The sequence below is a fragment of the Saccopteryx bilineata genome, chromosome 11 (genome assembly GCF_036850765.1).
Source record: "Saccopteryx bilineata isolate mSacBil1 chromosome 11, mSacBil1_pri_phased_curated, whole genome shotgun sequence".
NCBI classification, from domain to species: Eukaryota; Metazoa; Chordata; class Mammalia; order Chiroptera; family Emballonuridae; genus Saccopteryx; species Saccopteryx bilineata.
In genome coordinates, this window is record NC_089500.1 from 62072066 (window position 1) to 62216244 (window position 144179).

At 45.5% G+C, this 144179-nt stretch overlaps 1 protein-coding gene across 1 annotated transcript; it reads left to right on the forward strand.

Moving 5' to 3' along the window:
• The first annotated feature begins 1416 nt into the window (after positions 1–1416).
• On the forward strand, positions 1417–49292 carry RPN1 (ribophorin I). The gene is made up of 10 exons (XM_066246941.1): positions 1417–1757; positions 9700–9764; positions 17404–17710; positions 24512–24721; positions 28557–28749; positions 35621–35720; positions 37485–37623; positions 37845–37964; positions 47213–47458; positions 48701–49292. The coding sequence occupies exons 1-10, from the start codon at positions 1425–1427 to the stop codon at positions 48881–48883; spliced, it is 1896 nt and encodes a 631-aa protein (XP_066103038.1). The 5' UTR covers positions 1417–1424; the 3' UTR covers positions 48884–49292.
• Positions 49293–144179: the final 94887 nt, after the last annotated feature.

The window sequence follows — 144179 nt, forward strand, 5'->3', positions numbered from 1 at the left end:
AATTCATCTGGACTTGGTGTCTCTATGTAACCGCAGATTAAAATACAGTACTTTACAACAAAGGGACAGTGGAAGCAGAAAGTGGTGGATCATTCCCTTTATTAGAATCTTCTAAGGGCAAAGTAGCAAGCAGGCAGGGAAGACCACTTCCCTCTCACTCAGGGCTCCCAAAGCCCGACTCCCTCTGGCTGCACCGTACAGACAGGTCCCCTAAGGTGATCAACTTTTTTACAATGTAAAGGAGGACAAAAATAAATAGAAGAAAACAGTATCGTAAATAAAAGAAACATTTTATTCATTGCAACAATAATACACTATAATGTGAAAAATGCATAATAAAAACAATATTTTATATTGTAATTATGCTTACATGCTTATTAATTTTTTTTTTTTTTTTTTTTTTTTTTTTAACAGAGGCAGAGATAGACAGGGACAGACAGACAGGAACAGAGAGAGATGAGAAGCATCAATCATCAGTTTCTCGTTGCGCGTTGCGACTTCTTAGTTGTTCATTGATTGCTTTCTCACATGTGCCTTGACCGTGGGCCTTCAGCAGACCGAGTAACCCCTTGCTGGAGCCAGGGACCTTGGGTCCAAGCTGGCGAGCTCTCTGCTCAAGCCAGATGAGCCCGCGTGCGACCTCGGAGTCTCGAACCTGGGTACTTCCGCATCCCAGTCCGACGCTCTATCCACTGCGCCACCGCCTGGTCAGGCCCATGCTTATTAATTTTTAATAATTGTAAGAAAAAAGTACTCATTTAGATACAAACACGTCACATCACACTCAATGGATCGACTCTGCATCGATCGAATAAGGACATTTACAGATTAGTCTTCCAATATCAAAAAGGAGGACATGTATGTAGGAGGACACTTTTCCAGGGAGGACGGAATTTACAAAAGAAGGACTGTCCTCCCTAAAGGAGGAAGATTGGTCACCTTAAGGTCCCCCACACGCCTCAGCAGGCAGGGTTCCCAAGCCCATCAGCACTCTCTCAGTCTCTCTGCACTCACTTTAGCCAAAAACTGGCTGGGGAAAACCCCCCTTCTCAATCAAACATTAGCATACACTGGCCCTTCCCAATTCTTAATTTGCAATTTGATGCCCTGAGGGCAGGCACTCATAGCCTTCCATAGACTATACACATAAGGCATTGCCGCAATGCAAGTAGCAAACAAAAAATATTTATTTACCCAACACTAGGCTTTCACTTTCTGAACTTGTTTTAAATTTTATTATCTAAAGGAGCAGAAAGGCCAGTGTTATTGAAAGGGACAAATGACAGACTTGGCAGGGGATAGTTCTTATAAGAATTAGATTAAATTCAGAGCCTGCAATCAGGCGCCAGCAGGCTGCCCGTTGCCCTGGAGACGGGGTCCTTCCTTCCTGGGGTGCCGCCACCTTGTGGCGCCAGTCGGGGCCAATGAGCGGCTGCGCGGTGGCTGGAGGCAGGGCGGTGGCACTGGGCGGCCTGTGGCTCCTCATGGTCCGGGTCATGGAAGTCCGTGCCTCCCCGCTGCTTGCGCTCTTGCTGCTCGGGGTCTGGGCCCAGGCGCCAGGTAGTGCCTCTGCCGATGCACCGCCGCTGGTCAACGAGGACGTGAAGTGCACGGTGGACCTGAGTAGCCACCTGGCCAAGGTGACTGCCGAGGTGGTCCTGGCACACTCGGGTGGCAGCTCCACCTCCCGCGCCACCTCCTTCCTTCTGGCTTTGGAGCCGGGCCTCGAGGACCGGCTGGCACACCTCGGCGTGCAGGTGAGTGAGGCGGGCCTCGGTCGCGCCAGATGCCCGTCAGACCCCGCGGCCCTCCGCCTCCGAGGAAGCGTGGAGCGCTGGCGCTGGGCTGGCGGCCCCGGCTCGGGACACGTCAGCGTAGCGTGCTGCGCGGGGCCGCGACTCCGGCTGGGAGTCCTGCGGGCGGCGTGGCGCGCGCCGCCGACCCGGCACCTAGCATCCCACTCGCCCTGGGGAACGGCGATTACCGCCTCGGCCGCGGGCTTCCGGGCCTGCCAGTCTCATTTCTTAACGCGGGAGCCCGCCTGGAGGATGAATGAATGTTAAAATTTAATCTCTTTCATTCAGTACCTGGTACTTTGTAGGTGCTTTTTTTCCCTAGACTTAATTTAATACGGTCGGGAACGTAATAGGGAGCCTTAGCCGGGTTGCTTTAGTTGATGGGAGGGTCGTCCCCAGTATTGCAAGATTGCAGGTTCCTTGCTGTCGGGGTACAGGCAAGAATCAACCACGGAATGCATAAAGTGGAACTACAAATCCTTGTCTCTCCCTCCCTTTCCCTTCCCCCCTCTCTATGAAATCAATCAATAAAAATAGTAATAAAAAAGAAACGCAATATGAGTAGGTTCCGTGTTTAATTTTGTAATCATTTGAAACCATTGTTAATATAACACTTTTAAAAAAAAACTTTTCTTGTGTCTTTTTTGTTGTTGGTTTTACAGCGAAAAGAGAAAGGAGGTGGGAAGGGAGTGGTGTGTGCCTTTCCCAGGCAAGCCCAGTGTTCCCACTCGTGACTTCATAGTCCCAGCTCCAGGCTTTATCCACTGTGCTACCGCTTGTCAGGCGACATAACACACTTAAGGTCGCTAATAAATGGGTTTTAAAATGTCATCATTCTTTTAAGTTTTAAAAATTATGCAAGGAATAAAAGCTTGTTTAAAGTGTACAGAAAAAGTCCAGTTCTCTACCTTCTCCCTTCTGATTCTCACTCACACTTCAATTCACACGTTTGCTTGTTTACTTCCAAGTATTTCATTTACTACTTTTTTTTTTTTTTGAGAGAAACGAGGAGAGAGATAGGAACATCAAGTTGCTCCTGTATGTACCCTGACCAGGGAATCAAACCCGCAACCTCTGTACTCTGGGACCAGGCTCCGTAGTGGTTCTCAACCTGTCTAACGCAGTGACCCCGCAGTACAGTTCCTCATGTTGCGGTGACCCCAAACCAAAAAATAATTTTGGTGGCTACTTCATAACTGTAATTTTGCTACAGTTATGATTCGGAATGGAAATACCTGATATGCATTATGTATTTTCCGATGGCTTTAGGCGACCCCGCTGGGGTCGCGACCCACAGGTTGAGAACTACTGAGGCTCCAACCATCTGAGCTATCCTGCCAGGATGCATTGAATACTTTTGTACAACTCTCAAGAGAAGAAAATGTTGGCTTTGGGAATAGGGGGAATATACAACGACAGGGCTTTATTTTTTATTGCCTTTTTTTTGACAGAAAGTTGGAGAGAGGGACAGATAGGGACAGACAGGAAGGGAGAGAGAGGCATCAATATGTTGCAATAGCCTGACCTGTGGTGGCGCAGTGGATAAAGTGTCGACCTGGAAATGCTGAGGTCGCCGGTTCGAAACCCTGGGCTTGCCTGGTCAAGGCACATATGGGAGTTGATGCTTCCAGCTCCTCCCCCCCTTCTCTCTCTCTGTCTCTCCTCTCTCTCTCCCTCTGTCTCTCCCTCTCCTCTCTAAAAAAAAAATATATATATATATATATATATATATATATATATATGTTGCAATACTTTAGTTGTTCATTGATTGCTTTCTCATATGTAACTTGATGGGGGAGGGCTACAGCTGAGTGAGTGACCCCTTACTCAAGCCAGCAATCATGGGGTCATGTCTATGATCCCATGCCTAAGCTAGCGACCCTGTGCTCAAGCTGGTGAGCCTGTGCTCCAGACGGTGACCTAGTTTGTGTGTGTGTGTGTGTTTTTCCAAAGTTAGAAGTGGGGAGGCAGTCACAGACTCCCGCATGCACCCTACAGGGATCCACCTGGCATGCCCACCAGGGGGCGATGCTCTGCCCATCTGGGGCATTGCTCCTTTGCAGTTGGAGCAGTTCTAGCTCCTGAGGCGGAGGCCATGGAGCCATCCTCAGTGCCTGGGCCAACTTTGCTCCAGTGGAGCTTTAGCTGTGGAAGGGGAGGAGAGGGAGAAGAAGGAGAAGGGAAAGGGTGGAGAAGCAGATGGGCACTTCTCCTCTGTGCTCTGACTGGGAATTGAACCCAGACTTCCACACTCTGGGCCAACGCTCTACCACTGAGCCAACTGCCAGGGCTGACCTTGGGGTTTTGAACTTGGGTTGTCTGCATCCCAGGCTGATGCTCTGTTCATTGTACCAGTGCCTGGTCAGGCAAGGTGTAGGATTTTACTGCAGGTGAGGAATCTGTAATCTGGGATGCTAAGTTGTTTAACACCTTATGTGAGGGTTTTTTTTTAATCTTTTTAAAAAAAAATTTTTTTTTTACAGAGAGAGTCAGAGAGGGATAGATAGGGACAGACAGGAACAGAGAGAGATGAGAAGCATCAATCATCAGTTTTTTGTTGCGACATCTTAGTTGTTCATTGATTGCTTACTCATATGTGCCTTGACCGTGGGCCTTCAGCAGACCAAGCACCCCTTGCTCAAGCCAGCGACCTTGGGTCCAAGCTGGTGAGCTTTGCTCAATCCAGATGAGCCTGCGCTCAAGCTGGTGACCTCAGGGTCTTGAACTTTGGTCCTCCGCATCCCAGTTCGATGCCCTATCCACTGCGCCACCGCCTGGTCAGGCCTTATGTGAGGTTTTAAAGTGGTGAGTGAATCAGAGTGTAAGCTAGGTTAGGTTCAGACTTTGTATGCATTCTTTTTTTTTTTTGACAGAGGAACAAATAGGGACAGATGGGGAAAGGAGAGAGATGAGAAGCATCAGTTCTTTGTTGTGGCATCTTAGTTGTTTGTTGATTGCTTGTTCATTGATTACTTTCTTATATGTGCTTTGACGGGCGGGGGGGGGGGCTACAGCAGAGCGAGTGACTCCTTGCTCAAGCCAGTGACCTTTGGGCTCAAGCGAGTGACCATGGGTCATGTCTGATCCCGCGCTCAAGCCAGAGACCTTGGGGTTTTGAACCTGTGTCCTCCACGTCCTAGTCTGACGCTCTATCCATTGCGCCATTGCCTGGTCAGACTGTATGCATTCTTCACAGCCCCACATTACCTCTTCTGGCCTGGATGGCTATAACATAAGGTTTTGTTGGGGGTACAAGACCTGTATTCGCATCACCAGATATGTTCAGAATTGCTTGTTGATTTTGTAGTACAACAAAACATTTCAATGGATATACGGGCTGCTTTATACCCCTTTCCTAATCAGAGATATAACTGATGATACATGCATCACAGAGGCTGTGTATTTTCCAACAATTGATTTAGAAGATTTGTTGAAGTTACTAGAAATTTTCTTTTTCTTTAAGAGAGAGAGAGAGAGAGAGAGAGAGAGAGAGAGAGAGAGAGAAAGACAGACAGGAAGGGAGACAGATGAGAAGCATCAGTTCTTCATTACAGCACCTTAGTTGTCAATTACTTTCTCATATGTGCCTTGACGAGGGGGCTCCAGCCAAGCCAGTGACCCTTTTCTCAAGCCAGTGATCTTGGGCTTTAAGCCAGTGCCCATGGGGTCATGTCTATTATCCCATGCTCACGCAAGCGACCCCGTGCTCAAGCTGGTGAACCTGCACTTAATCTGACGACCTCGAGGTTTTGGACCTGGGTCCTCAGCGTCCCAGGCTGATGCTCTTTTCCACTGTGCCACTGCCTGGTCAGGTGAGAAATTTTTTAATAGTCACCCTACTAGAGAAGAAACAGAAAATTATTCTGGTATTCTGATTGCAGTAGCTTATTCTGGTATTCATTTTGTAAGCTTCTGAAGTTGGATTCCAGTCACAACTGAAACCGAGTTCAGAAAGGCCTAGAGAGCTTTTTTTTTTTTAAATTATTTATTTATTCATTTTTTAGAGAGGAGAGGGAGAGACAGAGAGAGAGGGAGAGAGGAGAGACAGAGAGAGAGAGAGAAGGGGGAAGGAGCTGGAAGCATCAACTCCCATATGTGCCTTAACCAGGCAAACCCAGGGTTTTGAACCGGCAACCTCAGCATTTCCAGGTCGACGCTTTATCCACTGCGCCACCACAGATCAGGCCTAGAGAGCTTTTAATTAGCCTCTAGGCTAATTCATTAGCCTCAGCTTAGTTTTCTGCTTAGTTCTTAGTCTCAAAAAGAAAAGATATTTTTTCAGTGTATTACCTTTAATCCTATATGATTGATTTTAGAGAGTGTGAGGAAGGGCTGGAGGGAGAGAGAGATATTGAGACGAGACATGAGTTTGTTGTTCCACCTATTTATGTATTTATTGGCTGATTCTTTTATGTACCCTGACCTGTGGTTGAACCTGCAACCTTGACCAGATGGTGCTCTAGCCAACTGAGCTATCCGGCCAGGGCTGTTTCTCTGTCTTTATTTCTTCTTTTGTGAAAGATGAGTTAAAATGTGAAATGAAGAGTAGAATTACAAATTAGATCCAATTCCAGAACCAAGATGAGAGATGATATAGATTAAGGCAGTGCTGGCATTCAAATAATTTAACAACCCATTCTCTGCTCTAATGATTGTTTTAAGTATAAAAAAATGACATACTGCAAGGTAATTTATTATTTTATGCATTTAATACTTAAACAAGAACAATAAAAGATGTACATAAAACTAGATTGTTATGAGTTTTCAAATATTAATGAAAAATATTAAATAATACCTGACAAAAAACAATAGAATTGTTATTTAAGATATTTTCATATTGGTTTTTCTTAATTTTTCTGAAGTTAGAAGTGGGGAGGCAGACAGACAAACGCCTGCATGCACCTGACTGGGATCCACCCGGCATGCCCACCAGGGGGCAATGCTCTGCCCATCTGGGGCATTGCTCCACTGCAACCCGAGCCATTCTAGCGCCTGAGGCGGAGGCTGTGGAGCCATCTTTAGCGCCTGGGCCAACTTTGCTCCATTGGAGCCTTGGCTGCAGGAGGGGAAGAGAGAGATAGAGAGAAAGGAGAAGGGGAAGGGTTGAGAGGCAGATGGGTGCTTCTCATGTGTGCCCTAACTGGGAACTGAACCCAAGACTTCACATGCCAGGCAGACAATTTACCACTCAGGCAACTGGCCACGGCCTCTGTATTGCTTCTTGATTGACATCCTTACTTGCAATTTTTTTCTCTTATAGACGAATGAACATTACTATGAGCACTTAGAATACACTGTTGTGCAGATGAACGTTAAAAAAGAGTAAGGAATGTAAATTTATGATTTCTACACTGGGTGGCTGCCCAGGCGCCCACCTTAGTGAGAACCCTGATTACAAGTGCCGTTTTAACAACCAGTTCGTGGAATTCAACAAAAAATTCGGTATCGGTTCTGTCATACTGCTGTGACCTGGCAGAATCCCATCACTGGATTAAGGCATTAGCATTGTGGCTAGAGAAGGAAAAATGCGAGATATAATAGACTGAAAGGCAGTGGAATCTATAGTATTTGATGACATGTTGAGTGTAAGTGGTAGAGTGTAAGGAAAAGTGAAGTCTTTAGTTCAGGTGGCTGGGTAATATGTTAAAAGGTTTATGAACCTCTAAGCTGGTAAAGTACAATAAACTGATTAAATATATATGTAAAAAATACACTAGAAGGAAGTATTTAAGATTAACAATGGTAATCAGTAAGTGATGCAATTATAGATTATATTATTTCTTTTATTGGATATGTCAGTATTTTTCAAATTAAAAAATTAATAACTTTTAGAACTAGGAAAAATACAATAAATATTCCTTTAATAACTGCAAGTGAGCCTGACCAGGTGATGGCACAGTGTATAGAGTATTGGCCTCGGATGCTGAGGACCTAGGTTTGAAATCCCAGTGTTACTGGCTTGAGTGTGGGCTCATCTGGCTTGAGTGTGGGCTAATAGACATGACTCCATGGTTGCAGGCTTGAGCAGAGGGTCACTAGCTTGGTTGGAACCCTGCCCCCTATCAAGGCACCTATGAGAAAGCAATCAATGAACAACTAAGGTGTCACACTCTGAGTTGATGCTTCTCCTCTGTCTCCCTGTCTGTCTTTATCTCTTTCTCTCTCTGTCTCTGTCTCTCTTACTAAAAAAAGAAAAGTTCAATTTTTAAAAAGATCTAGTAGTACCTGAGCAGGTGTTGGCACAGTGGATAGAGCGTCAGACCAGGATGCAGAGAATCCTGAGGTCACAGGCTTGAGCACGGACTCATAGACATGACCCTATTGTCGCTGGCTTGAGCTCAAAGGTCACTGGCTTGAGCAAGGGGCCACTTGCTCTGCTGTAGCCCCCACCCCCATCAAGGGACATACTGTTTGAGAAAGCTATCAATGAACAACTAAGGATCCACAACAAAGAGTTGATGCTTCTCATCTCTCTCCCTTTCTGTCTGTCTGCTCCTATCTGTCCCTCTCTCTGACACTCTCTCTGTCTCTGTCTCACACACACAAGAATAAAGGTCTGGTAGTTTAAATACTTTAATGTGGACATTCTGAGGCTGTTGGTTAATTATTGACTCAAAATTTAGAGGCCAGCCTGACTGGTGTTGATGCAGTGGATAGAGCGTCAACTTGGGACGCTAGGTCCAAGGTGTGAAACCCCAAGGTTGCAAGCTTAAGTGTGGGATCATCAACAGGATCCCAAGGTTACTGGCTTGAGCAAGGGTCACTGGTTTGTCTTGAGCTGCCCAGTCAAGGCATTTATGAGAAGCAATGGCCTGACCTGTGGTGGTGCAGTGGATAAAGTGTTGACCTGAAATGCTGAGGTCACAGGTTCAAAACCCTGCACTTGTCTGGTCAAGGAACATATGGGAGTTGATGCTTTCTGCTCCTCCTTTCTTTCTTTCTCTTGCTCTCTCTCGCTTTCTCTCACTCTCTCCTCTTTAAAAATGAATAAATAAAAAAAAAAAAAGAGAAGCAATGAATGAACAACTAAAAAGAGATGCAACTACGAGTTGCTATTTCTCATCTCTCACTTCCTGCCCCCCCCCCCCCCCCCCCCCGCAAATAAAGAGTCCAAAAGACATATAAAAGAAGAATCATTTTGCCTGACCAGGCAGTGGTGCAGTGGATAGAGCGTTGGACTGGGATGCAGAAGACCCAGGTTTGAAACCTGGAGGTTGCTGGCTTGGCTTGAGCTTGGGCTCATCCGACTTGAGCATGCGGTCACTAGCTTGAGCGTGGGATCCTAGATATGACCCCATGGTTGTTGGCTTGAGCCCAAGGTCGCTGGCTTGAGCAAGGGATCACTTGCACTTGAGCAAGCTGTCACCCTCCCCCCACCCCCATAAAGGCACATATGAGAAAGCAAAGAACAGCTAAGGTGCCACAATGAAGAATTGCTGCTTCTCATTTCTCTCCCTTCCTGTCTGTCTTACCCTATGTCCCTCTTTCTCTCTCTCTCTTTCTCTGTCATTAAAAAAAAAAGAGCCTGACCAGGCGGTGGCGCAGTGGATAGAGCATTGGACTGGGATGCTGAGGACCCAGGTTTGAGACCCTGTGGTCGCCAGCTTGAGCGCGGGCTCATCTGGTTTGAGCAAGAGCCCACCAGCTTGAACCCAAGGTCTCTGGCTCCAGCAAGGGGTTACTCGGTCTGCTGGAGGCCCACGGTCAAGGCACATAGAGAAAGCAATCAATGAACAACTAAGGTGTTGCAATGCGCAATGAAAAACTAATGATTGATGCTTCTCATCTCTCTTTGTTCCTGTCTGTCTGTCCCTGTCTATCCCTCTCTCTGACTCACTCTCTGTCTCTGTTAAAAAAAAAAAATTAAAAAAAAAAGAAAAATAACCTTTTTGCATTTTTATAGGTGAAGGGAGAAGATGAAGAAGAGATCAATCTGGAAGTACGGGAAACCAAAATTAAGGGTAAAAGGTAAGCTAATGAAGGGTCAGAATTTCTGTATCTGTTTTTGCCTCTGGTTATAGATTATCCTGTCAGGGTTAGAATCATAAGCTAGAAGGGTTGCTTAGGAAGTGTGTGGTATATTAGAAGCTGTTTCATTTACTACAGTGTGTGGTAGCAAGCTACAGGCTGTAATATATTCTGGACCCTTTTATGATATCTTTTCTAATAATTATTGCTGAAGTTGAATTCCTCTAACAGTAACCATTTGTTTTGCAAAAAGAAAGTAGTTACTTTCTATCCCAGATCTCTCTAATCTATGTGGCAGTAGGGATGCCCAACCAATAGATGGGGAGCCAGGGAGAACTCCAAGCTGTTTGCCTTAGCAGATATCTTCTTATCAATAACTGGCTACTACCCTGGCCGGGTAGCTTAGTTGGTTAGAGTGTCATCCTGATATGTAAAGGTTGTGGGTTCAATCCATGGTCAGGGCACATACAAGAATCAACTAAGGAATCTATTGATATAAATCAGTGGAACAACAAATTGATGTTTCTCTCTGTCACCCTTCTTTTTCTCTCTCAAATCAATGAAAAAAATTTATATATAAAAAAAACTGGCTACTATCCTTTTTCCAAGGGACATACAGTACTCCCCTCTACTTTAAAGACCTCGGTGTATAGAAGGTGATGCTGCTTTGGAGGAAGTAGACGGACTGAGCTGTATGAATACGGAGTTGGATTTCCTTTGTTTTCTGCTTTAACCTCAGCACAGCCTGGGGCCTGGCACTTATTAGTTATTCATATTAAAACACTTTATTGGCCTGATCAGGCGGTGTCACAGTGAATAGAGCGTTGGACTGGGACACGGAGGACCCAGGTTTGAAATCCCGAGGTTGCCGGCCTGAGCGCAGGCTCATCCAGCTTGAGTGCGGGGCTGACTTGAGTGTAGGATCATAGACATGACCTTATGGTCGGTGACTTGAAGCCCAAGGTCTCTGGCTTGAGCAAGGGGTCACTCACTGTGCTGTAGCTCACCCCCCTTCCCCGTCAAGGCACATATGAGAAAGCAATCACTGAACAACTAAGGAGCTGCAACGAAGAATTGATGCTTCTCATCTCTCTCCCTTCCTGTCTGTTCCTGTCTGTCTCTCTCTGACTCTCTCTGTCTCTGTCAAAAAAAACCCCCAACAAAACAAAAAACAAACACTTGATTGTCTGACCTGTGGTGGTGCACTGGATTAAGCGTTGACCTGAAACAATGAGTTCGCTGGTTCGAAACTCTGGGCTTGGCTGGTCAAGGCACATATGGGAGTTAATGCTTTTTTCTCCTCCCTTCTCTCTCTCTCTCTCTCTCTCTCTCTCCTCTCTAAAATGAATAAATAAATAAAATTAAACAAACAAACAAACAAGTCTTGTATCCCTAGCATAAAAACTTACATATTTTTGTTTTGGACCACATCCACTTGTAGATATGTTTTATATTGTTTCAATTTCTGTGTGATCTTACTTATAAAAATACTTAATGATTGCCTGAGGCAGTGGCACAGTGGATAGAGCATTGGACTGGGATGCTCAGGGCCCAGGTTTGAAATGCCAAGGTTGCCAGCTTGAGTGTGGGCTTATCCGCCTTGAGCCATGGGGTCGCTGTCCTGAATATGGGATCATAGACATGACCTCATGGTCACTGGCTTAAAGCCCAAGGTTGCTGGCTTGAGTAGGGGATCACTCACTCTGCTATAGTCATGTTGTGTGTGTGTGTGTGTGTGTGTGTGTACCCCCCCTCGTCATGGCACATATGAGAAAGCAATCAATGAACAACTAAGGAGCTGCAATGAAGAATTGATGCTTTTCATCTCTCTCCCTTCCTGTCTGTCTGTCCCTATCTGTCCCTTTCTCTGTCTCTGTCACACTGTCACAAAAAAAAAAAAAAAAAAAAAGAATTGATTGATTTTAGAGAGGAAAAGAGAGACAAGAGAGAAACATCAATTTGTTTTTCTGCCTATTTATGCCTTCATTGGTTGATTCTTGTGTGTGCCCGGACTGGGGATCAAACCTGCGACCTAGGCATATTTGGTTGATGCTTGAACCAACTGTGCCAGGGCCTGATCCTACTTTTTAATCTTTATTTTCCCCTCCCATATAATATTTTCTGTTTTCTATATGGTGTCATAGTTTCCTTTTATTATTACAGTTAATCCTCCTTGAGTTGCTTTGATTTGTTTTCTTTATTTTTTATGTTTTTTAGGTGAGAGGAGGGGAGATAGTGAGATTGACTCTTGTATGTGCCTCAACCAGGATCCACCTGGCAGCCCTGTCTGGGGCCAATGCTTAAATCAGTTGAGCTATTTTTAGGACCTGAGGCTAATGCTCAGACCAACTGAGCTGTCGTCAGCACCCTAGCCGATGTTCCAACCAGTTGAGCCACTGGCTGTGAGAGGGTTAGAGGGAGAAAAGGGGGAGGGAAGGGAGAGAAGCAGATGGTGGCTTCTCTTGTGTGCCCTGACCGGGAATTGAACCTGGGATGTCTATTTGCCAGGCTGACGCTCTATCTACTAATCCAACTGGCCAGTGCCGAGTTGCCTTGATTCCATGTACAAAAACATCTGGGGAGCCATACTATAACACATGGTGATTACCTTGATTTTTCCAATGTTGTCTCAATGCATGAAATGGGTGTCTTCACCAGCTCTGCCAATGCCAGAACTGAGTTAGCCTTATAAGTTGTTATTAAACCTCCTCCCCCTTGTTTAGATTTCAGACTCTTCCCTCTGTGGCTGTTAGAGGGCCCTGTCTGTGTTTACTGGCTCTCATGGTCTACAGCACATCTCTTGGAGAAGCAGGATGGCATAGCTGTTAGGAGTGTGGTCTTACGCAGCCTTACTCCAAGGGTTCAAATCATATCTGTTTCTGTTTACTGGCCATCTGGCCTAGGAAACTGAATAATATTTTCCTCCTCAGTAAAGTGATAATTCAGGGGTCGGGAACCTTTTTGGCTGAGAGAGCCATGAATGCCACATATTTTATTTTATTTTATTTATTTTTTTTTTTTTTAAATTTTTTATTTTATTTATTCATTTTAGAGAGGAGACAGAGAGGGACAGAGAGAGACAGAGAGAGAGGAGCTGGAAGCATCAACTCCCATATGTGCCTTGACCAGGCAAGCCCAGGGTTTCAAACCAGCGACCTCAGCATTTCCAGGTCGATGCTTTATCCATTGTGCTACCACAGGTCAGGCTATGCCACATATTTTAAAATGTAATTCCGTGAGAGCCATACAACGACCCATGTACTTTATGCATTATCCAATAAAAATTTGGTGTTGTCCCAGAGGACAGCTGTGATTGGCTCCAGCCATCTGCAACCATGAACATGAGCGGTAGGAAATGAATGGATTGTAATACATGAGAATGTTTTATGTTTTTAACGTGTTTTTTTTTTTTTTTCATTTTTCCGAAGCTGGAAATGGGGAGACAGACAGACTGCCGCATGCGCCCGACCGGGATCCATCCGGCACGCCCACCAGGGGCGGTGTTCTGCCCCTCTGGGGCTTCCAGAGCCATGGCTGCGGGAGGGGAAGAAAGAGACAGAGAGGAAGGAGAGGGGGAGGGGTGGAGAAGCAGATGGGTGCTTCTCCTGTGTGCCCTGGCCGGGAATCGAACCCGGGACTCCTGCACACCAGGCCAACGCTCTACCACTGAGCCAACCGGCCAGGGCTACGTTATTTTTTTTATTAAAGATTTGTCTGCAAGCCAGATGCAGCTATCAAAAGAGCCACATCTGGCTCGCGAGCTATAGGTTCCCGACCCCTGTAATAATTTCTGCCTCATGATCATGGTTAAGATTCACTCAATTAATACATAGAATGTACTTGGAACAGAACCTGGTATATAGTAAGTGTTCAGTAAATTTTGACTTAATCAGTAAGAGAACTTAATAAAGAGAAGGAGCATGCCAGGCAGAGACATCTGTAAAGATACAGAGATTCGACATTTCATGGTGTGTTTAGTTCACTGGGCTTTCAGAGTGGCTGGGGCTCAGCGGAAAGTGTAAAGAGGGCTGAGGTCATTTTAAGGATGCTTTGTATACTATTTTTAGGGATGTGGACTTTACCCTTTAGTCATTGGGAACACTTGAGAACTTTTTTAACAGCATACTATTTTATTTATTCCTAATTCTGAGTACCGTACATGCATTACACAGATTTGTCTTTATTGCTCCTTCTTGCCACAGAAACTGACACTACTGGTACTCAGTAAATTTGTTTTAGTAAATGAGTAATTGCTTTACTTTATCTAATAAAACCAGGTCCATGACTGAATACTCTTCCATTAGGTCCAGAAGGAGAAGAGAGCTAGGAAAAAAATCTGTCTGCTTCTTAGACATCAGCACTTCTCAGCACTGTGTTGTCTATCTAGCCCAGGGGTCCCCAAACTTTTTACACAGGGGGCCAGTTCACTGTCCCTGAGACCGTTGGAGGGCCGGACTATAAAAAAAACTGAACAGGCCCTGGCCGGTTGGCTCAGTGGTAGAGCGTCGGCCTGGCGTGCAGGAGTCCCGGGTTCGATTCCTGGCCAGGGCACACAGGAGAGGCGCCCATCTGCTTCTCCATCCTTCCTCTCTGTCTCTCTCTTCCCCTCCTGCAGCCAAGGCTCCATTGGAGCAAAGTTGGCTCGGGTGCTGAGGATTGCTCCGTGGCCTCTGCCTCAGGCACTAGAATGGCTCTGGTTGCAACAGAGCAACGCCCCAGATGGTCAGAGCATCGCCCCCTGATGGGCATGCCGGGTGGATCTCGGTTGGGTGCATGCGGGAGTCTGTCTGACTGCCTCACCATTTCCAACCTCAGAAAAATACAAAAAAAAAACCAAATGAAAAAACTGAACAAATCCCTATGCACACTGCACATATCTTATTTTAAAGTAAAAAGCAAAACAATATTTAACAAAGAAATACAATATTTAAAATAAAGAACACAAGTAAATTTAAATCAACAAACTGACCAGTATTTCAATGGGAACTATGGGCCTGCTTTTGGCTAATGAGATGGTCAATGTGCTCCTCTCACTGACCACCAGTGAAAGAGGTACCCCTTCCGGAAGTGCGGCGGGCCCTGATAAATGGCCTCAGGATCTAGCCTTTTATCAATCAGAAACCTTCATTAGCTGGTGCTTTGACATTGCAATAAGATTTGATGTTCATAATGAAGATACTGGAGCACTGAGTGGTTTTGAAGTATTTTCTGAATCATCAAAGCAAGATTCAGTTATGTTAGTAATATTTAACATAAAAATTAACGTGGGAATGACACTGTCAGATTGTGTTAATGGCTGGCTGGAGGGAGATAGAGATTGGAGATTAATTAGCAAGAGATGCAGTAATCTGGGCAAGAGATAATATATGTATAGTTTTAATTTTATTTTAATTTGGGGAGAGAGGGAGAGAGAGAAGCATCAACTCATTGTTCTACTTAGTTGTGTAGCCATTGATTGCTTCTCGTATGTGCCCTGACTAGGGCTCGAACCAGCGACCTCAGGTTTGAGTGGGTGCCCTTGGGATGGAACCAGAAACCTTTGCAGTTCGTGAGGACACTATCCACTATGCCACTGGCCAGGGCAAGAGATAATGATTTGAATTGAGGAGGAGACAATGGGAAGCCAGGAAGGGATAGATCTGAAAGACATTCTAAATCAGGATAAACCCAATATTGAGGATAGGGTAGTGTGAGGCATCAGAAAATGCCTGAGGTTTCTCTAGCTTATTGTTGCTTAGATGGTAGCAGTGTTAATAGAAATAGGGAATTGGGCTCAGATGGTGAATGGTATCAGATATTGGATATGTGGAATTGCTTGTGGGGTGGGTGGTGTTGTCTAGAGTGAACATTTGAGAATTTGAGTTTAGAGTTCAGGATAGAGAATGGAATGAGAAGCAGATTTGAGAGTTGAAACCAAGAACTGGTTAAGACTTTTCCTAGAGAAGGTATAGGGCTTATTATATACAGGTACTTCAGAGTAGTGCTAACAAGAATAAAGTTGTGACTGATGAATACCTTTAAGAACTCGAAATACCATGGAAGCGTGTTAAAATGCCTTCAGTTTTCCACTAATGGTTTCTGGGTCTATGAAGAATTGGAATCCTGGCAGATTCATATTTTAAGTTAATACTCTGAATTTTAGTAGTTTCCAGGTCATCTCTTTTTCTTTAAAGTGCTAGTAGCTTTATTTCTTTCTGGTTATGGGAGGAAAACAAGCTTATGATAAAGCAAACAGGTAGAGAACAATAAAATGAAGATTATCCTCCTACCCTGAGACAGTTCCCATTAAACATTGTGTGGAACATTCATTAAAAAACTTTCTTCACATTTGTATATGTATATACATGTATATATATTTAATTACTTATTTTTTTTCATGAGAGAGACAGACATAGATAAAGCATCAACTATAGTTGTGTCACTTTAGTTGTTCATTGATTGCCTTGATGGTGGGGGCCCCGGCTGAACCAGTGACCCCTTGCTCAAGCCAGCGACTTTTTGGCTCAAAGCCAGTGACCATGGGATCATGTCAGTGATTCTGCACTCAAGCTGGTGATCCCATGCTCAAGCTGGTGAGTCTGCATTCAATCCGGGGGCGATCTTGGGGTTTCGAACCTGGGTCCTCAGCATCCCAGTTCAACTTTATTCCTTGTGCCACCACCTGTCAGGCATATATATTTTTAAAAGGAATCATGCTGTGACTTGTAAACTGCTTTGTTATTTACTTTGTACACGGAAATGTTTAATATAGTAGATCTAAGCATCTTTTTTAGTAGCCTCCAGTAATCATTTTGTGGCTCTCTACTGAACTTTTTTGTTATCCTGTTGTTGGACATGTAAGTTGTATTATACCCTTTTACTAGTATAAACAACCTTGAGATGAACATCCAGATACTTGTCTCTAAAGGTTATTTTTTTTAATTTAAGGATTTTATTGATTGATTTTTAGAAAGAGAGAGAGAGAGAGAGAGAGAGAGAGAAAGGCAGGGGTGGGGGCAGGAAGCATCAACATGCAGAGTCCTTTTGTATGTCCCTTGACTGGGAAGTCCCAGGAGCTTGAACTGGCGACCTCAGCATTCCAGCTTGACGCTTTATCCACTGTGCCACCACAGGTCAGGCTTGAAAGATTTTAAATAATAGGTTAAAGGTACTCTTTAAAAAAAATTTTTTTTTAATTGATTAAAAAAAATTATTGATTGATTTTTAGAGAGATAGGAAGGGAGAGAGAAACAGAAACATGGACCTGTTCCTGTATGTGCCCTGACCAGGGATAGGATCGAACCTGCAACCTTTGCCTATGGGGATGACATTAACCAAGCTATGGTCAGGGCTAAATTTTTCCCTTGATTTGAGAGAGAGGAAGGGAGATAGAGTGGGGAGAGGGGAAGGGAGGAGAGAGAAGCATCAACTCATTTTATTTAGTTGTGCACTCACTGATTGCTTCTCTTACACCCCTGACGGGGGATCAAACCTGTGACCTCAGTGCACCAGAATGACGCTTTATCCACTAAGCCACCTGGCTAGGGTTAAAGGTGATCTTTTAAGGTAACTGCTTTCATCTTGGGTACAAAATTTTGCTGAAACTTTGAATTCCTGTGTTTTTAATTGCCTCAGCTCTCTTGCCTTGTTCTTCCTGCAGTGGGAGATTCTTCACGGTCAAGCTCCCAGTTGCTCTCAATCCTGGGACCAAGATTTCAGTCGTTGTGGAAACAGTCTATACCCACGTGCTGCAGCCATATCCAACCCAGATCACTCAGTCAGAGAAACAGTTTGTGGTATTTGAGGGCAACCATTATTTCTACTCTCCGTATCCAACAAAGATACAAACAATGCGTGTGAAGCTTGCCTCGCGAAATGTGGAGAGCTACACTAAGTTGGGGAACCCCACGCGATCTGAGGACCTCCTGGACTATGGACCTTTCAGAGATGTCCCTGCCTACAGTCAGGTAGGCTCGTGGAGTCTAGCCCTTCCTCGTCGACTTCAGAGAAGGTCTTCTAGTGCGACTACTGGCTGATAGGGTTGGTTGGTGGAGGGTGGGTGGAAATCCAAGCTCACCCCTCAGGTTTTTAACCTGCTGTGGAATGATTTCATGGAGTCACTATTCTCATTGTGGTAGTGCATATAGGGTCTGTGTGTTTAGGAAGAACTTTTTAAAGGAAGTAGCATTTGTAGAATTGGAGTGGGAGTTGGGGAAGAAGGAAACAAAGCATTCTGTGGAGAGGCAATAAGAGGGCCAAAAGGCTAGGGCTATGAAAACCGATGGAGAAAAATTAAAGAAAAAAGAAAAAAAAACAGATGGGAAAATATGTGGTGTGTTGTCTAGTGAGGCTGGGGTAGCTGCTCTAGGGAGTAAAGCTGCAGCATTGCTGAGCCTAGGGGTTGGGCCTTCAAGTTTTCAGAAAGAGCAATTAAGGCTTAAAGAAGATTTTGTTATGAAAAATTTCAAATATATATATCAAAGTATAGAGATAGTGTAACAAACTCATACACCCATGACTTAGATTCAGTGGTTGTCAAGATGTTAGCATACTTGCTTCAGCTATCCATTTTTTCTTTGCTGTAATAATTTTATTTTTTACGTTTATTTTATTATTTTTAGATTTTATTTATTGATTTTAGAAAGAGGGGAGAGAGAGAAGGGGGGAAGGAATGGGAAGAATCAACTTGTAGTAGTTGCTTCTTGTATGTATGTGTCTTGACCAGGCGAGCCCAGGGTTTTGAACTGGCGACCTCAGCGTTCCAGGTCAGTGCTCTATCCACTAAGCCACTGCACACCAGGCTATTTTATTGTTTTTAGAGAGAGAGGAAGGGAGAGAGAGAGACAGAAACATCAATCTGTTCCTGTATGTGCCCTGACCAGGGATCGAACCAGCAACTTCTGTGCTTTGGGATGATGCTCTGACCAACTGAGCTATCTGGCTGGGGCAGTGCTGTAATAAAGCATATCTTAGGAGTCATATAATTTTACCCTATTATCTCTTTAAAAAATATGGATATTTGAGACATTTATGATTTCTCTGCATCTCTTTGTATCCAGAATGTATGTCACTAAGGATGTACAATCAAAATAGTTTATTCTAACGTTGTTTGAGTAGTTTCTTCGTTTTCTCTGTCTCTCAGATGTCAGTTTGACATATAATTAGGGCTGTTCATTTTGGGTTTTTTAACTTATGAGTTTTATATAGGTTTAATTTTTTGGAATATAAAAAATGAGCATGTCATAGTCAAAATTATATAATAAGGTATATTCAGAGAATTCTTTTTTTTTAAATTTTATTTATTTATTTCAAAGACAGAGAGTGAGTCAGAGAGAGGGCTAGACAGGGACAGACAGACAGGAGACTGAGGAGATTGCATCACTGGGCTCCACAGGACATCTACTGCCTAAGATTACCCTGCCCAAACTGGGAGACAACAGATTATCTCATACAGACAAACACAGAGGAGGCCAAAACAAGAAGACAAACATTTACAAGATGAAACAACAGGACAAAACTACAGAAAAAACTAAATGAATTGGAGGCAAGCAATCTACCAGAGTTCAAAATATTGGTTATGGATGCTCAGTGAACTTACACCATGGGATAGGAACCATAAAACAACCAGTCGGAAAATACATTATGTGGAATCAAAAGCAGATTGCAGTATCAAATCTGCAATTTGGAAGACAAGATATCAGAAAACACCGAATCGGAACAATGAAAAGGACAAGAATTTTAAGAAATGAGAATAGCTTAAGGGACTGCTGGGACAACATCAGGCATAATACCATTTGTATCTTTAGCATACCAGAAGGAGAAGAGCAAGAGCAAGGAATTGAAAACCTATTTGAAGAAATAATAACAAAACTTTCCTAACCTGGCAAAGGAAATAGACATACAAGTCCGTAAGTGTCCCAAACAAGATGAATCAGCCCAAAGTGGCTCACAGAATAAATCACACATTAAAGTGGCAAAGAGGAGAGGAAAAAACAAAAGCAGCACAGACAAATAGCAAAAGAACAAATGATTCTAAAATTTATTTGGAACCACAAATGACCCCAATAGCCAAAACAATCTTGAAAAAGATCAAAGTTGGTGGTATCATGCTACCTGATACCAAACTATACTACAAGGTTCTAGTAATCAACAGCATTGTACTGGCATAAAAGTGGACACCTAGATCATTGGAAAAGAGTAGAAAGCTCAGAAATAAACTCAGCCTATATGGTCAGTTAATCTATGACAATGGAGGCAAGAATATACAATGAGGTAAAGATAGCCTCTTTAATAAATGGTGTTGGGAAAACTGGATAGATATATGCAAAAAAAAATTAAAGCTGGACCAATTTATTATTATTATTATTATTATTTATTTATTTTCTAGTGAGATTGGTAGACAGAGACAGACTCCCACAGGCTCCTGAGTGGGATCCATCCTGGAAGCCCACGCTGGAGTCATTTTTTTACCACCTGAGGCAGTGGCCACAGAGCCATCCTCAGTTCCCGAAGCTAATATTATTATTATTAATTTTAGTGAGAGAGAGAGAGAGAGAGACAGACAGACTGACACAGATGGAGAGAGATGAGAAGCATCTATTTGTTGCGGCACTTTACTTGTTCATTGATTGCTTTCTCATGTGTGCCTTGGGTTGGGGGCAGTGGCACTCCAGCCCAGCCAATGACCCCTTGCTCAGGCCAGTGACCTTGGGCTCAAGCCAGCAACCATGAGGTCATGTCTATGATCCCATGCTCAAGCCAGCGACCTCGGGATTTCAAACCTGGGTCCTCTGCATCCCAGGCTGACCCTCTGTCCACTGTGCCACCGCCTGGTCAGGCTAGACCAAATTCTTATGTACAAGAATGAACTCAAAATGGATTAAAGATAAGATGAAATCATAAAATTCCTAGAGGAAAACATGCAGTAAACTGATATTGCTCTTTTTTGAAAAAAGTTTTTATTGATTGATTTTGGAGAGAAAGGAAAGGGGAGGGAGAGAGAGAGAGAGGGGGAGTGTGAGAGTGAGAGAAACATCAATTTGTTAAACTATTTATGCATTCATTGGTTGATTCTTGCCTGGGCCCTGACCAAGGATCAAACCTGCAACCTTGGAGAATTCGGATAGTGTTCTAACTGATTTAGCTACCCAGCCAGGGCTTGACATTGCTCTTAGTATTTATTATTATTATTATTATTTTTGATATATCTCCTTGGGAAGGGAAACAGAAGAAACAAATCGGAGTACATCAAACTGAAAAGGTCACAACAAAGGGAACCAACAAAATGAAAGACAAACTCCTGAATGGGAGAAGATACCAATAATGTACTGCTCACAAAAATTAGGGGATATTTATCACTTCATATTTGCTTTGAAATGTCCCCTAATTTTTGTGAGTAGTGTACATCATTTTTTTTTTTTTGTGTGTGTGTGTGTGTGGCAGAGACAGAGAGTCAGAGAGAGGGACAGACAGACAGGAAGGGAGAGAGATGAGAAACATCAATTCTTCAATGCGGTTCCTTAGTTGTTCATTGATTGATTTCTCATATGTGCCTTGACCAGGGGGCTACAGCAGACCGAGTGACTCCTTGCACAAGCCAGCGACCTTGGGCTCAAGCTGGTGAGCCTTAGCTCAAACCTGATGAGCCCACGCTCAAGCTGGTGACCCTGGGGCCTTGAACCTGGGTCCTCTGCGTCCCAGTTCGACGCTCTATCCACTGTGCCACCGCCTGGTCAGGCAGTAGTGTATATCTTATAAGTGGTTAATATACAAAACATATAAGGAATTCACCTTGCCTGTGGTGGTTCAGTGGATAAAGTAACAACCTGGAATGCTTAGGTTGCAGGTTTGAGACCCCAGGCTTGCCTAGTCAAGGCACATATGAGAAGTAACTGTTAATGAGTTAATGCTTCCCGCTCCTACCCCACCTTTCTCTCCTCTCTCTAAAAATTATATATATGTAATAGATATTTGCAGACACATGTATATTTATGTATATATGTGTGTGTTTGTGTGTATGTGTATATATATATGTATGAATTCCATATATACGGACTCATACAACCTAATCATTTTGAAAACAAACATTCTGGAACAAATGGGCAGTGGACCTGTTGAAAAAGAGGACATACAGTTGGCCAATAGACATATGAAAAGATGCTCAATGTCAGTAATCATCGGAGAGACGCAAATAAAACCTGTGGTAGCATGGAGGATAGAGTGTTGACCTGGAACGCTGAGGTATTCGGTTTGAAACCTTTGGCTTGCCAAGTCAAGGCACGTACAGCAAGTAACAGGCAAGCAATGAACGAATAGAGAAGCAACTGAGTTGATACTACTCACTCACCTTGCTGCCCTTTTCTCTCTGTAAAATCAATAAATAAAATCTTTAAAACAAAAAAATCCCCACAATGAGGTATCACCTCACACTTGTCAGAATGGCTATCAATAAGTCAACAAACAATAAGTGTTGATGAAGATGTGAAGAAAAGAAAATTCATACTTTTTGGCCTGATAGCGAATTGGTTCAGCCAATGGATGTTTCTCAAAAAATTAAAAATAGAACTGCTGTTTGACTCAGCACTCCCACTTCTGGGTGAATATCAAAAGAATCCAAAATATTAATTAAAGAGATAACTTGCATCCTTGTGTTCACTATAGTGTTATTTAGAATAGCTAAGATAGGAAGCAACCTAAGGTCCCTCTATCTGTTCATGTATTGGATAAAGAAAATTTGGTACTTCCATGCAATGGAATATTCCTTGGCCATAAAAACAATTAAATCTTGCCATCTGTGAGAACATGGATGGACCTGGAGGGTATTCTTTTTTTTTTTTTTTTTTTTGTATTTTTCTGAAGCTGGAAACGGGGAGAGACAGTCAGACTCCCGCATGCGCCCGACCGGGATCCACACGGCACGCCCACCAGGGGTGACGCTCTGCCCACCAGGGGGCGATGCTCTGCCCCTCCGGGGCGTCGCTCTGTTGCAACCAGAGCCACTCTAGCGCCTGGGGCAGAGGCCAAGGAGCCATCCCCAGCGCCTGGGCCATCTTTGCTCCAGTGGAGCCGCGGCTGCGGGAGGGGAAGAGAGAGACAGAGAGGAAGGAGAGGGGGAGGGGTGGAGAAGCAGATGGGTGCTTCTCCTGTGTGCCCTGGCCGGGAATCGAACCCGGGACTTCTGCACGCCAGGCCGACGCTCTACCACTGAGCCAACCGGCCAGGGCAACCTGGAGGGTATTCTGCTGAGTGAAATAAGTCAGGAAAACAGATATTATACGATTTTACTTATGTGTGGAATCTAAAAAACCAGACCAAACAACATTGAAACAAACTCAGATGTAGAGAACAAATTGACGATTGCCAGGTGGGAGGAAATTTAGGGGCTGGGATGAAAATGGAGAGGGGTTAAGAAGTACACATTGGCAGTTACAAAACAGTCACTGATGTCAAGTACATTTAGGGAATATAGTCAATAATGTAGTAAATATGGTGTCAGATGGATACTAGATTTATTATAGGGATCACTTCAAATGTTATATAGATGTCCAACCACTATGCTATATTGAGTGTCAACTGTAATTAAATGAAAAAATTAAAAGGAAAAACAAGGAGAAAGTAGAAATAATTTATAATTCTGCTTCCTGTCTTTGTTGAGATTATTTTTACTTTATTTATTGATTTTAGAGAGCGAGGAAGGGAGAGAAAGAGACAGAAACACTGGTCTGTCCTGTATGTCCTCTGACTGGGAATCAAACTGGTAGTGTGCATTGGGCAGTGCTCTTTCCACCTGAGCAGCACGTCCAGGGCTTGTATTGAGATTCTTATGTATTGCCTTTCAGAATCTTTTTTCTCACGTAGTTGCTATGAGTGGAGTATAGATGATTTTTTTTGCTTTTTTTTGTTTTTTATTTATTCATTTTAGAGAGGGGAGTGGGGGAGAGAGGGAAAGAGAAGGGGAAGGAGGAGCAGGAAGCATCAACTCCTGTATGTGCCTTGACCAGGCAAGCCCGGGCTTTTGAACCGGCGACCTCAGTGTTCCAGGTCGACACTTGATCCACTGTGCCACCACAGGTCAGGCTAGATGATTTTTTTTAAATTTTTTAATTGATTTTAATTTATTGTGTTTACATAGATTCTAGTGTAACCCTGAATGCATCCCCCCCGGATTTTGTTTTTAAAACAAATGCTGCTTATGTTGGAACCGAAAATAATTTTGTATAATTTATTTTTCTTTAATTTTTTTCTTCAAGTGAGATGAGGGGAGATGGAGACAGACTCCTGCATGCCCCTGACCAGGATCTACCTGGCAACCGCTGTTTGGGCCCAGTGCTCTTGGGTCCAGTGTTCAAATCAACTGAGCTATCCTCAGCCCCTGAGCCTGAAACTCAGACCAGCCGAGCAATTCTCAGCTCCTGGGGCCGATGCTCAAACCAGTTGAGCCACTGGCTGTGGGAATGAAGATGGAGAGAAAGGGGTGTGGGAGGGGGGAAGAGAAGCAGATGGTCACTTCTTTTATGTGCCCTGACCAGTAATAGAGTGAGGGATGTTCATATACTGGACTGATGCTCTGTTCACTGATCCAACTGGCTAGAGCCTATCCTATTTTTCTAATTGATAACATGTTTATTTATGTTCATATGATATTAAAAATTCTTAGTAAATATTATGTAAAAATGTTACATGTATTATAATTTAACCATTCTGTTGCTGATATACAGTTGCAATCAATTTGACTTGAACTTTGAACTATTTGTTTCCTTCCTTTGCAGGATACTTTTAGAGTACATTATGAGAACAACAGCCCTTTCCTTACTATCACCAGCATGACCCGAGTGATCGAGGTCTCTCATTGGGGTAATATTGCTGTGGAAGAAAATGTGGACTTGAAGCACACAGGGGCTGTTCTTAAGGGGCCCTTTTCACGCTACGATTACCAGAGACAGCCAGATAGTGGTATATCTTCTATCCGTTCTTTTAAGGTATGTAGTATTCAAATTGGACATTGGGAGATATTAAGACTTTATTATATCTGCTCTTTTTTTTTTTTTTTTTTTTCTTTTTAAAGATTTTATTTATTGCTTGACCAGGTGGTGGTTAGGGCATCGACCTGGGGCGCTGAGGTCCCAGGTTTGAAACCCTGAGGTTGCTGGCTTTAGTATGGCTCATTAGCTGAGCCCAAGGTTGCTGACTTGAGCAAAGGGTCACTGGCTCAGCTGGAGCCCCCCAGTCACGGCGTGTGTGAGAAAGCAATCAGTGAACAACTAAAGTGCTGCAATTGTGTTGATGCTTCTCGTCTCTTTCCTCTTCTATCTCTTTCTCTCTGAAAAAAAAAGATTTTATTTATTGATTTTAGAGAGAAGAAAGAAAGAAGGGGGGAGGAGTGAGAAACAGCAGCTCAGTAGTAGTTGCTTCTCGTATGAGCCCTGACTGAGCATGGCTGGGTTTTTTTTTTTTTTTTTTTTTCATTTTTCTGAAGCTGGAAACAGGGAGAGACAGACAGACTCCCGCATGCGCCCGACCGGGATCCACCCGGCACGCCCACCAGGGGCGACGCTCTGCCCACCAGGGGGCGATGCTCTGCCCATCCTGGGCATTGCCATGTTGCGACCAGAGCCACTCTAGCGCCTGGGGCAGAGGCCATATAGCCATCCCCAGCGCCCGGGCCATCTTTGCTCCAATGGAGCCTTGGCTGCGGGAGGGGACGAGAGAGACAGAGAGGAAAGCGCGGCGGAGGGGTGGAGAAGCAAATGGGCACTTCTCCTGTGTGCCCTGGCCGGGAATCGAACCCGGGTCCTCCGCACGCTAGGCCGACGCTCTACTGCTGAGCCAACCGGCCAGGGCTACATGGCTGAGTTTTGAACTGGTGACCTCAGTTCAAAATGCTTATCCATTGCACTAGCACATGTCAGGCTTTTGTTTGCTTTAAAAAACTTTTTTTTAATTGATTTTAGAGAGACATGAGAAGCATCAGCTTATAGTTGCTTCACTTTAATTGTTGATTGATTGCTTCTCATATGTGCCTTGATATGGGGGCTTAAGCTGAGACTGACTCCTTGCTTAGGCCAGCGATCTTGGGCTCAAGCCGGTAACCTTTGGGCTCAAGCCAGTGACCTTTGGCCTCAAGCCCATGACTCTGCACTCAAGCTGGAGATTCTACGCTCAAGCCAATGACCTCAGGGTTTCGAACCTGGGTCCTCAGTATTCCAGGTTAGTGCTCTACCAGCTGTGCTAACACCAGTCAGGCTCATTTGCTTTTTTTTTTTTTTTTTTTTGTGGCAGAGACAGAGAGAGTTAGAGAGAATTAGAGAGAGTTAGAGAGAGGGACAGATAGGGACAGACAGACAGGAAGGGAGAGAGATGAGAAACATCAATTCTTTGTTGCGGCTCCTTAGTTGTTCATTGATTGCTTTCTCATATGTGCCTTGACCGAGGGGCTACAGCAGACCAAGTGACCCCTTGCTTGAGCCAGTGACCTCGGGCTCAAGGCCTTGCTCAAACTAGATGAGCCCGCGCTCATGCTGGCAAACTCGGGGTCTTGAACCTGGGTCCTCCACATCTCAGTCTGACGCTCTATCCACTGTGCCACTGCCTGGTCAGGCTCATTTACTTTTTGAAAGTAACTAAATATGGACAGTTGTTAAAAACTGATGTTCAAGTGGTTGAGTGGCAGAATTAGAACCAAGCGGAAGAATCTTGAAAAAATACTCTTACTTATATAACTAGGTCATTTTTTAAATTTTATTGTTATTAATTTAGAAATGAAACTTAGGGGGGTGACATTGGTCCAAAGGAAGACACAAATTTCAAGAGTACATCTTCAGCCTACCAGGTGGTGGCGCAGTGGATAGAGTGTCAGACTGGGATGCAGAGGACCCAGGTTCGAGACCCCGAGGTCGCCTGCTTGAGCACAGGCTCATTTGGTTTGAGCAAAAAGCTCACCAGCAAAAAAAAAAAAAAAAAGCTCACCAGCTTGGACCCAAGGTCATTGGCTCAAGCAAGGGGTTACTTGGTCTGCTGAAGGCCCGCGGTCAAGGCACATATGAGAAAGCAATCAATGAACAACTAAGGTGTTGCAATGTGCAACGAAAAACTAATGATTGATGCTTCTCATCTCTCCATTCCTGTCTGTCTGTCCCCATCTATCCCTCTCTCTGACTGTCTCTGTCTCTGTTAAAAAAAAAAGAGTACATCTTCATGGCACGCGATATTGTGTGTGCCCATCACTCAAAGTCAGACCACCTTCTCTCACTGTGTATTTGGCTCCTGGTACCCTCCATTACCTCCCATCCCCTGCCCTCTGGTAACTACTTCACTTTTGTCTATGTCTTAACTGATTTTAGAAGGATAAGAGGGGAGAAACATTGATTTTGTTGTTCCACTCACTCATGCATTCATTAGTTGCTCCTTGTATGTGTCCGGACGTGAGATCAAACCCACAACCTTGTGTATTGGGACAGTGCTCTGGCCCAGGGGTCCCCAACCTTTTTTGGGCCACGGACCGGTTTAATGTCAGAAAATATTTTCACGGACCGACCTTTAGGGTGGGATGGATAAATGTATCACGTGACCGAGACAAGCGTCCAGAGTGAGTCTTAGACGGATATAACAAGGAATCTGGTCATTTTTTAAAAATAAAACACCATTCAGACTTAAATATAAATAAAATGTAAATAATGTAAGTTATTTATTCTTTCTCTGCGAACCGGTACCAAATGGCTCATGTACTGGTACCAGTCTGTAGACTGGGGGCTGGGGACCACTGCTCTAACCAGCTGAGCTATCCAGCTCAAACTGAGCCATGTTTTCTAAAGAAAATATGAATAATAGTAAAAGGAAAAACATAATACTAACCTTCATATACTAATATTGTGACATTTTATTTAATTAATTTAATTTTATTTACAGAGACAGAGAGAGAGTCAGAGAGAGGGATAGACAGGGACAGACAGACAGGAACGGAGAGAGATGAGAAGCATCAATCATCAGTTTTTCATTGCGCGTTGCAACACCTTAGTTGTTCATTGACTGCCCTCTCATATGTGCCCTGACCGTGGGCCTTCAGCAGACCGAGCAACCCCCCACTGGAGCCAGCGACCTTGGGTTCAAGCTCGCGGGCTCCTGCTCAAACCAGATGAACTCGTGTTCAAGCTGGCATCCCTGGGGTCTCGAACCCGGGTCCTCAGCATCCCAGTCCGATGCTCCACCCACTGCGCTACCACCTGGTCAGGCAATATATTGTGACATTTTAATATTATTTCTTTTAGACTTTTTAAAAAACATTTGATCATATTTTACAGTTTTATATTTTCTTGTCTTAAAATGAGATCTTACAAGCATTTTTATGTACTTATATATTATGGAAGGCTCACTGTATGAAAAAGATACTATATTTTTTCTCTGATTATCAAAATATAATTGCAGATTTAGAAGATACAATAAAGAATATTAGGAGGAGAAAACGCTTCTCTAACCTTGCCTGTCACCTAGTCATTTGATGTAATTTCCCTCATCTTTAATTTTCCTCTATAAAATAACTTTGAGACTGCTTTTACATTTGTTCTGTCTTTAGTATTTGCAAAGGTATTTATGATTCTCTTTATTATTTACTTGTAGCAGAATTTTGCTATTTATCATTCTTTTCAGAAGTAGATTTTATATCTAGACATTTTGAAGCTTTTGGGGAAAAGTAAGACTTTGTAGGTTGTTTATAGTTTGGGGACTGTTTTGATCATTACTGTGATGAAGACCTCGGTGCAGGAAGCCTTCTGTGTTTAGGATCATTTCCTATGAAAAGGTGTGCTTTCTCTCTTGCAGACCATCCTCCCTGCTGCTGCCCAGGATGTTTATTACCGAGATGAGATTGGCAATGTGTCCACCAGTCACCTCCTTATTTTGGATGACTCTGTAGAGATGGAAGTCCGTCCTCGTTTCCCACTGTTTGGAGGGTGGAAGACCCATTACATCGTTGGCTATAACCTCCCAAGCTATGAGTACCTTTACAATCTGGGTCAGTGTTAGCAGGGAGGGAGTAGAAAAGGGAGAGACCATCTTTTCTTTAATTTCCTGCCATTATTGTTAACTATTAATTTTGACAATTGCCAGTCCTAGATGGGAAGAGAGAATATTCTTCTTTTTAATTTTTTAAAATTTACTTTTTCATTTATTGAGAAAGAGAGAGAAGAAGGTAAGGAGATGGGAATTGAGGGAGAGAGAAGAGAGAGAAGCATCAACTTGTTGTTCCACTTAGTTCCGCTTAGTTGTGTACTCACTGATTTCTCTCTGTACGTGCCGAGCCGGGATCGAACCTGCAGCCTGAGCGTGCGGGGACAATGCTTTATCCACTGAGCCACCTGGCCAGGGCGAGAGAATATGGGATATCAGGAGCAACCTTTCATGGGTGGGTACAGATTACTGTTACGAAAGTAATACATGCGTAAGGTAATCAAACAGCAAAACTCCTTCCAGTTTAATTATAACTGGATGGAATTGCTTAAATTCTTTTATTTTGACATATTTAAAAATAAAAATTCAGAAAATAAATATTTTTGTACAGGCACCCATATGTTTATATATTTTCTTTTAGTTTTTTAAAACCTTTTTAATACAAAATAAAATATAGAAAATCACGCAAAACTAACATATAGCTTGGTAAATTTTTTTAAGAGGAACACCTGGTCAACACTGCTCGGGTCAGCAGATTGAAATTTGCCAGCCCCTCAAAAGGCCCTTCATGGACCTCTTCCTTCCTCACAATAGGAATCACCATCTTGACTTTTGAATTTCTTCAGTTTTATCACCCAAGAGTATATATTTAGATACTCTGGTTTTATTATTTTCAAAAAATTCGATATAACCCTGACTGGGGAGTTCAGTTGTTTAGAATGGCGTCCTGATACAACAGGTTGTCGGTTCAATCCTCGTCAGTGTACATACAAGAATTAGCCAGTGAGGCCTGACCTGTGGTGGCGCAGTGGGTAAAAGTGTTGACCTGGAACGCTGAGGTCACCGGTTCGAAACCCCAGGCTTGCCTGGTCAAGGCACATATGGGAGTTGATGCTTCCTGCTCCTCCCTCTGTTCTTTCTATCTCTTTCCTCTCTGTCTCTCTCTCTCTCTCTCTCTCTCTCTCTCTGTGTTTCCTCTCTTTAAAAAGATGAATAAATAAAATGTAAAAAAATAAATTGTAAGAATTAGCCAATGAATGCATAATAAGTAGAACAACAAATCCATGTTTCTCTCTCTCCCTCTTCCTCTCTCTAAAATCAATCAGTCAATAAAATGATATATATTAAAAAGGTCTGATCAGTGGAGGTGCAGTGGATAGAGCATCTACCTGGGACACTGAGGATCCAGGTCCATAACCCTGAGGTTGCTGGCTTGAGCACAGGATAGACATGATCCCAAGGTAACTGGCTTGAAGCCCAAGGTTGCTGGCTTGAGCAAAGGGTCAGTGGCTTGGCTGGAGTCTTCTGGTCAAGGCACATGTGAGAAGTGATCAATGAGCAACTAAAGTGATACAACTATGAGTTGCTGCTTCTCATCTCTCCCTTCCTGTCTCTCTGTCAAAAGAAATTTTTTTTTTTGTATTTTTCTGAAGCTGGAAACGGGGAGGCAGTTAGACAGACTCCCGCATGCGCTCAACCGGGATCCACCCGGCACGCCTACCAGGGGGTGATGCTCTGCCCCTCCGGGGCGTCGCTCTGTCGTGACCAGAGCCACTCTAGCGCCTGGGGCAGAGGCCAAAGAGCCATCTCCAGCGCCCGGGCCATCTTTTGCTCCAATGAAGCCTTGGCTGCGGGAGGGGAAGAGAGAGACAGAGAGGAAGGAGAGGGGGAGGGGTGGAGAAGCAGATGGGCGCCTCCTGTGTGCCCTGGCTGGGAATCGAACCTGGGACTTCCGCATGCCAGGCCGACGCTCTACCACTGAGCCAACTGGCCAGGGCCAAGAAATTATTTTAATGTTCCAAAATTATATATAAAAAAATGAAAATGCATCTACACATATTTTGATTTTTTTCTTAGCAGTTTCTATTCCATACTTTCCTCTTCCATCTGTTATTTTTTTCTTAAGTGAGAGGAGGGGATATAGACTCCTGCTTGGGCCTGACTGGGATCCATTTGGCAAGCTTCCTCTGGGGCCAATGCTTGAATGAACCAAAGCTTTTTTCAGTGCTTAAGGCTTTTGCTCGGACCAGTCTAGCCACTAGCTGCAATCTAGACGCTTGCTGCAGGATTGAGAGAGAAGCGGGGGAGGGACGGGGAAGAAGTAGATGGTCAGTCTCCTGTGTGCCCTGACTGGAAATCAAACTCGGGATGGCTGTATGCCTGGCCGATGCTCTGTCTACTGATCCAACCGGCCAGAGCCTCCATCTGTTTTTGTAAATAATTAATCTGTTGAAGGACTTGAGCCTACTTGTAGTGGATCCTATAGTTAGGATTTTGCTGACTGCTTACTTAGTGCAATTTAGCATATTTATGTCCTCTCTATTTGCAAATTTACAGTTATCCCTGCAGGCTGGATCAGACTGAGGTTTGACCCCTTTAGCAAGGCTCAGGTGATGACATGTTATTTCACTGAAAGGCATGTAAATAATATCTGGTATCACCTTTTGTGATGCTCAGTGCCTAGATTCTAGTTCTTTCCTTCAAATTGCTGATCTAATTCTAGCATTTTTTCCTCCATTTATTAGGTAGAATTCATATGGAGATACTTCCCCTTATCTACTCTAAGGTTTCTGAGTGTTGCAGTTCATATAGGAAAGGCAGGATACATACTTGATTCTTTCCCTCTTATTTACTAGGTGACCAATTAGTTTTTTAAAAAAAAGTCATTATACAGTGTGGTAAAGTCATGGTGCACTTTTGACCGGTCACAGGAAAGCAACAAAAGACGTCAGAAATGTGAAATCTGCACCAAATAAAAGGAAAACCCTCCCAGTTTCTGTAGGATGATGTGGCAGCATGTGCGCATGCGCAGATGATGACGTAACACCGTGTATACAGCGGAGCAGCCCACGGCCATGCCAGGCGAGATGTGGACAGTACAGAGGAAAGTTCAGTGTGTTCTGTGGCTCGCTAAATTCGAATCTGTGACCAAAGTGCAACGTGAATATCAGCGTGTTTATAACGAAGCGCCACCACATAGGAATAACATTACTCGGTGGGATAAGCAGTTGAAGGAAACCGGCAGTTTGGTGGAGAAACCCCGTTCTGGTAGGCCATCAGTCAGTGACGAGTCTGTAGAGGCTATACGGGATAGCTACCTAAGGAGCCCTAGAAAATCTGTGCGTGAGCCCACATCGAACTGCACTGAATAGGTATGAAACTGGGAGAGTTTTCCTTTTATATGGTGCAGATTTCACATTTCTATCGTCTTTTGTTGCTTTCCTGTGACCGGTCAAAAGTGCACCATGACTTGACGGACACACTGTATACTTAGAGATTTCCGATTAGACGAGACCGGGCGTATTCAGGGTGGTGCTCACATTCTCCCATCTTAAGCCACTGAGGGTCTTTTCAAGTTAAGTTCCTGAATTGTTTTGATATGACACTAGTAAGTCTGTTAGCTTCCTTGCTGTCTTATGAAAAGGCATTCTTTGCTCAGCTTGTATATTTTATGTCCCAGACTTGGAGCAGCAATTTCTCCTTGATACTCTTTGTTTCTTCTAGTGATAAAAACGCGTTTGGCCTGACTAGGTGGTGGCGCAGTGGATAGAGCGTTGGGCTGGGATGTGGAGGACCCAGGTTTGAGACCCCGAGGTCACCAGCTTGAGTGTGGACTTATCTGGTTTGAGCAAGGCTCACCAGCTTGAGCCCAAGGTCGCTGGCTTGAGCAGGGGATCACTCAGTCTGCTGTAGACCCCAGGTCAAGGCACATATGAGAAAGCAATTGATGAGAAACTAAGGTGCCACAATGAAGAATTGATACTTCTTATCTCTCTCCCTGTCAGTCTGTCCCTATCTGTCTTTCTCTCTGTCCCTCTCTGTCTCTGTCACAAAACAAAATAAAACGTGTTTGAAGACCACAATCTGATAACTGGTAATACTCATTACTCTTGGTTTGGTTAATTTCTAGGCTTTTTCAGTTAACAGAGCTAGGTATGTATTACCTCCCTATATTAAAAATTTATGCATTCATGCAGTTACTTACAGTATGACCTATAGAGATTTTGCTTTTATGTTTTGTCTATATCTAATTCCATATTGAGAATCCTGATTGTGAAGGACTCAGGATAATAGAATTAGAATATTTTATAGTGATTTGTTTTATCTCTCACCTAATACACAGCAGTCAATAAAAGTGGGCATACTACCTCTTCCAGTATGATTACTGAAAAGAGTTAATTTTTTTTGCATATCCTTTCCTTCATGGTACCCCCTTTTTTTGGTGTGCTATATATGTATATTGTCAGAGAAACAATAGCCATTACATAGCATACTTTCTCCCTGTTAGCTTGAGTCTTCGTTCTGCTATGTTTGACTATATTTAATGCTCAGTATCAGTCCTTACATTGATTGATACCTGCGGTCATTTTGGTAATCTGGTGTTCATTCTCTAGTAGAGGGCTCAAGAAGGGCTCAGGATGCGTTCCTGCAGGTTGAAACAGGTTCTGCCTTTTGTGCTTATAAGTCTCTTTTGCTGAGTTTAAAATCCTTGGCTTACATCTCTTTCCTTGAGTATCTTATATGCTTTTCTCTTTTTGGTATAAAGTATTCCTGGCAAGATCTGATGATCACTTGATTTTTTTCCTTCATAAGTCACTTGCTCTTTTTATCCTGGATGCTAGAGTATTTTTTTTCTTTAAAGTATAATACTTTTATCAAAACATGGCAGTGGTTGCTATCATTGGGTGTTCATTATGATCTGTGAACTTAGAGTTTCAAACTTTTTTGAAAGTTTTCTACAGTGGGGACTCCTGTTATTTCAGTGCTGAATCTTTGCCTGTTTTCAGTATTTCTTATTTTCTCTAGAATCTTTTCTTCATTTAAACCTTTTCACCTTTTTATGATAAGGCATTATCTGTTTATTCACTCACATTTTTTTCTAACTTAGCCTTCATTTCTTTGTTATTTTTAAAATTTTATTTACTTACTGACTTTAGAGAGGGGGAGAAAGAGAGAGAGAGAGAGAAAAAAACATTGCTTTGTTTCTCTTATTTATGCATTCATTGGTTGGTTCTTTTATATGTCCTGACCCAGGATTGAACCCGCAACCTTGGCCTTTCAGGACAGTACAAGGCTCTAATCAACTGAGCTATCTGGCCAGGGCCTAAAAAATTATTTTAATTATAGTTGACATTATAACTTTTTAAAAATATAACAATCTAAAAAAGGGAGTCTTATACTTTTCTGTTGCTCGTTTTTAATGTGGACTTTTAGGAGGAATAATTGTAATTACCAAATTCTCTGCTGTCATAGTGTAGTATAAAAAATATGGTGGCTCAGGCCCTGGCCGGTTGGCTCAGTGGTAGAGCATCAGCCTGGTGTGCAGGAGTCCCGGGTTCGATTCCCGGCCAGGACACACAGGAGAAGCGCCCATCTGCTTCTCCATCCTGCCTCCTCTCCTTCCTCTCTGTCTCTATCTTCCCCTCCTGCAGCCGAGGCTCCATTGGAGCAAAGTTGGCCCCGGGCGCTGAGGATGGTTCCATGGCCTCTGCCTCAGGTGCTAGAATGGCTCTGGTCGCAACAGAGCATCACCCTAGATGGGCGGAGCATCGCCCCTTGGTGGTCATGCTGGGTGGATCCCGGTCGGGTGCATGCGGGAGTCTGTCTGACTGTCTCCCTGTTTCCACTTCAGAAAAATACAAAAAAGAATAAAAAAAAATGGTGGCTTGCTTTCTGAGCTTATGCTGGCTTTTTTTGTAGGTTTCTTGTCCCTGTTATACTTGATTTTGATTTTACTCTAGCAGTTTTTTCTCAGTGTAGGACACTGTCCTGGAAGGGAGCTCAATGGGCTTTTCAAAGTTCTCAGGGACTAGACTTCTTTAGACTTACAGATCTTCGGCAGGCCCACTGTACTCACCCACGGTGTGGTGTGTAGGACTCCTGAGTCTTAGTTCTTCTCCAGTTGGCCTGTCACGCTGTTGTCTGTTAGTGGCTCTGTGTTGTCAGGTCTATCAGTTGCCCGGTTGCTTCCCTCTACTCTCTCATTCACAGACAATACTAATGAGTAAGTCTTGTGCTGTTAGTGTTTTGTGGACCATACCCTTTTGTAATTTGTTTATTTATTTATTTATTTATTTATTTACTTATTTATTTTATAGAGACAGAGAGAGAATCAGAGAGAGGGATAGACAGGGACAGACAGACAGGAACGGAGAGATGAGAAGCATCAATCATTAGTTTTTCGTTGTACATTGTGACACCTTAGTTGTTCATTGATTGCTTTCTCATATGCGCCTTTACCACGGGCCTTCAGCAGACCGAGTAACTCCTTGCTGGAGTCAGCGACCTTGGGTCCAAGCTGGTGAGCTTTTGCTCAAACCAGATGAACCCACGCTCAAGCTGGCAACCTCGGGGTCTCGAACCTGGGGTCTCGAACCTGGGTCCTCGGCATCCCAGTCCGACACTCTATCCACTGCGCCACCGCCTGGTCAGGCCCCTTTTGTAATTTGGGTTCATGGAGAGTTTGTTGTGAGTATGGTCAGTGGGTTTTTTATTTTGTTACCTAGAAGGTTTGTCTTTATGTGGCAATTGGGGAAGACGCACAGTCTGTGCTGTCACCACCACTTCTCTCTCCAGAGTCTCTTGTCCGTTGACTTTAGGTAGCACCTTTACTCTTCTCTGTGTAAGAGGGGAGTGTTCATACTCTGTACTTCCCTCTAGCTCCTATTCCATATTCTCAGTTTTTCACATCTTTGCATGTTTGCTTGATCCTTCAGGTGACCAGTATGCACTGAAGATGAGGTTTGTGGACCATGTGTTTGATGAACAAGTGATAGATTCTCTGACCGTGAAGATCATCTTGCCTGAAGGAGCCAGGTGAGTGTGACTACCTTTTCCTCTGTTCCCCATGTCTCTGTGAATGCCCGCAGTACCTCAGGGTAAGTCTGTTCATGGGCACAGAGTAAGTCTCAAGACATAGCTTTGACTGAGAAGCCTGTAGGGACCTTCTTCTTTTTTCAGTTTTTATTTTTTAAGAGAGAGAGATCGGAAGGGAGAGAGAGACAGGAATAGAGAGGAAAAGAGAGAAGTATCAACTCCTTGCTCCATTTAGTTGTGCACTGATTGCTTGTGTGTGCCTTGACTGGGAATCGGATCGACAACCTTGGGATCCAGCTGGTGACCTCAGGATTGTATTGATGACCCTGCTCTCAAGCCAGTGACCTCAGCATTCCAAGTTGAGTCTATCCACCATGCCATCACTGGTCAGGCTGTAGGAACCTTCTGAGTGGAGTCTAAATCCAAAAGTTAAATTCAGATGAGGTAATAAGATTTATTTATGAAATATTACTCAAACACAGTGCTCTTGTGTGACAGGAGCAGTATCCAAAGTCACCTAGAGCAGTGGTCGGCAAACCGTGGCTCGCGAGCCACATGCGGCTCAATCAGATTGAGGACGTTTTTAGCAAAGGCCAGCTTAGGAGTACCCTAATTAAGTTAATAACAATGTACCTACCTATATAGTTTAAGTTTAAAAGATTTGGCTCTCAAAAGAAATTTCAGTCATTGTATTGTTGATATTTGGCTCTGTTGACTAATGAGTTTGCCGACCACTGACCTAGACAGGCCACAGCGAGGGCCTGAATCTGATGCGATGATCTGCAATAGGAAATAATTCAGAGCCAGGACAGTCAGTTAGCCCTTGTGGTATGTTAACAGAATGAAGACGAACGGAGCCGTGGCTCCATTTTGTTCTGGGTTCTTTAGACCAGGTTCAGAAAGGTGGGCGCGGGGGGAATTTCAGATGGCGTGTAAGAATTCTGAGGTTACAGTTGGTAGAAACTGTCTTTGACCAATTTAAGCAGTAGGGGATGAACTTGGAATGGTAAGAGATATCATAAAATGACAGTATAGTCTGAGGAAAGCCAGAGCCAGAGTATCTCCAGGACTCCAGTGGTTGAAACTGATGGCTACTCATGGGGGTACCTGCCCTTGGCATGAGTGACAAACGTCTTGTAGGCTTTGTGTCATTGCTCTTGACTCGCATTAAAGGGAAATGTCTACTTGCCCTCTCTGGGGTTCCTTGTCTACTCTGATCACCAGAGGGAGAGGCACAGTCATTGTTCTTCCTGTAGAGGACATTCAGTGGGGATGGACAGTTCCTCCAGGTGAAACTAGAGTGCTGTTGACTAGGAGAAGGGAAAACGAGTGTGCGGACAACAGCAGCACATGCCCACCACACCATAGTGCAAGTGTTTAGTTATGTGAGGAGACGACATTTGGAGTAACTTTTCAGGGGCCCCTTCAGTTCCCTGAGGAGCTCTTGTTGGGTAGAACGCAGAGTTCTGTGAGCTGTGTGACTGAGGAGTAGGCCAGTGCTGGTGGGCCCTTGTGAGCAGGATGCAGGGAGACAGACAGGTGTTGCCTCAGCAGAAGTATGGTCTTGTGCTCAGGGCTTTCTGGCTGTGGTTCAGCTGCCTCAGGTGGTAGGGGATCCCTGGTGCGGAAGGGGAGCAGAGAGGAGTGTGAGCTTAGTGACCCTGAAAGGCCCCTGACTGATCCTTGGAAGTTACCAACCCTAGATAAACCTAGTTGGTCAGTGCAGTTTGTCTGAGGCTATATTTTATTCCCATCTGCCTCCAGGAACATCCAAGTTGACAGTCCCTATGAAATCAGCCGTGCCCCAGATGAGCTGCACTACACCTACCTGGACACATTTGGCCGCCCTGTGATTGTTGCTTACAAAAAAAACCTGGTAGAGCAGCACATTCAGGATGTCGTGGTACGTGGCTCCACTGTTCTGCCTCCTGTGCCGGGGGCCAGGACGGACCCGTCCCTTCCCTCCCTGGGCTGCAGTGGTTTGAACACAGCGTCCTCTGGGCGTAGGGCTTGGCAGGTAGGGTGGGGTAGCCTGGGTGATGGTTGACTTGGCGCAGCCCCTCGGATCCCAGGTTTCTGAGTCTGTAGGCCTGTCAAACCCACCTTTTCTGCTCCTCCCTCCAGGTGCATTACACGTTCAACAAGGTGCTCATGCTGCAGGAGCCTCTGCTGGTGGTGGCCGCTTTCTACATCTTGTTCTTCACAGTCATCATCTACGTCAGGCTGGACTTTTCTATCACAAAGGTACTGTCATGGCTTTCTTTTCTTGTCACTTAGTCATTTTGCATCCTCGACAGTGTGTTTCACTAGCTTTACTGAGCATTGGTCATTGAAGCAAGCCCAAGCTGAACCCTCTTGCCCAGAAGACTCCTGCCTGTGGCTTCTGCTAATCCTTTCTTTAAAGATACCTTGTTTTTGTTGCTGTGATCAGGGAGCATGTGCGGGTTGCCTTTGGTGGGTCAGTACTCTGGGAACAGGGCAGCAGGCACAGTGTGGCTTTAGGTGGTGGGGCCTGAAACGGTTACCCTGAGGAGGTGACAGGCAGGAAAAGTAGGGAAGGGCACTCAGCCAGAGGGAGCAGTTTGTGGGACCGCAGGGGGTGTCACAGGGACCTGTGGGTAGTGGTAGTGTACATGTGAGCAAAGATGTCTGTCTAGCTGGTTCCACAGACCAGCTGCCCAGGGGTCAAGGTGGTGCAGCTGGGGCAGCTGCTGGCAAAGCTTATCCCGAAGAAGGGGCTGAGTCCAGGTTTTACTATGCAGCAGCCTATTTCTTAAGCTATAAAAATTGCCTTTGTTTTATACTTTTTTAAATTTCACATTTGTAGAAACCTTGCAGGAAAGATAAAGGTAACTCTTTTAGCCCCTCGGTTAGCTCTGTTGGTTAGAGCATCATCCTGAAGTACCAAGGTTGCAGTTTCAACCCAGTCAGGGCACATATGGGAAACAATGAATGAATGCACAACCAAGTGGAACAGCAAATGAATGCTTCTCTCTCTCTCTGTCTCCCTCTCTTCCTCTCTGCTCTAAAATCAATTAAAAAAAAAAAGCCTTATATGCCTATCACCTAGGCATAGCAGTTAATATTTGGCCTATCTATACCATTTTTTTCTGAACCATTTGAGAAGTTAGTAAACATCTGTGTTCCTTTATCCTTAAATACTTAAGTGTGTCTCTGCAGCCGGAGAACAAAGGCATTCTCTTACGTAACAATGATGCAACAATCAAATTCAGGAAGTGTAATGTTATGTTAATTTCACCAATATGCAGTACATGTTCAAATGTTGCTGATTGTCCTTCTGATAACCTTGATAGCAATTATTGTTTTTTTAAGGAATAAAAACATTTTTAAAAATTTTAAGAAAAAATTTTAAAATAATTTTTTATTTTTCAATTATAGTTCACATACAGTATTATTTAGTTTCAGGTGTACAATTCAGAATTAGACATTATATAACTTACTAAGGGATCATCCTGATACATCTCATACCCACCAGACACCATACATAATTATTACAATATTACTGACTGTAGGCCCTATACTGTACTCTATGTTCCCCTGACTGTTCTGTAACAACCAATTTGTACCTTGTAATCCTTTCACCTTTTTTACTCATTCTCCCAGGCCCCCTTCCATCTGGACACTGTCAAAATGTTCTCTGTGTCTGTTCTACTTGTTTGTTTACAGTGGTCCCTCTTCTAACATGGGGGCTAGGTTCCAGAACCCCCCTCAATAGGCAAAAATCTGTGAAGTATTGACCTTATATTTATTTTTTATTTTTATTTATTTATTTTTTTTTATTTTTCCGAGGCTGGAAACGGGGAGGCAGTCAGACAGACTTCCACATGCGCCCGACCGGGATCCACCCGGCATGCCCACCAGGGGGCGATGTTCTGCCCCTCTGGGGCGTCGCTCTGCCGCAATCAGAGCCATTCTAGCGCCTGAAGCAGAGGCCACAGAGCCATCCTCAGCGCCCGGGCCAACTTTGCTCCAATGGAGCCTCGGCTGCAGGAGGGGAAGAGAGAGACAGAGAGGAAAGAGAAGGGGAGGGGTGGAGAAGCAGATGGGCGCTTCTCCTGTGTGCCCTGGCCGGGAATTGAACCCAGGACTCCTGCACGCCAGGCCGACGCTCTACCGCTGAGCCAACCGGCCAGGGCCGACCTTATATTTATTTTATTACTTATATATATTTTAAGGCTTTATTTCTATTTAATATTTTTTTAATATGTTTTAATTAATATTTTTACATATTTTTATACTGTTTTCAACTTTTTAGGCTAGAAAATGCTTATTTTACCGCAAAAATAATTAAAATAATAAATATGTAAAAATATCTATATACCAAAAAATCTCACAATACAGCAATAAATTGCAATACAAAATTAGATAATATACAATTTTTTTTATTTTAATTTTTTTTACAGGGACAGAGAGAGTCAGAGAGAGGGATAGATAATAGGGACAGACGGAATGGAGAGAGATAAAAAGCATCCATTATTAGTTTTTCGTTGTGACACCTTAGTTGTTCATTGATTGCTTTTCTCATATGTGCCTTGACCGCAGGCCTTCAGCAAACTGAGTAACCCCTTACTCAAGCCAGTGACCTTGAGTCCAAGTTGGTGAGCTTTGCTCAAACCAGATGAGCCCGCACTTAAGCTGGCGACCTTGGGGTCTCGAACCTGGGTCCTCCGCATCCCAGTCCAATGCTCTATCCACTGCACCACCGCCTGGTCAGGTGATAATATACAATTTAAAAGTCCATGATACAGTGAGACAGCGAAAAGTGAACCACGATATGGTGAGGAATGACTGTATTTTGTTTTTTAAATGTTTACTTTACTGATTTTAGAGAGGAAGGGAGAGACAAGAGATAGAGAGAGAGAGACAGGAATATTGTTCTGTTCCTGTATGTGCTCGGCCAGGGATTGAACCATCAACCTCTGCATCTGCACTTTGGGATGACGTTCCAACCATTTGAATTATCTGGCCAGGGCGGTTTATTTTGTTTTTTAGATTCAATTGTTGACAGTTATGTATTTATTGCCATTTTATTGTTCATATTTTTGATATTTTTTTCCCTTCTTAAAGAAGACCCTTTAATATTTCATGTAGTACTGGTTTGGTGGTGATGAACGTCTTTAGCTTTTTCCTGTTTGGAAAGTTCTTCATCTGACCTTTGATTCTAACTGATGACTTGGTTGGGTAGAGTAATTTTGGTTGTATGTCTTCACCTTTCATCACTTTGAATGTTTCGTGCCATCCTCTTCAAGTCTGCAAAATTTCTTTGGAGAACTCAGTTGACAGTCTTAGGGGAGCGCCCTTGTAGGTAACTAACTGCTTTTCTCTTGCTGCTTTTAATATTCTCTTTTACCTTATACATTTTAATTACGTTGTGTCTTGGTGTTAGCCTCTTTGGATTCATCTTGTTTGGGACTTGGCACTTCCTGGACTTGTATTTCTAATTCCTTCACCAGGTTAAGGATGTTTTCTGTCCTTATTTTTTCAAATAGGTTTTCAATTCTTGTTCTCTCTCTTTTCCTTCTGGCACCCCCATGATGTAAATGTTGGTTGGTATTCTTTTTTTTTTTTTTTTTTTAATGTTTGTATTCTAGATGTTGTCCCAGAGGCTCCTTACACTATCTTCATTTTTTTTTTTTTTTTTTTTTTGCTTTGCTGTTCTGATTTGGGTGTGTTTTGCTTTCTTATATTTCAAATCACTGATTTGATTCTTGGCTTCATCTCTGAAAATTATTCTTCATTTTGGTAAGTGTACCCTTCATTTCTGACTGGTTTAGTTTTATGGTTTCTATCTCCTCACTAAGTTCCTTGAGCATCCTTATAACCATTGATTTGAACTCTGTATCTGATAGTTTGGTTGACTTCATTTTGTTTAGTTCTTTTTCTGGAGATCTTTCTTGCTCTTTTATTTAGGACATGTTTCTTTGTCTCTGCGTTTTGGCTGCTTCCCTATACTTGTTATATATATACTGGCTACCGTGTACTAGGTAGAGCTGCCATGTCTCCCAGCCTTGGCAGAGTGGCCTTGTATAGTTGGTGTCCTGTAGAGCCCAGTGGCACAGCCTCCCCAGTCACCTGAGCTGAATGCTCCAGATGCACCCCTGTGTGGGCTATGTGCATTGTCCTATTATAGTTGAGCTTTGATTGCTGCTGGCGTACTGGGACAGATCCACCCCCGAGGCCAGTTGGCTGAAGGACCGGCTGCAACTGCAGTGGAAGAGCTGCTGTGCAGGAGTTGACCCTATGGAGCAGGTCTTGCTGCATTGGGGCTTTAGTACCCACCGAGTCTGCCCCTTGAGTGTGTTGCTTGTGGAGGTGGTTACAATTGTTATCTGGAATGGTGGTTACAATTGTTACCTGGAATGGTCTGAAGCTGTATACCTGGTGCTGTGGCTCTGGGGTCTCCGGGGAGGTTCAGGGTCAGCCACTCACTGCTGGTGCCCTTCCTGGGGCCACTCGGCATAAGCTACAGAGTGATGTGCAGATGGCTGCTACTCGTTTTGTGCTTGGAGGTGCTTGGGTAAGGCCAAGCTGTGAACCAAGGCCGGCTGCCACTAGTGCCAGGCCTGGAGCCACTTAGCAAGGGGCACACTACGCTCCTGGCTTGAGAGATTTTAGGAAAGTCCAAAGTATGAGGCAAGAGAGGCCATTTGTATAGAAAGGTCATGGAAATGGTGTTGATGGGCTGGCAGGTTGTGTGGGGCAGGTTCTCAGGAAAACACCTGGGGGTGGGGCCAACAGTGTGAGCCAGGTTGATGGAGACTAAGGTATGGTGCCAGCCTGCTGTGTGTAGGGGGGTGTAAGCCAGGCTGATGTCAGGCAGGTTCCCATTGGATTTGGAGCTGGAAAGCTTTGGACCATTCCTGTTTATTAGATTCTCACAAAGGCAGATGAGCAAACAGGCAGAGGAAAACCACTTCTTTCAGCAGCAGGCGAATGATCAGGAAAATGGCCTGTCGGCAAGTAATCTGTGCTGAGGGAAAGCGCCTGTGGCCTTATGCACACATGGCCCTGCCACGTGCGTCTGCACTGATCATGCGAAGTACAGTGAGCAAGCCCAACACAGCTGTTTTCCCATCACCACCCCTTTAGGGTTGTTCACCTTACAGACACTACAGATATCTTTTGCTCTGGTCTCTGAGCAAGGAGTGAGGTACATTACATAAACATACTATAGCAACCGAATTACAAAGGCACAGGTTATATAAAAAATTACAATATCTACAAAGATGCCCTTCGCAATGACATCTCCCCGAGCACCCAAGGGATACCACAATTCCACCTTATCCAGCCAGGTGCCAACTGCCCAGGGAGTCAACTGGAAGCCCATCTCTAGCCCCATACGCCACGGTGCCAACCAGGCCACCCTTCGTATGTGTGGGGGCCTGCATAGTCCAGAGCTACGTCCTTTGAACAGTGTCCTTGGCGCGTCTCTACAGCTGGTTGGGAGCAGCTTCCCAGTGCAGGAGGGCCTGCCCAGCCCCCCCACCCATCAGGGTCTCATTACTTTCCACAACAGGCATTTCCATCCAGCAAGGGAGCTGGTGCCCCCTTTTGTTGCAGTCCCTGCTTCAAGAGTCCATTACACTGCTCAGTGAATAGTCCGTGATAGGCAGCCCAGCTGTCTGTGCAAACCACTCAAGGTGAAAGTCCATTTTAGGCAACTAGCCACACAGCTCTTTGATAATGGACCTCAGCGCCTTTCCATAAGTGCTCTGTCTGGTGCCACAAGCCTCATCCAACCCCCAGCAAGCACACAGGGCCTGGTGGGGTCAAACACATTCAAGGCCTGTGTCACCTTGGTAGTTCTCTTAGCTGCTGCAGTCTTGTAGCCATGCAGTGCAAATGCCAGCCATTTTCTTGGCCTCTTACTTCTCTCACTTTTTTAGGGGCTGGAACCTCTGTTGAAGCTTAAGCTGCCACCAAAGCTCTAACAGGACTCTATTAGACCTGCCATCTAATTTCTCTTTATCTACCCTGGCTGCATCAAATCTACCCACATCTGTGTTTATGTAACCTTTACAGTCCTGTTTCTCTGGGGGGGGGAGGCAGCAGCCCTCACACCTTTATGGTGCCACAGTGCCTCCGCTCCTCCACCCCCAAAATCTGCCACCATCCTTACAACATCATCAATGGGTTCCCCAAATAAGGGCTGAAGATAGCCACCAGTTACCAAAGAGGGCTGATGGGGCACTACAGAGAATGAGATTCCTCATCCCTGTCATAAACACTTCCTGCTCTGGCCCACGGGACCTCAGGTTGAAATCAGCACCTCAGGTTGAAATCAGCGTTCCTCATCTAGTTCCTGGAGGACCTGCTGCAGCTCAGTATACGATTGCCGCTGAATCACTGCCCCTGGCAAGTCCCCAGCATTCTGCCAGACTGTACAAATGGCAGCCATCACCCATTCTAACAGGGTATGGTTTCCTGGGTTGTCATCGCAGTTCTGAAGACACTGCCTTAAGGAGGCGTGCGTGGTAACGGCAGCTAATTTCTCCATCTCTGCTCCGGAGAGCATGATGCCATCCGCCCCCATGTCCCACAACCACAGCAACCAGGCTGCCAGGGGCTCGGTGGGTTTCTGCCTGAATTTCACCCCCAACTCCATCAACTCTGTCTGGGTGTAGGGACGGACCACAGAGTGCTCCACTATCTGCATAGGGGGTTGTTCCTGCCCTGAGGCACTCTTGGCTGCTGGATTTTTACCTTCTGGATGACTACCTGCTGGGCTCTGAGTTGGCTGATGACAGTTTCAGCCCAAACCTCCTGAATCCATAGATTACTTTGAACAAAATGGACATTTTAATGATGTTAATTCTTCCTGTCCATGAACATGGTATGTGCTTCTACTTGTTTGTACCTTGCTCAATGTCTTTTTTTCATTGTCCTTTAATTTTCTGAGTACAAGTCTTTTACTTACTTGGTTAAATTTATTCCTAAGTCCTTGATGTTTTTGTTGCAATAATAAATGGGGTTGTTACCTTGATTTCTCTTTCTCATTGTTTATTACTGGTGTATAACAATACCATTGATTTCTGAATATTCATTTGGTATCTTGCTACTTTGCCGAATTCATTTATTAGGTCTAGTTGTTTTTTGAGGAGTCTTTAGGGTTTTCTATGTACCATATCCTGTTGTCAGCAAATGACAATTTTACCTTCGTCTTTCCAGTTTGGATGCCTTTTTTCTTCTTGTCTGATTGCTGTGGCTGGGACTTCCAGTACTATTTTGAATAAGAGTGTTGAAAGGGGGGCACCCCTGTCTTATTTCTGATCTTAAGAGGATTGCTTTTAGTTTTTACCCATTGAGTATGATGTTGGCTGTTGGTTTGTTCATATATGGCCTTTATTATTTTGAGGTATGTTCTCTCTCTCTCTCTCTCTCTCTCTCTCTCTCTTTCTCTCTCTGTGTCAAAAAAATAGAAACTCACACTTTGAATGTCTGAGCTGTAAGCAGCTAAGCCCAGTGGGTAGGGTATCCTGTGACTTAGCAGAGTTAATCCAAACAGCTTCTCCTTGGCAGTGACACCTGCAGTCCTGTAGAAGGGGTGGCACTTCTTTGCCTTCCCAGGGTTAGCTGGGCTGGAGTTTCCACACAGTTTGCACCTGCCTGTTTTTCTCCTGGACCACAGCTTCCCCAGGAGACAGGCTTGAACAGACCTGAGTCGGCACCGCACTGTGATCCCCCAGCGCTCTGTGTGCAAGGCCAGATCGCCCCTGTTCACCGCACTCTTTTTTCGAGGTCCTGCCAACTTTCTCCCTTTGGGGGTGGGGCATGCCAGCCTGTAGAGGAGAACGTGGGTCCTCTTCCCCTTTCTGGGGTCACAGGGGCTGTGTTTGCAAGGAGACAGGAGTTGTGCCCCTGCAGTGTCTCCACAACTCACAGCTTCTGCCTTTCTAGCTCCTGGTTCAAAGCTTCCCTGGGGTGACAAAGCCTCCCAGGGAATGTCCTGGCCCCTCAAGGGGCTGGGAGCTCTTCCCCTTTTCAGAGCAGCAGGGACTGTGTCAACAGGGCTTGTGTCTGCTGTGGATCCAGGAGCGGCGCCCCCATAGTGCCTCCAAACAGCTCTGCTCCCGCCGCTCTCATTCCTGGACAAAAGCTTCTCTGGAGACAACTGTGCGCTGGGGGTAGGAGACTGGCCCCCTTTGCAGGGCCCCCCAGTTTAGACACTGTCTGGGTCTCCACTAAAAGCCTCCACAGAATAAGGGCACCACCAAAACCACTCCTAGGATGGAGCATGCCAGTCGGGGTCAGGTTTCAACACCTGATGCTATGCGAACTTTTCTTATTGTCTCTGTTGTTCTGGGTTGGGGATCCTTGCCGGGTTTTGGGAGCTCCCCCCACTCTCCTGGGGGAGGGAGCTGCATGCATGTGATATCCCTTGCTTTTCAGCCACTGCATATAGGTGCAGGGGTTAACCCCTTTCTGTACCTCTGCCCTTCTTACCAATCTCCATATGTCTTCTTCTGTAAATCATTGGTTATATATTTTTTTAGTTCAGTTAGCCTTCAGTTGGTTATTCTGGTTGAATGACCTATGTTTTAGCTGTGAATCTGGTTTGAGGCCAGGAGCTGATGAGTATAGCATTCACCTACTCTGCAGCCATTTTAGAACCAACCCCATTACTTTTTATTTTTTTATTGCTGCAGAGTACTTCATTATATGGATAGGTCATAGTTTATTTAACCGATTTCTTCTGTGTACATGTTTTACTTTTTAATGTTTTTTTTTAATTTTTATTTATTGATCTTAGTGATTTAGGAAGGGGGGGTAGAGAGAGAGAGAGACAAACATCAATCTGTTCCTGTTGTGTCCTGATCAGAGATCAAACTGGCAACCTTTGTGCTTCTGGACGATGCTCTAACCAACCAAACTATCCAGGCAGGCCCATGTATACATCTATTTTAAAGTCATGATGATTTATTGAGAAAAAACTAATTGTGTACCAAATGAACCATCTGCAGACTAGATTCAGCCTTCAAACTGACAAGCTAGGAGCTCTGTCGTAGATAACTCGTGAAAGGTGATTCTGGAAGGTCTGTGTGTAGGGCCTCATCTAAAGGGCCTTCAGTGGTAGGACAAGGAGTTAGGTTTCTCCTTTAGGCCCTGGGAAACCCTTGAAGTCTTAAATGGAAGAACATAATGAATATCCTGGCAGCCTTCTCTGACCTAAGCTGAGATTTCTCTTTCCTCAGCACCTTACCCCTGTCATGGTGCACCCTGCTGTTAGAACCCTTTCCACATCTCTCTCTCTGCCCTCCTGGACTTTGAAGTGAACACCTGTTTCATCTTCATGTCGCCAGTCTTGCCCGTTGCTGAACTGGTCCAGATTCAGTGTTAGTACAGTTTTTATTCTCTGACTTTCCAAGAAGATGGCTTTTTTTCTTTGTACGGCTGGTTTGGGGGTGATCTTTGGGAGGTGAAGGTCAGAGTGGGCTCAGGCCTGGTTTCAACACACGGTGTCTCTCCTCCAGGATCCAGCCGCGGAAGCCAGGATGAAGGTGGCATGCATCACAGAGCAGGTCTTGACCCTGGTCAATAAGAGGATAGGTCTCTACCGTCACTTTGATGAGACTGTCAACAGGTATAAGCAGTCCCGAGATGTGTCCACTCTCAACAGTGGCAAGAAGAACCTGGAGACAGAACACAAGGCCTTGACCAGTGAGATTGCGCTGCTGCAGTCCAGGCTGAAGACAGAGGGCTCTGATTTGTGCGATAAAGTAAGTGTCTGCAAACACTGAGTTGCCCGTGTTGTTGCCTGCCGTGCCCACTGTCTAGATTTAGAGCACGTGGCTGCCCTGCCCGAGTCAGGTACCAGGCAGCTCTTGCTCACTGCTGGCTCTGGGGTGATCTCCTGCACTGTTGTAGACCTGTGGCATGGCTAATACTGTGGTTGAACTAGAAATTTTCTTGTCTCACACACAAGCTGGGTTTGGAGAAAGCTTTGCCAGCTCTATAGGACTCGCTTTAAACAGCCAGTATCGAGAGCAGCTGCTTCCTCTCTTGGAAGCCAGACTGAGCAGGTAAGAAGAACCCAGACTTAGAAGAGTGGATTTGGATCCAGTCTCTGATTCACTTTGTAAACCTAGGCAGGTTATCTCACTTCTGTGCCTCAGTTGCCTCATCTGTAACTGGGGATGCTGTTATATTTACCTCATAGTGATTGTGTGTGTGAAACGAGTTATGTATGTAAAGTCTAAGAATCCTGCCTGGGACATGCTGTGTGAGTTCTGTGAATGAGGGTGGGGACCTCCCCACCCTGGAGGAGTCCCTCAGAGCTCCTGACCACCGTCTCCACGTGCCACGCCCCACACTCTCTCCTTACCCTGTGCTGTTTTCTTCATAGCATCTACCGTTTCCTGAAATTGTTTATTCATGTGTTTTCAGTATTGATAATCTGTCAGCTTTGTGTGGGGCAGATACCTCATCTGTCTTTAGTGCTGTTTTCCAGAACCTAGAAAAATGCCTAGCACAACGGCTCACTAAATATTTGTTGAATGTTGAGTGAATGTGCCTATAAAAGTCCTCAGCCTAACTCCGAGTCAGTGATAACGTGGGAGTCATTCAGTTCCACCGCCACAGCCCTGCCATTGGTCTTTTGCCTGTATTGATTCCTGCATCTAATCTGGCAAACTGAAGGGAAGAGAATGAGGGTCCCTTTAGTACCTGCTGTATGCCTGGCGGCATGTGAGGTGATTCCACGTATTTTCACACTCAGTCCTCACAGTCCTCTTCTACAGTTGAGGCCCAGGGATGGTGCAGGGCATCTTCACAAGGGTCGGAGCTTGAAGGAATGGGGTTGGTAGGGTTGAAGCTGGCATTTGAAGCCAGGCCTGTCTCCCTCCACAGCCAACCCTCTGGCCGGTGAGTTCTAGACTCTGTAGACACGGGAGGTGGTGGGCCCTGCTGGGTGAGGATGAGAGGACCACTGTCAAGCCCTGCCCTGCTCTTGCCTCGGTCAGGTGAGCGAGATGCAGAAACTGGACGCCCAGGTCAAGGAGCTGGTGCTGAAGTCCGCAGTGGAAGCTGAGCGGCTGGTGGCGGGCAAACTCAAGAAGGACACGTACGTCGATAACGAGAAGCTGATCTTAGGAAAGCGACAAGAGCTGGTCACCAAGATCGACCACATCCTGGATGCTCTGTAGCCCCTGCGGCTTGTCCCCAGGGTGCTGCACTTACAGACGGCAGGAGTGTGTGTGGGTGGGGGTAAGGGGGGAACACTGAGGCCAGTGAATGCCGGCCCCTGTGTTTTGCAAAAGGCCTTCAAGGAAGAGAAGTCTGGCCCTGTCTCAGACAAAACAAGAAGCTTTGTCCCTAAACTGTTCCATTAAAACAACAAAATGACTTAAATTTAATTAAAAATAAAATATCTTTGTGTTTTGAACAAAAAATTTCAATGATTATCTTGTTCTGAAGCCTCAGATATTATTTCAAGCCTGTAAGCTCCTTGTTTTATGTCCTTCTAATTCCTTATTTTTGAGTATTTTGCAAGTGTGGGCATGTTTCTTAAAGCGTGTGTGACCAAAAGAAAATAAAGGAGGGACTGGGAAATACTTGTTTTGTTCTGTTGAAAATCTCTCATAACTTCCTTCTTAACTTTGAGTGTAGTCCTTTTATCAAGTGCTTTTTATCCATTAAGTGTCGGGCTCGCTCCAAAGAGCAAGCGTACACGGCGAGTGTCGGTTATGTTAGAGCACTGAGGCCAGAGGTAAAGTGCCTTCATAAGGTCACAGAACAGAGTGGTGGGTGGGAGCTTTGTTCTTGCCTGTTGTGATTACCTGTTCCTCATCCCATGCTCTGCTAGGCACTAAAGAAATGATGATGAGCAGCCTGACCAGGCGGTGGTGCAGTGGATAGAGTGTCGGACTGGGACGCAGAGGACCCAGGTTTGACACCCTGAGGTCGCCGGCTTGAGCATGGGCTCATCTGACTTTCGCCCAAAGGTTGCTGGCTTGAGCAAGGGGTCACTTGCTCTGCTGTAGCCCCCTAGTCAAAGCACATATGAGAAAGCAATCAGTGAACAACTAAGGAGACTAAAGAGCTGCAACGAAGAATTGATACTTCTCATCTCTCTCTCTTCCTGTCTGTCTGTCCCTATCTGTCCCTCTCTCTGTTTCTGTCACAGAAAAAGTAAAAAATTTAAAAAAATAAATGATGATGAACAAAGCAGAGATGATTCTTATGGTGGACAGGTAGTCAAATGATAGAACAAATTCATAATTACAGACTGACAAAATCCTGTGAGGAAAAGGAACAGGGGCCTCTGGTATACTGGACAGTACTGGACTCATCTGCAAGGGAGCTGGGCAAAGGCCCAGTGAAGGAAGTGGCTTTGAGCTGAGCTCATAGGGGTTCCATAGCTGGCAGGCTGTGTGGGGTAGAGTATTCCGGGTGGAGAATGCAGCAGTGCAGAGGCTTCTGGACAGGCCAGGGCTTGACGTGATGGGATCCCGACAGTCAGTTGGACAGTGTAAGACATAGGGCGGCAGAGGAAAAGTCTAGAACAAGGGAGGGCTTTATAAGTCTGTCATAGCTTTTGGCTTCACCCTAAAATGACAGGAAGACTGACGAGTGTGTGAGAGACACGCTCAGATCTGTATTCTGGCTGAGCGTGAGCTGAGGAAGGCTGTAAGGGTGAGGGCGAGAACCTGAGAGCATCTTGTAATCCAGGCAAAGACGACGGGTCGGGCAAGGGCGGTGGTGAGCCCGCAGAGCTGCGGGTGCTGACTGAGGCGAGCGGATGGCAGTGCAGAAATGAGTGCCATGCCTTCTACTCTTTCCTCTCTGGGGTATAGAACTGTCTGCACCTAGTTAATTTCTGTTCATCCTTCAGATAACAGTGTACGGTTTCTTTCTCTGGGACCTTCCAGGACGTCTCAGACTCAAACGCCATTGTGCCCTCTTGTTCTGACTACCTCTCCACATTATACTATGCAGTTAGAATGTGTGTGATTACCAGAGTAGCTCTGCTAGTGCAAGGGTATTGTCTGGCATGCTCACTCTTACATTATCAGATCAGTGTATTTATACATACTAGGTGGCTTACCGAATGGATGAGTAACTTAAATATTGGTGGGGCGGGTTGAGGGCAAATTGTGCCTTTCATTTAATACGAGAAGATCTGTAAGACTAGGTTTAAGGAAGATGATGATGAGTTCTGTTTCACACATGGTAAGGTGGGTGTGCTTGAGACATGCAAATGAGAACACCCGTGGGCAGTTTGATATTGAGGCCTGCAGCTGGGAGGAGAGATATGGTATGGAAATGCTAAGTGTGTGGATCCTTAAGCATGAGATGGAATGGTGACATGGAGGTTGTGGTGGGTGAGGGGGCCTGGGAAGGGTGCTGAGTAAGAAGAAACAGAACTGAACACTAGGCCTTTACATACAGTGGCCACTTGTAGCGCAGCACTGCACACAAGCTGAGAAGTGGCCAGTGAAGCAAGAGAAAGGCCAGGACCACGGACTCCGAGTGTGAAGCTGTGTCAAGGAGGAGCAGTCAGCAAGTGCTGCCGAGAGTTGTCAGGCCAAGGGAAGATGGGAGCTGTCTGTTGGTTTTAGGAGCAGGTCATTCACGTCATTCTTCGGTGACTGTAGAACGGTTGTGGAGTGGTGGGAATGGGGATCGGACTGAGGTTAGGCTTCTGAATATTGACTGCATTTCACAGGCTATGAAAGAGATGAGTGTAGGGTAACTGTGGGAGGATGTGCAGCTGAAAGTTTTAAGGTGGAAGAGATTCAAGTGTGTTAAATGCTCTTGGGAAGGATACAGTGGAAAATTGGAGTCAGAATATATAGGAGAGAAAGCGGTTGTGGACAATGAGGTATTTGATGCAGTGGTAAGATACGGGGTCCGAAGGACTGTGGACGGACCAAGAGTTGGGGATGGAGGAGGACACTCCTTCAAGGGTGGGGCTTTGTAGTCTGAGGGTCTGCTTGGAAATTCAGTTCTTGCCCCCCTCCGTGACCTTAGACAAGGCTTTAGGCATCGTGTTCCTCCCTTGAATACTTTATTAGCCATTTGGTAGGATGCGTTAAGGATCACACGAGGTCATAACTGAAATGGCGTATTGTAACTGCCTGTTAAGTATTAGCAGTGGTTTCCGTCTTGTCTCACTCGATCTGTTTCCATTCCTCTAATCATAGCTTTTCTGGCCTGAGCCTGGGTCCTTGGGGTGTCCTGTTCTCAAGGGTCAGAAACTGGAGGCTAAACTTGACCAATGTTTACATGGTGTCCTCGTGGGCCCAGCTCCACTCATACCTGGTCCCTGGCACCCTCCGTGGGACCAAGCCAGGCCTCTTCCTGCCCCCCTTGAACTGCCCAGTTGTCCAGGAGCCCTGCAGCCGCCCCTCTGCATCTCTAAGGAGGCCCAGGTGCAGGGATGGGGCACCCAGTGGGCAGGTACCACCTCAGCCCAGTCTGGAGAACAAAAGTTGGCAAGGGTTCATGCTGGCAGGCCTGGGCAGGGAGCTGTACTTGTGCCCTTGTGTCTCTGAAACCCGGGGACACGTATGTCAGTGCGGTTCCAGGAAGTGAGGCTGAGTGCGCAGGCACAGAGGGCCAGCTGGCTTGGAAAAGCAGTGCATGTGCAAGGTTGCACCCACGTTAAAGGCGGGGAAGCTCTGTCTTTCCCCAGAGCCAGAGTTTTGGCTATGGCACCACTGTGCCCACGTGGACTAGAACTGGGTCTGGGGTCAGGGAGCCAGCTGGGCTGTGGTGCAGATTTCAGGCACTGGGGATGGGCATTTGGGCTCCTAGGTTCCCTGTGCTGGCTGTGGGGCCAGCTGGGCTAGACAGAACCCATGGCTCATCTGGCATTCTGGGCTGGGGGGAGGCATCCCACACCCATCTTCACCCCGGGTCCTCTTACCCATCCTGAGCTCTGGGTGTAGTGTTTTAGGCCAGGGCTAGCTGGCCTTGTACTTCCCTGGTCTTCCATTTCCCTGTGGCAAACACGGCCTTAGTTTCTCCTTTGTAAATCCTGGAGTGAGGGGTGAAGTGAGGCCCTGTGTATAAAGCCTTGACTAAGGCCTGCCCCGTCCCCTAGGCAAGGTGAGGCACCCCAGCGTCCTGGCACCTCTCATTTGGTCTCAGACCCGGCCTGCCCTGTCTGTGGCCCTTGTGGGTGTGTGGAGAGGAATGCTGTCCCCAGGCTTCCAGGACCACGTTCCAACCCCCAGGCCAGTCCCATGTGTGCGGCGTTGGCCAAGACGCCCTACCCCAGTGGCCTGGCTCCGGCTTCCATCGTGGCCCCAGCTGTCAGCTGCCCCTACAGCCATAGGCGGTCGTGAAACAGGCCCCTGGCCTGAGCAGCTGCCCACAGCCTGGCGTTTGGCTGAGAAGGGGGACAGCACAGCTGAAGAAGGAGGGCTGGGTGTCACTTTCCCTCCTCCATTTGTCTTGGAGGCTGACACGGGAGAAAACCCCAAAGGGCCAAATGCACCCTCACAGTTTCACCACAAGTATCCTGACCGGGCATCTGGTGCCGAGCTGATAGTGCAGGCCCTGGCCGCAGCCTCACCGGAAACCGCGCTGCCAGCGGTTGGAGGCCGCAGGCCCAGACAGGAAACACCCTCGGATGTACCCCTGTGCCCATGGCCTCAGCACAGGCCTGCTTCCTTGGACCAGGCCTGGCGCCATTTTGAAGCTGGGCTGGACCCTAGGACTCTGGCCCAGGATCTGGGGACTGGCCTGTCACCTGCCTGCACAAGTTTGGGAAATGACAGGGTGGGGAGACAGAGCCCCCAGACTGGGCTAACCAGGAACTAGAGCGGCCTGTTTCCTACCATGGCCAAGTCCTCCATGGTGCTCCCAACCAAGCCCTTTAAATTCTCAGCTTCCGTCTGGTGGTTGGTTCCGTATTTGCCATAACGGGCCTTGAATTATACGCAAAGGACACAGCAGTGAACACAGTAGTATTGGCAATTGGGAAAAGCAGACAGAAAAGGACCCTAGTTGGGAATCGTCCCGATTTGCAGGATTTGCCTGTGGGTGATGATGGGGAGTGAGAAACCTAGATGCTGTCCCCCTTTTTTGCCTTTCATCTAGGAGATGGAGTCCAGGAAGATTCATTTTAGGATGGCTAGGTAGGAGCCCATTCACATGTTCGTGGGAAGTAAAGAGGCTTTCGGGAGGTAGAAGTTGCAGGTCAAGGTGCGGAGGGGCCGAGTGAGAAGGGAGTCCTGGGATGGAGGGCCGAGGGGAGAGATTTAAAGGGAGGTCACTCGGGTTGGCCCTGCCTCCCACCAGTACCTCGAGGAAACTGGCGGAGAACTGTACAGGCTTCTCCTGGGTGGCCTGCCCCGTTCCTCAGGGAGGCCCCTGCCTTACAGTATCTGGCTCTGCCCTTTCATGTACAGTGAACTGCCTGCCTCCCTACACTGGGAGCTCTCTCCGCAGAGTTAAGGAGGCAGCACATCAAAGGCCGATTCATTTAACAAATATCTTTCCTCTGTGTCTCAGGCTGTGCTTAAAGGTACCAGGGATTTTCAGTGGGACAACGTTTTGTGTGACTTTTAGAAAGGTAAGAAGCTAGAAAATAAATCATTGATCCTGACCTGTGGTAGCACAGTGCTCCCCTCCTCGCCTCTCTTTCTCTATCTAAAATCAATAAATAAAATCTTTTTAAAAAAAGAAATCATTGCAGACAGTAATGCAGAAGGAAATAAAACAGGTGATCATTGGGGTTAGTCTGAAGGGCTGGGAGACGTCTTTGGGAGGAGACAGCGGAAGGGGCAGGGGCAGCCCGGCAGAGTCTGGCTGGACAGGTGAGTGAGTGCTGCTCTTTCCCTCCCTGTCTCCTCCCTGCCTTGCCCCACGCAGGCCCTGGTGAATACAGGTCCAGTTTCACAACACACCGTCTCTCCAGGGTAGCCCAGCGACCCCTCCCCAGGCCGGGGTCCTCGTGCCCTCTTGGCCCTGGCTCTCACTGTCTTCCCCAGTCCCTGTTGTGGTCACTCACCTCCCCCACCCCCTTTTGCATCAAGGCACGGCCATACCGGAGCGCCATACCGGAGCCAGGCTTCTAACGGGGTGTGCGACCCACCGGAGACCCGAGGCTTGTGTTTGTACTCGGGCCTCATACTGCTTGCCTGGCGACCGGGGACGTACGACATGAGGCCTGAAAGAACTCAGTAGCGGGATGCAGTCAAGTCTTCCAACAGTGCTGGCTCCAGAAACAGTCTCTTCCCCCAACAGGTACTAGAGTGGTCAGCATAACCCTTTTGTTGGAAGAGTGTAGCTGTTTACAAAGTGCCTGTATGAATGTCCATTACTCACATTTCAGGTGGCAGATGGGGGTCTCAGTACATTGGGGTGAGGTCCCGCTCTGGAGCCAGCTCCTGGGTGGTCTTGGGCAGCTCCCCTCCCTCTCCAGGCCTAAAGTCTTCCTGTGCAATGACACGTCTGGGAACCTTGCTGGTGTTGACACTTTGGGATGCTGGGGCCAGTCATGTGTGGAGACATGGATGGAGGCACAGGACGTTTTTCTGTTTGTTTTGCCAAAGTCTGGCTTTTCTCCTGAGCTGGGCTCTCAATGAATAGAGCCGAGCCTGGTGTGTGATCCTGGTTTCTTGTTGCCCTGTCAGTGAGCGCTGAGGCCCTGTGATGTGGAGCTGGTCCCTCGTGACCTGCACTGGCAGTGGGCGACAGTCTCTCTGCCTTTATTTAATGTGTGTTCTCAAGGGGGGCAGTGAAGGCACACAGCCGCTGGTGAGCAGCCATTCCAGTGATGGATGTCCCTCCCCCTCCCATGCCCATGGTTCTTGCCAAGGCGTGCACTCAAAGATGGACACACGGATATACGGGCTCACCCACCACGTGCTGGGTGCGGCCCCTGGTCCTGGGAACACTGGGCACTGGGCAGAGTTCCCACCCTCATGGACTCTGGAGGCCCACAGACACACTGCCATAATACCGGCTTACACTCAGAGCACTTGTGCAGGGCCAGACACTGCCCTGGTCACTTTGCGCATCTGTTAATGGTCAGAGCCACTGTCCATAGATGCTGTTATCCCACTTTGCAGTTGAGGGAGGTTGCACAGCAGATAGGCCTGGCATTCTGGGGCATGCAGGCTGCCGAGGGGCCCCTCACTTTAGAAACACTTCTGTGCACCCTTAGACCCTCCACACGGTGTGCTCTCCACATGCACCCTCTTGTCACAGCTTTCCTCCGCCCTGCGCCAGTGTACTGCTGGGCTCCTGAGGGCTTCCTTCTGCAGAGGGCCTGTTCTCTCAGTCCGCCCCAGCACCTGTGGTTCTGACCTGTCCCGCTCGGGGCCTGGTGCTTCCCTCACCAGGCTGGGAGCCCAGGGGCAGGGCCTGGACTTTCTGTCTAGCACAAGGTCTGGGGTGGGGAATGTGGATCTCTGTATGTAGTGAGGGAGTCTTGGATGAAAACTAGATGAAGGCCCAGCCTCTCACCCACCGGTACCCAGAGCTTTTCTAGGGAGCTCAGGTTTTTCTGTGTTGTGCGGCCAGGTCACTGGGGTGGGGTGCCGCTTGGAGCCCGGAGGGAGTCAGGGAGGAGACCAGATGCAAAGCGGGCTCTGCGGTGAGTGAACCTGGGCGAGGTACGCGAGCAGCATGGGGGGGAGGTGAGTGAACTGTCAGAGATGAAGACAACCCTGAGCAGGAGGCCCCTTTGAACTTGACGGGGCTAGAGAGGGTCGATTTGGGCTGGGTACACATCCGGAACACAGGAGGGGCAGAGACAACTCCAGGCAGGTGTTACGCTGGGCTGTGGGCTGTGGGCTGTGTGTGTGTGTGTGTGTGTGTGTGTGCGCGCGCGCGCGCGCATGCATTTCTGTGTGTGTGTGGTGGTGGGAGGCAGGTTGGGGGAGTTGGAATTGCATTTTGGTTCTGTGAGTCAAATTTTTTTTTTTTTCTTTCTGAAGCTGGAAACGGGGAGAGATAGACAGACTTCCGCATGCGCCCAACCGGGATCCACCCGGCACGTCCACCAGGGGCGACGCTCTGCCCACCAGGAGGCGATGCTCTGCCCATCCGGGGCGTCACTCTGCCGGGACCAGAGCCACTCTAGCGCCTGGGGCAGAGGCCAAGGAGCCATCCCCAGCGCCTGGGCCATCTTTGCTCCAATGGAGCCTTGGCTGTGGGAGGGGAAGAGAGAGACAGAGAGGAAGGAGGGGGTGGGGTGGGGAAGCAAATGGGCGCTTCTCCTATGTGCCCTGGCCGGGAATCAAACCCGGGTCCCCCGCACGCCAGGCCGACGCTCTACCGCTGAGCCAACTGGCCAGGGCTGTGAGTCATATTTTTTCCCACCTGATTCTTGACTCAAATGATGGGCCAAATAATACCTGTGTTATAAGGATAAAAAATATGTAAGTAAGTATCCTAGCACAGAGTATATGTGCTCGATACACAGCAGTTGTGATTTAGTTGTGTGTCAGGGGATCATTTCAGGACTCTGTAAGGGGTTGTGATATAATTGCCAGTGTGGCCATCCTGTGACTCTGGGGACGTTGCCCACCTGTAACTTAAGACCCGGAGTTGCCTCCTGTGGGCTGGGCACAGGCAGTGGTCCTGCTGCTGGGGTTCTCATCTGACAGACACAGGACACAGATTCGGTTCCCCAGAGATGGCCTTCCGCATCGACTGGTGGCTGCTCACCAGCGGCTGTGTGCCTTCACTGCCCCCCTTGAGAACACACATTAAATAAAGGCAGAGAGGGAGACTGTCGCCCACTGCCAGTGCAGGTCACGAGGGACCAGCACCACATCACAGGGGCTCAGCGCTCACTGACAGGGCAACAAGAAACCAGGATCACAGACACCAGGCTCTACTGCTAGAATTGGAGGCCCAGGTTATTAAACCTGTAATAGATTTGACCCTGTGCTGGGCTCTCTAATATTAATTTTTTTTTACTTTTACCTTTTTCTTCTGATTGGGAGACATTGTCTCTGTCTCTATCTACTGTGTCTTCACTGGTCCTGACCCCACTCTTTTCCTCTCTCCTAGGGTGCACATCCTCCGATGGGTGTGTGTGTGCACTCTGCTAGTACACGTGGTGTGTTTCCATGCACATGTGTCTGCTTTGCTTTCAACACACTGCTTCTTGCTGGTCTCACTTGGCTCAATTTTTTTTTGGGGGGGTGTCCATCCATCTGCTGTTAGTGCTTCCAAATAGCCTACACTGGAGTATCTCACTGTGTGTCGTCTGCCTTTCAGTACTCCCTGGTAATGGTCACCCAGACCTCATCTTCCTGCACCCTCCACCACCCACTCCCCAGTGACGGACGCCCACAGGCTCCATCTTCCCTCTGTCCCCAGAGAGGCTGCAGGGATGCCTGGCCACACCGCTGGGGCGGGAGGACTAGCGGGCCACACAGGCTCTGCCAGGATGGCCACCAATTTATCCCTTCTCACGATGTCCACCCTGTTTTGTACACTTTGCCTCCAGGATCTGTTTAGTTCCTATAGCAGGTCCGGGAAGGAGGTACAGTTCATCTTTATTTCCAGTGAGGACTGGAAACTAGAGTGGAGAAATCACACTTTTGGGGCCCAACAACCATCGGGCAAGTCTGAGGCAAGAGCTGGTGGCAAGGACACCCAGAACGACAGCTGTGTGGGGTAGCCCGCAGTGCGAGGAGCGCTCAGCCTGGCAGCCTGCTGTGCAGCAGCAGCGCCCCCGAGCGCCCCCGGCCGGTGCTGGGGAGGAGGTAAGGGAGGTGTGTGCCTGGCAAGGTGAGAAGAACTCTGAGGGTGGGTCTTGAGAGAAAGTCCAGGGTGGTTAGTTTGGGTCTCACCCTCCTGGAACAGAAAGCTCTGTCTCTACAAAGACAGACCGTCTCCTGAATCTCAGGCTCTCCGGTCACTTGAGTATCTGGGGAGTGGAACCCTTTTTCTTGATTAACATTTTGTTGTTGTTACCTTTTATTTAGGCAAGTGCAACTGGTTTTCCACCACCAAGTTTCATGTAAAACTAAATTAGACTACGAAACGGACCTGAGCAGGGAGGAGGTGGAGCAGGGAGCAGTAAAGAGCTTTAGCCCCACTGGCTCTGGGCAGGCTGCCTGTGTTGGATGGTTTAGCTTTGCCATTTCCTAGCTGTGTGACCATGGACAAGGGACTGAGCTTCCCTGTGCCTCAATACTCCCCTCCATGAAATGGGGGTAATACTAATTTTTGACTGAGAGAGTTGTTGATGAGGTGGCAGGGCCAGGCCCAGACCCACGGTAAACACTAGGTAGGGATCTGTTATTGTGGGAATATTTATTTAGACCAAGGGATGGGAGCATATGGCCCAGGATGTGAAGGGGGAACTTGAACGCTGGTGAAACATCTAATTCAGGTCCCATTTCAGAGGGGAAACCGAGTCTCTTGTTTTGCACCATACTCCACGGGACCCAGTGGAACACAGGGGCAGTTAGGGGTGGCTCTCTGGGAGGCTGCCCTTCAGGGTGGCTTTGGAATCAGCAGGGTGTCGAGCCCAGGTTCTCATCCATAGGCTAGGATAACCCCAGAGAGGGGGATAAAGACTGTCTTTGACCAAATTCTAGTCAGCTCCTGTGAACTCTCTTTTTAAAATTTTTAAAAAAAATTTTAGAGAAGGAGGGAGAAAGAGAGAGAGAGAGAGAGAGAGAGAGGAACATCAGTCTGTTCCTGTATGTGCCCTGGCCCGGGACTGAACCAGCAACCTTTGTATATACTTCAGGAAGAAACTCTAACCAACTGAGCTGTCTGGCCAGGGCTAAACTCTCAACCAGGCTTTGACTTTTGGGCCTCTGTGTTTATTTCTACATTTCCAATTTTAGCAAGAATCCTGCTACGTCCGTTTAGCCAGAATCCGCCCCTATGATACCTGATCAGGTTCCTTAACCCCCACCATCTCCCAAGTGGTGTCTGATCACCTGGCCCACCTTCAGCAACAGTCCTGTAAGGTTGATGAGCCAGAATCGCTCCCCTTAGCCCTGATATTTCCTCTTAGTCATTTTTCATCCACCAACGCCCACCCTGCTCTGTGGCTATAAATTCCCTCTTCCATGTACAGGGGGTCTTCGGGTTACGACAGTCTCGACAGATGTTTCGAGTTTATGATGCTCACTCCCCTAAAAACTTAAAAAAATTGGGGGCGTGAGTGTTTCGGCTTACGCTGTTAGCGTCGTCCTTACAGACTACAGATGAACTAGTTTGGTTGCACGTGGCAGAAGACGCAGTAACGTGGCGTGTTTGTATTTTTATGTTTTAGATTATGATTTTACAACTGTGTTAGGATAGGTGGGTGACTTAGGCTAAGGTATGTTTCAGCTTACACCAGAATTCGGGTTACGCCACTGTTGTAGGAATGGAACTGTGTCGTAACCCAAGGACCCCTGTATTCAGGGATGAGCTCCATCTCTCTTCCCCACTGTAAGACCCTGTTGTAGTAGTCCCCCTTGAGTAAGTCTTTGTTACTGTCTTTAACAAGTACCACGAATAAGTTTTTCTTTAAAAGGGGTCATGGGAGACCATGCATGTAGAGCACACAGGAAGCATTCAATAAATGCTGTTGTCCCCCCTCATCCCACAGGGCAGTCACTGGGCCTCAGGTCTGGCTTCTTCCAGTTCTCTTATGGATGTGTTCTTTGGCTTTGGACAAAGTTTCTGCTCTGTTCTCAGGGCCTTGGTTTCTTCTCTGAAAAGTGGGGCATCCAGGTCCTGACCCCTGAGTGGTGGGTGAGGTTCAGGTAAGAGCTGAGCCCGCCTCACCTTCTACCTTGCTCCAAAGACCTGAAGTGGATGTGAGATCTGTGCCCATCACCACCAGAGGGCGGCCCTGCCCAGGAAATCCACTCCTCTCCTCAAGGGTGGGCTGGACACTTCTCACTGGCTGTGGGTCACTTCTGCCAGTCCAGGGAGAAGCTCCCTGGAGGGTGGCCACCTTTTGCTTTGGAAGGGTGAAGGAGTGTGGCGCCTGCAGGGTGTGGTAGGACCGCCTGGGTGCTAGAGCCCACTGGGGTTAGATTCCAGCTCCCACACTCACCACTGTGTGTGGCCCCGCCTGCCTCAGTTTTCTCACCTGTCACAAAGGCTTATCACTGGAACTACCACACGGGGCTCTTGTGAAGACCAAACAAATTGATGGTGGAAGAGCACTTAAGCAAGTGAGTACCAGATAAATGTCAGCAATTATGGAGTTCCCGTATAACTTGACATCCTCATACCGTTGGTTTCTCACAATTACCTCCAGGAAGCTGGAGCTTAGGGAAAGACAGCTAAAGGTCCCAGCGAAGTGAGTAAATGTCTCACTGGTTTTGAACCTAGTGACTGACGGGCTCCCAATCAGGGGCGAGTCGCGCCATATTGCTCAGAACCTGCAGGGTGGCCAGGGGTCTCCTGGACCTCTGAGAAGTGACTCTGGTTCAGGTCCTGTGGGGACCGGGGAAATCCTCAGGCTGCAGTCCCTGCTCTGGAGCCACCCTGTGGCAGGAGGAGATAGCCTTCCTGGGACCCCAGCCAGATTTCCTGGCCCTTGACATTGCCAGGCTCATTTCTTCCTCCAGGTCTGTGCTTGTCCTGTGCTTACTACCTTACCCCTTTTCTTTCTTTCCTTTTTATTTTTATTTATTTATTTATTTATTTATTTTATTTTTTTGTGAACAACAGACAGAGAGGGACAGATAGGGACAAAGCGACAGGAAGGGAGAGACGAGAAGCATCAATTCTTCATTGCGGCATCTTAGTCCATTGATTGCTGTCTCATATGTGCCTTGACCGTGGGCCTTCAGCAGACTGAGTGACCCCTTGTGCAAGCCAGCGACTTTAGGTCCAAGCTGGTAAGCTATGCTCAAACCAGATGAGCCCACGCTCAAGCTGGCAACCTCGGGGTTTTGAACCTGGGTCCTCTGCATCCCAGTCTGACACTCTATCCACTGCACCACCACCTGGTCACACCCCCCCCCCCTTTCAAATCCTCTCTTCCTTCAAGGTCCAGTTGAAGCATGTCTGTTCATAAACTTCATGAAACCTTCCCCAGTGACCCCAACAGCCACTGATTTCCTTGATCTGGAAGGAAGCTTCCCTTCTCATCTGCCTGGAGAAGATCCTATTTACTCTCTGAAACCCAGCCCCCAGCATTCACCTTGAGAAGGCTACTGCCACTCTCCCCCTCTCCTAGATGGAGCCAGTTACTGCCTTGCTGGGCTTTTGGTGCATTCAAATTACAGTGTCTTTTTTTTTTTTTTGTATTTTTCTGAAGCTGGAAACAGGGAGAGACAGTCAGACAGACTCCCGCATGTGCCTGACTGGGATCCACCCGGCACGCCCACCAGGGGCGACGCTCTGCCCACCAGGGGGCGATGCTCTGCCCCTCTGGGGGGTCGCTCTGCCACGACCAGAGCCACTCTATAGCCTGGGGCAGAGGCCAAGGAGCCATCCCCAGCGCCCGGGCCATCTTTGCTCCAATGGAGCCTCTGCTGCGGGACGGGAAGAGAGAGACAGAGAGGAAGGAGGGGGGGGGGTGGAGAAGCAAATGGGCGCTTCTCCTATGTGCCCTGGCCGGGAATCGAACCGGGGTCCCCCACACGCCAGGCCGACGCTCAACCGCTGAGCCAACTGGCCAGGGCCTCAAATTACAGTGTCTTAACAGTGTCCCCGCATTGGTCTCCCTTTCTATTGGCCCCCAGTTGCCAACCTCCCTCTCCCAGAGGAAACTTGTTACCAATGTTTTGTGAATCCCAGGACACTCTCCATGCCTGTACAAGAGTGCTCACACTGTTTCATTGTGCTGCCATGATCTGTTCTGTGCAGCGCTCCAAACCCAGCTCCCGGAGGCCTGGATATGAGTCTGACTTGGCTGGGTGCCCCATGCCAGTCCAGTGCTGGGCCCAGAGACGATGCTCAGAAGACGTTGCCTGGCTGGTTTTGCACCTCCACGGCCCTGCCTGGCTGCACGGAACATGGGACCCAGCAGGTTGCCTGGATGCTGACTGCAGGCTGTACCAGCTGGCCGACAGATGTATTTTTTATTTCTGCAGAATGTTATTATTATTATGAAAAGTTGAATTCGTGTTCAACATTTAAATTAAGAGAGATTCCCTAAAATTTTGATTTTTCTACATCTCTTGAAAAAAAAAATTCAGATGATCGAGCCATGTGGGGCCCGTGCTCTGCCCAGTCCAGACAGCATCCTGTGTTCTCACTGCCACTGTGATCCTGGTGCTGCAGTATGCCCCTAACCAGGACCTCGGACCCGGCATGTGTGGCCATACCTGGCTACTGACTGATGAAGACAGGCTCGGAGGGAAGTCATCAGTGACGGAGGTCTGTAGCAGCTGCGTGCCGAGTGGGGACAGAGGAGTGATTGACAAGGAAGCAAGTGTCTCTGCAGACCCCAGGCCCAGTCCTCTGGGGTGGTTTCACCCAGAGTAGCGCTGGGCTCACGCTCTGGGTTCTCTCTGTTCTGTGGGTAGAAACCTCAGCTGCACAGAGATGGCGCAGCCTGGGGCAGCGCCTGCAGCCTGCCCCGTTGTAGATGCCAGGGCCCCTGGCCAGTGGGCGCAGACACACGTGGGAGCTGTGCCACAGTGATGGGTGGGACCTGGACTGAGGTCCTCTGACTTGAAACACACGGGCCAGGGGCAGGTTGACAAGGTGTGGGTCACTGTGGCACAGGGCTGACTCCACATAGCACTGAGGACAGGAAACGAGCACAAAGCAGGGTGTTTGCTGCAGAGAAGAGCAGGGGCCAGGAATGAGTGGGGCAGGCGTGGCCTGAGGAGCTGGTGGCTGTGGCTCAGGGCCTCCCAAACCAAGCTGGAGTATCGCTTAAACAGGCATTCCCAAACTATGGCCCCGCAGGCCGCATGAGGCCCCCTGAGGCCATTTATCCAGCCCCCGCCGCACTTCCGGAAGGGGCACCTCTTTCATTGGTGGTCAGTGAGAGGAGCACTGTATGTGGTGGCCCTCCAACGGTCTGAGGGACAGTGAACTGGCCCTCTGTAAAAAGTTTGGGGACCCCTGGAAGAATGGACTTAAACATTTAAAGATGGAAACCCAATTACTCAGTGGTGGGATTCAAATAATTTAGCAACCGGTTCTCTGCCCTGATGACTGTTTTAAGTATAAAGAAAATGATATACCGAAAGGTAGTTTATTATTTCCTGCATTTAATGCTTAAATAAGAACATTAAAAAGAGGTACAGAAAACTAGATTGTGTTATAAGAAAGAATTTTAAAATATTGATGAAAAAATGTTAATACCTGACAAAAAACAAGGAAAGTTGTCACCCCCTGGTTGGCACTTTTTATATTATATGTTTGTTTACTGAAGTAACAAACACGAGGGATTTGAAATGTAGTATTTCTTCAAAGGTATAATGAGTTTCATGAAATGAATAAATAAATATTACAAGTATAGTTATGTTAATTTTTTTTCTCCTTTGGATGAGATGAACATTACCACAAGCGCTTAAAAAACGCTGTTGCGCAGATGAATGTTATAGAGTAGGAAATGTAAATTTGTGATTTCCACATTGGGCAGCTGCCCAGGCACACACCTTAGAGAGAACCCTGATTACAAGTGCCGTTTTAACAACCGGTTTGCCAAAGGCAACAGAAAATTAGGTATCGGTTCTGCCAAACTGGTGCGAACCGGCTGAATCCCACCACTGCGATTACCCATGTATCAAACTATACTGCTCACAAGAATGAGGAGATATTTCAAAATGAATATGAAGCGATAAAAAAAAGCATTTGATATATTTTTTTATTAAGAACATCAGAAAAGCAAACAAGTCAAAGAAAGTTGTCCGATTATGCAAATAAGATGCAAAACCAACTTTTATTTCATTGGTGAAAATGCACTGTACAAAATGCTGAAAGTACTGGAGTACCTGCACGATCTCTGATCCCCTAATTTTTGTGAGCAGTGTAAATATACCAGTGGCTCTTCAGTATACCATGTCTGACTGGCTAGTATGAGAATTTCTTCAGAGAAAAGGTTTCATTTTTTTCCCCTAAGAAGTGGGGATCTCATCATCTCAGAGTACAGGGAAGCCATTTCAGCTCTAGCACTTAGCTCTATAGCAAACCCACTGGGTGGCCTTCAGGTTGCTGGTTTCCTGGTGAGGAGATAGGTGTGAGGGAGGGAGGCCCCTGAACATGGTGCCTCCAGAGCCACCCTGGACCCGCCTCCCTCCTGCTGTGTCCAGGCCTGGAGTCCCTACTCAGCTGCAGTGGAGGGATGCCTCCACAGTGCTTGGAGGGGCCCGCCCGCCAAGGAGGAGCCCAGTCCTCCAGCTCATTGGTCAAGGAGGCCTCCTGGGTCTGGAGCCCTGGTTGGTCTGAGATCCCCGTCCCGGGCATGGGAGCTCTGGACTCAACCCATTTGTGGGATGCTTCCAGGCTGAAAGGGCCCCTAAGGCTCCCACCCATCACCTTGCACATCAAGGGTCTGCTCAGGCCAAGGGCCAGCTCAGCAATAAACCCGCTGCCTTGATGCTTGCTCAGCCTTACACCTCAATCTCTTCCAGCTCGGGGTACACAGGGCCAGGCCCTGTAGGTTGCAGGGCGAGGCTGAGGCTTAAGGATTGGAGCAAGCCATCCATCTTTTGCCTATCTCTGAGGCCTCTCTGTTCTTCCTTTCCCCGCCTGCCCCTGTCCCCTTGTAAGGGTGCAGCGCGTTGAGAGGTTGTTGACAATTTGTGCATTAATCTCTCTGCCCGGGGCCTCCTGGTCAGGTGGTGCTTATCAGGGTTCCGCTCCTGTCAGATGGGCCTTCCGGAGCCATGGGTGAGGGTGGGGCAGCTGCGTGCGCCCCTGCTGCAGGCCTGGAGGCTGCCTCACCATTCTTGGGCCTCTCACCACCACTACCACCCCTTCCCCCCCTGCGGGCTGCCTTCTTTACCACATCAGGATACAGAACATTGCATGAATTCCGGTCTCAATGGAATTATTTCAGAATTCTGGTCAACCGCAAGCTCAGGGCGGTGGGGGTGGGGGGGTATTTCACAAACTATCTATCACTGCTGTGTGGTGGGGAGAACGTGGGCTGGGGGCAAGTAACGGATTCAGGGTGGCCCCTGTCCACTGTGTGTGGGGGCTGTGAGTTCCTGCCCACCTCGCTGGCCTTCCTGGCGGTATCCATGATTTTGTAGGCAGATGCCCACCATGGCTACAGGGGTTTAGGGTGGGGGGGTTTCAAAAGAGGCAGCCAGAGTCCAGGACCTGGGATGGGAAGGGTGGATGGGGGAAAGGCAGAGAGCATCCAGGTGTGGGATCTGCTCCCAACTCCACCATCTATGTACTAGCTGTGGGGCCTTGGCAAAGCACTTTGTGAGCCTCAGTGTCCTCCATTGTGAAATGGGGTTATGATACGCACCCCTCAGTTCAACAGCCATTCAGAGATCAGTTAGACTCCAGCTCTCACTAATGCTACTAATACTTTCAGGACTGTTATGGGATATACCTGTAACTGCCTGGCAGGCACTCAGTAACTGCCAGCGATGAAAAGGGCAGCAGTAGTAGCACTAGTGCTAGTGGAATTAGTGGTGATTCTGCTAATAACCTCTCCCTATCTCTCTCTACTTGAGAGCATGCTTATAACTCCAGGATGGCAAATATATGGTCTGTACACTGCAAGTCTCATTCTGCATTATGCAGACATGGCCAATAGATAGATCATTAATACATTCTCTCCTTCAAGCTAGGGCAGGTCAGAATCCTTGTCATCGTAGTGCCCGGGCAATGCCATCCATGGACCAGAGTCGGCCGTGAGTGGAAGCTTTGTCATTCTGGCCCCAACTGATGGGAGTGGTGAAGATTGGCAAGGCAAGGGGTTTCCACTCTGCTTCCTGTTTCCTGAGATCCTCTGAAAGGTCTTGGCCCTTCATCCAGGGAGCTACTTTCTCAGCAGACCTGAGCAGGGCAGGAATTGGAGGGGCCAATCTCATCTCCTCTGTAGGCTTCTCTCAGGTCAGGGGTGAGGCAGCCTCAGCCCCGGTGGGTGTTGGGAGGTGTGGTAGAGAGGCCAGGGCTTGGTTGGCACAGGATTTGCTTTTCAGAAGGGGCCGGGATTCTGGGGTGTCAGTTCAGCAGGATGCTTACATGTGACATTGGCCAGGCTGGGCCGGAGTATCTGAGGGTTGCTGCAAAGGTCTTGAGCCAAGCCCAGTGCCAGCCCCTGTCCATGAGAGAGCAGGTCCCATGTCCTGGTCAGCCCTGTTCCTCCTGAGGGTGCTAATGGGGGTGATGGAGGAAGTATTTGAAATTGGGATGGTCCCAGAAAACATAGGACCTCTGTCCTTCTGGCAAGGTCCGGAGGCTAACTAAATTAGTGCTCACACTCATTTCTTTTTTCTTGTTCTCTTCATGGGGATGGCTGCTGTTGTTCTGAGTGCTTCACTAGGTGGTGGGTCTGTGAACTCAGTTCGGGCAACTGTGATCTTCCACGAACGAGAGTGTATTACCACACTACCTGTAGCACCTAGCTTCTTCCCCTTTTTTGGAGATTGTTTATATTCATCTGCCTCATTCTTTTATTTTTAAACTTTTTATTTTGGAATAAATTTAAACTTACAAAAAAGTTAAGAATAAGAACAGTATAAAAATCACTGGGATATCATTTACCCCAATTCATCCATTGTTACATTTTATTTATTTATTTATTTATTTTAATTTTAATTTTAATTTTATTTATTTATTTTAGAGAAGAGAGAGACAGGGAGAGAGAGAGGAGAGAGAGAGAGACAGCGGGGAGGAGCTGGAAGCATCAACTCCCATATGTACCTTGACCAGGCAAGCCCAGGGTTTCGAACCGGCGACCTCAGCATTTCCAGGTTGACGCTTTATCCACTGCGCCACCACAGGTCAGGCCCATTGTTACATTTTATCATTTTCTCTCTGCTCTCTTCTCCTCTCCTCTCTCTCTCTCTCTCTGTCTGTAAGTATATGTAAGCTCATAGTATTATGTGTTTGTGAAAATATACATTTTTGAACCATTTGAGAATAAGTTACATGCATCTTCAAGACTTTAGTATGCATTTCTTAAGAATAAATTTTTTTTACATAGATACAACACAATTATTAGTCTTGGCACATACTTTAATCTATTGTCTGTAATCCTTTGATTGAATAATATCCCTTCAGCCGAGGGTCAGGGACTGCATTTGGTTTTACTGGGACTTGGTAAAGGTTCCAGAACGTGTCATCACCCTAATTGAGTGAGCTGCCCCAGTGACAGGGATTTTAGATGTTCCTACTGAAAACCCTCTGGCTCACATATGGACACCAATCCAGTGAATTCCCAGGTGTGAGTCTGCTAGGTCAGAGACACGTGTCTGCCACATTACCCGCCGATGTACTGCCCGGGAGGGCCCTGCCATCACCACACAGCCTCACCCGCACCGGGCTGTGCATTTTTATACCTCTCTTGTCCCTGTCATTATGTCTGCCAAAGTTCAAGAAAAAGATGGGAAAAAATATGAATTTTAAAATGTCTCTGAATTTGCCTATGAACCAACTATTACATGACATTAATAAAATATGTTGTTGTTAGTGATTGTACTGTATTTTGACTATGAAGAAAAAGGGTCTAATTTTTTATTTTTTAATTTTTGACAGAGATGGAGAGAGAGTCAGAGAGAGGGACAGATAGGAACAGACAGACAGGAAGGGAGAGAGATGAGAAGCATCAATTCTTCGTTGCAAAACCTTAGCTGTTCACTAATTGCTTTCTCATATTTCTACAGCAGAGCAAGTGTCCCCTTGCTCAAGCCAGTGACCTTGGGCTTTAAGCCAGTGACCTTTGGACTCAAGCTAGCGACCATGAGGTCACGTCTATGATCCCCATGCTCCAGCTGGTGAGCCCATGCTCAAACCAGATGAGCCTGCGCTCAAGCTGGCGACCTTGGGGTTTTGAACCTGGGTCCTTTGCATCTCAGTCCGACGCTCTAACCACTGTGCCACCGCCTGATCAGGCCCGATTTCTTTTCTTTCGTTTTTTTTTTTTAAAAATTGACTTTATTGGAGTGACATTTGTTAATAACATCACATAGGCTTCAGGGGTACCAGTTCCTAACACACCCTCTGTGCGCTGCCCCACATGTTCACCACCCCCGTCCAGTCTCCTTCCACCACCATTTATCCCTCCTTTACCTTATAACTTCTCTAAGATGTGTACTGGAGTTTGAGGAGGGGTGACATAACGTCTGTGATTTCCTATATAATATGTCAGCATAGAGAATGGAATGAATGAAAGCTGAGGAGAGGGCTTCAGGAGGGGGGAAGGGGCCGAAGGGTCCAGCGGGCGGCAGCAGGTGGTCAGGGGGCTGGGGCAGGTGGCCCTTTGGCACCCAGTCTTCTCTCCTCTGCCTGTCGCCTGCAGCGGGAAGGGTCTCATAGCAGGTTGAGTTTGGGATGCATTTGGGGCTGGAAAATGGGCCAGGTGGCACTGGAGAGTGATAGGGGTTCGGGTGAGTTGCTGAGTCAGAAATGACGGCACAACCCGCTGTTATCATTACTAACAGCAACTTACACGGACTTATTGAAAGCTAGATGCTATTGTTGAGCCCATTTTGTTTCATTTTATTTAAAGAAAATTATTTATTGATTTGAGAGAGAGAGAGAGAGAGAGGAAGGGAGAGAGAAACACTGACTTGTTGTTCCACGCATCCATGAATTCATTGGTTAATTTTTGCATGTGCCCTGACCAGGGATCGAACCTGCAACCTTGGCTTATAGGGAGAATGCTCTAACCAACTGAGTGACTTGGCCAGGGTTATTGTGCCTATTTTAAAAATCAGGAAACTTGCCAGAGACACTCAGTAGGGGCGTGGAAGAGCCGCCCTAGGAACCCAGGAAGTCTAGCTCTGGATGGAGTCGTGCTCCTGGCCACCAGCTGCATGGCTAAGGGGGTGTCGGGTAGCCTGGAGTCTTTAAGACACATCACATTTTAAGGTGCATTGATTTAGTCTGAATTATCAAACTTACATAACGTTGTAGAAAGTTCTCAAAACAATAAAACTAAAATGAACAATCTTTCACCACATAACTACTGTACACACTATGATGATTTGGATATGTTTTTGCCCAGTGGTCATTTTTATGAATAAAAGTATTTTGTCTCTCCTGTCCTTCTTCCCTCCCTCCCTTGCTCATTCCCTCTTTTTCTGACTTTCTAAGGCTAGATTTCTAGAAATAGATAAGTAGTGCAAGGGAGATAAGTTGATTTTTTTTTTTAGTGGTTCTTGGCAGCTATCGTGTGAGGCTCAGTCCTTTTTTTTTTTTATTAAGATTTTATTTATTGATTTTTAGAGAGAGGAGCGAGAGAGATAAAGAGGGGAGGGGAGGAGCAGGAAGCATCAAATTATAGTAGTTGCTTCTCGTATGTGCCTTGACCGGGCAAACCAGGAGTTTGAACCAGCAATCCCAGCATTCCAGGTCGACACATTTACCCACTGTGCCACCCCAGGTCAGACGAGGCTCAGTCTTAAACAAGAGAATTTCCATCTGTGGAGGCTGAATACAGGGGTTTCACAGATCAGAAGACTTACCTTAGATCCCTTCTCAGGGGCTTATGGGAAGTGCTGACATCCAGGCGTCATTATCACTGATGGTCATTTTCATTATTTTATCCAAAGCACTTACAGGAAGTGTCTGATCTGTCAGAGATTGACACAGTCCCAGACTCAGCCTTGCCTTGGGGTTTTCCCTCGAGAAACAGAGGTACACCACAGAGATCAGGCAAGTATAGGACACGTAGAAGGACCACCTTGAATGCATGACTCTGCCATTGCAATGCCAAGCCTCCTGGGAGCACTGTTCTGTCAGGCCGTGCAGGGTGTGGACTACCAGAGGTGCCACTGATACAGACTACTGCTGAGCGGGGCCCCTAGAGATGAGCAATGCAGAGCCTTGACAACCTCATAAGGCAGCTCAGGCCAGCTGGCAATGCATGTGAGTGAGCAGGCTAGGTGTCTGCAGACTGACTCCATATAAATATTCTTCACTTCCTACAAGGTAAAACTTATGGCCCCTTGATTTACTTTCTATTTTTCAATTTTTAATAGACACAGTACCAAGAACTATGTCTCCACCATACGAAGAGCAACAGGGTAAGGGCCTTTGGAAATGGAAACGGTCTCTTGGCTTCAGTGTCAGTGGCAATAAGGAAGAGGGGGACTGTGGTGAACTGGTGAGCACATGCACTGTGTACAGGGGTGACCGCTGCTCAGCGCCGGCGGACCAGGGCTGCGTGGGAAGTATACTCTTTCAGTAGCTTAATCTCCGACTGTCTCATTTTCCTCATCTGGAAATGGGGATAAAGCGTTTGCAGATGATCATTGTGAGGATTAATTCACCTAAATCCAGCACTTGAAGCTGTGCCTGGCTGTGCAAACGTTCCTGTAATGACTTCCTGTCCATCCACTGGGGCGTTGGTCCATGTCCACAGAAGGGACATGCACTTTTTTTAACCAAATGGATTGATAATAGTAATCGCAAATAACAGCTGCAGTTTGCAAGGCCCTTTTCATGTATATTATCTCATTTAATTTAATCCTCACAATCACCCAGGGGTTCTTGACCCCAAGTTACAGATGAGGAGACTGAGGCACAGAGGGGTTACACGCTTTGCCCAGGGTCGCACAGCCTGGAGGTGGGCACGGTCCGGAGTGCTGTTGTTTCCAACCCAGTGCTGGGCCTGTGCCGGGCGGGCTGGAAAGTGCTCTTTAAGAGTAGAAGAATTGCGGCCTGACCTGTGGTGGTGCAGTGGATAAAGCGTCGACCTGGAAATGCTGAGGTCGCCGGTTCGAAACCCTGGGCTTGCCTGGTCAAGGCACATATGGGAGTTGATGCTTCCAGCTCCTCCCCCCTTCTCTCTCTCTGTCTGTCTCCTCTCTCTCTCCTCTCTAAAAATGAATAAATAAAGTAAAAAAAAAAAAAAAAAAGAGAAGAAAAAAAAAAAAGAGTAGAAGAATTGCTTCTTCGAGAAATGATCGTTCTTGTGAGGGGATGTGCAGGTGATGTCAGGCAAACAGTCTTGTCTTTCTGGGTGTGTTTCCTCTCTAAAGGGAAGGGACTGTGAGCAAAGGGAGAGTGCCCCTCAGAAGACTGCAGGACTCTCTGCTCCATGAATTCGGTTTCCCGTGGAGAAGGAAAGCACATTTCCCGACCACCCGGCCCATGTCAGACCCTGTCAGAAGATTCAGGCCTTTGTGTTTTTAACTGCCCAACGAACTGCCAGGCCCAAGTCCAGACCCCTTTTCACAGGTGAGGAGGCCAAGCTTCAGAGAGCTGGAGTCACCTGCCCAAGGGCACAGCCGCACGGGGGACCCTGAGATTCGCATTACACTACGGAGGGTGGGGAAGGAACTCCTTGGCTGTTGTTTCCTTTGCTCTCTGTTCGCTAGGACCAAGTCCTCCTCCTCAGTCCAGCTTCCTGTGTGGCACTCAAGCTGGCGACCTTGGGGTTTTGAACCTGGGTCCTCCGCATCCCAGTCTGATGCTCTATCCACTGCGCCACCACCTGGTCAGGCTATATGTCAATATTCTTTAAAATTTTTTTTTCCATTAACTTGAGTGAGGGGGAAGAGAGAGAGAGAGAGAGAGAGAGAGAGAGAGAGAGAGAGAGAGAGAAGGACATCAACTTGTTCCACATAGTTTTCCATTTTAGTTGTGCACTCATTGGCTGTTTCTCCTATGTGCCCTGACCAGGGATCGAACCTGCAACCTCAGCATGCTGAGACAACTCTCCCTCCACTGAACAACCCATCCAGAGCCGTGAATATTCTTTTATTTTTTTAGATTTTATTTATTGATTTTAGAGGAGAGAGAAAGAGAGAGAGAGAGAGAGAAAGAGGGGGAGAGAGAAAGAGAGAGAGTGAGAGAGAGAGATAGGTGGGGGAAGAGCAGGAAACATCAACTTGGAGTAGTTTCTCTTATGTGCCTTGACCCGGCAAGCCCAGAGTTTTGAATGAGCAACCTCAGTGTTTCAGGTCATCGTTTTATCCACTGTGCCACCACTGGCCAGCGTCTTTAAAATAATTTTTTTAAATTGATTTTACAGAGGAGGGTTGGAGAACAAGAAGTTTCAACTTATAGTTGCTTCATTTTTTAGATGTTCACTGCTTGCTTGTTGCTTATCTTATGTACGTTGACTGGGCAAGCTCAGGGTTTTGAAATGATGACCTCAGCATTAGTTTTTTTCCAATCAAAAAACTGATGATTGATGCTCTATCTACTGCACCAGCACAGGGCAGGCTTCTCTTCTTTTTTTTTTAAAGAAAGATTGACTCACACTAGACATCCTCTTTAGCAATTTTCTTTTCATTTACTCATGAATCTCTCCATGTTTCTACATGTCTACTGTAGATCTTTCTTCATTTCCTTCTTTTTTAAAATCTATATGCATTTTAAAAGTACTACATTCCTGTTATTTAAGATCCGAAAGGTACAAAGGCGTACACATGACAGCCCCTCCCCCCACTACCCCGTCAGTTAACGCTCTGTGGGGACAGCCAGTATCATTGGTTCGATGAGTTCTCCTACAGACAGCTTTCTCATATATTATACAAGCATATATGTATATAAATTCTCCCATCCTTTATTTCACCGAGATATAATTGGCATATAATATTAAGTTAGCATCAGGTGTACAACAAAGTGATTGATAATTGTATATATATAGTGAACTGATCACCACAATAAGTCTAGTCAACATCCATCACCACCGACAGTTATAAAATTTCTTGTGATGAGAATGTTTAAGATATATTCTCTTGGCAATTCAAATATTCAGTAAGTACTATTATTATCTATAGTCACCGTGCTGTACATTACCTCCTCAAACTTATTTTATAACTGAAAGTTTGCACCTTTTGATCCCCTTCATCCATTTCACCCCCCCCCCCTCCACCCACATCCCACCTTTTTCCTTTGTGTCTATGGGCTTGTTCTTGTTTTTTATTTTTTTGACGGAGACAGTCAGATAGGGACAGACAGACAGACTGACAGACAGGAAGGGAGAGAGATGAGAAACATCTGTTCTTCGTTGTGGCACCTTACTTGTTCATTGATTGATTTCTCATATGTGCCTTGACTGGGGGACTACAGCAGAGCCAGCGACCCCTTGCTCAAGCCAGTGACCTTGGGCTCAAGCCAGCAACCTTAGGCTTCAAGCCAGTGACCTTCGGGCTCAAACCAATGACCTTGCACTCAAGCTGGTGAGCTTTGCTCAAACCAGATGAGCCTGCGCTCAAGCTGGCGACCTCTGGGTCTCGAACCTGGATCCTCTGCATCCCAGTCCGGTGCTCTATCCACTGCACCACTGCCTGGTCAGGCTCTTGTTTGTTTTTTTGTTTTTAGATTCCACATACAGTATAAGTGAGCTCATAGAGTATATATATATATAATATTAAGAGTATATATATATATATATATAATATTTAAATATATATTTAAATTTATTGAGTTTAGAGAGAAGGGAGAGACAGAGAGAGAGAAAGAGAGAAACATTGATTTGTTGTTCCACTTATTATGCATTCATTGGTTGATTATTGTATGTGGCCTGACTGGGGATCAAACCCACAACCTTGGCACATCAGGATGATGCTCTAACCAACTGAGCTACCTGGCCAGGGGGTAGTTTTCCTTTTTTTAATGGCTGAATAATAGTCTTCTACTGCTCCTTATGCCAGGGTTCTACCTCTTTGGGTTTTTTTTTTTTTTTTAAGATTTTATTTATTGATTTTACAGAGAGAAGAGAGAAAGGGGTGGAGGAGAGAGAAGTATCAACTCATAGTTGCCTCACTTTAGTTGTTCACTGATTGGTTGTCGTATGTGCCTTGACTGGGCAAGCCCAGAGCTTCACATCAGCAATTTCAGCATTCCAGGTCAACGCTTTATCCGCTGCACCACCACCGGCCAGACCAGGGTTCTGATCTTGGTTTTTCTCCCTGAACAATGTCTCAGAGGCCCACTGATGTTACCTCCCTCTCTTTTATAGCTGTGCAGTATTCCATTGTAATCTATGTACTATACCTTATTTAAGCTGACTCTTCTAGCCATTTCGGCTGATTCCAATCTCTTTTTGTGATAGGCACAGAAAAAGAATTTGGGGGCAAGAGTTCCTGAGTGCTTTGGGGAGCATGTGTGACCCCCAGAGGTCAGGTGTCCTAGAAGCCCGAAGGGGCCTCTCTCTGCCCAGTTGTCATGAAGACATGTGTCAGCACGTTTCCTATCAGTGACATTTACAGATTGGCGACTCAGAATTCTGTTTAATATTTATCTTACTTCCTTTCTGCCCTTCACTTTTTCTAGCTTCTCCCCCTTCTGTCCTGCCCGCAATGAACAAAACCAAATCTAGCATCCTTTGAGGACCTTCAGGTGTTATTGAGTCAGAAAGGTCATCCCGAACCAGTACTTAGAATTTTGGTTCCTTATTGCGTTTGTTTCGAGATAAATGAGAGCTGAGGAAATTTGGCTAAGACTTCTGATTTGAGATCTTATGATCAGAGACACGGCGGTGACGTGTATCCTTCCTGGGGGGGCTGCAGAGAGAGCCGCAGTTCTGCTTTGACAGTTGATGAGTTTGTGTGAACTTTGCAACAACTCAGGCCCAACTCAGGGCTCCTCCTGCCTGGTGTTGTGTTTACCTCTTTGATTATTTTTGGTGGTGTGGGTTTTTTTTTTTTTCTTTTTTAGCTGGAAACGGGGAGAGACAGTCAGACAGACTCCCGCATGCGCCCGACCGGGATCCACCCGGCACGCCCACCAGGGGCGATGCTCTGCCCACCAGGGGGCGATGCTCTGCCCCTCCAGGGCCACTCCAGCGCCCGGGGCAGAGGCCAAGGAGCCATCCCCAGCGCCCGGGCCATCCCTGCTCCAATGGAGCCTTGGCTGAGGGAGGGGAAGAGAGAGACAGAGAGGAAGGAGAGGGGGAAGGGCGGAGAAGCAAATGGGCGCCTCTCCTATGTGCCCTGGCCGGGAATCGAACCCGGGTCCCCCGCACGCCAGGCCGACGCTCCACCGCTGAGCCAACCTGCCAGAGCCTTGGTGGTGTGGGTTTTGAAAAGGGAAATCAAACACCAACAATTTCAGGGTCATGCCCTTAAAGCAGCTCGTTTTGTTAAGTCGGAATATTTCACTGCAGGTTTTTCTTGGAATTCAACTTCCTTACACAGGGGCCCTACGGATGGTTTGAACTTGGGTTGTGGGTTTTAAATATCTCAATTTTCCTGGGTGCATGGCATAGGTGACAGAAAAACCTGATATTTACATTTGGTTAGTGCCCTTTGAGGACCTGACCCTTAAAAGTGTCCGAGATGACATGTTCACTGGGTCTTTGAGTGAGGAATTGTGACAAGCTTCTGTAGTAGCTCAAGTAGGGCCCCTAGTGACAGTATTGGGGCTGTGCTGCCTCCATACCTAGGTCTTCTGGATCCCTGCCTGCCCATCCTGACAAAGAAAAGTGCCCATAAATCTGCCTCCATGACATCCCAGCAGTGTCACACCAGCCTTGGGGACAATGTCACACAGACTTCACTTCCCAATAGGGCTCCCTGCTTACGACCAGGCTGCCTCCCAGTGTTTCCTCGACTTCCCCTGCCCTCCACACCTCCTCTTCCTCACCCCCATAGCTTTATCCCCCCGCCCCCCGTGATTTCCTTGGGTGCCCTGACTCTCCCCTTCCTTCATGCTTCACCCAGGTCCACTCCTCCCCTGAGGGAGGAGCACCTGCGGGCTCTGCCTGTCACAGTCCCCTCCTTTCACCCCTCCCTGTGAAGTCTAGTTCTCTTTGTCGCCGGCCCTTCCTCACCCCTCAGGAACCATGCCACACTGGCGGTGTTGCACAGGGCTGGGTATCAAACTCAGCTCTTCAGCGTTCCTTCTGAAAGAGGTCTAACACGAAGAAAATGAAAAGACAAGCCACTGACTAGGAGAAAAATCTTTGCAAAAAACTTATCTGATAGACTATTGTCCAAAATATACAAAGAACTTAAAAACTCAACAGTAAGAAAACAAGCAACCTAACTGAAAATACGCCCAAGATCTGAACAGACGCCTCATCAGTGAAGATATACAGATTACAAGTGAGCCTATGGGAAGCTGTTTCACATAATTTGTCATCAGGGAATTGCAAATTAAAAGGACATGCCACTATATACCTATTAGACTAGCTGAGATCCAGAACGCTGGTTACAGCAAGTGCTGGTGAGGATGTGGACCCATTCTCATTCATTGATGAGAACTCTCACTCATTGAGGGTGGGAATGCAAAATGGGGCAGCCACTTTGGCAGACAGTTTCAGTCTTTTTAACAGGCTAGCCATGTTCTGTCCTTCAGGCCCTTTTTCTTTCTCTTGTCGTCTCCTACCCAAGCCTCCCATTCCATGAGCGATGGATCCTGAGATGGGCCTCCCCTCCTAACATTGCCCCTCTGTGACCTGCAGGGCCTCATGCCACTTTGCCCCAACTCAGCTGGTTCTGTCTGCCTGCAGGCCGCCCTCCCTTGGAGCCCCAGCCGACCTCTAGAGTTCCCTCCTCGGGCACAGGAGCCACCACCCTGGCTGGAGCTTCTACAACCCCCATGTCCTATGGGGGCAAATGAACAGACAGGGGTTTTTCTAATTCCGCCATTTCTGGTGTTATTTCGAGCTTAGATTTGTTGCTTGGGAGAAAAGGAGACACGCAGTTGCAACAGAAAAGGTTAAGAATCTCATGTTATTGAACCTGATTGGAAGTGTGAACATATGTATTCTATGTTAAAATGTTATATGTATTTTATTCAATGGACGGCTATAAAACAAGGCCAGCTGGCAGTAGTAAGGACACTTATACCCAAATTGTGGTCTCTGACCACCCTTCCCCAATGAATAAAACCAGAGGTTCATTCAGAAACCTGAATTCAGAGCTGATTTCAGGTCTGAGGCAGATGATACACCAGCTGAGTGTTTGGAACATTTGGTCATATGAGATGGCAAGGTAGCTACCTAAGACTAACAGGGTCATGTCCAAAAGACCCAGGAGACAACTTGAATGATTCCCACTGGTCAGATGGGACAACCACCTGGGCATCCATAAAAATAAGAACTGTAATAGATTATAAACACATCAAGTCTGCTTGAATCCATGAGTTCATATGATGCTACAGACAAACACAGAATAAACTCATTGCCACCATCGGGAACATACTCATTGTTTTGAAAAGTGGTACATAAGAGGGAAAGAACTAAGCGTTTATCCTTCTTTTCCTGTATCAACGGTACCACTGGGTAACCAAATAGAATGGGAAATCAAAGAAGAACGAAAATAAATAGGTAATGGAAACGGATGCCGCCATTTTGCCACCTTAATAAATGTAGGCATCGATGATCAACTTCTGCTAGCGTTATAACAGAGGGACAACCAGGCATGACATACCTCCTGACGAAAGGAAACTCACCACCTACACCAGGGGTCCCCAAACTTTTTACACAGGGGGCCAGTTCACTGTCCCTCAGACCGTTGGAGGGCCGGACTATAAAAAAAACTATGAACAAATCCCTATGCACACTGCACATATCTTATTTTAAAGTAAAAAACCAAAACGGGAACAAATACAATATTGAAAATAAAAGAACAAGTAAATTTAAATCAACAAACTGACCAATATTTCAATGGGAACTATGCTCCTCTCACTGACCACCAATGAAAGAGGTGCCCCTTCCGGAAGTGCAGCGGGGGCCAGATAAATGGCCTCAGGGGGCCACATGTGGCCCGCGGGCCATAGTTTGGGGACCCCTGACCTACACCATAGTCTTCTCTCCAAAAAATCATACCTGAATTTGATCAAGCCTCGAACTCCAACTACCAATTTTAAAAAATGCAAAGAAGAACATGCTCTTGTGCTTCCCAGATTCCAGCATGCTCCTGGATTCCTGGGGAGCCTATGAAAAGGAAGTTCTGGTCCAGCAGGTCTGGGCGAGCCTGAGACAGGCTCCCTGTCCGCCAGGTCCTGGACAATGCCGCCGCCCCTGTGGAATGTTCACCCTGAGCAGTCAGGGTTTGACGATGCTATGGGGACGCAAACGGCAAAGTCTGCACCATAGTCAGCTCTATAGGACAACAACATTCTTTTCCAACAAGTAAATTGCAAGAAAGAAATATTAGAAGAGTCTTAAGAAGGCCCTGGCCGGTTGGCTCAGCGGTAGAGCGTCGGCCTAGCGTGCGGAGGACCCGGGTTCGATTCCCGGCCAGGGCACACAGGAGAAGCGCCCATTTGCTTCTCCACCCCTCTGCCGCGCTTTCCTCTGTCTCTCTCTTCCCCTCCCGCAGCCAAGGCTCCATTGGAGCAAAGATGGCCCGGGCGCTGGGGATGGCTCTGTGGCCTCTGCCTCAGGCGCTAGAGTGGCTCTGGTCGCAACATGGCGACGCCCAGGATGGGCAGAGCATCGCCCCCTGGTGGGCAGAGCGTCGCCCCTGGTGGGCGTGCCGGGTGGATCCCGGTCGGGCGCATGCGGGAGTCTGTCTGACTGTCTCTCCCTGTTTCCAGCTTCAGAAAAATAAAAAAAAAAAAAAAAAAAAAAAAAAAAAGAGTCTTAAGAGCCTGACCAGGCGGTGGCGCAGTGGATAGAGCGTCGGACTGGGATGCGGAGGACCCAGGTTCGAGACCCCGAGGTCACCAGCTTGAGCGTGGGCTCATCTGGTTTGAGCAAAAGCTCACCAGCTTGGACCCAAGGTTGCTGGCTTGAGCAAGGGGTTACTCAGTCTGCTGAAGGCCCGCGGTCAAGGGACAAATGATAAAGCAATCAATGAACAACTAAAGTGTCCCAACGAAAAACTGATGATTGATGCTTCTCATCTCTCTCCGTTCCTGTCTGTCTGTCCCTATCTATTCTTCTCTCTGACTCTCTCTCTGTCTCTGTTAAAAAAAAAAAAAAGAGTCTTAAGAGACATATTAACCAGTGATAATAGGTGATCCTTGTTTGGATCTTGATTGTAACAGACAAACTAAAAAAAAAAGGAAAAAAAAAGTGACATTGTTAGATAATTGGAAATTGGATCGTTGTTGAGATTAGTTTCCCAGGGCTGCCAAGTGGATGGCTTGGACTGACAGGAATTCACTGTCTGAGAGGTCTAACAGTGAGAAGCCCTAAGTCAAGCTAGTCCTGGCGGGGCTATACTTGCTCTGAAGGCACCAGGGAAGGATCCTTGCTTGCTCTGGTGGCCCCAGATGTTCCTTGGCTCATGACAGCCTAACTCCAATTTTACACGGATTCTCCCTGTGTCTCTTCCCATTATATTTCCTCTGTGTACATCTCTCTTTGTGTCCAACTTTCCTTCTTATTAGGACACCAGTCAGATCAGATTAGCGCCCACCCTAATGACCTCGTTTAAGCTTGATCACCTTTATAAAGACCCTATTGCCAAATAAGGTTACATTCTGTGGTAGTGGGGGGTTTAGGGTTTCAACATATCTTTTATGGAGAGAGGGGATACTATTCAACTCACAACAGTAGATATTTGATAATATTAAGGAAATCATGGTAATTAAAACAAAGGTGTTATAACGATATTATGATTATGTTTTTAAAGTTTTGTTTTCCTTCAGAGAAACATGCTAAAATATTAGGATGTATACAATCTCTAAAACAACACGGGAGCAGTTATGAGGTAAGTACATGGCAGCGCCAGGTGAAGCCACACGGGCTGAGATACTTGTCCAACCTGGGTGATGATGGATGGGGATATGAGGGGCCATTCAGTATTCTGTTTACTATTACAAAAGTTTGAAGTTTTTGATAATAAAGTTAAAATAAAAAAATATGAATAACAAACAACAAAAGTGAAACATTTCCCACAGAGCTGACTTGCCCCCATCCTTCTATCTCCAGAGGGTCCCGCCAGGCCCACCGTCTCGCATTCCAGGAGTCCTCTCATTTAGGCAAGCTGGCTGGAGCTTCCTTCAGGAGTTCCTCAGGAACCGCTGAGACCCACACATCCCGGTGGGAGCGCACAGCCCCTCTCTCCCCTGGAAACGTCTCTACTCCCCTCCCGTGTAGTACCTTCCTTCCCCTCAGTCAGTTCTCCCTGCACAGGGAAGTGCCTGGTTACATGCAGTCTTTGTCCTCTTGGGGGCAGCCACTGCTCAGGGAAGAGGTGCTGCAGCCCCAATGCAGCAATAGGCTGAGAGCTCAGGTGGGGGTGGGGGCAGCGCCCTGTGCCCCCTCTTCTGCACCTAAGCGCAGGCCATGTGGCCTTTGAAAGGACAGTGGCTCTGGGACGTGCTTTCCTTGAAGAGAATTGGACACGACTCCATTTGCAGTCATTTTTTAATATTAAATTAAAATTTTAAATTGAATTGATTGTGTTGACACTGGTTAACATGATCACACAGGTTTCAGGTGCCCAATTCTGCAACACATCTCTGTGCCCCGTATTGTCTTTCTTTTCCAGCTCTCTGAGGTGCTAGGGGCCAGGCCTCAGGGTCAGGGCACTGAGGCCTAATGGTCCCTGGCAGAGATGCTCCGTTCATCAGGAGAAGAGAGCCACAAGCAGAGGGCCCCCTAAGAGCACTGTGACAGTCTTCTATCCCAGAGACTGTCCTTCCAGGAATGAGACAGCCTTATAGAATATCAAACATGTAGACAAGACAGAATAGCATTGTGACTAATTGTGAGATTTTATGATTATTTAAATTGCACAGTCCTGGCCAGATAGCTCAGTAGGTGGGGCGTCGTCTTAATATGCAAAGGTTACCAGTTCGATCCCTGGTCAGGGCACAAACAGATCGATGTTTCTCTCTTTCTCCCTTCTTTCTCTCTAAAATCAATCAATCAATAAAAAAATAAATCGCACAGATCAACACCTTTGAAAAGACTTCTCTATAGCTATAACCTCACTTGAAGATAATATAAAAAGTGTGAAAACAAGGCTTAGAAGAAATGGTCCCTGGCCTCTTCTGAGCTACCTCATTGACCCCTGTCCTGGTTTTCCATGAGAACTCTGCCGATGGCAGCCCTTCTCCCAGGATCCTCCCTCACACTTGTGAGCCCAGGGCTGGAGGGAAGGAGAGAGGGAACGAAGAAAGCAGGATGAGTTCTTCAAAGCGTATGAAGGAGAGAGGTCTTGGCCTCATGGTCTCTAGCCCAGCTGTCATTGCTGGAGGACTGCGTCATCGCCTCAATTATGCAAAGCCTCAGAGAGGCTGGCTGGAGGTCAGCCACTGATGTGCTTCAGCTTGTCCCTCATACATAGTCAATTCTTTCCAAAATTGTTCTTTGGCCCTACTGTCTGCCAGGGACAGCTCTAAGATCCTGGGGTACAACAGTGCACACAAGACACAGACATCCCTGCATTCTGGAGGGGGTGCTGACAAGAACAACGAAGAAGCAGAGAAGTAAGTTGCTAAGTGTTAGGCGTATGGGCCATGGAAACATTGTCAGGCGGAGCAGAATAAGTGGGTGGCTGTGGCCAACAGGTAGATGTCACCTAAAGAAAACCCTAAGTTTAGGATCACTTGAAGAATAGGACTTTCTGGCAACCCCCTGTGCCTCGATCATGGCTGGCAGCTACGGGTGGGAGCCACAGCTGTGAGGCCCGTGGTTAGCCACAGTCTCCAGCACTCCTTAACATCTCCTATGGGCCACCCCACTCATCTACGCTTTCTGCTGATAGGTGTGGATGTCACCCTGGGGTAGGAATGTATACATGCTTGTCCTGCAGCACTTTCAAGTTTGGGCCAGGGCTGCTCAGACTTTAATGTGTTTCAATCACCCAGGAATCTTGTGAAACTTTAGATTCTGAAACAGTAGACCTGGGGTGGGGTCCCGGAGGTCTTCCACTGCTGATGAGTTCTTGGGTGGTGCTGGTGCTGCTTGTGCGTGGACCACACTCTGAGTAACGAAGGGTTCATTGACCTGATCCCTTGACTTGAATATACCCATGCACATTTACTTAGGACCAACTTCAAAAACCCTACTTGTCTTATAAAATGCAGTCAGTCCAGGCTGGTCTCTGTTCTGCACGGTTTGTTGAAACCTGCTTGCTATGCTCAGAGGATTGAGCACCACCAGCCAGTGACGCTGTGAGCTCATCCCAGCGGCTCCACCCTGTCCACATTTTGGATTCATCTCAGAGGCTTTCCAGAAATACTCCATGCCAGATTAAATTAGTGGCTTGCCCGGAATGGCTCTACACGCTTTACAGGGGACTTCAGTGTGTGGTCAGGGTCAGAAGTCAGAAAGGTGCCTGCAGCACATGAGATGAGGCGTCAAGAAGCATCGTGGAGCAAGTGACATAGCAGGTTTCCTGTGGACTGTGTCAACTGAGAGAGGGAAAGGGCCCATGATAAGGGAAGAATGAAACAAGGGAGGGGAATTTGAATGAATTGATTCAGAAAGGACTCCTCATGAGCCTCTTTTTTTTTTTTTTTTTTTTTTTGTATTTTTCTGAAGCTGGAAACGGGGAGAGATAGTCAGACAGACTCCCGCATGCGCCCGACCGGGATCGACGCTCTGCCCACCAGGGGGCGATGCTCTGCCCCTCCAGGGGTCGCTCTGCCGCGACCAGAGCCACTCTAGCGCCTGGGGCAGAGGCCAAGGAGCCATCCCCAGCGCCGGGGCCATCTTTGCTCCAATGGAGCCTTGGCTGTGGGAGGGGAAGAGAGACACAGAGAGGAAGGAGGGGGTGGGAGTGGAGAAGCAAATGGGCACTTCTCCTATGTGCCCTGGCCGGGAATCGAACCCGGGTCCCCCGCACGCCAGGCTGATGCTCTACCTCTGAGCCAACCGGCCAGGGCCCTCATGAGCCTCTTGAAGAATACCTTACTTTCACAGGGACTTGAGGCAGGACGGGAGCAGGTGGGAAGAACTGCCAGCACGCATGGCATCCACTGCAGCCTGCAGGGTGGGCATTCTGAGAACGACAGGACCGGCACAGTTAGTGTGGTGGGCGAAGAAGGACGTGAGTCCCGGGATTTCGCCTCATTTGTGGATTCTAAACAGGACTGGGTTATGTTTTAGAGAAACTGCTGTGTGGAGGAAGGAGGTAGCTTAGAGGCTGGAGTTAGGAAAGCCAAGTTCAGAGGCTCCTGGTTTGTTGGGAAATGACAAGAGCATGCCCTGAATCAGGGATGTGAGGGACGGCTGTGGGGAGTGTGGGGGGATGTGGAGGATGTGGAGGGCGGGGAGACTCCTGGGAAGGCCCCAGAGTCCCCCGTACTCTACAGATAACTTTCCCAGCCTAGACCTGTTCAGTGCGTGGGACCAGGATGCGGCCCCAGGTCAACTGGGGAGAAGGCTGGCAAGGAAGTTCAGCTGCCTTTTGCTAAGATGATTCTTGCTCCTCAACTTATTTTTTCAAGGCTTGGAGCCTTAATTCTCATTGCCACCATTCACGACGTCATCACTGGATGGAGTGTATTTGTAAATTGTTCTGACTGTCCCAACACTCACTAACAGGAAGGTGAGACGACCACAAATTACCTCACTGCCCCTTCTGTGTCTCTTGGTGATGGTGTGGAGAATGCCAAAGGGAACAAGACTGAAGACACTTTTCCCAGGGACCTGCTTTGCTGGGTAATCTATCCGTTCTTTCAGAGCAGACAACGATGGCCTTTTATTCCTTTTGCACATCAAGTTGATTTGATTTCCTGTTTCAGAAACCATTTTGTTTTCATTCATTCCCAAACATGTAGCACAGTCCGGTGTGTATAGAGGAAGACAAGACTTAGGAGGCAGAGTAACCACGGGTAGCTAGTGTTGGAGTTCTTCTTAGGGGGTAGTAAAATACCTTTCTGAAGTGTGCTGGGGGCACAAGAGCTGTGGTTTGGAAGGAGATTAGAAAATAAAGAGTTACACAGTTGTGCTGAAAAGAAAATAAACTGAAATTTGGGAAAGCTGGGAAGAAAGGGGGAGGGAGCCAAACAAGAAATTCTTGGTGATAGAATTGCCGCAGAATTCTTAGTTATTCTTTATTTCCTGCGAGAGGAGGGGAGATAGAGAGACAGACTCCTGCATGTGCCCCAGCTGGGCTCTACCGATGCTCGAATCAACTAAGCTATCCTCAGTGCCAGGGGCTGATGCTCTAACCAATTGAGCTACTGGGTGAGAGAAGAGAGAGAGAAGGAGGAGAGGGAGGGGAAGAGAAGCAGGTGGTCACTTCTCATGTGTGCCCTGAATGTGTGCCCCAACCAGGATTGAACCCAGGACGTCTGCACACCAAGCCTATGCTCTATCCACTGAGCAAATTGGCCAGGGCCACATTATTGTAATTTAAACTACCCTAAGAATTCAGGAAAATCCACATTCTTAGTGTATTTTGTGAGTAGTTCTGGATGCACATGGGAGTGGATTAAGGAAAAGGGAGAAGTTCTATCTCAGAGTCAGAAATGAGATGAGAGAAGATACAGGACACAGAGGGATGAGTGAGAACAGAGTCAGCGTGGGTTCACAAATGTTCCAGAGAGCAGGAATCCAGGGACACCCGTGGAAATCTTGGGGAGAGTACTGGACAGGCCATAGGGTGAAGGATTGGTGGTGTGACCAAGTGCCACTGAGCTGCTGAGTACAGGAGCAACATAGACCTGTGCTGGACCTACCACATCAATACCCACTAAGGGTGAGGTAGCCACATGTCTGGGCACGTGACTAAGCTCAGCTAGCTTCTAGTCAAAATTAAGAAAATATACTAGTTGTTTTCTGAAGGGCTGCCTGTAAGGCAAGTTCCAGGAGAAATGTTCAAAAGTGCACTTTGCTTGAGATAACAGAAAAATGCAGTTAGTTAGCTAGTTAAGTACAAAACAATGATAGCGTAAACCAGCGATTTTCAACCTTTTTCATCTCATGGCACACATAAACTAATTACCGTACTAAAATTCTGCGGCACACCAAAAATATTTTTTTTTGCTGGTCTGACAAAAAATATGGATATAACTTTGATTCATTCACACTGGATGGTTATTGTTGTGTTGGCTGTTGTCAATTTTTTTTTTTAACTGAGAGGAGGGGAGACAATGACGTAGACTCCAGTAAGTGTCCTGACCAGGATCTACCCGGCAAGCCCATCTGGGGCCGATACTCGAATCAACAGAGCTATCCTCAGCTCCTGGGGCCACGCTCAAACCAATTGAGACACTGGCTGCAGGAGGGGAGGAGGGAGAGATGGGGGGAGAGGGAGAGGGAGAGGGAGAGGGAGAGGGAGAGGGAGAGGGAGAGGGAGAGGGAGAGGGAGAGGGAGAGGGAGAGAAACAGATAGTCGCTTCTCTTGTGTGTCCCAACCAGGAATCGAACCCAGGATGTCCATATGCCGGGCCAAAGCTCTAACCACTGAGCAACTGGCCAGGGCCTGTTGTCATTTTATTTTATTGGATAATCTAACAGAAAAGAAGCTAATGCCCCTAAACAGTAAGGTACTGCATGTTTTAAAAATTCTTGCAGCGCACCAGGCTGCCTGCCACGGCACACTGCTTGAAAATTGCTGCCTTACACAGTGGCGATAGTCACAAGATGTCTGGTTTCTGCTTTTTGCTTTAAAGATAACATCACTGATACACAATTATGAGATATTTTGCAGAATCTTGGTTCTTCAACCCAGCACCTCTTGTTCTCACAGTATAATTTTGTGTCACTGGTGTACTGTTTCTTTGACAAGCATGAGGAGATAACTCCAGAGAGAATTTATAAGTCTATTTTACAGAAGGAACATATGCCTTTTATGAAAGTTGTGACTAGCTGCTGCCGCCCAGAATCTGGTTGTACAGAATGGTAACTGTGATTGAAGAAACACAGACTTTCCCCTTGGTTCCCTGAAACTCACCCCTCTTACCTCTTAGTTACATAAACACTCCCTAGTTTTGATTTTTGGGGAAGACAGATTTGAGAGATTTTGCTCTCCCGTCCTCCTGCTTTGGCCAGATCAAATCCATTGTTCTCTATCTTCGAGTGCCAGTGTCCCAGTGTTTGGCTTACTAGTGCACTGGGCACGTGAACCTGAACTTCGGGAGGTGAAGGTGATTCAGTTACTATCGGACTCCAGGCTTTCCCAGTTCTTGGCTTTTGGTTTCTTCGCTGTTGGCCTTCTTCTCAGACAGGAGCCCCCCTTGTTTGTGGCAAGAATGAAATGCAGAATTTTGTGGAAAATTTTTTTAAAAAGGAGAAGAAATATTGCTGAATAATGCCAACAGAAACCTGTTGACAGGGTGTAGCTAAAGGGAGTTTCTGTAAGCAGGGACAGGTGTAAGCTGTGAGCCTTTGCTTTTCGAGGTAGACCCCTTGTTGCAGGAGAACAGAATAAGTTGCAGTAGAGTTGAGGCAAGAGGAAAAGTAAGTGGGCAGAGGCCCTTTGAGCTAGAGGAGGGCTTCCCTCAGTTGAAATCGGTTCTTGGTCTAAGCCTTACATGGGGCTTGCCTTCATTTTCCCAGCCTCCTTTGCAGCTAGGATGATCATGTGACCTGCTTTTGTCAATGAGACATAAGTAGTTCTCTGCTTGGAGGATTTCAGCAAAAGCTTTTGCTGTCCTTGGAAAAAGCTATGGCAACCAAAGCTGTGCTGACTCTTCCCTGCCCTCTTCCCTTGGGCCCTGAAGCTTTGGCAGCCATCTTTTTATTTTTATTTTTTTATACAGAGACAGAGTTAGAGAGAGGAACAGATAGCTACAGACAGACAGGAAGGGAGAGAGAGATGAGAAGCATCAATTCTTTGTTGCACCTCCTTAGTTGTTCAGTGATTGCTTTCTCATATGTGCTTTGACTGGGGGGCTATAACAGAGCAAGTGTCCTCTTGCTCAAGCCAGCAACCTTGGGCTCAAGCCAGTGACCTTGGGCTTCAAGCCAGCAACCTTGGGCTCAAGCCAGCAACCTTGGGCTCAAGCCAGTGACCTTGGGCTCAAGCCAGCGACCTTGGGCTCAAGCCAGTGACCTTGGGCTCAAGCCAGTGACCTTGGGCTCAAGCCAGCAACCTTGGGCTCAAGCCAGTGACCTTGGGCTCAAGCCAGCAACCTTGGGCTCAAGCCAGCAACCTTGGGCTCAAGCCAGCAACCTTGGGCTCAAGCCAGTGACTATGCAGTCATGTCTTGGATCCCACGCTCAAGCCAGCAACCCCTCGCTCAAGCTGGTGAGCCCATGCTCAAGCCAGATGAGCCCACACTCAAGCTGGCGACCTCGGGGTTTCGAACCTGGGTCCTCCATGTCCCAGTCTGACATTCTATCCACTGCGCCACCACCTGGTCAATCTGGTGGCCATTTTCTGACCCTTTTTTATCTTTTGAGTGAAGACATACCTTGGAATCCCTACTTCGAAAACTGTTTAGCTCTTCTTAAACCACATGATTAAGAATATATATATTTTTAATTTAAAGGTAATAGATACTCAATATAAAAATTAAAATAATACCCAGGTATGTATACTAAAAAGTGAAAGTCCCTCAGCCCCCTTCTTTCTCCAATGCTGACTCTGCACAGGTAGCCTTCGTTAACAGTTTGGGGAGAAGTCCCACAACATTTTCTTGGGCTCTAAATGCTGTGGTGAAACTTTTCCCACTGAATTCTTTTCACGAACACACACTTTCAAGTAGCTCCAAAGTAGTCCCATGGTGGGGCTCTATCGTAATTTATTTAGTTATTCCTCAATGAATGGACACTGAGTAGATCAACTAATATTATTTTTAGTTTTATTGCCCGTTCTCCCAAGAAAAAAGAAGCCATTGTCACTGTCCTCATCAATTGTCATTTAGTGGGTGGTCACTATATACAGGACACTGTGCTTGAGGACACAGAGCAGAATGGACAGGATCCTTATTATGAGGGCTTGACTGGGTCAATATGTCAAAAAATAAGGTCACACTTGAGCTCTAAATAAAAAAGTTTGGGAGGAGAGGCCCTGGCCAGTTGGCTCAGTGGTAGAGCGTTGGCCTGGCATGCAGGAGTCCCGGGTTCGATTTCTAGCCAGGGCACACAGGAGAAGCACCCATCTGCTTCTCCACCCCTCCCCTTCTCCTTCCTCTCTGTCTCTCTCTTCTCCTCCCGCAGCCGAGGCTCCATTGGAGCAAAGTTGACCCGGGCACTGAGGATGGCTCTGTGGCCTCTGCCTCAGGTGCTACAAAATGGCTCTGGATGCAACAGAGCGACGCCCCAGAGGGGCAGAGCATCGCCCCCTGGTGGATCCCGGTCGGGCACATGCGGGAGTCTGTCTGACTGCCTCCCTGTTTCTAGCTTCGGAAAAATGAAAAAAAAAAAATTTTGGGAGGAGAGAGTGAGAGTGGGTGGTTGGTTGGGAGTGGTCCCCGCATGAAGAAGTCGTCGGAACTGATTCTGGAAGGTTGGGTAAGTGCTGGAAGGGCACATGGGCGGGTAGCAACGTGGTCGGAGGGGCAGGGGCAGGGAGAACGAATGGACCCAGTTCTCCAGGCACTCCCTAGGTATCTGGGAAGCATTCTTCTTCCTCAAAAAAGGTAAAATTAAGGTGATAGAACTTTTTATCTGGCCCTTCTCAGGGCTCAGAGACTCATACCTGCTGCTTTGGGGGTATCTTTTTTCTCTTTTTTTCTCACCCTTAACTTTTTAAAAAATAAAAAATAATTGTGAAGGGATCAAGATGCCTTTCTTTAATGACATCTCAGCACTTAGGTTCCAGCAGTGCGTTGCTGGCAAAGAATATCTCCTGTCACTGTGGCTGCTTGCCTTTATTTGAAGTGTCTGGCTGAGCTATCTTCTTGTGACATGCTTCTTTCAGAGCAAATTATTCATGCCCCCTCGGCCCCCACTGCTCCCCCAGCCCCTGCTCATTCATCCCGCAGGTGTGAAGACAGGCCCTGCCTTTGTGTGTGCGAAGTGTGTCTCCCTCCCTCCGCTCCCGCTTGGACCCTCTCCAGGCCTGTCAAGGTTTTCCTCGCTCTGGGCTGTGAAGAGTGCGGGCTGATGTCTCCTGTCGTCTGGAAGAGGGTTGCATAGCACCCAGCCCGCCTGTAATCTTCTCCTCAACAAAGGGCAGCCCTGTCACTCTGGGGGACTGCCATCCACCCTACTCCGGTCAGAGGAAGAGGGGCCAGCAAAGCAGTCTGAGTCCTCCAAAGGCCAAGCTGCCGTGGAGAGGGAGCAGAGGTTCCTGGGCAGAGAGAGGGAATGTGGAACCGTCTTGGGCTAACAGAGTCACGGAACCAAGCTTATATGGGAGAAAGGTGGCGGCACTATGTACCAAGTGAAACCTCAACCTCGTTAGCTAGGAGTTAGTGTTGGGGGGATCTGGTGACGGGCTCAGGGTCGCTGTAGGAAAAAGAAGTGACTATACAAACAAGGTCAATGGCTCCATCCTCCATCAGATTACCCATCTCTTCCCCTCATTTCTAAATGGATGGTGATGAAAGCATGATGGAGGGAGGCAGGAATGCAGTGAGCCAACTGGGACTGGCGGGTGCCAGGCCAGCTAGTGTGCTTTTTCTCCTCCTCTGTGCACAGGAAACAACACAGTGTGTGGCACCTGCACACAGTAGGTGGCTACTGTTATTATTGGATGGTGGTGCAGAGCACAAGGCTATTTAGGAATTTATTGTACAAGCTACTAACATGGGAAAATGTAGAGATTATATATGGAAATCTGGCCCTACGTGGCCCACATTACTTTGAGGTAACGGCAGGCTGTAGCTGAGTGGCACCTGTCCCCTGAAGGTGGCACAGGTGCTCCCAGCTCTCCTTAACTCCCACTGCTCCCTATCTTTGCACACCCAGTCAGCATCGTCCAGTTTTGTATTTGATCTGGCTTCTGGAGGCATTTGAGTCTGAGAAAGCTCTGGACCCGGAACAGACCCACTACTGCCATTTATGACCTGTGTAACATCTCCAAACTTCAGTGTCTTCATCTGTGAAATGGGACTCACATTTCCATTGAAGGAGAGCAGAAAGAGCCCGTGTACGTCATCTACCGCACGGAGTGGGTTCTGAACACAAAGAAAGACACTGTTCGTGAGGTTTGGTTGTCTTTGTTTGTTATGGGACCAGTGTGGTGTGGTGTGTAGACTCCTCCTGCCCGCCTGTGTGGATCAGGTGGCCCTCAGGCTCCCAGAGCCTCTGCTGCAGCCCGTACGGACACATGGCCGAGGGGCAGCCAGGGGGGTTCTGTAAGAGGCAGTGTCCATGTAAAGGGGGACAATCCTGAAACCCCCCCTGCCCCCTGAAGCTGGCTTCTCCGAGGGGAGAACAGGTGCTGAGTACCAACTCGGAGCTCCCAACTCGGATTAATTTAAATCTCCCCAAGCAAGTGCTTCCTGTCTGTTTGGGACAATGGACAATAAATACAGCCAGCCCTCTGGACTCTGCCCTCTGACCTCAGAGGCTTCAGGAAGAATTTCCTGGTGCACTTGTGTGCATGTGCGCATGCGCGTACACACACACACACACACACACGCACACACACGCACACACACACACACACACCCCCCTCTGTGGTTGAGCGCTTGGCATTGTTCTTAACTTGGAGCTGAGCTGGCCCCCTTTTCTCAGGAACCTCCAGCTCATTCTGGAATTGAGTCCGAGGAAACTTCACTTGTTCCCCAAGACACACATTTCCTGGGGAAGCAGACCCCTACGTGACGTATATTGAATAAGATTCCTTCGGTTCAGTTTCATTTGATGCATTTATGAAGACCTTACTATGCACAGGACCTGTGCACTTCTTGGCACAGCACCAAAAAGCTGTTGTTTATTCAGAGTGCCACATACACACGGTTTGAGGCGGGCACTCAAGTGATATGCACATGGACAGGTCCAAATAGTCCCATCTTATTCGGGAAGCTTAAACTTGGGTACTGTCTTAGATCACCAGCAAGTAAGGACAATTAGGAAAGTTATTAGTTATAATTGTCAACCCCAAAGATAATCATTATGTAAGCAAGACTGGCTTGAGTCATTTTCTTGGGCCAGTGCAAGCTCTGGAGGAGGCTGGCTTCTTGAGTGAAGCGAGGGTCCCACAGTCTGGAGGGACACGAGGCTCCTTTCTGACTCCTGAGGCTGATAACCAGGATCATGTGGTTTGAAGACAACAAACAGGAAGCTTTAGGAATATAGGCGTGAGTGCACGCACTGACCACAGAATTAATAGCCATTCTGCCTTGCCTGGGGTCATGTTCGCATTTTGCCTCATTAAGAATAATGGACTAGTGAATTTTTAGAGAAGGGAAAAGGAGAAGACTTGAGTCCGGTTGGAGAGGAGGCTGGGATACATTCTGAAAGGTGTCGGGCAAGATCTGGGCCTGACTCTCCCATTTTTCTTGCACAAAATCTGAGAAACTGGTGAGGCCAAGGGACCTGTGCTGGGTCAGCCCTGCAGGGTGAGTAGGTGCTCAGAGATATGTCTGGAAAATTCATGCTCAAAAGGAACTTTTATTTGTGGGTCCTGGGACTGCCTGCGGAGCAGGGCTGGAGGAGGCGCTGTGGCCGGTGGGGGCAGGCGAAGCCGTGGGCTCTGTTTTTGCGGGTGCTGTCCCTAAGGCGAGGCTTCTCCCACTCTTGGCTCTCTGGGGAGGCCCCATTAGAAGGTCAGACCTTCCTGTTCCCTCTGCCTGACCATAAATGAACCTCCCTCTCTCTCTTTTTCCTTTTTAAAAACTGTGTCGTTGGAATCAAAGAGGCCCTCCGGTGACTCAGACATTTCCCATTGCCCTATTCCAGCATCCTCTACTCTTAGCCCAGAGAGTTTTTCATGTCCTATTTGGAACTGATAGGAAACCCTTTCATTGTTTCACTACGTGGATATTAGCACTGATGAAGGAAGCGTTCCATCAGATAATTGACTGCTGCAGCGAACTAGCTTCCACCACGAGTTTGACCAAAGTCAATGTGTCCCCAGACTTATAGCCACTGGGGCACCCTCAGTCAGGGTGAACAGGTGTTCTGGGCAGCTGGGGGCTCTGCCAGCTGAGGAACACAGGGGTCCATGCTGACTCTGGCTCCTGTCCCCACTACCGCTGCCTCCACTGCCATTTAAAATGGACCCCCTTCTTTGAGAGAGAAAGAGAGAGAGAGAGAGAGAGAGAGTTGACAACATTAGAAATGGAAACTGCTGCCTCGCTGATGGTGGCGTAGTGGATAGATAGAGTGTCAACCTGGACGCTGAGGTCCCAGGTTCAAAGGCCCGAGGTTGCCAGCTTAAGCATGGGCTCATGTAGCTTGAGTGTGGGGTCACCGGCTTGAGTGCAGGATCATCAACATGATTCCAAAGTCTCTGGCTTGAGCCCAAAGGTCACTGGCTTGAGCCTAAGGTCACTGGCTTGAGCATGGGACCACTAGCTCAGCTTGAGCACCCTCCCCCCACCCTCCATCAAAGGATGTATGAGAAGCAATCAATGAGCAACTAAAGTGATACACTATGAGTTGATGCTTCTCATTTCTCTCCCTTCCTCTCTTTAAATAAGTAAATAAATAAATAAGAAAAGGAAAGGAAAGGAAAAAAGAAATGGATATGGCCCTTTTCTGAGTGCCCACAGTGGGCCAGGACTCTGCCTGGCCACCTCAGACATTCCCTCATTGCCCCCTCTCGGTTCCAGTTTCCATAAGGTTCCTTGAAGGCTCTTGGAGATATTCCTGAAGATCTCTGAGAAGCTGCTTTTGGATCTGTTTTCCGTGGACTATTTAAATGAAGCATTTGCTGCAAAACAGTTGTTGGAAGAACCACAGCTTGACCACAGATTTCTATGGTAAATATTTTATTTTGCAATTAGATATTTGTGAATGGTTTGGCTAAAGCTTGATTCTCCTACTGGACTGTCAGTATGTGAGGATAAGGGCTGTGTCTATAGTGTTCACTGTGGTTTCTGGGCCCTGACATGAAGGCTTAACCTAGTAGGTGCTCAATGAAAATCTCCCGAATGAATGGATGACTTCTTGCCGTCCTCCTCCTTCTTGGGCTCAGAGAAGGTAAGTGATTTTCTCAAAACACACAGCAGGATTTCAACCCAAGGTATTTTTCTTCCTGGGGGAGGCTGCAGTTCTGGGGATGGGGATGGTGGGAGGAAAGATGACAGGTGTTCCCCACAGCACCATTCTGATTTCTGGTAAGAAAGGATTTCTCCTTGACATCTTCTGTCTCATTTTTGAGTTAAAATGACAAGTTATGTCCACACCCCTGATTAAAGGTGTTCCCACTCCAGGAAACGTACGCATTTGGATGGAGCCATGTGCTAAGGAGTTGCTCAGAAGAAAGGGCCACACTGCCTGGCAGGTCTCAGTTGCCACCTTTGTGCTGGGACCTCTCCCAGCTCTTGAATCCTAACCACAGCTACATTTCAAATGTCTAGTATGTTCCAGGCCCTGTTCCAGGTACCTGATATATGTTATGGCCAGTCTTCAAAATTAACCTTACATAACGGGGGTTGGATGACCTGCTCAAAGTCACACATACCCAGTGATTGCAAACCTGGAGCCTTCTAGGCTTCTAAGCTGCCCAGCTTTGATACCTCAATAGATTGAGCATTCAGAAGGGTTTGGGGCTTGTGAAAAGCCAAAGATTCCAGGCCTTACCCTTGGTGATTCTGATTCAGCGGGCGGGGTCAGAATTCAGGAGTCTTCATTTTGACAATTGCCCAGGTGATTGCCACACACAAGCAGGTTTGTAAATTGTTGGTCTGTGATTCATTGTCTCAGGCATCCCCAAACTATGGCCCCGCGGCTGCATGCGGCCCCTTGAGGCCATTTATCCGGCCCCCGCAGCACTTCCAAAAGGCGCACCTCTTACTGGTGGTCAGTGAGAGGAGCACTGTATGTGGCGGCCCTCCAACGGTCTGAGGGACAGTGAACTGGCCCCTGTGTAAAATGTTTGGGGATCTCTGATGGTTCTCCTGGCTTAGACACAGAGAGTTGCTTTTCCTCCATAGTCTGGCTGAGATAATGATGCTGGTGGGAAAGCAATCTGTTCTCTGATCCCAAAAATCTGAGCCAGAAGGATGTCCTAGGGCCCAGGCTATCTTACCTTGAGATAAACCAAAAAAATCTTATGTATGGTCATCTTTTAATGAAAAAAAAAAAATCTTACCTACTCTCAGTGTTGATTTTAGATTAATTTTATTTATTTATTTATTTATTTTAACATAGTGAAATAGACATAGAATTTGCCATCTTAATATCTTTAGGTGTTTAGTATAGTGACATTTGGTACATTCAGTGTTGTAAAACCATCTTCACCATCTGTGTACAGAACTTTTTCATCTTTCCAAACTGAAAGTCTGTGCCCATTGAACACTAACTCTTCGTGTCCCCTAAGCCCCTGAGATGACCACCAGTCTATTATTGTCTCTATGAATTTGACTATTTTAGGGACTTCACATAAGTGGAATCACACAATATTTGTCCAATTATGACTGGCCTATTTCATTTAAAAGAGTGTCTTCCAGATTCAACCATGTCACGTGTGTCAGCATTTTCTTTTTAAGTCTGAATAATATTCTACTGTGTATATAGCTCACATTTTGTTTATGAGTCACTTGTCAATGGACACTTTGGGTTGCTTCAATTTTTGGCTATTTTGTGACTTTAGCTTTATTTTAACATTATATAATTTAAGTACACCCAAAACTAAACATCTGCGCACTTTACTTTCACAACAATAAAACCACAACAAATGTATAAATACAATAAAAATAATAACACTAATGAAGTTTAAATGAACAACACAAACATACATCAGTGCAAGATGTTGTCTGATTGAAAACTTGTTTTTTTTTTTTGTTTTTTTTTCTGAAGCTGGAAACAGGGAGGCAGTCAGACAGACTCCCGCATGCACCCGACTGGGATCCACCCGGCACGCCCACCAGGGGGCGATGCTCTGCCCATCTGGGGCATCGCTCTGTCACGACTAGAGCCACTCTAGCGCCTGGGGCAGAGGCCAAGGAGCCATCCCCAGCGCCCGGGCCATCTTTTGCTCGAATGGAGCCTCGGCTGCGGGAGGGGAAGAGAGAGACAGAGAAGAAGGAGAGGGGGAGGGGTAGAGAAGCAGATGGGCGCCTCTCCTGTGTGCCCTGGCTGGGAATTGAACCCGGGACTTCCGCACGCCAGGCCGACGCTCTACCACTGAGCCAACCGGCCAGGGCCTTGAAAACTTGTTTAAACAGAGAGCAGGTTGGTGGTCTTGGAGCAGACCCCATGGAGTCTTTAATCACTGTGATGACACAACTTTCCTACATTTTTCTCTGTTTGAACTATTGCAAAGCCTTAGTTTTAGTATCACATGCAAATGCTGTTTGCCTTTTTTTTGTCATGAAAGCATCTTTCACATCTTATGCCCACCTTTGTTCTTTCCTTAGTGTCCTATGGCACCTGATCGCCAGCAGACGATGGCAGACTTGAATACTGGTACCGGAATTTTGTGACTGTCCTTGGTTAGAAGGGAGTCATGCAAATGATTATGAAAAATGTCTTGCCAAAGTTAAAAGCTCTTAATAAACTTGCAGAGCTTGGTGACCATACCCAGGGGCCCTAGTTTGAGAAACACTGGTTTAAGCATTTGTTCAGGCTGCTTCCACCTGCCTATGATATCAAGTATTGCCTATACTATCTAATCTCCCAGGTTCTTAGCGGACTTCCAGGGCATTCTTGCTGACTAAAGGCGGCTTTATATTGTATTTCAAAGTTTAGAGTCTCTCTGAGCCTGACCAGGTGGTGGCGCAGTGGATAGAGCGTCGGACTGGGATGCAGAGGACCCAGGTTCAAGACCTCGAGGTCGCCAGCTTGAGTGCAGGCTCATCTGGTTTGAGCAAGGCTCACCAGCTGGCTCAAGTGAGGGGTTACTTGGTCTGCTGAAGGCTCGCGGTCAAGGCGCATATGAGAAAGCAATCAATGAACAACTAAGGTGTTGCAATGCACAATGAAAAACTAATGATTGATGCTTCTCATCTCTCTGTTCCTGTCTGTCTGTCCCGGTCTGTTCCTCTCTCTGACTCTCTGTCTCTGTAAAAAAAAAAAAAATAGAGTCTCTCTGAGACTTCTGTTCAGTTCTTCTTTACTTTTAATTGTCAGTTTATTGCTGAGCTGAGGTTCTGGGCAAGGTCTGAGATCAGAGAAACCCATCTCTTTATTTTTTATTTATTTATTTTTTGAGAGAGAGAGAGAGAGACAGATAGACAGACAGGAAGGGAGGTGAGAAGCGTCAACTCATAGTTGGAGCACCTTAGTTGTTTACTGATTGCTTTTCATATGTGTCTTGACCTGGAGATTCCAGCCAAGCCAGTGACCACTTTTGCTCAAGTCAGCAACCTTGAACTCAAGCCAGCATCCTTGAGCTTCAAGCCAGCGACCTTTGGGTTCAAGCCAGCGACTATGGGATCATGTTTATGACCCCACACTCAAGCAGGCAACCCCGTGTTCAAGCTGGTGAGCCTGTGCTTAATCCTGCAACCTCAGGGTTTTGACCAGGAACCTCAGTATCCCAGTTTGATGCTCTATCCTTTGCACCACCGCTGGTCAGGTGAAACCCACCTCTTTAGATAGGCTCTACCCATGGCCCTGTGCACTTGGACCTTTCCTCCATACCTTTCTTCCTTTCTCCCCCAAGCATGGACCTTGTAGAACTTTATTTTTAATGATACAAATCACCATTTATTGAGTACCTACTATGTGCTACAAGCTAAAGCCAAGTTCTTGACACATGTTGTCTCTGAATTATCACTACCCTCCAGGAAGGATAATGGTTCCTGACTTTTCACATGGGACCCTCATGGACAGTAGTAGTTTTCTCAGGGCCACATGTGCAGAAAGTGGCAAAGCCAGGCCTGGCTGACTCCTCTGGAACTCTATATCATCCGCACCATGGGAGTGACTCTGGGAGTATTCTTGAGTCATCACCGTCTAGCTCTATCAGTAGGAAAGAATGGGCTTTGAAGCCAGTTCCCACCCTTGCCTGCCCCAGCATGGAGAGGTAGCTGTACTCCTCCAGGACAGCGCTTGCTCAAACAGCTGGTGTCGAGATGAACAAACATCTTTTTCCTGACATCAGTTTTTCCTTACATGGGTAATATCGGTGACTACAGTACAACCCAACCAAATCTATTCTTAGTCACTATAAATGCTTGGTGGTCCATCTAGGTGTGATGGGTAAACCAAGCTTGGGGAGGTTCTTTGGGGCACCCACAGCCTCTTATAGCATTGTTTATGTGGGAAAACAGTTTGGCCATCCAAACAACAGCCTTACAAAAGAATTCTAGGAGCACAATTAGTTCATAAATTGTGCACTTCCTGTCTTTGCTAGGAGGGGAGGAGAGGAGCACACTAGCTAGTCTCAAACACGGAATGTGATAATACATACAAAAGCCTTCAGCTCAGTGATTAAACCCACTCAATAAAGTAGTCACTGCTAAATTATTATTGTGTTATTATTATTTTTTATTTAATTATTATTTTTTAGCAAGAGAGAAGGGTGGGATAAAGGCAGAAAGGAATGGAGAGAGATGAGAAGCACTGACTCATAGTTGTGGCACCTTAGTTGTTCACTGATTGCTTTTCATATGAACCCTGATTGGGGGGGCTCTAGCTGGGCTAGTGACCCCTTGCTCAAGCCAGTGACCAGGGGCTCAAGGCAGTGACCATGGGGTCATGTCTATGATCCCATGCTCAAGCCAGTGACCCTATGCTCAAGCTGGTAAGCCCACGTTCAAACTGACGACCTTGGGGTTTCGAACCTGGGTCCTCAGCATCCTAGGCTGATGCTCTATCACTGCCTGTTTAGTCTGTTATTTCATGTGAAGGTAATATCTGTGTGGCTCAGGATATCAGGACTAGGACCAGTGAGTAAATGTTTCCTAAAAGAAAGGCTTCCTGATCCATTAAGGCTGTTCAAAAATGGAACCGACTGGGAGTAAGCCCCTTTCGCTGGGAGTGCCAAGCAGAGGTGAGCTGTTGAAGAAGACAATGTATATGATGAAAGAAGGCTTGGGCCATAGGACCTTTGAGGTTCCACCCAAATCTCACAATGACCATGAGGTTCTGCCTTCTCTCATTCCCCCTCACTGGGTTGAGTCAAACTGACTCTCCATCTCAGCTAGCACACATCTCTACTTTGTTGTGCAAAATTCTTCATGGCACCATCAGTGGACTCGCTCAGTCAGCAGAGCAAGGACTTTGGAGCTAGTCTGAGTTTGAATCCTGGCTTTGCCCCTGGTCAAGGATTTAACTCTAAGCAAGGTACTTACATTTTCTGTGCCTGTCAAATGGAAGTACGGTACTGACCAGCTGGAGTTGTTGAAAGGATGAAATGGGATAGAATACGTAAGGTGCCTAGTTTGGAACATGACTCCAGTTGTATTACTTGCTGATTGGCAAAGCCACAATCTCTTTGAGTGTATCTAAATTCTGAGTGTCAATATCTTCAACTTTAGACAAGACGAGATCGGGTGCGTTCAGGGTGGTATGGCCGTAGACAATCTTCAACTTTAAAATTGGGGAGGCCCTGGCCGGTTGGCTCAGTGGTAGAGCATCAGCCTAGCGTGCGGAGGACCCGGGTTCAATTCCCGGCTAGGGCACACAGGAGAAGCGCCCATTTGCTTCTCCACCCCTCCGCTGCGCCTTCCTCTCTGTCTCTCTCTTCCCCTCCCGCAGCCAAGGCTCCATTGGAGCAAAGATGGCCTGGGCGCTGGGGATTGCTCTGTGGCCTCTGCCTCAGGCGCTAGAGTGGCTCTGGTCATAACATGGTGATGCCCAGGATGGGCAGAGCATCGCCCCTTGGTGGGCAGAGTGTCGCCCCATGGTGGGCGTGCCGGGTGGATCCTGGTCGGGCGCATGCGGGAGTCTGTCTGACTGTCTCTCCCTGTTTCCAGCTTCAGAAAAATGCAAAATAAATAAATAAATAAATAAATAAATAAATAAAATAAAATTGGGGGATGATACCTAGCAGAAGGTTATGGTCATTGGGACATTGGCAACCTCTATGAGATATACTTGGCAAAGGGAAGGCCCTCAGCAAATGACTATTTCAGAAATCCTTCCCATGAGTCATTAAACCTTCCTTATTTTTTTTTCTAATAACAGTTAACATTTACTGAACACTTACTATGTGCCAGGCATGGTTCTAAGTGAATTACATAGTACTTTTTCTCATCAAAACCGTACGTATGGCAGTATATTATATCTGCAATACAGAGGAGGAAAGAGACTCTTAGAGAGTTGAGGCGGCTTGCCCAGAGTCACGCAAATAGTTAAATGGCAGAGCCAGGGTTTGAATCTGGGTCTGTTTGACTGCAAAGATCTTGCTTAAGAGAGACTCCATCTGTAGACTTGGGGTTGCTTGGCTGGCCGGGCCCCTGATGTTTAGTTGCATTTCCTTTGCAGCTTTGGCAGATGGCACCAGGATGCTGGACTGCAGTCTATCTGGGAATGGAAGGCACTGACTGGCTCAGGAAGAGCTTGAATCTCCCCTCTGCTCCTGCCAGCGCCATGTTCTAAATCTCTGCAGACGGTGAGAAGTCCGTCCCAGCCTCAACATCCACAGCTCAGGGTACTAAAGCCTGGACTAGAGCAGAAGGGGGTGACCCAGAGGCAATGCAGGAAGTGGTAGTAGGTAAGGAGGCAGCAGTCCTACCTAGCCCATCTACCAATGGCTGTGACCTTGGGCAAGTTGGTTAAGCCCTCTGAATTTCTCTTTCCTTCCTTTTTAACATGAAGGGTCGCTAGAGATTTCCCAATAGCGATTCCAACACAACATTGTTCTGATTGTTAGGACAAGAACCAGAAAGAAATAGCATATATATTGGTGGGAAAGTGGGATAGGGCAGTGGTCCCCAACCCTGGGCTGCGGACCGGTACCGGTCTGTGGGCCATTTGGTATCGGTCCGCAGAGAAAGAATAAATAACTTACATTATTTCCATTTTATTTATATTTAAGTCTGAATGATGTTTTATTTTATTTATTTATTATTATTATTTTTTGCATTTTTCTGAAGCTGGAAATGGGGAGGCAGTCAGACTCCCGCATGCGCCTGACTGGGATCCACCCGGCATGCCCACCAGGGGGCGATGCTCGGCCCCTCTGGGGCATTGCTCTGTTGCAACCAGAGCCATTCTAGCACCTGAGGCAGAGGCCATGGAGCCATCCTCAGCGCCTGGGCCATCTGTGCTCCAATGAAGCCTTGGCTGTGGGAGGGGAAGAGAGAGAAAGAGAGGAAGGAGAGGGGGAGGGGTGGAGAAGCAGATAGGCGCTTCTCCTGTTTGCCCTGGCCGGGAATTGAACCCAGGACTCCTGCACGCCAGGCCAATGCTCTACTACTGAGCCAACTGACCAGGGCCGATGTTTTATTTTTTAAAAATGATCAGATTCCCTCTGTTACATCCATCTAAGACTCACTCTTGACGCTTGTCTCGGTCATGTGATACATTTATCTGTCCCACCCTAAAGGCCGGTCCGTGAAAATATTTTCTGACATTAAACCGGTCCGTGGCCCAAAAAAGGTTGGGGATCACTGGGTTAGGGCACTACAGTCAAGAAGAGAGATCTTAAATGAGGCTGAATGAAAGGAAGTGGCTAAAATATTGACTAAGATTTCTCTTGAGATCCTAGAGTTCCAATTGCAAATAAATTGTTCCCTTTGGTGAAAACTAAGGTGTGAGGATAGTGGGCAAATGGACTGAGTTTGGAGCTAGGATATAAGGAAAAGGAACTGTTGACCAGGGGCTGTCCTGGGTCTTCATCGGCAGATCTCCAGAATCTGTTTTCTGTATAATTTCTTCACTGTTATATTTTGAGGCTGAGGCTTGGCAACCAAAATGCTTTCCTAATCTGTGACTTGATTTTGCACCTTTGTTTTCCATTTAGGTGCATTGTCTCCCATTAGGAAATGCTGTCACCAAGTGGCAGTGCTGTTTCCATGTAGCCTGCAGGCTCAGAGGTTGATGGCGCCTGTGGTATGATGGAATTTGCAAGTGTGGAAACAGGATTCTGCGTTAGTGTTTTGGCTGGTGGTTGCCAACTCTATAAATACTGTCAGCCTTTAAGACTCCTTCAGAGCAAACCCCTGCTCTTAATTCTCAGCAGTAGGGATGCAAAATCATTGAAGATAACTCTTTGGGAATTAATATAAGGTACTCTTTCTTTTGTGGAATAGGAAGTCATGACTTTTTCCTTTAAAAAATAAGGTAAGAGTTTTGATTCTTTTTTTTTTTTGACAGAGAGAAAGTCAGAGAGAGGGACAGACAGACAGGAAGGGAGAGAGATGAGAAGGATCAATTCTTTGTTGTGGCATCTTAGTTGTTCCTTGAGTGCTTGTTCATTGTTTACTTTCTCATATGTGCCTTGACCCGGGGCTATAGCAGAGCGAGTGTCCCCTTGCTCAAGCCAGCGACCTTGGGCTCAATCCAGTGACCTTGGGCTCAAGCCAGCAACCATGGGGTTATGTCTATGATCCCACACTCAAGCCAGCAACCCCGCACTCAAGCTTGTGAGCCCACGCTCAAGCCAGTGACCTCAAGCCTCAAACCTGAGTCCTCCATGTCTCAGTTCAATGCTCCATGGTGCCACCACCTGGTCAGGCAAGAGTTTTGATTCTTGTAAAGATGATTGTTTTGTGCCAACCTGGCAAGCAACTCTCAAAAAGTTTCAGAGAAATAAAATAATACAGATATGTTCTCTGACCACAATATTATTAAGTTAGAAATAATGACTTAAAAGATAACTAAAAAAATACTTTAAAAATGTTTTATTTATTGATATTACAGAGGAGGGTGGAGCGAGAAGTATCAGTTCGTAGCTGCTTCACTTTAGTAATTTGCTGATTGTTTGTCATGTTCTTTGACTGGGCAAGCCCAGGATTTCGAACCAGTAATCTCTGCATTCCAGGTCAAGCTTTATTCACTGCACCCAGTGGTGGGATTCAGCCGGTTCGCACTGGTTCGGCAAAACCGATACCTGATTTTTTGTTGAGTTTGGCGAACTGGTTGTTAAAATGGCACATGTAATCAGGGTTCTCTAAGGTGGGTGCCTGGCCAGCTGCCCAATGTGGAAATCACAAATTTACATTCTTTATTATTTTTTAATGTTCATCTGTGCAACAATGTATTCTAAGCATCTTTAGTAATGCTCATTCCATCCATAAGTGAAAAAAATTTGATGGAACTCTGCTTATAATTTTTTTTTTTTCACAGAGACAGAGAGTCAGAGAGAGAGATAGATAGGGACAGACAAACAGGAACGGAGAGAGATCAGCAGCATCAGTCATTAGTTTTTAATTGCGACACTTTAGTTGTTCATTGATTGCTTTCTCATATGTGCCTTAACCACGGGCCTTCAGCAGACAGAATAACCCCTTGCTCGAGCCAGTGACCTTGGGTCCAAGCTGGTGAGCTTTGCTCAAACCAGATGAGCTCTTGCTCAAGCTGGCAACCTCGGGGTCTCGAACCTGGGTCCTCTGCTCCCAGTCCAATGCTCTATCCACTGCACCACCGCCCAGTCAGGCTGCTTATAATATTTATTCATTTCATAAAACTCATTATACCTTTGATGAAATACTACATTTTTACATTCACTGTAAAAAAAAATGGAGGACTGGATAAAGAAGATGTGGCAAATATACACCACGATATACTATTCAGCCATAAGAGATGATGACATCGGATCACTTACAACAAAATGGTGGGATCTTGATGACATTGTACGGAGTGGAATGGGTAAATAGGAAAAAAAACAAGAACTGCGGGATTCCATACATTGGTGGGACATAAAAATGAGACTAAAAGACATGGACAAGAGTGTGGTGGTTACGGGGGGCGGGGGGAGGGAAGGAGGGAGAGGGGGAGGGGGTGGGGGAGGGGCACAAAGAGGGCTAGATGGAGGGTGACGGAAGACAATCTGACTTTGGGTTAAATGTATGCAACAGAATTAAATGACAAGATGAACTGGACATGTTTTCTTTGAATATATGTACTATATGTACCTTGATTTATTGATGTCACCCCATTAAAATAAAAATTTATTTATATATATATAAAAAAGAAATACTACATTTTAATTCCCTTGCATTTGTTACTTCAGTAAACAAACATAACGTAAAGAGAAAAGGTGTCAAACAACCAGGGGGTGACAACTTGTACTGTTTTTTGTCAGGTATTATTTAATATTTTTTTCATTAATATTTTAAAACTTATAACAATCTAGTTTTGTGTACCTCTTTTATTGTTCTTATTTAAGTATTAAATGCATTAAATAATAAATTACCTTTTGGTATATAATTAAAATTTTTTTTATTAATTTAAATTTATTGTGTTAACATGGATTCAAGTGTCCCACTCAATATAACAGCCTCACCCCTACCCTCATGTCCCCCATTACACCCCCTTTGCCAACCTCCCCCTAACTCCCTCCCCCCCTTTCCTCTGGGATTTGCTGTCCTGTTATCTGTATCTATGTGTTATATATATATAATTTCACTAATCCCTTCATCTTCTCTGATCCTATCTCCTCATCCCCCTTCCCTCTGACTGCTGTCCTCTGCTCCCTATGACCCCGCCTCTGCCTTTATTCCTTTCCTTAGTTCACTTTGTTCATTAGATTCTACATATAAGTGTGATAATATGATTATTTTCTTCCTCTGCCTGGCTTGCTTCACTTAGCATAATAATCTCCAGGTCCATCCATGCCATCGCAAAAGGTAAGACTTCCTTCTTTTTCACTGCTGCATAGTATTCCATTGTGCATATGTACTACAGTTTTTTAAAATATTTTTATTTATTTTAATTTATTGTGTTAACATGGATTCAAGTGTCCCACTCAATATAACTCCCTCATCCCCACCCCCTTGTCTCCAATTACCTCCTCTTTGCCCCTCTCCCCCTAACTACCTCCCCCCTTTTCCCTTTGGGATTTGCTGTCCTGTTATCTGTATCTATGTGTTGTGTGTGTGTGTGTGTGTGTGTGTGTGTGTGTATATATATATATATTTATATATATTTATATATATATAAAAATTATATAGATATATATATATAATTTTACTAATCCTTTCACCTTCTCTTAATCCATCCCCTCATTCCTCATCTGCCTGACTGCTGTCCCTCTGGTCCCTGTGACCCCACCTCTGCCTCTATTTCGTTCCTCAATTCACTTTGTTCATTAGATTCCACATATAAGTGAGATCATATGATATTTGTCTTTCTGCCTGGATTATTTCACCTAGCATAATAATCTCCAGGTCCATCCATGCCATCGCAAAAGGTAAGATTTCCTTCTTTTTCATGGCTGCATAGTATTCCATTGTGTATATGTACCTATAGCTTTTAAGTCCACTCTTTCACTGATGGACATTTGGGTTGTTTCCAGATCTTGGCTATTGTAAACAATGCTGCAATAAACATGGGAATGCATATCTTCTTTTGAATCAGTGAGCTGGTATTCTTAGGATATATTCCTAAAAGTGGGATAGCTAGGTCAAAAGGAAATTCTATTTTTAATTTTTTGAGGAAATGCCATACTGTTTTCCACAGTGACTGTACCAGTCTGCATTTCCACAACCAGTGCAGGAGGGTTCCCTTTTCCCCAAATTCTCACCAGCACTTATTGTGTATTGATTTGTTAATGAGCGCCATTCTGACAGGTGTGAGGTGGTAACTCATTTGCATTTCTCTGATGATTAGTAACATTGAACATTTTTTCATATGCCTATTGGGCATCTGTATGTCCTCTTCGAAGAAGTGTCTACTCAGTTCCTTTGCCCATTTTTTTTTTGTGTGTGTGTATGTGTGACAGAGACAGAGAGAGTCAGAGAGAGGGACAGATAGGAACAGACAGACAGAAAGGGAGAGAGATGAGAAACATCAATTCTTCGTTGTGGCTCCTTAATTGTTCATTGATTGCTTTCTCATATGTGCCTTGACCATGGGGCTACAGCAGACCGAATGATCCCCTGCTCGAACCTTGCTCAAACCAGATGAGCCCACACTCAAGCTGGTGACCTTGGGGTTTTGAACCTGGGTCCTCCTGGGTCCTTCCCAGTTCAACGCTCTATCCACTGTGCCACCACCTGGTCAGGCCTTTGCCCATTTTTTAATTGGACTGTTTACCTTTCTGGTGTTGAGTTCTTTATAAATTTTGGTTATTTACCCCTTATTGGACGTATCAGCGAATATGTTCTTCCATTGTGTGGGTTGTCTTTTTATTTTGTTAATGTTGTTTTTCACTGTTCAAAAGCTTTTTAGTGTGATATAGTCCCATTTGTTTATTTTATACTTTATTTTACTTCCCTGTGAAGATTTAATCGGCAAAATTATTGCTACGAGAGATATCAGAGAGTTTACTGCCTATGTTTTCTTCCAAGATGTTTATGGTTTCGTGACTTACATTTAAGTCATTTATCCATTTTGAGTTTGTTTTTGTGGATGATATAAGTTGGTGGTCTGGTTTCACTTTTTGCATGTACTTGTCCAATTTTCCCAACATCATTTATTGAAGAGACTGTCTTAACTCCATTGTGTGCTCTTAGGTCCTTTGTCAAATATCAATTGACCATAAAGGTGTGGGTTTATTTCTGGGTTCTCTGTTCCTTTCATTGATCTGTATGCCTGTTTTTATGCTGGTACCAAGCTGTTTTGATTACAATGGCTTTGTGTAGTATAAATTGATATCAGAAAGTGTGATATCTCCCACCTGGTTCTTCATTTTTAAGATTGCTGAGGCTATTTATGTTCTTTTTTGCCATATGAATTTTGGGAATATTTGTTCTTTATCTTTGAACCATGCCATTGATATTTTGATAGGAATTGCATTGAATTTATAAATTACTTTGGGTAGTATAGACATTTTAATGATGTTTATTCTTTCTTTCCATGAACACAGTATATGCTTCCACTTGTTTGTATCTTCTTTGATTTCTTTTATCAATGTCTCAAAATTTTCTGAGGACAAGTCTTTTACCTCCTTGGTTAAATTTACTCCTAGGTACTTTTTGTTGTTGTTGTTGCAATAGTGAAAGTGATTGTCTCCTTAATTTCTCTTTCAGACAGTTTATTGTTGGTGTATAAAAATGACACTGATTGCCTGACCTGTGGTGGCACAGTGGGTAAAGTATCCACCTGGGATGCTGAGGTTGCTGGTTCAAAACCCCTGGCTTCCCTCAAGGCACATATGGGAGTTGATGCTATGTGCTCCTCCTCCCTTCTCTCTCTGTGTCTCTCTCTCTGTCTCTATCCCCTCTCTCTAAAATGAATAAATAAAATAATTAATTAATTAAAAATATTCATACCGAGAACTGAAATAAAAAAAATGCCACTGATTTCTGAATATTAATTTTATATCCTGCCACCTTGCTAAATTCATTTATCAGGTCTAGTAGTTTTTTGACAGAGACTTTAGCGTTTTCTATGTACAGCATCATGTCATCAGCAAATAATAATAGTTTTACTTTTTTTCCAATTTGGATGCCTTTTATTTCTTCTTGTCTGATTGGTGTGGCTAAGACTTCTAGCACTATGTTGAATAAGAGTAGAGAAAGGCACTTGTTCCTGACCTTAAGGGGATTGCTTTTTTTCTTTTTTTTCTTTTTTTTTTTAATTTTTAATTTTTTTATTTATTTACTTTTTTTTAAGATTTTTTATTTATTCATTTTTATTAGAGAGAGAGGGGAGAGAGAGAGAGAGGGAGAGATAGAGAGAGAACAGGGGGAGGAGCAGGAAGCATCAACTCCCATATGTGCCTTGACCAGGCAAGCCCAGGATTTTGAACCGGCGACCTCAGCATTCCAGGTCGACGTTTTATCCACTGCGCCACCACAGGTCAGGCCAAGGGGATTGCTTTTAATTTTTGCCCATTGAGGATGATGTTGGCTGTTGGTTTGTCATAGATGGCCTTTATCATGTTGAGGTATGTTCCCTGTATTCCTACTTTGCTGAGAGTTTTGATCAGGGGTCCCCAAACTACTGCCCGCGGGCCACATGCAGCCTCCTGAGGCCATTTATCTGGCCCCTGCCGCACTTCTGGAAGGGGCACCTCTTTCATTGGTGGTCAGTGAGGGGAGCACAGGATGCATCCACATCCTGTGCTTCTGGAGTACTATATGTGGCAGCGCCGCAAAGCGTGGCATCGCTCACGTACAGTACTACTTCCAGTGACGTGGGATGCACGTGTCGTGGCTCCGGAAGCACATCATATCACTTGTTACGGCTAGCAGTGACAAATATGGAACTGGACATTGACCATCTCATTAGTCAAAAGCAGGCCCATAGTTCTCACTGAAATACTGGTCAGTTTGTTGATTTAAATTTACTTGTTCTTTATTTTAAATATATTTGTTCCAGTTTTGTTTTTTTACTTTAAAATATGTGCAGTGTGCATAGGGATTTGTTCATAGTTTTTTTTTTATAGTCTGGCCCTCCAACAGTCTGAGGGACAGTGAACTGGCCCCCTGTGTAAAAAGTTTGGGGACCCCTGGTTTTGATCATAAATATGTGCTGGATTTTATCCATTGCTTTTTCTGCATAAAAATCATGTGATTTTTATCCTTTCTTTTGTTTATGTGATGAATTATATATATATTTTTTTACAGGGACAGAGAGAGAATCAGAGAGAGGGATAGATAGGAACAGACAGACAGGAATGAAGAGAAATGAGAAGCATCAATCATCAGTTTTTTGTTGCGACACCTTAGTTGTTCATTGATTGCTTTCTCATATGTGCCTTGACCGTGGGTCTTCAGCAGATCAAGTAACCCCTTGCTCGAGCCAGCAATCTTGGATCCAAGCTGGTGAGCTTTTTGCTCAAGCCAGATGAGCCCACGCTCAAGTTGGCGACCTCGAAGTCTCAAACCTGGGTCCTCCGCATCCCAGTCCGATGCTCTATCCACTGTGCCATCGCCTGGTCAGACTGATGAATCATGTTTATTGACTTGCAAATATTGTACCAGCCTTGCCTCCCCCAAATAAACCCCTCTTGATCATGATGTATGATCTTTTTTATGTATTGCTGGATCTGGTTTGCTAATATTTTGTTGAGAATTTTAGCATCTATGTTCATCAGTGATATTGGCCTATAGTTTTCTTTCTTTGTACTGTCTTTACCTAGTTTTGGAATAAGGATAATGCTTGCATCAATAAAGGAGCTTGGAAGTCTTTCCTCCCCTTAAATTTTTTGAAATAGCTTGAGAAAGATAGGTGTTAGTTCTTCTTTGAATGTTTGATAAAATCAGCTTGTAAAACCATCTAGCCCAGGACTTTTGTTTGCTGGAATTTTTTGATAACTATTTTAATTTCATTTGTTGTAATTGGTCTGTTCAGGTTTTCTGATTCTTCCAGATTGAGTTTCAAAATTGTATGTTTCTAGAAATTTATGCATTTTACCTAGGTTGTCCAATTTTATGGCATATAGATCTTCATAGTATTTTCTTACAATCCTTTGTATTTCTGTGGTGTCAGTTATCTCTCCACTTTCATTTTCACTTCTAATTTTATTTATTTGGGTCCTCTCTCTCTCTCTCTCCCTCTTTTTTTTTTTTTTTTTATGAATCTGGTTAAAGATTTGTCAATCTTACTTACCTTTCAAAAATCCGGCTCCTGGTTTCATTGATCTTTTCTATTATTATTTGAGCTTTTTCTTACTTATAAGGTATGCCTGTAATGCTGTAAACTTCTCTTTCAGGACTGCTTTTGCTGTGTCCCATAGGTTTTGAGTAGTTCTATCTTCATTTTCATTTGTTTCAAGGCAGTTTCTGAGTTCTTCCTTGATCTCACTGATAACTCATTTATTATTTAATAACATGCTAGTTAGCCTCCAAGTGTTTGAATGTTTTTCAGTTTTTCTCTTGTAGTTCATTTCTAGCTTCATACCATTGTGATCAGAAAAGATGCTTGATATGATTTCAATCTTTTTAAATTTATTGAAACTTGTTTTGTGTCCTAACATGTGGTCTATCCTAGAGAACGTACCATGAGCATTTGAAAAGAATGTATATTCTGCTGCTTTGGGTGAAATGTTCTGAACATATCAATAAAATCCAGTTGATCTAGTGTATCATTTAAGGCTGCTGTTTCTTTGTTAATTTTCTGTCTGGAGGATCTATCCATTGATGTTAGTGGGGTATAAAAATTCCCTACTCTTATAGTATTGCTGTTGATCTTGCCCTTTATGTCCATCAAAATCTGCTTTGAATACTTACGTGCTCCTATATTAGGCACATAAATATTTACAATGGTTATATCCTCCTGTTGGATTGCTCCCTTTATCATTATGTAATGACCTTTTTTACCCCTTATTTTTGTTGTAAAGGCTATTTTGCCAGATATAAGTATTGGTTTTCCTTCATCAATTTACAGAAATATTCAGCTATGATTTCTTCAAACAGGTTCTTTATTTCTTGTTCATTCTCTTCTCCTTCAGGAACCCTTATGATGCAGATGTTGTTTCTCTTCATGTTGTCACAGAGGTCTCTCTGAGTTTCCTCAGTCTTTTTGCACCTCTTTTTATTTTTTTGCTGCTCTGCTTCTATGCTTACGTGTTTCTTGTTTTCTAAATTGCTGATTCAATCCTCTGCTTCTCCAGCCTGCTGTTGATTCTTTCTAGTGCAATCTTCATTTCTGATATTGTGTTTGTCATCACTGACTGGTTCTTTTTTATGATTTCAATGTCCTTTTTGATGCTTGCTATCTCCTTATTTAGGTACTCATTATAACTATCCATTGTTGCTCTAAGATCCTTGAGCACCCTAAAAATCATTATTTTAAACTCTGCATCTGGTAGTTTGATTACTTCCATTTCATTTAGTTCTTTTTCTGGGCAATTTCTCTTGTTGATTCATTTGGGTCACATTTCTTTGCCCATTTTGCCTATGTATTAGGTAGCGCTTTGAAATTTTTGTGGCATCTTTATGAGGAAGATGAGCTCGATAGCATTGACCTCCAGGCCACCTGTATTTTTTTTTATTGTTGTTGTTCTAGGAATGTTTCTTGAGGGTACTATTTTCCCTCCAGTTATATTGGAGTATTGAATGCAGTTGGTCCTTTCGTAGGTATGGTTATCCTTTCATGCTGGCTGGCTCTAAGGGACAACCTTGATCATGTGTATTACACACTGTGCACTGTCTATCCTGTTGGGCGTATTTATTCTCCACAGTGTCTGGTGCCTGCTAGACTCCTCCTTTGTATATGCTGCTTGTGTAGCTAGCTGAGCCTAGGGTTGGTGCTGTCTGCCACCCAGTACCAGTTGTCTTGGTTCTAGATCTTCTTGGGTTGGCATCAGCTGTTGTTTGTAACCTGCTGTTGGCTACCTATCTGCAGCTACTGCCCTTTTCACTCTTTGTGTCTGCATTTTCTGTGCTTAGTAGTGTGGGAGAGGCCAACCTGTGTATAAGGATCAGCTTCCTCCTGCTTAGAGATGACAGTAGCTCTGTAAAAGCCCCAAGGTCTGTAAGATTTGCCTTCACCTTTCAGCTGCTCTACTTCCTCTTGCAGCTGCCTGGTCTTCTCACAGAGTCTTCTGTAGAAAGACTATAGTGTGGGTCAGACTAGCCTCACCCAACCAACCCCTCGACAGGTTGCAAGCTTGTTGGGTTAGGGCAGATGAGGTTGGGAATACAGTGTTAGTGGGACCCCTAGTTCAGGGGTCTGTGGGTCAGGAACTCAATTAGGGGGATGTGGCCCTTGTTCCGGAGCCTTATCCCTCAGTCACTGCTGGATACTCAAATTTTATTTCTTCCCAACAAGGTGTGCAGCAGGTTCAGATTGAGTGGCACTGACAGTCCCTTCTATAGAAGTTCTTACTGCTGGTGACACCTTGGTCTTAGGGAGGAAGACTTTGAGAGGCTTCTTCTGGGGCTGACTGGGCCTCCCCAGAAAATGGCTAAGTTTCTTGACCAGATCCAACAGTAGACTCACAGGAACCCACAAGTTAAATGCTCATGCTCCAAGCCTCTCTCCCTTCCCTCTGTGGAATCTAGCCCAGCAGGGATGGGATATCCAGCAACCAGACCAGCTGACTGTGAAACTCCACCCCATCCAATGTACATGAGCCGCTGTGCAGGTGCTGATCACAGAGAGCAGAACTCACCTCAGCTGGGTCAGGTGTGAGGATCCCTTCCTTAGGATACCCCACCAGCAAGGGTTGTTAGGTCCTGAACCAATGCTCTCTGTAGCTGGCCACTGGATATGCCAGCCCTGAGCCTCCATGTCAGGAATCTGGCTCTGATCATTGGGAGACACTGCCATTGACTGGCCCTCAGCAACCTTCTTAGAGCTACAAGCAATCCAGGGTCTGTGGCTGCCTCTACTCGGCCCAGGTGCTCATGGAAATACCAAGCTGCACACCTAGGCTGCCTTTTACCCACTCTGGGCCTGTGGAAAGATCTGCTTAAAAGGCCAAGGTTCCCTGAGTCCCACCTCCTGTAGCCTCTATCTGCTGGCTGCTTGTTGGGCTCCGCCACTGAAAAAAAACTTTGGTAGAGTCTAGAGCCTGTGGCAATTCGAAGATTAGAAAGGGTGATGTGTGTGGCTGGGTCCCAGGTTTCAGTCTGTCCAGACTTTTTTCACAGACCTCAGTAGGGTGTGGCCTCTTTGGCCCATAAGTGTGTTCTGCTTGCAGTCTAGATAGTTTCTACTGAATCTGTTGTGAGGCAGAATCATCAATCTTAGACTCAGGTACGTGTGGGGGAAAGCTCTGGCTTCAATACTGAAAACTGAGTCACTGACATGTCTCCTGCTTTCTGGCTTCACAGCACCATCCAATCTTTATGATTGGGTCAGGAGAGAATCCTGAGAGTGGAGCAGTTGCTTTTCTCCAGGCTGATGCTGCTTAGCAGGGACTGCTCCACTAAAGAAAGATGGCGACTGCGGTATTGGAAAATGACTCAGCACAGGGGTTCTGGTGGCTGTCTCCCACAGTATCTCTCCCTGGGCCTCCAAGTTTATACTCTCCTCATGCAACTGTAGTCCTCTCAGCCCTCCCTCTGCCGGAGCCCTGGGTAAGTGGCTGTGAACAGGTTTTTGTGCATTGGCTCTTTAAGATGAAGCTTGTGTCTCTGAGAGCTCTGTCTCTTTCTTGCAGACAGAAACCCGGGCTCTTTTCACCGCAAATGCTATGTGGGCACCTCTTCTAAGCTCTGAGGATTTAGGCTAGGGCTCCTGGCCTGGGGCTTAGAACTCATACCTCTCAGGGTGACCATCTCTGCAGTGAGAGTCCCTCCAGAACCTCAGCTGCTGCTCGCTCCTGGAAGCCCTTTCCACATCTCTGCCCTTCCTATCAGTCTCGATGCAGCTTTTTCTGTGATCCTTGGTAATAGACTCCTTTTTGTTTAGTTCAATATTGGTTTTTCAAGGTGATTGTTCATAAATTAAGTTGTAATCCTATTTTGTCCTGGGAGGTAGCAGTTGGAATGTCGACCTACTCTGCTGCCATCTTGGAATCTCATTTTTTTTTTTTTGACAGACAGAAAGGGACAGATAGGGATAGACAGATAAGAAGGGAGAGAGATGAGAAGCATCAATTCTTTATTGTGGAACCTTAATTGTACATCAATTGCTTTCTCATATGTGCCTTTACCAGGGAGGCTACAGCAGAGCTAGTGACTCCTTGTCCAAGCAACCTTGGACTCAAGCTAGCAACCTTGGGCTTCAAGCCAGCAACCTTTGGGCTCAAGCCAGTGACCATGGTGTCATGTCTATGATTTCATGCTCAAGCCAGATGAGCCCGTTCTCAAGCTGGATGAGTCCATGCTCATGCTGGCGACCTTGGTGTTTTGAACCTGGGTCCTCCATGTCTTAGTCTGACACTCTATCCATTGTGTGGTATATCAATTTTTTTTGTACTTAAAATGGTCATTAGGAAAGATAACTGGTTGGTAAAGTATTTGAACCCCACCATTGACTGCACCACCACAGGCCAGGCATTATAAAGCATTTTTAAAAAAATTTATTGATTTTAGAGAGAGGAAGGAAGGAAGAGAGAGATGGAAACATGGATCTGTTCCTGTATGTACCCTGACCAGGGATCTAACCAACAACCTTTGTGTATCAGGACACTTTAACCAACTGAGCTTTCCAATCAAGGATAAAAATCACTTAAAGAATTGAAATGTTGTAAACATATTATGTAGATACTTGTGTAATTAAGATTTTATTAATGTTCATAGTAGAGAAGTTTAAAGTCTTTGCAGTACTAAAATGTTACATCCTGAAACAATCTATAGGTTATAGAGAAATATTTGAGTGTGCAACTTTTAATCTGACAAATGTTCCAGATAGTAACTAAGCATGAGATTCTAGGAGAAATTTCATTAAAAAGGAAAAGCATGTTCTATAGACTAGTGAGCAAGGTAAGAGTGTATTAATATGTAGACTTGACCATTTCTCCTTTTTTGTTTTCTGTTGTTGTTTCTTCTGGTTTTCATTCATGTGATCTTGTCTCTGTCTGTGACTTATTCAAGAAAATGAAGAAAAAAAATGAAACCATGTAAAAATAAATTAGCTTGGGGTCAAAGCATCATGTTTTCAAATACTCTCTCTTCCCCAGCCTTTCAATTTAACTGTACATGGAGTGCAGTTAAAGTCATACTTAGAGGGAAAATTATAGTCTTGATACATACATTAGAAAAGAGGGAAGTTTGAAAATAAATGCACTAAGCAGTTTCTATTTTTCTGATTGTTTAAGGTACACTGGGAGAGCCTGACTTTACAAAGAGGTAAATGAGGGCACACTAGTTTTGCATCTTGCCCATATCAGGTTTAACATTTTTGTGTGGCAAATGTTATATACATCACCACAGAAGTCCTCATCTAATCTCACATGTCAACAGCATTTAATATGGTTGATCACTTGTTCATTCTTCTAATTCTTTCTTGTAACTCTTTCTTCACTTGGTTTCCAGGCAGTGGTGAGCAGGAGGCAGCTCATATCAGCTTGCAGGGGTTGAGTGTGTGCCAACAGCTTGTTCAGTGATATCATCTTGGTACCTTGAGATAGACCATGGAAATAGGAAAACAATACAAATCAGTGCATCTATTTTCTATCTATCTATCTATCTATCTATCTATCTATCTATCTATCTCTATCTATCTATCTATCATCTATCAATCTATCATCTATCTATTATCTATCTATCTATCTATCTATCATCTATCATTTATCTATTACTCTTATCTTCTGATGATCAATGATCTATCTATTCATCCACCTGCTTTCAGTGAACACGTTTATAAGTTTTGACACGTTTATAAGTCCCAGTGCCACTGGAACACCACTCTCTCCGGCTTCTCCACACCTTCACTGGCTGCTCTTAATCAATGGCCAGAGCTGGTTCTTCTCCAGAATGCTAAACTTTGGAGTGCTCCAGGGATCAGTCCTCAGATCTCATCTCCTCTATCTGCTCATTCCCTTGGTGATCTTATTCAGTCTTGTCTTTAAAATTTTTATTTATTGATTTTAGTGAGAGAAGAAGAAAGGGACGGAGGGAAGGAGAAAGAGAGAAAGAGAGAGAGAGAAAGAGAGAGAGAGAGAGAGAGAGAGAGAGAGAGAAACATCAACCTGTTCTTGTATGTGATCTGACTGGGGATTGATCCAGCAACATCTGCGCTTTGGGACAATGCTCTACCCAATTGTGCTGTCTGGCCAGAGCTCGGTCTCATGTCTTTAAACATCATCTGCATACTGATGACTTCCAAACAGATTATCTCCAGTCCTAACTTCTCTCCTGACTCCAGACTCATATATCCCATTGCCGACCTCACACTTTTGGACAGTTTTATTTGGAGTACCCACTCAGACATGCAGGTGGATGTGGGGTGACTCTCCTTAGTCATGGCTTTCCAGGGCAATGGGAAGGAGGAGTTGCCATCAACCAGGATGTTGCCATCAATCTGAGGGAGGAAGCAGGTTAGAAAGGTAGGAGAGTGAAGTGGCTGCCACCAAGAGCTGTTAGGATATATCTAGGAAGAACTGAAGTTTAAGTACATTATTTAAAGTTGAACATGTGGGAGGAATACCTCTGGGGGTATGGAGAGAAGGTGTTAGGGAGTATGCCAATGGACATGGATATTTGTTTAAAGATGTTTTAGCATAAGATTAAAAAAAAGATAGTGACATAAAAGCTTTTTCTCAAAATGCTTTCATTTTAAAAACAAGTCAATCAAAAGAATAAATAGCAAGAAATGATAATGTAGGTGCTAGACAAAGAAAAATTGTGAAGTTGGTATAGTAATGACTGATGTTTGAGAACTTGATGCAGGAATCAAACATCAAAACTGGGAGGAGGTGAGGTGGCAGAAGCTAACTAAAATTTACATTCGTTTTCAACACTCTGCTCCCTTGGGATCTTCCATTGTGGAGCCTGGATAGTCAAATACTTCTGCAGGATCCATTATAGCCAGAAGTGGCATGTAACCCAGTTTTTGCCTGTGACATATTAGCAGATATCTGCAGGAGGTGGCTTTGAAGAAGGCCTTTGAAGAAAGTCTTTTTTTCCCCTTGATAAAAAGAGATGGATCCAACTGGTCCAACCCTTCCTCCTTCCTCCTCCTTGCCTGGAGTGTGGATCTAATGGCTGGAATTACAGCAGTCATCTGTGACAACAAGAAAAGAATCCATCACAGATATTTCAGCCCAGGTATGCTCTAGCAACTGAACAATATTTTGGATTTTTCATTATGTGAGAAAAATAAATCCCTATTTGTTTAAGTAACACACATTTTTGTGTGTGTGACAATCCTCACTGTCTCCTAGTCTGTCATAAACTAGTTAACATAATGGTCTTCCTAAAACAGGCACAATTGTAACCCTCTCCTGCTTGAAATCCTTCCCTTGGGAGATACCATATTTCTCTATCAGACTAGCAAACAGAGAAGGTTGAGCATACTCAATGCTTGGAAACTGTAGGGAAACAATTCCTAGCATTCACAGTGGAGGATACTATAGAGTGGTACAACACTTTGGGGAGAATAATGGGCAACAGCTCTCCAAGTTAAAGAAACTCATCACCTAGAGAGAGAAGACAGAGAGACAGAGAGAGACACACACACACACAATCATCAACTTCTTGTTCCACTTACCATATCTTTTGCTCCATTAGATGCACTTTTTTTTCTCCCAAAAGTGGAGGGGAAAATGCCCATGCATCTCATGGAGTGAATATTCATTTTTTTAAGCTGCTGTGGGGCACTGAGCTGGTAAACATATGTAGAATGAGCACCAGCGGGAGCGTAATTATATCTGCTGTGGCAGCGTGTGGAACCCCAGCATCTGCTGAGTGATCTCCTGGTTCCGGTTTCCACAGTTGCATGCAGCGCAGGAGGGAAGGCAAACGAGTTGTGTGGGTGCATTCATCTGGCATCATTGAGGGCAATGTGAGAGGTGTGCTGCAGCAGTGGAGGGCTGCACTGCAGCTGCTGGAGCTCTGTGTGAAGTGCTGACGTCACTTGTTGCCAGCCTAATAGCATTTCATTGGCTGGCTGGCTGGCAGATAGGGGAGGGGCCAAAGGTGCTAGAGGGCTTCTGAAAAAATCTGCCCTATTAGTGCTTGACCAGTTTAGGGCACATATTAGAGAACCACACACACACACACACACACAAAAAAAACCTTTAAAGAAGTGAAGACTTATCTAGCTGTAATTCCTGGGGTCTTACCAGCCAGTTACAACCTCTCGACGTCTCCATCAACAAACCATTTAAAGTCTTGATGCGAAAAGAGTGGAACAAACAGATGGCTGCTGGTAATCATGATCTGACACCAACTGGACCAATGAAGAGACCCACTATCACTCAAGTTTGTGAGTGGGTGAAAACATCATGGCAGTCAGTGAAGAACGAAACTGTGGTACAGTCATTCAAAAAACGAGGCATTAGCAATGCCTTAGATGGCACTGAAGATGGTATCATATATGAAAATAGTGAAAAAAGTGATACCAGTGATTGTTAGCAACTGAGCTTCTTAAATTCTGACACTAGAGATGATGAGTTCCTGGAGGTCCCGGACAACTGGAAGAGTATTTGAACATCAAAGTCTCTTCTCATTTGTTAATAACAGTGCTAATGGTTGTTAATACTGCTGTTGAGTTTACACTGTGGAAATATTATTGTGGTATATTTTATTAAATATTTTAACACACTATTTGGTTCAGAATATTTTTTTTTCTTATTTTCCTCCTTAAAACCCTAGGTGCGTCTTATGGAGCGAAAAATATGATAGTTGTGCACTCACTGATTGCTTCTTGTCTATGCCCTGACTGCAGCATCATACCGGCAATCTCGGTGAGACAGGATGACACTTTATTGGCTGAGCCACCCGGCCAGTGCTGCTCACAGCTTTCTTTCCAGCAATTCCACAGAGTCAACAGAGCACTGACCCCCACACCCTGACCCTAGCCCAGGGGAACACCTCTCACTGGCTGGTGAAGCTAGGCACGGGGAAGCTGTGGGCCTGTCCTAGCGAAGGCCAACATTGTTGTGACTGGTGGCCGTGGGTTTCCACCCAATTGCACAGGACTGCAGCTGGGTCCTGCCTGACAGTAATAAAGAACATGGGACTTCACTATTCTGCCACAGCCCAGCTGCAGGAAACATTCCAAGAGCACCTGTTTCCTGAGGAGCTCCCGGGCACCATCTGGGCGCTGTCCCACATGTTGTTTGCATTAGGACTTTAGAAAAACAATTCAACTTTGACTAATCGTTTTTTAATTTTTTCAGGCACACCCCTGCCCCTCTCCCTCTTTCTTTCCAGCTCTTCTCAGTTCTCTAGTCTCTACACACATATAAATAACGCACATATTTCTGTCCTTGTTGTCACACATATAAATACACACACTTGCACACGTAATGCACTCACACCTACACGCATTCACCTATACACTCAACTGCACCCACACACACATATAAACGCAGACAATGCTGTAAGTCACACACTCAACATGCACACTGACAAATGCGCATCTACACACACACTTGCACACACATTCACACAAACTGTTCATCACATAGTTCTGAAGAACAACTTGCTTCTTAGAGGTAGGGTCTTACTTCTTTGATGTTTGCAGGGGAAGGGTCAGCTGAAGGCAGTAGTGGTCCTAGGAACACAGCTTTGGAACAGTGTCTGTGAGCACAGACCCCGGGGCTGAGGTTGAACCCCAGTTCTGCAGCTTGCTCACTGCTATGCGCCATTCTCCTCCTTGGCCGCTGCTGGCAACTTCATACAGGGGAAGTGCTCAGAGCAGTGCCTAGCACGGGGTAAGTGCTATTTATTTTGTTTAAAAAATTCCAACAAATCAAAGTAACACCCAATTCAGTACTGATATGAACATGATTTTCCTCCAGATTTTTCTGATTGCATAATTCTGAATCAGTTCCCTGCAGTTGAATGTTTCTCCTCTCATGAATGTCCTTGTTTTGCTTTGCCTGTGTGGGAAACTGAGGCCTCCTATAAAGCAGAGGAAGCTGAAGCACAGAGAGGTTAAGTCTCGTTCCTGATGTCACACAGCCTGCTGAAGATGGGGGCAGGTCTGCAGAGCTTCCATTGTGGACTATCCAGGGAATGCCCCAGTTCAGTGCTCAGCAGGCCACCACGCGGAGGCTGGGCCATGGCAGTTGGGGGTGGGGCTAGGTGAGGGGAAGCAGGACAGGTGGTCTCTGTTGAAGACAGTGGGCATGACCCCAGGAAACTGGGGTGGCTTCAGTGAAGCCCACCAGCTGGACCAGGCCCAGTATCCAGGCGGCTCAAGAGCAGGGGCCCAGGAGGGGCTTTGGTGCTGGTGGGATGGAGGGTGCCGGGAGGAGGGCAGCCAGGCGTTGCGGGGTAGTGTCCAGCGCCATGGCCGGCTGCGGCCATCTCACGCCTTGTTCTGGTCTGCTGCCCAAGCCACTACACAGGCCTGTGGCCATAGCTGGGCTGCTGCATGAGAACAAAGCGTCCTGCAGGAATTCCGGCTGGTAATGTGATGTATTGTGGAGCCAAGCAACCTGCCAGGACAACCCACCCACCCCCGCCTCACCGGGCTCACAGTCTGGGGGCTTGGAAGTTACCACCAGCACTTAAGATGGTAAGGACCCTCTTACTGGGCCCACCTCCAAAATTCCACAGCTGCTTTGATGCTCACCTCACTTCTCCCTTCCTGTCCTCAAAAGTGTTTGCCTTTGACCAGTAAGGGCTGTGGGAGGGGCCACTTCCTGGCTGGGCCTGACTGCTGGGCTGAGCAGGAGACTTCCAGACTATTATAGCAGCAAAGATTTCCTTCCTGAAAAACACACCAACCTCTGCTTTATGTCCCTCTGTGTTTCTCTTCAGAGAGAGCCTGGGCGGCCTCAGCTTCTCAGCCCTCAGCTATGGGCCCAGCCCATGTGGACAACCAGCTCCAGGGACATAGGAAAAGTTAGTCACTTGTGGGCAGGTGACCCGTCTTTGGTGAGGTCAGGCTGCAGCACCTGGCTCTCACAGACAGGCAGGGTGGCCACCAGTGAGTTAGAAAGAGGCAGTTTCTTCCTCTGGTTGCCCCCTCAGCCAGGCAGGCACTGTGATTGTACATGGCCTGCTGAGGCTAACTCAGAGTTCAGAGCAAGTTTCCTAAGCTTCTGTGCCCCTGTTTTCTTATGTGTATATGAGAATCTCTTTTCCTCATGCCCTCATCTAATCTGTCTGCAAATCCTGCCAGCTCTATCTTCACAAAGCATCCAGAATCTGGCCCCCTGAGTCCCCAGCCCCTGCCTATGCTCATTTTGTCCCAATACAACTTCTCTACATGGCAGGCAATGGGGTCCCCTCCTTTCTTTTTGTATTTTTCTGAAGTTGGAAACAGGGAGGCAGTCAGACAGACTCCCGCCTGAGCCTGACCGGGATCCACCCGGCAAGCCCACCAGGGGGCGATGCTCTGCCCATCTGGGGCGTTGTTCTGTTGCAACCAGAGCCATTCCAGCGCCTGAGGCAGAGGCCACAGAGCCATCCTCAGCGCCCGGGCCAACTTTGCTCCAATGGAGCCTCAGCTGCGGGAGGGGAAGAGAGAGACAGAGAGGAAGGAGAGGGGGAGGGGTGGAGAAGCAGATGGGCGCTTCTCCTGTGTGCCCTGGCCGGGAATCGAACCCAGGACTCCTGCATGCCAGGCCGAAGCTCTACCACTGAGCCAACCGGCCAGGGCTGGCAATGGGATCCTATTCAAACCAAAGTCTCCCTTTTGCTGCAAACACTCCCAACACTCCCACCTCATTCAAAAAGGTCTTTCCTTCTCCTTTCTCTCTCCTTCCCTCCAAACTCACTACTTCTACCCCAGCCACAGTGGCTTCCTCACTGCTCCTCACACCCACAGGCACACACCTGCCCCAGGGCCTTTGCTCCCTCTTCCTGAAAGGCACTTACCTCAGGTATGACCAAAGGTTTGTCACCTTATGTCCACTGAAGCTCTATTTAAAAAGTCACCTTCTGTTTTTAAGCACCCCCCTCCTTCCTCCTTCATTGTCTCCCAGGTGTTTTTCACTTCCAAGGATTTGCTTAATTAGCTGGAATGTTAGCATGAGGGTGGAAGATGGGAATGCTTGCTGCTCTGGTCACTGCTGAGTCCTGACAACCAGAGTGAGGCCTGGTCTTTGGAGGTGCTTCTAAACAACTGTTGCGTGAGGAATGATGAACACCTGCCTTAACAGGTTGTCGAGAGAACTGAGTGAACCATCAAGTCCTAAGATGGTTCTGACATGGAGCAAGTGCTCAGTAGATGGCACTTGTTATTATTCATAATAATATTGTAAGTTTTGGTGGCTCTTTGTTGGAAATCCCTGGTGGAGCAGTAACCATTTCCTCTCTTTTTGCTAACTCACCCCAACTCCCTCTGGGAACTACCCATGCCCCACTCTTGGTCCATGTGTTTGGCTGGGGCTGGCCCTGTCTGGCTCTGGACTGGGCCACCTCAGCTGTAGCTAATCAGTGCCCTGTATTCCCTTGTCCATAGCAGTGGGCTCCGAGATGGGCATGATTCAACTTCAGCAAAAGATATTTCTGTTTCCTGATGGCCTTGAGGCTGAGCAGATGTAAGGGCTAGAACTGCCCCAACCATCTCTCCACCAGGAGGAGAGTGAATCGGTCAGAGGAGGGTCGAGCTAAAAGAGCGAGGCAATAGAGACGATGTTTAGAATTCTCTTCATCTGGACCTGGTCAGTCTGGGTGTTTCAGCTACTTATGTCAATAATCTGACCTGAGATCCTCATACTCACCCTTCTCTCTCCAATTATCTGTGAGGTCCTTCTTAGCCCCCTCAGCCTGGAATTTGGCTACCTGTGCTACCTGTCTTTATTTGGTTCTCATCTCTATCCCTGTTACTTATTTTTGGTGTTTTATGCTATTTGTCTTGTCCCTGGTGGCTAGCGTGTATGGTTCCTGCCCTTTTGAGGAATCAGAACTTAGGATGAGCTTTATTATCTATCATCTATCATCTATCTATCTATCTATCTATCTATCTATCTATCTATCTATTATCTATCTATCTCTCAATCATCTATCTATATCTATTATCTATCTATCTATCTATATCATCTACTTATTTTAAAAGATTTTATGTGTCAATTTTAGAGAGAGGAGAGAGAGAAAGCGAGAGAGAGAGAGAGATGGGAGAAGGAACGGGAAGCATCCATGCACCATAGTTGCTTCCTGTATGCGCCTTGACCAGGCAAGCCTGCGGTTTCAAACCAGCAACCTCAGCATTCCAGGTCAATGCTCCATGCCCTATGCCACCACAGGCCAGGCAGGATATATGAGTTTTTTTAACACATTCATTATTCACTCATTTGCCAAATTAAGGGCAAAAGCCTTGTTAGTGGACATAGGACTGGGGCGGAGGAGTTTTGTGCATCAAAATTCTGGTTTACTGCGAGTGGCCATGCCCTCTCCAGCCCTGCTCCAGGGCCTGTCCTCTCCCTCCTTCCCTCGCTTACTTCATCGGAGCTATTCTGTTTTGTGTGCTCCCTGGGTATGTCAGGTCCTTTTTTGCATCACGAACTTTGCGCTGGCTGTTTTCCTTGTCAGACTACCCTTCTTTCAGATCTTTCCATGATGCCTCCTTCTCATCCTTCAGTCCTCAGCTCAGTTGTCATTTCCTCTGAGAGACTTTCCCTGACTAACTTGTCCCTTTTTATTTCAATATGTCCCCCCCTCTTTTTTTTTTGTATTTTTCTGAAGCTGGAAATGGGGAGAGACAGTCAGACAGACTCCCGCATGCGCCTGACCGGGATCCACCCGGCATGCCCACCAGGGGCGACGCTCTGCCCACCAGGGGGCGATGCTCTGCCCCTCCGGGGCGTTGCTCTGGCGAGACCAGAGCCACTCTAGCACCTGGGGCAGAGGCCAAGGAGCCATCCCCAGCGCCTGGGCCATCTTTGCTCCAATGGAGCCTTGGCTGCGGGAGGGGAGAGAGAGACAGAGAGGAAGGAGGGGGGGTGTGGAGAAGCAAATGGGCACCTCTCCTATGTGCCCTGGCCGGGAATCGAACCTGGGTCTTCCGCATGCCAGGCCGACGCTCTACCACTGAGCCAACCCGCCAGGGCTGTCCCTCCCCTTTTGGCAGCACTTACCACGTTTGGAAATTATTTTATCTACTTGTTTATTTGTCTTTCTTGCTAGAATATAAGGCATGAGGTCAAGGGTTTTGTCTGTCTTACCCAAGCTCTTCCCACGGTGCCACACTGCCTTATATAAATGGAATCTCCTTGATCCCAGCCACCTGGGTTGGAGACTACCATGTCACTCTTCATTTCTACCGGCATCAGTTACTAAGTGGCTTATTCTTCACCTCCTACCCTCCCTTCTGCTCCATCCTATTGTCTCTGCCTCATGGCAGGCTCTCTCTCTCACGTCAGGCAGTAACTCCGACGAGGCTCTGCCTCTCCCTTTTCCTCCTAGTCGCCTCATCTGAAATATTCTTTTGTTCTCTGTTTTCTGGGTATCTCAGTTGTCAGAAACAGAAGTCACTCGAGGTGTTTTAAGCAGGAAGGAAATTTAATACAGGGACTTGGGAGCCCCTTTGGAGGGGCTGGTGGAATGGATCTATCTCCAAGATGATCCCAGGAAAACAGCAGAAACGGCCTGAACTCTGCTATCATTGGGGATGTTGCCACTAAAACTGCTAGTTCAAGAACGTTCCTGGCATTTCAACTGCGATCCAGCAATGAGAGTCCTCTTCAGCTGCTACAGCTGCAAATTGAACCCCTTGAAGCTGGAGCCTGGACCCCACAACATCATTGTTAAGACCCAACACCTCTCTGACTATGCTAATGAGCAGAAAGTCCCCACAGGCCTTTGGAGATGACTTCTTCCTTCTGTTTGCCTTCCAAATAACACATGGTGGAACCTATTTTGAACCTTGTTGTAAAGGTGTCTGGGACATGAAATTTATCAGTTTTCTAGCACCTGCATTTACATTGCAGTTCATAAAAGGAGGTGGGAATAAATGCTGGGGACCCATCAGCCCTGTCTGCACATTAGCCAGTCCATGACCCCTGATCCTTCAGGTCCAGCTCACGGAAGCCTTCCTGATGAACCAGTGTGCAGGCCAGGCCTCCTCTTTGGCACCCTGTGCTTTTTCCCAGAGCACACACCTTGATTAGTACTGATGGGTGTGCACAGTGACCAACAAGGCCTGTGCTTCCACAGGGTGGTCTGTCCAAGAAGCAGGATGCTCCCCTCCTGTGAGAGGGAGGCCTGGCATGGGGAAGGAGCTTTAAGTGAACAGCATTGCTGAAGGAACCCCAGAGTCTTTCTCTCCACTTCTGAAGCGTTTCCTGCTTGGATGGCCTTTCTGACAGCTCGCACCTGCTATTTTGAACGGCTTTCTGTCTTTGGAGCCTTCTCTCTCGGAGCCCCTTGTAAGAGCACTTGACTGTTACCTCTCATCTATCCAGATGCCTGCTAGGTTGCAGCGTTTGTCCTTTAGGTTATATAGATTTTTAAGGAAGAGACTTAAAAACAATCTGAAATGTTATGCAGCTGTGAGTGAGGACATTTAGTGGAGAAGAGAAGTTGGATTAGACTCTAAATAAAAGATGTAAGGAGGAAATGCTTTCCAGGGCACCTGCCAAGGTGGCCTGGGCAGCGGCTGGAGCAACAAGAGCCTTGACTTGTTTTGGGGGAAACAGCTGTGTTAGGCTTGCTCGCTTGCACTTTGCATGATTAGTGCATGAACACATGGCAGAGTCACGTGTGTACAGCCTATATAAGGCTACCGGTGTTTCCCTCGGTGTGGATTACTTGGCAGCCACCATGAGGGGCCATTTTCCTGTTTGTTCACCTGCTGCCATGAAAAGTGGTTTCCCCCTGCCTGTTGGCTCATCTACAGTTTGTGAGAATCTGTTAAACAGGAATGGCCCAAAGCTGTCCTGCTCCACAGTTTCTCTACCGTCTGCCTAAATCCAATGTGGTCCTGCCTGGCTTTGGCCACCGACATTACATCTGGCGCAGTGGGAAGGATTTGGATCGGATTGGTGTGGAGCCACCACCAACAACCTTGAAGGATGGGATAGAGGAGTTACTGTTGTTCCCCCTCATATGGTTCCCTGTGGCTATCCTGTGGGCTGTGTGTTTTTTACAGCCCTGCAAGAAGAAACCAAAAGCTCTGTGTGAGAGGCTGTGTGAGGCCAAAAGCTCCAGGATGAGTTGCAGACTGAGCACCGACAGCAGCTTGAATCGCAACAGTTGCTACAGAAGGAGACTGACTGTTTTTGAGAGCTTCAGTGTGAAATGCAGGCTGAACACCAACAGTACCTGGAATTGGAATGGTCACTTGAGAAGGAATTACAGGTTTGGGAGCTGCAGTTTGCCCTAGAAGCTGAATGCTGGCAGCAACAGTTGTTAAAGAAACAACTGCAGGTTCAAAAGCTCCAGTTTCAGATTTAGACCAAGAACTGGCAGCTGGAAGAGCTAAAGCAGTTGCTGAAAAAGGTGCTGCATTCATGCTGGCAGAGTTGTTCTGAGTCAGTGGTAGCAAGTGTTTCCAACTCCTCCTCTGAGGAGGAGGAGGTTTGGGAAGAAACTGCTGTTGGCAGACTCGGGACCTGGCCAGTGTTCACCCAGAAGGTGAAAACCCAGCAGCCAAGGGCACCTCAGGGGCAGGAATAACCCCCTCCACAAATAGTTGAGCACTCTGTAGTCTGGCCTTACACCAGACAGAGTTGATGAAGTTGGGGGTAAAATTCAGAAAGAAACCCACCAAGTCCCTGGCGGCTTGGTTACTATGGTTGTGGGACATAGGGCTGGATGGTATCATGCTCTCCAGAACAGAGATGGAGAAATTAGCCACCATTACCACACACTCCTCCTTGAACCAGCGTCTTCAGAATTACCATAACAACCTAGTAAACCATACCCTATTAGAATGGGTGATTGCCGCCATTCGTACAGTCTGAGAAAATGCTGGAGACTTGGGGAAGTGAGTCAGTGGCAGTCATATACTGAGCTGCAGCAGGTCCTCTGGGAACTAGGTATGAAGAATGCTGCTTTTAACTGGAGGTCCTGTGGGCCAGATGAGAAATTACAGCAAGGATTACCTTACTCTCTGTAGTGCTCCATCAGCCCTTTCTGGGTCATTGGTAGCTATCTTGGGCCCCTATGTGGGGCAGCCCATCAATACTGTTACATAGATGGTGGCAGATTTGGGGAAGGTGGAGGCAGCATGGCACCATAAGGCTGTACTGGCTGCTGCCCATGCTGCCCCTCTCCCCCGCAACTAACAAGAGAAACGGGCCTGTAAAGGCTACCAAACACAGATAGGGGTAGATTTGATCATGGCCAGGGAAGATAAAGAGAAATTAGATGGCAAGTCTAGTAGAGTCCTGTTAGAGCTTTGGTGGCAGCTTAAGCTGCAACAGAGGTTCCAGCTGCTGAAAAAGTAGAGGAAGTGGGTGGTCCTGGCAGCTGCTAAGAAAATGGCTGGCATTTGTACTGTATGGCTGCAAATTCAGCAGCTGAGAGAACTGTCAAAACAGCACAAGCCTTGATTGAACGTGTTTGACACCACCAGACCCTGTGTGCTTGCTGGGGGTTTGGATGGGGCTTGTGGCAATGGGTAAAGCACTTATGGCATGGTGCTGAGGTCCATAATAAAGAGTTGTGTGGGTAGTTACCTGTAATGAACCTTGATATCTGCTTTCTTCTTTCCATGGTCAGAGAACTTGCAGCAAGGCACATGACCATTTCCTAAAGTTTATCCCCACATTCTTTTAGTTAGGTGCAGCCACACGGGAGTTCTGAACCATCTTCTGTTCTCTCTCCATCCTGCTGACTGGAAGGGAGTTATGGGGATGGGCCCTCTTGGACTTTTCTGGGACAGTGGAGCAACAAGGCAGAGAATTCCCAGAGCTCTGACACTCTGGAGCCATCATATCAGCCCCGAAAGGCTTAAACCTGTAGTAGTGGGAAGAGAGAAACCAACTTCTATATTGTTTATGCTCCTCTTATTTTGAATGTCTGTCCTATAATTGAATTAAAATATGAAGGAGGCACCTCCTGGGGTAAATGTCATGGGGGATCACAAAAGTCTGAGAGGGGACCACCAGGGAACAGCTTCTCTCCAACTCACCAATAGGATTCTGTGTCCAAGATCTTTCCAAACTTCTGCCAACCCCAAACCAATGAAAGCCCCTATGGCCCGCCTCTCTGTCCCTCTTTACTCCAAGCACTTTCCTGGCTGGAAGTACATACAGCTCATAAATAGGACAGCCCACTCTCCTGGCCTGAAGCATGAGCTAGGCCCAGAGTAAGACCCCAGTGCTCCCAGTTACTGCCTCTTCAAGTTCACTTACCCTTTTTTCTGTCCATGGCCACCCCTCCTGGAAGCCCACGGAGGGGTTGCCTGTCACCTCCCTCTCCGTTCTCAGCTCAAGAACTCTCCTGCTCTCCCCACCTCACCCCCACAGGCTAAGAAGTGCCAAGGCGACCCTATCTCCGAAAGGGAAGGCCAGATGTGCTGCTGCTGAGGTGAGGACAGGCTGCCCTTTCAGAAACTCCCAGCCCCTTCCTGCCTGGCTTCCTGCCAGAGCTCTTCCTGGAAACCGGGCCCACCCTGCCCCCAGCCCAGGGTGCCAATATTTCCACAATTCAGAGGTGATTTAGTCAGCCTTCCTTGGGTGGGGCCCCCTCTTTTTACTCATTATACTAAAAGTTTAAAAAACAATGTGGGGGTGAGAAGGAGAACCCAGGCCATGGCCCCACCTTTATCCCTACCCTACTCCCACTTGACCCTGAGGTTTCCAAAGAGGGCGGGAAAGATGAAGGAAAGAATGTAAGAATTTCTCTTTAAAAGTTTTTCTAGGACTTCCGGTCAAGATGGCAGCATAGGGAAACATGGTGTTCGAATCTTCCCACAATCATATCAAAATTACAACTAAACCACAGAAAAAACCATCATTCAGAACTGCCTTAAATCTGGCTGAATGAAAGCCCTATAACTAGGGATTTAAAGAAGAAGCCACATCAGGACCGGTAGGAGAGGTGGAGACATGGAATGGGCTGGTTCCTTACACACATGTGGCAGTTTAAAATCAGGAAGGCTATCTCAGCTGTGGGAGTTACCCCTGAGCAGTGAGGGGTCCCAGCCCCATACCGGACCTCTCAGCCCAGGGTTCCAAAGCTAGGAATAGAAGTCCCTGTAACTCGTGGCTATAAAAACCAGTGGGGGTTGTGTCTGAGCGAGAGGGAGAGCTGCGGGAGTCCCAAGTGTTCCTCTTATAGGGCCTGCACATGGACTTACTTAGACTCACTTCCTTTGAGCTCCAGTGTTGGTGCAGAAGATTGAAAGAAATCAGGGACATAGTGGGAGGAACTGGATTGTCGAACATCAGAACAAGAGCTTGGGGGGCAGCGGTAGCTTTCAGCTAAACAAAAGTGCTGCCAGAGGTTATTGTTCCTTTTCTGAGACACACCCCACCATCCACACACACATAGAGCTGGCAGGTGGGCACTATGAGTTTCCATTAACCTGGGCCTCACTGTTTACCCTGCCCAGGTAATTCCCTGAGACACCTCCCTACCCAATGTACAGGCCTACCCAAGCCATTTCCAGTGGCTTTTTCAGCTCATGCTTTAGACTTTCTTAAAACCTCTCAAACAAGCACCATCTGACCTCTGTGTACCTCATACCTCTTGCTAAGTGGCCCTAACCCTAGCATTAGCAACAGCTGGTCTTGGTTCCAGCTTGGCCTTGTCTTAGCACCTCCAAGCCCAGAACAAATAGCAGCCATTTGCACATTGCTCTGTAGCTCATGCTAGTGGCCCCAGGAAGGGCACAGGCAGTGCCTGACTTTGCACCTCTTGGGAAGTCCCAGAGCCAGTGCACATGTAGACAACTTCAGACCATGCCAGATTACAACCCTACCACCTCCACCAGCAACACACTCAAGGGGTGAACTCGGTGAGCACCAAAACCCCACTGAAGCAAGTTCTGCTTTGTAGAGTTGACTCCTGCACAGCAGTTCTTCCACTCTAGTTGCCACCAGTCCTCAAAGCTGATTGGCTTGGGGGGTCAATCCCTCCCAGTAATACCAACAGCAGTCAAGGCTCAATTACAATAAGATAGTGCACACAACCCACAGAGGGGTGCACCTGGAGTGCCCAGCTCAGGTTTCTGGGGAGGCTGGGCCACTAGGCCTCATAGGACACCTACTATTCAAAACCACTATACCCGATCTAGGAGACATAGCTGCTCTACCCAATACATAGAAACAAACACAGAGAAGCAGCCGAAATGCAGAGACAAAGAAACATGCCTCAAATCAAAGAACAGGAGAAATCTCCAGAAAAAGAACTAAACAAAATGGAAGCAAGCAATCAATCTATCAGACAGAATTTAAAACACTGGTTATAAGAATCCTCAAAGAACTTAGAATGTCAACAAAGAAATAATAAGTGAGAAAAAGGACACAGAAATCATAAAAAAGAACCAGTCAGAAATGAAGGATACATGAACTAAAATGAAGAATAATTTACAGGAATCAATAGTACAGTAGATCAGGCTGAGAATCAAATCAGCGATTTGAAATATAAAGAACCAAAAAACACCCAATCAAAAGAGCAAGAAGAAAAAATTAAAAAAGGAAAAAAAGAAAAAAAAAAGAAATATTGTAAGGAGCCTCTGGGACAACTTCAAGAATGCCAGCATTCACATCATAGGGGTGCTAGAAAGAGAAGAGAAAGAGCCAGAAACTTAAAAACCTTTCTGAGAAAATAATGACAGAAAACGTTCTTAAACTGGTAAAGGAAATAGACATACAAGCCTGGAAAAACAGAGAGCTCCAAACAATATGAACTCAAAGAGGCCCAGACCAAGAAAGTATATAATTAAAATGCAAAAGAATCTTAAATACAAAGAATCTTAAAAGCAGCAAGAGAAAACAGTTATATACAAGGGAGTGCCCATAAGACTGTCAGTTGATTTCTCAACAGAAACTTTGCAGGCCAGAAGGAATTGACAAGAAATATTCAAAGTAATGTAAAGCAAGAACCTACAACCAAGACTACTCTACCCAGCAAAGCTATCATTTAGAATTCAAGGACATATAAAGAGCTTCCCAGGTAAGAAAAAGCTAAAGGAGTTTATCTTCAGCAAAACAGTATTGTATGAAATGTTAAAGGGTTTTCTTTAAGTAGAAGAAAAAAATAAAGATAAAAAGTGTGAACAATAAAGTGGCAATAAGTACATATCTATCAATGATTGAATCTATAAAAACAAACAAACAAACAAACAAGCAAAACAGAAACATACTCATAGATACAAAGAATATTTTAATGATTTCCAAATAGGAGGGAAATTAGGGGGATGTGTGAAAAAGGCAAGGGGATTAAGAAGTAGAAATTGGTTGTTATAGAATAGTCATGGGGGTCCGGGCCAATTGGCTCAGTGGTAGAGCATCAACCCGATGTGTGGAAGTTCTGGGTTTGATTCTTGGTCAGGGCACACAGGAGAAATGACCATCTGCTGCTCCCCCTTCTCCTTCTCTTTCTCTCTCTTCCCCTCTTGCAGCCTGGCTCTATTGTATTGATTCTAGCGCATTGGCTCCTACTGCTGAGGATGGGTCTGTGGAGCCTCTGCCTCAGGCGCTAAAAATAGTTTGGTTGAGAGCAGTCCCAGATGAGCAGAGCACCGGCCCCAGATGGGGTTGCTGGGTGGATCCCAGCTGGGGCACATGTGGGAGTCTGTCTCAGTAGTTCCCCTCCTCTCACTTAAAAAAAAGAAAAAAAAAAAACAGTAGTCATAGAGATGAATGTAAAATACAGTATAGAGAAAATAGTCAATATTTTAATAACTATGTATGGTGTCAGATGGGAATGAGACTTATTAGGATAAATACTTGGTAAATTATATGATGTCTAGTCACTGGGGTGTACATGTGAAACTAATGTAATTTTGTATATCAATTACAATTAAAAAAATAAAAATAATTTTAAAAAGTTTATCTAACAATGGAATTAATAAAACTTTATTAATACATAAAATGCTAATAGAATTGCAGCAAGTATGTAAGTTAAAAATAAATATATGGATATCAGGGTGGTTGCTTACAAGTTCTTTATTAATAAGGTACATCATCAATACTTTGGTGACCATCAGCCAAAGGCTATTTCTGCTCAGCTTCACACCCAGAGATTGTGTTCCTCTGTGGGAGTGAGGGGACCTGTACCACCAGAAAGGGAGAACAGACCAGAGGGACAGTCTGTGAGTATCAAAGAAGGCTGGAGGGGCCTCTGGGCAGGAGGGAAGGCTGGCATTGTCTGCTGGGAACAACCCTGTTGTATGTGTGTGTGTCTAGTGGTGGGATTCAAAAAATTTACCAACTGGTTCTCTGCCCTAATGACTGTTTTAAGTATTAAAAAATGATATACTGAAAGGTAGTTTATTATTTCATGCATTTAATACTTAAATAAGAATAATAAAAGAGGTACACAGAACTAGATTATGTTATAAAAAGTTTTAAAATATTAATGAAAAAATATTAAAGAATACCTGACAAAAACCAATAACACTGTTATTTAAGATATTTCCAATGACAGCTTGTCACCCAGTGGTTGTTTGGCACTCTTTATATGTTTGTTTGTTGAAGTAACAAATGTGAGGGAATTAAAATGTAGTATTTCATCAAAGGTATAATGAATTTTATGAAATAAAAAAATATTACAAATGCAGTTTCATCAAATTTTTTTCACCTAGATGGAATGAGCATTACTATAGGTGCCTAGAATATGCTGTTACGCAGATGGAAGTTTAAAAAGAGTAAGAAATAACAACTGACAAAACAGAAATACAAAATATTGTAAGAAAATACTATGAAGAACTGTATGCCAAAAAATTAAACAACCTAGGTGAAATGGACAAATTCCTTGAAACATATAATCTTCCAAAAATCAATCTGGAAGAATCAGAAAACCTAAACAGACCGATTACAACAAATGAGAGCAAAACAGTTATCAAAAAGCTCCCAAAAAACAAAAGCCCTGGGCCTGATGGCTTCACAAGTGAATTCTACCAAATATTCAAAGAAGAACTAACTCCTATCCTTCTCAAGCTATTTCAAAAAATTCAAGAGGAAGGAAGACTTCCAAGCTCCTTTTATGAGGCGAGCATAATTCTGATTCCAAAACCAGGCAAAGACAACACAAAGAAAGAAAATTATAGGCCAATATCCCTGATGAATTTAGATACTAAAATCCTCAACAAAATATTAGCAAACCGGATCCAGCAATACATGAAAAAAATCATACACCATGATCAAGTGGGATTTATTCTGGGAGGCAAGGAAGGTACAACATTCGTAAATCAATCAATGTGATCCACCACATAAACAAAAGGAAGGAGAAAAACCATATGATAATTTCAATAGATGCAGAAAAAGCATTTGATAAAATCCAGCACCGAGTCATGATCAAAAGTCTCAGCAAAGTGGGAATACAGGGAACATAACTCAACATGATAAAGGCCATCTATGACAAACCCACAGCCAACATCATACTCAATGGGCAAAAATTAAAAGCAATCTCCTTAAGATCAGGAACAAGGCAAGGGTTCCTCCTTTCACCACTCTTATTCAACATAGTCCTGGAAGTCCTAGCCACAGCAATCAGACAAGAAGAAGAAATAAAAGGCATCCAAATTGAAAAAGAAGAAGTAAAACAATCATTATTTGCAGATGATATGATATTGTATATAGAAAACCCTGAAGTCTCGGTCAAAAAAACTACTGTATCTGATAAATGAATTCAGCAAGGTGGCAGGATATAAAATTAATACTCAGAAATCAGAGGCATTTTTATACACGAACAATGAAATGTCAGAAAGAGAAATTAAGGAAGCAATTCCTTTCACTATTGCAACAAAAAAAATAAAGTACCTAGGGATAAATTTAACCAAGGAGATTAAAGACTTGTACTTGGAAAATTATAAAACATTGATAAAAGAAATCAAGGAAGACACAAACAAGTGGAAGCATATACCATGCTCATGGTTAGAAAGAATAAACATCATTAAAATGTCTATATTACCCAAAGCAATTTATAAATTCAATGTAATACCTATTAAAATACCAATGACATAATTTAAAGATATAGAATACATATTCCAAAAATTTATATGGAACCAAAAAAGAACACAAATAGCCTCAGCAATCTTGAAAAAGAAGAATAAAGTGGGATGTATCACACTTCCTGATATCAAGTTATACTACAAGGCCATTGTACTCAAAACAGCTTGGTACTGGCATAAGAACAGGCATATAGATCAATGGAACAGAACTGAGAACCCAGAAATAAACCCACACCTATATGGACAACTGATATTTGACAAAGGAGGTAAGGAAATACAATGGAGTAAAGACAGTCTCTTCAACAAATGGTGTTGGGAAAACTGGACAGCAACCTGCAAAAAAATGAAACTTGACCACCAACTTACACCATGCACAAAAATAAACTCAAAATGAATAAAAGACTTAAATGTAAGTCATAAAACCATAAGCATCTTAGAAGAAAACATAGGCAGTAAGCTCACCGACATCTATTGCAGCAATATATTTGCTGATTTATCTCCACAGGCAAGTGAAATAAAAGACAGGATAAACAAATGGGACTCTATCAAACTAAAAAGCTTTTGCACAGCTAAAGATAATATGAATAGAATAAAAAGATAAACCACACAATGGGAGAACATATTCGACATACATCTGATAATGGGTTAATAACTAAATTTATAAAGAACTTGTAAAACTCAACACCAGGAAGACAAATAATCCAATAAAAAAATGGGCACAAGAAATGAACAGACACTTCTCCAAAGAGGACATACAGATGGCCAATAGATGAAAAAATGTTCAACATCACTAATCATTAGAGAAATGCAAATTAAAACCACAATGAGATACCACCTTACACCAGTCAGAATGGCGCTCATTAACAAAACAACACAGGATAGGTGCTGGTGAGGATGTGGAGAAAAGGGAACCCTCCTGCACTGCTGGTGGGGATGCAGACTGGTGCAGCCACTGTGGAAAACACTATGGAGATTTCTCAAAATATTAGAAATGGAACTGCCCTTTGACCCAGCCATCCCACTTATAAGACTATATATCCCAAGGACACCATATCACCAACTGAAAAAAAGAAATGCACCCCCATTTTTATGGCAGCATTTTTTACAATAGCGAAGATCTGGAAACAGTCCAAGTGTCCGTCAGTGGACGAGTGGATTAAAAAGCAGTGGTACATATACACAATGGAATACTTTGGGGCCATGGAAAAGAAGGAAATATTACATTTTGCAACAATATGGATGGACCTGGAAACTACAATATTATGTTGAGTGAAATAAGCCAGGCAGAGAAAGAAAAATATCATATGACCTCACTCATTTGAGAAATCCAAGGAACAATATGAACTGAGGAATGGAATTAAACCTGAAGAGAAGGGGGGAGGGAGCTTTTTTGAGGGAGGTAAGGGAGATGTTGAGGGGAATACGAGGGATAGAGGATGTTTTTGGGGAGACACTAGAAGCTATGTAAATTTAAAAAAAGAGTAAGGAATGTAAATTTGTCATTTCCACATTGGGCGGCCTTAGAGAACCCTGATTACAAGTGCCAATTGAACAACTGGTTCGCCAAACTCAACAAAAAATTAGGTATTGGTTTTGCCGAACCAGTGCAAACCGGTTGAATTCCACCACTGTGTGTCTCAGATCAAGAGAAGGCCATGAAGGGCAACAAAATGACTAGAATGATGATTTGGGGCATGGAAGATTTTATTTTCTTACTTGAGAGAGGAACAAAGTTTATGCCTTGTGAAACAAATGGAACCCTAACTTGACCTTCACAGTTTATTGTATCCAACAGAATTGTTTTATTGTATGTGACAGGAACCTAACTCAATGCCTTAAGAAAAAAGGAGAAATTATTGGTTTATATAATTGAAAACCCTACCAGCTTATGAATGGCTGGCTCCCGGCCTCTGTATTGGGTTCTTTTTCTGGAGGCTTTCCCCTTGTTCTCTCCAGATAGTTCCAGTAGCTTCAGGCTCATAAGTAACCAGCTTAGCAATTTCAGTGAAATGACAACTTCTCTTTCCCATTAGTTCTAGAACAAAAATCACAAGGCTAACTGACCGTGGGCTCAGACTGGGTCACACAACCATCTCTGAATCAATCACAGTGACTCTAATTGGCTCAGAATGCATCACATGATATACTGTTGGTGCCTGTGCTGAGTATATCCTATGTATGTCTTAAGGCAGGAGTCAGGAACCTTTTTGGCTGAGAGAGCCATGAATGCCATATATTTTAAAATGTAATTCCATGAGAGCCATACAATGACCCGTGTACAATATATATTATGCAATAAAAATTTGGTGTTGTCCTGGAGGACAGCTGTGATTGGCTCCAACCACCCGCAACCATGAACATTAGCAGTAGGAAATGAATGGATTGTAATACATGAGAATGTTCTATATTTTTAATATTATTATTTTTTTTATTAAAGATTTGTTTGCGAGCCAGATGCAGCCATCAAAAGAGCCACATCTGGCTCATGAGCCATAGGTTCCCGACCCCTGTCTTACGCGATTCTCCTTAGAAAGACCTGCTCATTGAGGAAGGGGAAATAAAACTGGGGCAATGGCTTTCACATTACATATCTGACTTCAGGGGTGTCTAGTTGTTGCCACACATTTTCAGCATTTGCATGTTTGTTTTTTTCTTTCCTTTTTGTTCAACTTATTTGGGTGACACTGGTTAACAAAAGCATACAAGTTTCAGGAGTACAATTCTACAACACATAATCTGTACACTGTATTGTGTGCCCACCATCCCAAGTCAAGTCTCTGTCCATCACCATTTATTTCTTACCATTCTTCACTTCCCCCTACCCTGCTTCCCCCTGGTAATTACCACACTATCGTCTGCGTCCATGAGTTTTTTAAATCTTTTTTGCTCAATCTGTCCACTCCATCCCCACCCAACCCCCTAACCCCAGACTCGGCAGCTGACAGCTTGCTCTCTATTTATGAGTCTGTTTTTATTTTGCTTTTTAGTTCATTAGGTTCCACATGTAAGTGAGATCATATGACATTATTCCTTCTGACTGGCTTATTTCACTTAGCGTAATGCTCTCCGAGTCCATTCATGCTGTTTCTTCTTTTTTATGGCCGAGTAGTATTCCATTGTGTACATGTACCACAGCTATTTATCCACTCATCTACTAAAGGACATTTGGGCTGCTTCAAAAATTTGGCTATTGTAAATAATGCTGCAATAAACATAGGGGGTGCATATATTCTTTTGAATTAGTGTTTTGGGTTTCTATGAATATATTCCCACAAGTGGAATCTCTGAGTGTGGGGAAAACAGCTGTGTTAGGCTTGCTCGCTGGTTTACTGGCTGCAAGCACTTTGCCTGATTAGTGTGTGAGCATGTGGCAGTGCCACGTGTGTATGGTCTATGTAAGACTATGGGTGCTTTCCCTTGGCAGCCATCCTCCCAGATTGTTATACCGCCACTGCGAGGTATGATTTTCCTGCTCCCTTGCCCTTCACTGTGAGAAGCAAGTTTTCCTTTGTTTATTAGCTCTTTTCCTTGTTTGTTTATTCACTTGCCTATCTTTGAAAGCCTCCAATAAACGGGGATGGCTCAATGCTTTCTGGCTCTGCAGTTCCTCTACCATCTGCCTAAATTCAATGATAACCTGCCTGGCCTCAACCACCAGCATTATACTGGGTCATAAGAAAGTTCTATTTTTAATTTTTTGAGGATCCTCCCTACTGTTTTCCACAGTGACTGCACCAATCTGCCTTCCCACCAGCAGTGCAGGAGGGTTTTCTTTTCTTCACATCCTTACCAACACTTGTTTGTTGATGTAATTAATGATAGCCATTCTGAAAGGTATGAGGTGATATCTTATTGTGGTTTTAATTTGTACTTCTCTAATGATTAGTAATGTTGCGCATCTTTTCATATGTCTGTTGGCCATTTGTATGTCCTCTTTGGAAAGTGTCTATTCAGATCCTTTGCCTATTTTTACATTGGATTGTTTGTTTTCTTTGCTGTTGAGTTTTATAAATTCTTTATAAATTTTGGATATTAACATCTTATCAGATATATAAGTGAATATGTTCTATTCAGTGAGTTGTCTTTTTATTTTGTTGGTTTTCTTTGCTATGCAAACACGTTAATCCTATTTAATTGTTTTTTTTTTGTTTTTCTTGCCTCAGATAATATATCAGAAAAAATATTGTTATGAGATGTAGCTGACATTTTATTGCCTATGTTTTCTTATAGAATTTTTATGGTTTTGCTTCTAATATTTATGTCTTTGATCCATTTTGAGTTTATTCTTGTGTATGGTATAAGAAAGTGAGTGGTCTAGTTCAGTGGTCGGCAAACTCATTAGTCAAATATCAACAGTACAACGATTGAAATTTCTTTTGAGAGCCACATTTTTAAATTAAACTATATAGGTAGGTACATTCCTTATTGAGGTAGTGCCTGCATGTGGTATTTTGTGGAAGAGCCACACTCAAGGGGCCAAAGAGCCGCATGTGGTTTGTGAGCCGCAGTTTGCTGACCAGGGGCCTAGTTCCATTGTTTTTTGTGGGGGTTTTTTGCACATAACTGTCCAGTTTTTCCAATATTATTTATTGAATAGACTATCTTTACCCTATTGTATGTTTCTGCCTTTTTTTGGTCAAATATTGATTGACTTTAAAGATGTGAATTTTTGCCCTGGCTGGTTGGCTCAGCAGTAGAGCATAGGCCTGGCGTGTGGAAATCCTGGGTTTAATTTCCAGCCAGGGCACATGAGAGAAGTGACCATCTGCTTCTTCTCCCATCCCCCTCTCCTTTCTCTCTGTCTCTCTCTTTCCTTCCCACAGCCAAGGCTCCATTAGAGCAAAGCACCTGAGATGGTTCCATAGCCTTAGCCTCAGGTGCTATAATGGCTCATGTTGCAACAGAGCAACACCCCAGATGGACAAAGCATCGCCCCTGGTGGGCATGCCAGGTAGATCCCAGTCGGGTGCATGCGGGAGTCTGTCTCTCTGCCTCCTTGCTTCTCACTTCAGAAAAATACAAATAAATAAATAAAAGATGTGGATTTTTTTCTGGGCTCTCTCTTCTGCTCCATTGATGTATGTGTCTGTTTTTATACCACTACCATGCTATTTAGATTACTATGACCTTGTGGTATGGTGTGATATAAGGTAGCATGATTTCTTCAACTTTGTTCATTCTCGAGATTGCTCTGGTTGTTCAGGTTCTAATGTGATTTCATATATATTTTTGGAATATTTGTTCTATTTCTGTAAAATGCACCATTGGTATCTTGCTAGAAATTGCATTGAATCTAGAGATTGCTTTGTGTAGTATGGACATTTAAAAGATGGCAATTCTTCCTATCCATGAACACGGTATATGCTTCCACTTGTTTGGATCTTCTTCAATTCAGTGTTTTATAATTTTCTTAAGTCATGTCTTACATCCTTGGTTAAATTTATTCCTAGGTATTTTATACTTTTTGAAGCAATTGTGAATAGAATTGTTTTTCTAGTTTTTTTTCATTTCTGATAGTTCATTGTTGGTGTATGAAAGTGCAACTGATTTCTGTATATTTATTTTGTATCCTGCTACTTTATTGAATTCATTTACCAGTTTAGTAGTTTTTTGGTGGAAGTTTTAGGGTTTTCTTTATACAGTATCATGTTGTCTGCAAATAATGACAGCTTTACTTCATCCTTTCCAATCTGGATGCCTTTTATTTATTTATTTTTTGTCTGATAGCTGTGGCTAGAACTTCAATTACTATGTTGAATAAAAGTGATGAAAACAAACATTTCTGCCTTGTTTCTGATCTTAAGAAAAATGCTTTTAATTTTTTCTCTTTGAGTATGATGTTGGCTGTGAGTTTGTCATATATGGCTCTTACAGTGTTGAGGTATGTTCTCTCTATTCTCATTTCACTGAGAGTTTTTGTAATATATGGATGCTGGATTTTACAAAATGTCTTTTCTGCATCTATTGATGTTATCATGTGGTTTGTACCCTTCATTTTGTTTATATGGTGTATTACATTTATTGATTTGTGGATATTGAACTAATCTTGCATTTCCAAAATAAATCACACTTGATCATGGATATATTTTCAATATATTGCTGGATCAAGTTTGCTAATATTTTGGTGAGAATTTTAGCATCTATGTTCATCAGGGATATTGGCCTATAATTTTCTTTCTTTGTAGTGTCTTTACCTGGTGTCAGGACTAGGATAATGCTTGCCTAATAAAATGAGCTTAGGGGTCTTTTTTCCTCTTGAATTTTTAAAGAATAGTTTGAGAAGGATTAGTGTTAATTCTTTTAATACTGGGTAAAATTCACCTCTGAAGCCATCTAGTCCAGGACTTTGTTGGGAGTGTTTTGATTATTGCTTCAATTTTACCACTTGTAATCATCTATTCAGATTCTCTGATTCTTTCTGATTTAGTTTTGGAAGACTATATATTTCTAGGAATTTATTCATCTCATTCAGATTGTTCAGTTTGTTGGCATATGTTCGTATTTTTTTCTTACAATTTTTTATATTTCTATGGCGTCACTTGTTATTTCTCCTCTTTCTTCTCTGATTTTATTTATTTGGGTATTCTCTTCTTTTTTCTTGGTGAGTCTGGTTAAAGGTTCCTCAATCTTGTTTACTCTTTTAAAGAACCAGCTCTTGGCTACATTGATTTTTTGTATTGTTTTTTAAAACTCTATTTCATTTCTTTCTGATCTGATCTTTATTATTTTCCTCCTACTCACTTTGGGCTTTGTTTGTTTTTCTTTTTCAAGGTTTTTAAAAATTGATATTAGAGAGAAGAAGGGAGAGACAGAGAGAAACATCAACTTGCTGTTCCGCCTGTCTATGTTTTCATTGGTTGATTCCTGTATGTGCCCTGACCAAGGTTCAAACCTGCAACCCCGGGAATGACACTCTAACCAGCTGAGCTACCTGGCCAGGGTTTTTCAAGGTTTTTAAATTATAAAGTTAGATTGTTTATTTTATATTTTTCATGTTTCTTTATGTAGGCCTGTAATGCTATGAATTTCCCTCTTAGGACTGCTTTTACCATGTCCCATAGATTTGGGGTTGTTGTGTTCTCATTTTCATTTGTTTCAAGGTATCTTTTGATTTTTCTTTGATCTCATTGTTAACTTATTTATTGTTTAGTAACATGTTATTTAGTCTCCATGTCTGTGTGTTTTTCAGTTTTTTTTCTTGTGATTGATTTGTAGTTTTATATCATTTGGTCAGAGAAGATGCTTGAAATGATTTCAATCTTTCCAAATTTATTGTTTGTTTTGTGTCCTAACATGTTGGTCTATTATAGAAAATATTTCATGTGCAGTTGAAAAGGATGTATATGCTTCTGCTTTGGGGTGTAATGCTCTGAAGATATTAACTAAATTGACCTGATCTAATGTGTCATTTAAGGCCACCATTTTCTTGCTGATTTTCTGTCTGGAAGATTCTTCCATTGATATCAATAAGGTGTTAAAATCTCCCACTATAACTGTATTGCTGTCAACCTCTCCTTTTATGTCTATCAAGATTTGTTATTCATATTTAGGTGCTCTTATGTTGGGTGCATAAATGTTTACAGGGGTTATATTCTTTTATTGAAGTTCTCTCTTTATCTTTATGTGTTGTCCTTCTTTGACTCTTACTATAGCCTTTGTTTTAAAGGCTATTTTGTCAGTTATAGGTTTTGCTACCACAGCTTATTTTTCATTTTCATTTGCATGAGATATCTTTTCCCATCCTTTTACTGTGTGTATCCTTCATTCTGAGGTGGGTCTCTCGTAGACAGCATATAAATGGATCTTGTTTTCTTATCCATTGAGCTACCCTATGTTTTTTGATTGGAACATTTAAGCTATTTACATTTAAAGTGATTATTTACAGGTAAACATTTATTGCCACTTTATTCTTTAACTATGTTCTTTTGTTTTTCTTTATTTCTCCTCCTCCTCCACTCCTACTCCTCCTCATCACCATTTTCCTTCTCTTTCATCTCTTCCCCCTTCTCTTTCTTTTTCTTCTAAAAGCAGGCCCTTTAATACTTCTTGCAATGCTTGTTTGGTGGTAACAAACTCTTTGCTCATCTTGTCTGGGAAGCTTTTTATTTCTTCTTAAAAATATTTTCTTCTTTTTCCAAATGAGAGAAGGGAAGATAAAGATTCAGACTCCCACATGAGCCCCGACCAGGATACACCCAGCAACCCCTTTCTGGGGCCAATGCTCTGCCCAACTGGAGCCATGCTCATAACTGAGCCATTTTTAGTGCCTGAGGCAGAGGCTCCATGGAACCATCCTCAGCACTTGGGGCTGATGTGCTCAAACCAGTTGAATCATGGCTGCAGGAGGGGAAGAGAGAGAGAGAGAGAGAGAGAGAAGGGGAGGGAGAAGGGTGGAGAAACAGATGGTTGCTTCTTCTGTGTGCCTTGACTGGTAATTGAACCTGATATGTCTACATGCCAGGCCAATGCTCTAACACTGAGCCTGGCCAGAGCCTTCTTCTTTAATTTAATTTTTTTTTGTGACAGAAACAGAGAGAGAGAGAGAGAGAGACAGAGAGAGGGGACATATAGGGACAGACAGACAGGAAGGGAGAGAGATGCGAAGCATCAATTCTTCATTGCAGCTCCTTAGTTGTTCATTGATTCCTTTCTCACATGTGCCTTGAGCTGGGGGACTACAGCAGAGTGTGTGACCCTTTGCTTAAGGCAGCGACCTTGGGCTCAAGGCAGTGATGATGGGGTCATGTCTATGATCCCACACCCAAGCCAGCACCCTGTGCTCAAGCCAGATAAGCCTGCACTCAAGCTGGTGACCTCGGGGTTTCAAACCTGTGTCCTCTGCATCCCAGTTAGATTCTCTATCCACTGCACCACTGCCTGGCCAGACTTCTTCTTCAATTTTAAATGATAGCCTTGCTGAGTAAAGTAGTCTTTGTTGTAGGTCCTTGGTTTTCATCACTTTTAATATTTCATGCCAATCCCTCTGGCCTAAAAATTGTTTCTGTTGAGAAATCATCTCTGACAATCTTAAAGGAACTCCTTTTTAGGTGACTAGAGGTTTTTCTCTTGCTGCTTTTAAGATTTTCTTTTTGTATTTAACTTTTGCCATTTTAATTATCATGTGTTTTGGTATGAGCCACTTTGGTTTTTATTGTTAGGAACTCTCTGATCTTCCTAGACTTCTCTGTTTTTTGCCTTCAGCAGGTTAAAAAAGTCAATATTTCTTCAAGTAGGTTCTCACTTCCTTGCTCTCTCTGTTCTTTTTCTTGCCTGCTAGGATGTGGATGCTGTTACACTTCATATTGGCCCAAAGGTCCCTTACTATTCTCATTTTGGGGAGCAAATTTTTTCTTTTTGTTGTTCTGGTTGGGTATTTTTTCTACCTTTTCTTCCAAATCACAAATTTAATCCTTTGCCTCATACAACTTACTCTTTATATCTCATTTCAGATATTGTAGTCTTCATTTCTGACTTGTCCTTTTTTATGTTTTCTATGTCCTGTTTAATGCTGTTGAGCATTCTGATAACCATTACTCTGAACTCTATATCTGATAAATTGCTTGCCTCCATTTTATTTAGCTCTTTTCCTGTCATTTGGGGCCTTCATTTTTGTCTCCTCATTTTGGCTCGCTCTTTGTGTTTGTGTATTAGATAAATCTTCTGAAACTTCCAGTTTTGTAGGGTAGCCTTATGTAGTAGATGTCCTGTGGGGTCCAGTGATGTAGTCTCCTTGATCATCTGAACTGGGTGCTCCAGGATATGTCCTTTGTGTGAGTCAGGGGTTGGGAACCTATGGCTCGTGAGCCAGATGTGGCTCTTTGATGGCTGCATCTGGCTCGCAGAGAAACCTTTAATAAAAAAGTAATAACATTAAAAATATAAAACATTCTCATGTATTACAATCTATTCATTTCTTACCACTCATGTTCATGGCAGTGAGTGGATAGAGCCAATCCCAGCTGTCCTCCGGACAACACCAAATTTTTATTGGATAATGCATAATGTACATAGGTTGTTGTGAGGTCAGGAATTAAACTTCCCTCCTTTTAATCAAGTAGTCAGCTAGCTAATTGCAGAAACCCTTTTGACAAAGAAGATGGCTAAAAGAAGAAAAAAAAAGGAGTATTATACTTTTCAGCAGGAACGGACAGAGGAATTCATCTTTGTGGAGAGAGCAGGTTCTGCAGTATGTCTAATATGCAATGATAAAATTGCATCGATGAAATGGTCAAATATAAAGTGACACTTTGACACACGTCATACTACATTTGCATTGAAATATCCAGCGGGGGACAGCAGGAAGAAAGTATGTCAAGAGCTACTGTGCAGAGTGCAAGCTAGTCAGCAGCAACTCTGTGTTTGGACCCAATAAGGTGACTGGAATTCGGCTAGCTTTGCTGGTGCTTTAGCAATTGTGAGAAACGGAAAGCCATTCACAGATGGGGAGTATGCCAAAACATTCATGCTTGATGTTGCCAATGAACTTTTTGATGACTTTTCAGGTAAAGACAAGATAATCAAATGAATGAAAGGCATGCCTCTGTTGGCAAGAACTGTTCACAATCGTACCATCATAATGGCAAATCAAATTGAGGCAACACAAGTGAAGGACATAAATGCAGCACCATTCTTTTCTCTCGCTTTAGATGAGTCAACAGATGTAAGCCGTTTATCCCAGTTCAATGTGATTGCAAGGTATGCTGTCGGTGACACACTACGTGAGGAAAGTCTTTCTGTTTTGCCTATGAAAGAGACAACAAGAGGGGAGGATTTATTCAAGTCTTTCACTGAGTTTGCTAAAGAAAAAAATCTACCAATGGATAAACTTATTTTGGTGTGTACTGATGGTGCTCCGTGCATGGTGGGGAAAAACAGAGGATTCGTAGCGTTTCTTCGTGAACATGAAAAGAGACCCATCCTAAGTTTTCACTGCATCCTACATCAGGAGGCGCTTTGTGCTCAGATGTGTGGCGAGCAGCTTGGTGAGGTGATGTCGCTGGTCATTCAGGTGGTCAACTTTATTGTTGCCCAAGCTTTAAATGATCGCCAGTTTAAAACACTGCTGGATGAAGTTGGGAATA

Coding starts and splice junctions, on each gene's coding strand:
- RPN1 (XM_066246941.1), top strand. CDS start 1,425: ATGAGCGGCTGCGCGGTGGCTGGAGGCAGGGCGGTGGCACTGGGCGGC. Junction 24,722..28,556: donor CTTCTATCCGTTCTTTTAAG/GTATGTAGTATT, acceptor TCTCTCTTGCAG/ACCATCCTCCCTGCTGCTGC. Junction 35,721..37,484: donor ATCTTGCCTGAAGGAGCCAG/GTGAGTGTGACT, acceptor ATCTGCCTCCAG/GAACATCCAAGTTGACAGTC.